Source organism: Eptesicus fuscus, chromosome 20, assembly GCF_027574615.1.
Source record: "Eptesicus fuscus isolate TK198812 chromosome 20, DD_ASM_mEF_20220401, whole genome shotgun sequence".
In the NCBI taxonomy this organism is placed as follows: Eukaryota; Metazoa; Chordata; class Mammalia; order Chiroptera; family Vespertilionidae; genus Eptesicus; species Eptesicus fuscus.
In genome coordinates this window covers 18641069-18781746 of record NC_072492.1, presented here as the reverse complement: position 1 = coordinate 18781746, position 140678 = coordinate 18641069, and the positions used below count along the sequence as shown (strand labels likewise).

General features: G+C 53.9%; 3 protein-coding genes across 3 annotated transcripts in view; 1 reads left to right on the top strand and 2 right to left on the bottom strand.

Annotated features, from left to right (window-relative positions):
* The window catches only part of PIPOX (pipecolic acid and sarcosine oxidase), a 13010-nt gene extending 4581 nt beyond the window's left edge, over nt 1-8429 (top strand). The window contains exons 3-9 of the mRNA XM_054709385.1: nt 1711-1773; nt 5001-5214; nt 5504-5686; nt 6197-6349; nt 6715-6873; nt 7436-7511; nt 7758-8429. Of these exons, the coding sequence (XP_054565360.1) occupies nt 1711-1773; nt 5001-5214; nt 5504-5686; nt 6197-6349; nt 6715-6873; nt 7436-7511; nt 7758-7888 (979 nt within the window). The 3' untranslated portion in view covers nt 7889-8429. The remainder of the gene's footprint in view (nt 1-1710; nt 1774-5000; nt 5215-5503; nt 5687-6196; nt 6350-6714; nt 6874-7435; nt 7512-7757) is intronic.
* A 13221-nt stretch (nt 8430-21650) lies between these two features.
* On the bottom strand, nt 21651-118153 carry MYO18A (myosin XVIIIA). Its single transcript, XM_054709050.1, has 42 exons — nt 118093-118153; nt 106024-107102; nt 68027-68114; nt 67719-67825; nt 67426-67602; nt 66858-67071; nt 66614-66756; nt 65891-65991; nt 65024-65087; nt 64474-64618; nt 62789-62800; nt 61560-61736; nt 61252-61342; nt 60777-60969; nt 59897-59983; nt 57662-57803; nt 57364-57523; nt 56153-56339; nt 55378-55621; nt 52941-53050; nt 49810-49875; nt 46441-46569; nt 45603-45746; nt 45157-45246; nt 44850-44969; nt 44524-44635; nt 43998-44125; nt 43532-43686; nt 41664-41787; nt 41375-41575; nt 40721-40831; nt 40106-40210; nt 39610-39756; nt 39110-39223; nt 37663-37779; nt 37396-37479; nt 36831-36968; nt 34652-34837; nt 34180-34319; nt 33403-33447; nt 30044-30169; nt 21651-22991 (listed from the first exon to the last, which is right to left on the bottom strand). The coding sequence occupies exons 2-42, from the start codon at nt 107020-107022 to the stop codon at nt 22847-22849; spliced, it is 6168 nt and encodes a 2055-aa protein (XP_054565025.1). The 5' UTR covers nt 107023-107102; nt 118093-118153; the 3' UTR covers nt 21651-22846.
* A 7645-nt stretch (nt 118154-125798) lies between these two features.
* On the bottom strand, nt 125799-127425 carry LOC129147408 (gap junction alpha-3 protein-like). Its single transcript, XM_054709384.1, has 3 exons — nt 127405-127425; nt 126421-126537; nt 125799-126233 (listed from the first exon to the last, which is right to left on the bottom strand). Exons 1-3 carry the CDS (start codon nt 127423-127425, stop codon nt 125799-125801), a joined length of 573 nt encoding a protein of 190 aa, XP_054565359.1.
* Nucleotides 127426-140678: the final 13253 nt, after the last annotated feature.

Sequence of the window (140678 nt, the reverse complement as noted above, 5' to 3'; positions counted from 1 at the left end):
TATATTATTAACTCATTTAATTCTCACTAAATCTCATTAGGGGGTTGCTACTGAGTAGTCAGGGCCTTCACCCATTAGTGCAAATCACAGAATTCCTATAGTCTAGAGCAGGGTTTGGAAAACTTTTTCTGTATATGGCCAAATAGTATTTTAGGTCTTGCAGGCCATATGGTCTCTGTTGCAACTATCGAATTTTGCCCATTACTCAACTCTACCACTGCAGCGTGAAAGCAGCCACCGAGAATATGTAAACAAATAAGCATGGCTGTGTCCCCAAAAAAATTTATGTATGGACACAAAAATTTCATATAATTGTCATGTCATGAAATATTCTTCTTTTTGCTTTTTATCAACCATTAAAAAAATACGAACACCATCTTGGCTTGTGACGAGAACAAGTGTCAGTCCCGACTTGGCCCCTGGGTCGTAGTGTGCTGGCCCCCTGGTTTAGAAGATACCACATATTGGTTCCTTTGTTTACCCCCTGTCTCCGAACAAGTTTATTGCTAAATCATCCCAGATCAGAAGACTGCTGATGTACATTTAAAGACAGCGACGTACATAAACCTCCTTAAAAGACCATTCTGATGTCTCCCAGCCTCAATTATGAAAAAGAAAGAGAAAAGTGAATGTGCTTTGAAAACTTTAAAAGTCATATAGAGTGTTAGGTGTTCTGTCTTATTATTATTTAAAAAATATATTTTATTGATTTTTTTACAGAGAGGAAGGGAGAGGGGAGAGAGAGTTAGAAACATCGATGAGAGAGAAACATCAATCAACTGCCTCCTGCACAACCCCCTACGGGGGATGTGCCCGCAACCAAGGTCCATGCTCTTGACCAGAATCAAACCTGGAACCCTTGATTCTACAGGCCGACGCTCTATCCACTGAGCCAAACTGGTTAGGGCTATTAGTATTATTATTAACAAGTCCTTTTTATGGCTAACCTAATTTACTCAGGCACACTAATTTATTTGTGTGTGTGTGTGTGTGTGTGTGTGTGTGTGTGTGTGTGTGTTTTAACTTAGTAGGGGACACAGAATAGATATTTCCCATTCCTATTCCTTTAGCTTTTGTTCTTAATTCGGATTTTCTAAATAATCCATCATCTTCGTGGTGGATCATATAGTAACAGATTCTTCTGGAAGAACTAGCACAATATCATAATCTAACTGATAGATATGGATGTATTTACTTAATGCTATTTGATGATGATTTAAAAAAAAAAATAACACCTTCAGGAGTTGTTGGGTGAGGCGGTTGCTCAATTCTTTTTAGTCTGTTCTGTCGCTTCCTGTGACAGTGGCATACTAAACATGGGTGAGCTCCGGATATTTGCATATATTCTGGAAACAGACTCTGACACATGTGTCAGATCACAAGGTCTGAGCCTTTGTGATGTGTACAGCCAGCACGTTGATAGCAACAGCAAATCCCAGCTCTGTGGCCCCTCTCTTTCGCGCCCCGCCTTTTCCCTTTGAGGCCTACCATCTAGCTCCTGACCCCGGCTGCCCCTGCTTAGCTGACAATATCAGACAAGATCACAGCCGTAGGCAGTACAGCTGCTGGCAGAACCTGGTGGCCCCCTCCGCAGCTGCGGCTTCCTGTGTCTGCGAAGTGTCTGGCTTGTCAGCCACATCCCCTCCCTGGAGCGGTCTTTGTTAACCGATTCCACCTCGGCCCACTGAGCAGAAGATGAAACGCCAAGAGCTGCTCCAGCACCAACAAAGACAGCAGCCATCACCGAGTCCTTCCTCGAATCCCTTCCCCAAGGTGACTCTGAGAGCTGGCTTGCCTGGTACTTTTAACCCAGAGACGGGGGAGCTGGAGACTGGGCTAGGAGTTGGCAGGTGTGGGGAGAGATGTCTGCCCCCGCCCCCCAGCCCCCCAATTCCTCCCCACTCATCTTGCCTCCGGTCCTGCTATAGTAACTGGTAGAAATCCCTAATCACCAACTCCATGGCTTCAGTGGGGCCATCGAGTCAACATGAGCCTTGGGAGGAATCTTTGACTCCCTCTTCCTCGTGCCAGATCCAGCGGGGGTTGGGAGGAAGGCACGATGCTTTGCACTCAGCTGAGGGCACCCGAGGAGTGGGGAGCTGCACTCTTTGCAGGGTTTCCTGACCACCCAGCCTCACTCGGGGTGCCTTCTTGCTAGGCCAGCCCCGACCAGTCATTTTCTGGGCATTTCCTGTGATGCCTCCCCAAATTTTGTAGCCTAAGGTCAGAGCAAAAAAGAGGAGAGGGAGGCCCAGGGCACCGGGGCGAGAAATTGATGCAGAATGAGCAGTCTGTTCATTGGGATCTAGAAAAGCCATTAAAAAAAATAAGCACTTAAATGATTTTCAGTCTGCCCACGGAAGTCATCTATCTTCATACTGGGGGGAAGGCCCATTCCCCCATCCCGGTTTTGATTGACTGATTTCCCATTCTCTAAGCATTTCCCACAGGAGCCTCTCACCTATCTCCCGTAATGACAGGCCTTTGCGTTTCCAGGCAGTGTTTTACATTTATTTCCGATTTGCTCATAATGGTCAAAAATCTCCCTCCAATCCGAGGCGTTTCTCCAGCAGGGCACGGTTTCCCTCAGGCCAAATAGCTCAGCCGTGATCCACGGAAAATGAGAATTTCCCAAACGCATCTTCGGACCAAGGGAGGGTCCAGCATCACCGATTCAGATGGAAAATTTCCCACTGTTAGATCAATATCTGGGCTAAGAAATAAATGCCACAGGGGCAGAGAGCGGGAGCAAAATGATTACGATCGGCACAATTACAGTCGCCGGCAGAACCGGCTCGCTGATTACTCCTCGGGATGGGGAGCTCCCGCTTCATCCACCGCAGGACGGCTTGGGAATGAGAACGTCACTCAGCATTTCATAATTCAGCAGATTGGCCCGTTGTCTTGGCATGCGTTCATTTTCCCTGTACTGTACATTCCTGTGAGAGGGGATCTTATTTCAAGGAAGGAAGGGGAGAAGGAGGGAAGGAAGAAAGAAAAGGAGGAAGGGAGAAAGGAAGGGCGGAGGGAGAAAGGAAAAGGAACTAAATCTGAGAGCATATGAGAGACCAAGGCTGATGCATTGCAGGCAGGGTTAGGATATGCTGTTCTACTTCCAGGCCAGCGATCTGACTGCTCTAGTGAGGGGTTAAGCCAAGTCTTTCCCAGAATTCCACCCAGCTGCAACCCCATCGGGTAAAAAGGGCTCAAGAACATACACTTGGGTGACTTCTTAATTATCCTGTTGACCATGATGTTTACTGGGCAAGTTTCCATTAGCTGAGCGGCCATCTGAGGTTCTTTTTGGGGGGCCACAGGAAAAAGACTGTCTGCTGCTAGTGGGGATTTCTCTAGCATCCTTCCTCTGCTGAGCTTTGAAGAGGCAGAGTTACTTATTGCTTTCTCACCAGTGGTGAATGCTGGGTAGGCAGGGGCCATGGCAAATGAATTGGGCACGCTGCGTGGCTCTGTGTACTGACACCAGCCCCGGGGCCCGCTGCGTCCCTAACCCCTCCCAATCTTCTCTTTAATCCCCCCAACCAGATAATGTGGGATTTGGAAGCATGTAATATCCATGAGACTCCATTATAGGCTATTACGAGCTTTATATGTGGTACCCGGAGGATGTACCAGGCTGATGCCGGTCACCGCGGCTGCTGAAACTGAGAGAGATGACAGGAATGGTTCCAGGGGCCAAAGTGACCCTTCCATTGTTTAGATCAGTTTCCACAAAAAAGGGGTCTCTGGTTTCTTGTGACCGAGAGACGGAAAGCAGTTACAGAGAAACAGTTTTTACTCCCTTAGTGAGTAGGAAGCACAGAGGGAAGTATAAAGAGAAACAAAATTGTAGAATCATTAAATTAATTGCTGGAGCCTTAAGAGACCTTCTTCTGGCATTTCTGCATGAAGGTGCTATTGGCATTTGGGTGGGATCTTCCTGAGCATTGCAGGTTTAGCATCCCTGGTCCTTGCCCACTAAATGTGAATGGCAACCTCCAGGCATTGTGATATAAAAGAAAAAAAAAAAAGGCCCATGACATTTCCACATGCCCCTGGGTTGGAGATGGTGCACATTGATGTGGAACCACCAATAGTCCAATAGACATTGTCGCAGAGGAGGAATGTGGGGCCTGGATAAACCAGAGCTAGGTCACAGGGGATGCTGGGACTGGCCCCAGAGCCAGACCTCCCAATTTAGGACCCTTTCCACCAAATGGGCAGCCTCTAAGAAGGAACAGAGAGACAGACAGACAAAGGAAGGGACAAAACATTACATGACAAGAAAAGGGACAGGGGAAAGAAACAGCAGGGGTGGGGGAAGAGGATGAAGAGTCAAGATGAAAATAGTGAATAGGGTCAGGGGGTGGGAGGAAGGGAAGAGGTCACATCAAACTCATGGAACACCTACCGCTTTCTAGGTGTGGAAATAAAAGAGGACTTAGGGTCTTGGCCCTCAAAGACAGAATGGATCCTGAGAGGGATGAGGGAGAAACAAGCAAACCTATAGTAGTGAGAGACAAGGGCAGACTTGGGAATGGCCTGGAAACCAGCTCAATAACACTGTGGTTCTTGCAACAGAGTTGAGATAACTTCACTTGTGTGTTTTTTAAAAATATATTTTATTGATTTTTTTTTTTTTTTTACCAAGAGGAAGGGAGAGGGAGAGAGAGTTAGAAACATCGATGAGAGAGAAACATCGATCAGCTGCCTCCTGCACACCCCCTACTGGGGATGTGCCCGCAACCAAGCTACATGCCCTTGACTGGAATTGAACCTGGAACCCTTCAGTCCGAAGGCTGACTTTCTAGCCACTGAGCCAAACCGGACAGGGCCACTTATGTGTTTTTTGGGTTGTTTGTTGTTTTTTTTTAATGGGAGGCTGGGACTCTCCTTGATGCCTGACCCTGGGTCCCTTGCTGAAGAATGAGAGAGAATGGCCCAGGGCCCTGATGCATACCTTCACCCAGGTGTCATTTATTTATTCATTTATTTATTTACAGGCAGACTGGACTACTCCTGCTGGGAGTAAAGGAAAATCAAGAATTAAAGACAACCCAGGCTACTTTGTCTAGGCTGGGGGTGAAACACCAGTGTCTTTCATCTGAAGAACTGAAGCAACATTTCCCCAACATTCGGTTGGCCAAGGGAGAAGTGGGACTCTTGGAAGAGTCTGGAGGAGTTCTCTATGCAGCCAAGGCCCTCCGGGCCCTCCAGGTGATACTGTGCAGTATTAGGGGCAATGCAGCTCCTCATCTAGGCATCCTGGGTCCCAATCAGTCATGCCCCAACCCCCTCCCCCCACTGGATGAAAGAAAGCCTTTGCCATGCTGGCTCTAGTCTTGACCTTTGGGCAGGGCAGTTTTAGACACCCTGCTAGGTCTTGCCAATGTGGGAGAGGGGGTCTAGAATCTGCACTCTTTTCTGCCCTAAGCAAAGGACTCTTGGTCCACCAGGGTGAACTGCATACATCACCATTTGCCTTTCTCTGATCCTGTCCTTTCAGGAGGCAATTCGACAGCTAGGAGGCAAAGTGTGTGATGGAGAGAAGGTGATGGAGATAAAACCAGGGCTACCGGTCGTAGTGAAAACCACCTGTAAGAGTTACCAAGCCAACAGCTTGGTCATCGCAGCAGGTCCTTGGACCAACAGGCTCCTCCGTCCCCTGGGACTTGAGCTGCCTCTCCAGGTAAGGGGCGGCGGAAGCCTGAGAGCTGGTGCTTAAGAGAAGAAGCCTTGGAGCCAGATGGCCACTTCCTGGTGGACAACTTTGGGCAAATTCCTTTCCCTCACTGAGCCTCAGTTGTATAACCTGTAAAATGGGGGGGGGGGGGTAGGGCTGCTGGAGAATTAAATTAAAATATATACATAAAGCCCTTGGGAGATGGTCTGGCCACTTGTAAGCACTCAATAAATATAAGGTATTGTTAATTCCTGCAGAGAAAGAAGGAAGGCGGGGTGCAGTTATAGGAGAAGACTAAGAATGGGAGAAGAGACAGAGATTCAGAGATTTTTTGTGCACCATGTTATAATGTAACACACAAATGACATGACAACTGGATGTAAAAGGGATAGATGAGTGGAGTGGGGCATCCGGGCTATGTTGCACAGCTATAAGACCCCAGAAGAAACTGTTTTGTTGTCTTTAGCGTGCCAAGGCTTTCCTTTTTCATCTTCCACTTCCTCTCCCTGCTTCAAGACCCTGCGGATCAATGTGTGTTACTGGCGAGAGAAGGTTCCTGGGAGCTATGGTGTGTCCCAGGCCTTTCCCTGCTTCCTGGGCCTGGACCTCAGACTGGCTCCCCACCACATCTATGGGCTGCCCTCTGACGAGTACCCAGGGCTGATGAAGGTGAGTGAAAGGCAGAGAGAAGGCTGGGAGGGGTGCACACAGAAGCGGGGCAACTGCTCTTACGTTCCCAGCAGACTCCCTCAGATGCCGGAGGGCAGCAGCAGGAGTCTACCTCACTGTTCACGACTTGCCTTGCAAGACACCCAGCTGTCCCGAGGCCCAACAACGGGAGCCCTTCCTTTGCAAACAGAGGGTTGGCGTTGAATGAACAACTAGGCAACCTTGCGTGGCAACAAGCAGCATTTGTCAGGAGCTGGGGAAGGCTGGGATGATGGATGGGGGCACTGTGTGCACAAGCCTGTCCCCTGGGCTGGGTGGGCGTGTGGCCCTCGCAGCTCACTCACCCTGCTCTGATTGGGAGCCAGGTCTGCTATCACCACGGCAACAATGCAGATCCCGAGGAGCGGGACTGCCCCGCAGCATTCTCAGACATCCGGGACGTGCAAATCCTGAGCCGCTTTGTCAGAGATCACTTACCTGACCTAGAGCCCGAGCCTGCCATTGTGGAGCAGTGCATGTACACGGTAAGGGGGTGGGCAGCCCCCGAGAACAGGGGAAGGAGACAGATTGGCCTGGCGCTGCTCGGGCTCGACTCGACTCCTGACATAGTATGTGACTTGAAACAAATGAGTTAATTTCTGTGGTTCGGTTCACCTCCACCAGAGAGGGCCCATTAGAGGTTATTCATATGCCTTTTCATTAGGAAACTAGACTTATGCCTGGCAGTCCTTCACCATGTCTCCCAGAAGGGCTCTAAAAGACTTTTTGGCAAGATGTTCTAGTTGAGCAGGCCTTAGGGACAAAGAGAAGAGACAGATGTCACCAGAGCCTGAGGCATCTTGGCTAAGTTAGTTTACGCGCATTAACTGAGCACCTACTGGGTTCATAGCTCTGTGGAGGAGAGAGGCAGATGGACAAATGAGAAAGGCTGACATACCCAAAGGGGGCGCTGGCATGCAGGGAGCATTCCTGTGCCGCATTCCCATTCTTTCTGGAAAGAAATCCAGCCTAACCCTCTCTCTCCTGAGCCTGCAGTTCTTCCTCCTTCTGTCCTCAAAGGACACGGGTGTGGTTGTTTCTTTCTAGAACACCCCTGATAAACACTTCATTCTTGATCGACACCCGAAGTATGACAACATTATCATTGGTGCTGGATTCTCGGGTGAGTCTGAGGAGGGGGAGATGGGGTGCCTTAAAGCCGAGGGCCAGTGCTCGCTGCCAGGCAAAATGGTGTTAGCTGGCCACTAGGGGCCAACGCCTAGACACTGAGTGTATAAGGGGCTGGGCAGGGAAATCAGAGGAGCGGGTGCTCATAGTGGGAGGCTCTATCTCGGCACGGTGTAGGGGACCTCCAGAGAGCCCAGCCCCGGTCTCTGAGGACGCTGACAACCTGTTCTTCTTCCTCTAGGGCATGGATTCAAGCTGTCCCCTGTTGTGGGCAAGATCCTGTATGAATTAAGCATGAAGTTGACACCATCCTATGACTTGTCACCTTTTCGAATCAGCCGCTTCCCTGGCCTGGGCAAAGCTCACCTTTGACCCCGACACCCAAGAAGTCCAGCAGCCTTTCTTTTGAGCACAGGGGCTGTGAATAAAGCCCTCTGCTGGGAAGGCTTCTCGGGGGGAGGGAGTGGCTGTGGGATGTCATCCTCTTCTGCTTTTAGAGTCCCCCCCTAAACACCAGACGGTTGAATGTACCTTCTTCCCTGGCCAGCTCCTCAATCCCATTACTTTCTTGCTTCTAGAAGGTCAATCAAATATTCTATCATCATGGAGTAGCAAGGACCTTTGAGAGGATGTCGGTACAACGAGGGGCATAAGGACCGGGGCAGGAGACCAAAGTGGTTGTTAAAATTCTCTTTGCTGGGACATTTGATGAATTGGAGATGGGTTTGACTAAGGCTGCCCAGGGGAGGGTAAACAAGACGATTTGTAGATGACTCCTGCCCTTGAAGTTCCTTTTCCTTAAAACTAGAGCCACCCTCCATCACAAGCTCTGCTAAAACCTGGCTCATTGTGGGTGCACCATAAATGTTTGTTGGAAAAAAACACACACATGTTGAATCAACAAATAAGTAATGGCATTGCCTTAGTCTGTGGTGGGCTTTATTTTCCGCATGACCTCCTTTCATATAGACTCAGCACCACAGAATCCATTACCCCAGGAATCCTGGGGGGTCCTTATCCCCTTGATGCACTGCACCCCTTTTCTCTGGATTCTTTGTCTGGTTCTCATCCTCTCTCTGGTTCTGGAAAGATGCTCAGTCCCCCAGTCTCCCATTAAGGTGTATTGTCAGGTCCTTATGAAGATGGAACTGTTATACCAGAAAGAAAGAGAGACACACTCGCTTAGAAACCCTGTTCAATGTTTGAATGTTAAATGTGCCATTTTATTATCATTAGGATTGCTCCCACTTAATGAAACGGCATTAGCACCGAGTCGGCTGGCCTCCTTGCACTAATTGCTTTGAAAGGGAACAGGCTTATGATTACCCCAGGGTGGGAGGAGGGGTGAGGGGTGGGAACAGGGACCCAAGCAAGGCTTAATGCACTCAGATGGAACCCAAGCAGGAGGTTCTCCAGACCAGGCCAGTTGGACCCAAGAGAAAGGAGTTAAAGTGCTCTGGGGAGGAGAAAACTGGGACTGGTGGGAGGGTGGTGGCGGTAGTGAAAATATTAGGAGGAGTTACTGAGCGGGAAAGAGTGGGAAATGGGAATAAGAGCATAACTATTCCCAAAGGAAATACAACACAAAGGAAATTACTCTTCAACTGCCATATAGGCCTAGGCACATGGCTTAGCACTGATTTCTCCGGGGAATTATAAAAGGCAGCCAATCCCATCAGCCCTGGGACAAGTCTGCTTTTCGCCGCTCTCAGATCGTTCCCTGAACCTCAGCCTCTGTAAAGTGGTAATAATAACCATCGTCATATCTGCAAAATGGGCAGAATACTGCCACCTGGGTGAGCCTTGAAGATAAAATGCCAAGTGAAGTAAGCCAGACACAAAAGGACCCATATTGTATTCAGAGAAACAGGAAGTAGAATGGTTGTCTCCAGGGGCTGTGGGGAGGGAAGGATGAGGAATTAATATCTAATGGACAGAGATTCAGTTTGGGAAGATAAAAAAAGTTTTGGAGCCCGGCCAGTGTGGCTCAGTGGTTGAGTGTCCACCCAGGAACCAGGAGGTCACCTGGTTCGATTGCTGGTTAGGGCACATGTTCGGGTTGTGGGCTCAGACCCCAGTGGAGGGCATGTGGGAGGCATGATGATTCTCTCTCATCATTGATGTTTCTGTCTCTCTATTCCTCTCCCTTCCTCTCTCTCTAAAAATCAATAAAGGGGGGAAAATTTTTTTAAAAAGTTCTGGAGACGGATGTTGATGATGCTTTCACATCCTAATTTAACACATCACAAACACAATCATGGTTTAATTGAGTGTACTTACTGCCACTAAACTGCACACATAAAATGGTTAAAATGGTACATTTTATGTTATATATATTTTACCACAATAAAAAAAATGGTAATAATATCAACCAACTCTGCAGGAGTGTGTGAGGATTAAATGAGATCATTCATTCATTTATTCATTCAATACACAAATATTTATTGAGCTTCTGCTGTGTGCCAGGCACTGTGCTAGGCACTGTGGATATAACTGTGAACAAAACAGATGGAAATCTCTGCTCTTATGAAATTTACAGTCCAGAGAGGGGAAGAAGTGTAAATGAGATATATAAGTAAGTTACACTGTATGTTAGGAGGTGACAAGTATGTTGAGGAAAAACAGAACAGGGTGAGGAAGATAGAGAATGTGGGGGGAGGGACTACCCTTTTCGATGGTGGTCAGGGTGGGACTCATTGAGGAGGGAGCATTTAAGCAAACTTGGAGGAGAGGGAGCGTGCCAGGCAGGTATCGGGATGTATGTAAGAGAACGTGGTAAGTTGTAAAGCTAGGCATTGTGTGTGTGAGAGAGAAAGATGAGGTACAGAGAGGAATCAATTACGTTCTTGCCAGCTCCCAAGCTGGCAAAGCTGGGGAGAAAGGGTGTTGGGAACCTCTCCCTCACGTTCCACAGCTGCCCGCAGTTCCCTCTGCCTCTCTCTGTGCCACCCTCCTCCCCCAGCCAGCTGCAGCATCCCTTCCAAAATATCCCGTCTAATTCAGCTTGCTGGTGGCAGCGAAAACAGGGGACCGAGGTCTAGAGGAGGCTGAGAAAGGACAAGTGGGGGATGCTGACAAGCCCTGCCTGAGCTGGCTGAGGCCCTTGACAAATGAGCTGGTGTGTCCTAGAAACAGGGTGCACGCAGGGGCGGGGACAAGGGCATGCAGGGTCGGACAGGTGTGTATGGGACTGGGGAGGTCAGGGCCGAGTGGAGAGCAGCAGGACTTGGGTGAGAAGAGACTGGCCATGTGTAGGCCCAAAAGGTAGGTAAGGACCTCCAGGAGTGCTGCCCACCTCCTAAGCCGGAGGAAACGGGTCCGGACGGGCCAAGCAATGCAACTGCCAAGTGTGCATTTCTTATTGGGGGTGGGAGGGGGTCCTAGAGGGGGAGAAGAAACGCAGAGAACAGCCTACGGGCATATCGAGAAGAGGACAAGCCATTGTGGAGCGGGTCAGAGGATACCGCGAGGGTTTAATAACGCTGAAGGATTTGCCCAAGCAGACTCACCAGCATTATCTCCCTGCTTTTCTTCTGCTTGAGCGTGGCCAGGCATCCCCTTTCAGGCAGACCCGACATATCTTCAAGATGGAAGAGGATGAAAATGAATCGGGCGGGCAATGAGACCTGTGGAAGGGCAGCTGGGGTCTGCGCAGGCTGCAGGGGAGAGATAAGGGCCGCGGAGGGAAAGAGGCCAGAGTGGTTGCCAACCAGACGAAGGAAAACAGAGGCAGGCTAAAAATAGATTGGGGGGAGGGAGGGAGGGAGGGAGGAGAGCCAGTCCAGAAAAGAAGAGAAAGCAGAGGCAATCGATGCCATTGCGCCTCTGACCCAATTCTTCATCCCTCAGCCTCACCAAACTGAAAAATTAGGGGGTGACGGGGGAAAGGGAACGATTGCTACCGATAGAGAGGGGAGTCAGAGGAATGTAATTGGAGTCTTAAGACCGAGGCAATTGTGGGGTACAAATCAGTAATCATGATGTGGGCAAGAGGAGGTATGTGCTGGTAGTGCGGTTAGTGCCGGTTAAACCCTCACGGGAGTTTGGCACCCAGGACAGGTTGGAGAGCTTAAGGAGTGTGAGTGTCACTTGGAAGGCGGTTCAACTGTCCGGAAAGGTACAAGGAGGCCACAGGATGAGTTAATGTGGGGTCAGCAGGCTGGAGTGTGACTTACTGCTCGCATTTTACCTCTCAGGAGAGTGATTAAAGAGAGTTTGGTGAGTGGATATTCTATTTCAGTGGTGGGCTTCCCTTGTAGCCAGAGGGGTTCGGGTTGGACCTCAGGATATCTATCCCACTAAGCAGATGTGTGAGATATTAAAACATGTATATGAGCCCTCTTATGATATTCTTTCCCGGGAAATCTTTAAAAGTGAGAAGCTCGTCTATGTGGGCCTCTAGGCTTGCCTGCAGGCCGGGACCTCCCCCGACATCGCTGGAAGATTTCTGGCGAGAGATGAGATGGAGGGTTTTTATTATCTTGAAGACAGGGAGACAGGGAGACAGGGTCTGGAACGGCTATCGGGGCCAGGGCCTATGGCAGGGTGAGCGAAAGCACCCGAGACTGGGGGAGAAGGGGACGCACAAGGGCGTGGGGTTTGCCAGGCTGGGAGAAGCCGCGGGTCCCGGGGGCAGGATTCTAACAGGAAGGACCCAAAGGCATTTACATAACTTTGAATAATGAATAAGCCCAGCTCTGGGGCTCTTAGTCAGCATGCTCATCTACATCTTTATTAAGCTTTATAAATGATTCAGCTCCCTACCCCTGCCCCCAGCCCTGCCCAGCCTGCCCCAAGCATCAGGGTAGTTGATTGCTCATTATTTTAGACTAGATTTGTTTCACCAACATTCAGTGAGGCATGGAGTGGGGACCACGGGAGAGAGGGAGGCAGCCAAAGGCAGGCTGAGGGGAGAGGTAGGAGAGGGAATAGAAGCAGTGGCCACGGGAAGTCGGGCAGCTGGCTGTGAGCTAGGGACGCGGTCAGAATTCTCTCAAACAACCCCGGGGCCGACATCCTCAGGAAAGAAAGGTGTCTTAGATTCCCTGAAAGGTGCTGGGTTCGAGTCCTACTCAATCCCCAGCAGGCACGTGGCTTGGCTCCAACACAGCCCGGAGCCCTTTGAGCAGCTAAATGAGTATCACCCCCAGGGAAGTCCTCATTTTTTCCTGAGGTAGGAATTTTGCTATTTTCACACAAAAGGGGAAGGAAAAAAAAATCTGCTGCGCTTGCAAGGCAAGAACAGGCACCAGGCATATTAGGGGAGGAAGAGAGGGGAACGGGTGCACATGGCATATAAAGACGCAGGGAAAAGGAATGCTTGTGTCCACAGAGAGTTGGAGCTCACTCAAAAGAGGAGCCGGAGAAGAGGGGCATCCAGGTAGGCATGCTCGTGCCAGCTGCTCTGGTATCTGCCTGGTCCACGGCAAGAGGCAGGGAGAGGCATTTAACAGCCTAGCCCCAGACGAGGAGGAGCTGGCAGGAAGCTGGTAGGGGAAAGGCAGAGCATTTCTCAACCCTGGCAGCACATTAAAGCCGCCTGGTTAGCTTTTAGAAATACAATGCTTGGGCCCCACCCAAGGCCCATGGCATGGGATCCCTGAGGGAGAAGGTCCTGGGCACAGTAGTTCACAGAAAGCTCCTCAGTGTTGTTTGGATACATCTAACGAACTAATAGATTTGAACTAACTTAGTATATGTGCTTATTAGCATATTGATATGCAGTAAAATCAGGGTAATTTAAACATTGGCTGGATATTTGGTATTAAGGAGTTTTTGATAAATTTTCTAGGTGTGATCCGAGTTTTGTGATTGCATTTTAAAAAGAGCCACTTTCTTTTCTTTGAGGAATAGAAACTAAAGTGTTTATTAACAAAGTGATATATCCGGAGCCTGCTTCAAGGTAACCCAGTGGGGTGGGGAAGTGGACAGGAGCGCAGATAAAGCAAGATTTGCTCTGTGTTGTCCTGGCCAGTGTGGCTCAGTTGGTTGGAGCATCGTCCCACACACCAGAAGGTGGCGGGGTCAATTCCGGGGTCAGGGCACATACCGTGGTGGTGGGTTTGATCCCCAGTTGGGGTGCGTACAGGAGGCAGCTGATGGATGTTTGTCTCTCACATCGATGTTCCTCTCTCTCCTCTCTCTCTCTCTCTCTCTCTCAAATCAATTAAAAAACATATCCGTGGGTGAAGATTAAAAAAAAATTGTGTTGATTATTGTTAAAGCTGCTTGATAAAGAAGTTCATTGTACTCTTATTTTCACCTTTTGTAGATAAAACAAAACAAAAACAACAGCTCTTTGCGTGTTTCTGATATTCAGCCAGGTGAGAAGCTCAGAGCCAGGCCCTCAGCAGGACAGGGGCCACCTGGTACCTCTGTGAACACACTCGGCTTCAAGGACAAGAGCCAGCTTGTGGGACTGGCCTCCAAGGCCCTGGGCCTCGGGCAGGGCTGCATGGGCCACCGTGGGGGCACAACATCTGGCCGTTAGAGATGCAACTCTGGGGGTTCAGCCGTCTTCCCTGGCCAGCACAGCCGCTGGGGACTGACTCAGAGCCCCCATGCTCTGTGCACTTGGACCAAAGCAAGCTGCCTGCCCGTGGCACCCGGAGCAAGCGATCAGCATGGCTCTTCTTTCTCAATTCCTGCTGTCTCCTGACGGACTCCACCGGGGCTGGGCCCCCATCTCAGCTGGACACCTCCTCCCCCACTGCCGTCACCACTGCTTCCCAGCACCGTCACTCCCCGGACGGACGGGCTCATCTGCCTCTGCCAGGGAACATCAGCCCAGCTGACTTCATCAAGGAGGTGAGGGGAGGCTGCACGCAACTCCACGGAAGTCGGGGCACCCAGGCACCCATGCCCAGTGGTTGCTGGCAGAGCTGTCTGAGCTGCTGAGAGAGGCGCTGGTGGCTTGATCTCATTTGCATATCACTCCTGTAATGAACAAATTCAAATGAGTCACAAATTCTCAGTTTTCTACTATCCCTGACTGGTTGGATCTCCTCATTCTTATCCCTGGCATGGACCAACCATTCCCATGTCTTCTGCCCTTCCAGGTGAATGGTCCCCCAGCCCCAATTCCTGCCCCCGGCCCAACACCCAACGGAACTCAGCCCTTCCTTCCCACCCCACCCCAGGCCACCACCAGCTTGGGCATCATGCTCAGTTTGAGGCCCTATCTGTCTTCTCCGCTCCATTTCCTTCCCCTGATGGCCTCTCGGGGCTGGGGAGGGAGAGAGATAGAGGGGGTCTATTTAAGAGATTTTTGGGATCTGTGCCTGCGCATCACCCGCTGCCATGAGTTATTTCAGCGCCGATGTTTGTCTCGAGCTGATTATTCCAGCCCGAGAACAGGTGGAGCAGCCTGCGGTGGCTTATTCGTCAGCCAAGGCCATCTGTTCCCAACAAGCTGAGATTTGTAGCTGATTTCTACTGGGGAGCAAGGAGAGGGGGAGGGGAGGGGAGATGAAGATCACCCCCCAATCCTCAGGGGACTTACTCCTCCCAGACCTTCTGTGATGCCTGAACCCCAGGCATTCCCTTCAAATACCCATACTTTTTCGTTTTCTCAGAGAATTCACTGGTCACTTGCTCTCTGAAAGAGCGAAAATGCTTTTTCCTTAAGGGGCTAACCCTTCTTAGATGAAGTCGGGTATGAGAAACACAAATCCATCAGCCAGACACAAAGTCTGATTACTGAGCCGTGTCCACCCTTACAGACTTTTTAAAAAACATGTATATAACCATGACCCAAATATTCTAAATGACCTTCTTGGCACTTGGCTGCTCCTCCCTTGGTCCATCCTCAGTCCCTTTACCAACACGAGTCTCCTCACCTAAACCTGTCGCCATCAGGGCCCCAGGCTGCATGGGAGGGCACCGTCTAGATGCTTTTCTCATCTCCCGGCTGCTTCTCTCCCCAAAATATCCTGTTCAAGTTCCACCCTCCAATCTGTTCCTCTTCCTGCTTCCACTCTCAGCCATGCCAGGAGATGCCTGCTGCTTTAAGAACGGCATTCCCGGAGCAAGGGATCTAAGCAGTTTCTAAGCAGCTTCGCCACATGGCTTTCCCCCCACGGCTACTATTTCTATATATGAAATGCCAGGAAGAAGCTTCTCTTACAGTCACACTAATAGGACGATTTGGGGCCTTCTTCAGTGTTTGGCACAGACACACACCTATCCTGGCTTAAAAAAAAAAAAAAGTCTGAACATTTTGTAATATGAGCACAGATACTTCATCTATAGCCCCACATGACAGAATGAAACTACAATAGTCAGGGGTCCCTTCTACTCTTTCTCTGTTTTCACATGTACTTTTGTCATGTACGCGTTCCCTTAAGAACCCATTCACAGAGCTGTAAGTCTGCCTCGCTTTCTAGTTGGTTCTCTAGGCTTATTTTGCCAGTTCCTGGGAGCAGAAGCTCCATTTCTACTATGACATCCTGCCCAGTGGCTCAGTATGTGATCCACTAGAAAGAACAGCCCCACAGATGAGCTCCAGGACCCCCGAAGGCAGGCCATGAGACCCGGGCCTCCAGTGCGGAACGTTCTGGGGCAGTGCCCTCACTAAGGTCACTCTCCCTTGCTTTCCAGAGGAAGATATTCCCGAGGGGGCCAGAAGCAACCCTCAAGCAAGAATGCCAACCTGCTGCCCCTAGCCGGTTTGGCTCCGTGGATAGAGCGTTGGCCTGTAGACTGAAGGCTCCCAGGTTCGATTCCAGTCAAGGGCACATGCCTGGGTTGTGGGCTCAATCCCCAGTAGGGGGCGTGCAAGAGGCAGCCAATCAATGATTCTCTCTCATCATTGAAGTTTCTCTTTCTCTCTCTCTCCCCACTCCCTTCCTCTCTGAAATCAGTAAAAAATATATATTTTTTTAAAAAAGAATGCCAACCTGTAACTGATGACAGTCTTTTGAGAAATATGACCCAGGAGGCCTATTTCACCTTAGACAATGTTATATTTGCCTGGTTACCAGTCATTGTTCTGTCCTTCAAAGACCTGATGTTTCTGAAACTATTGGCCCCATCTTCCCTATTCCAGGACTTTTTTAAAAAAAAAAAAACCTTTCCCCTTTTTTGGTATTCTCTACTTTCAAATTCCTTAGCGTTCTCTCTTCCCCAAATCCATTTGCTTCTTTTCCTAATCTAGTCAGATCATAGATGGCACAAAACATATCAAAATTTATTAAAACGTGGAAACTCTTTGACTCTTAAGCCACCTCAAATATAATTTGCCTGAAGAGTGTCAAAACTTAATATCCTTTTTGAGGCTTTTGGGTAAAACTGTCATAGCTGACTTTTGATATCTAAAGCAAATTCCATCTGCACATTTAAGTATTCCCCTGGGAGATTTATGTCACTGACTTCAATCGCAAAGCACACATCCTTTCTGGAATCTCCCTTACGTGTATGACCCATTCCTGGGGCTTATACTACAGCAGACTCCATTTCTCTGTGAAATTTCTTCTAAACAAATCTGGCATTCTTGTTAACTCCAAAATGGCTATTGCTCTGGAAATCACTCCGCCCAGATCCAATCGCAGAGGATGGTCCGGATTGTTCCTTTGTACTGTAATGGAATTAGAATGAGGTGAATACAGCTTAAAATATGCATTCCGGGCCACGTGGAACTGTTATTCATATTGTTGGCACAGTCTGCGTGAGGCACAAATGTGATAACGTGTGGGGGATGATCTGAAATTGTTAAGGAGCAACACAAATGTGGGGCTGGCAGTTCCCCCTAAAATTGCCAGGAAATGTTTCTTTCCTAAGGCCAGGCCTCGGTGGGTACCAGCTATTGGAGAGGAAGATCATGGCAGTGATCATTGGCGCTCTCACCTCCCTCTTCATCCTCTGACAAGGCCAGAACAGCTCGAAGTCCCTGGCAATTGCTGGAGCCAAGCTGAGGACCCTGCGAGGACAGGTGTTGTTTCCTCAGCGGGATAAGGACACTTTATAGAGTTGTGACAAAAGTTAAGTGAGATTAGGAAGGCAAAATGTGTAAGTACTGGGGACATTGTAAGTGCTCAACAAATGGGAATTACTATTGGCTTTTATCATCCTCTTCATCGCACGGATCACCACTGACAGGCCGGGAAGCCCCAGTCACTGCTCAGCCTCAGCTCCTGCCAAAGACTCCCAGGAGCCCTTTAAAGAGCGGGAAACAGTATTGTCTTGTTGCTGAGCAAAGACATGTGTCCTCACATCTCTGGAATCCTTAAAGGGCAACGAGACTGGGTTAGGCCTGGTCAACTGGTTAAGAATCTTTAAAGGGGTGTGGTTTCCTGGAAGAGCGAGAAGAACCTGCAGGTGGGGACGGAGCAAGGGGCCCAGGTCATGCAAATAAGATGTGAATATGCTAACATACCTCCGTTTCCCAATCCATGGGAGGGCACCTGACTGCTCTGGCTGTGCCCTCAAGTTAAAAGGCAAGGGCCGCCCTAACCGGTTTGGCTCAGTGGATTCGGCCTGCAGACTCAAGGGTCCCAGGTTCGATTCTGGTCAAGGGCATGTACCTTGGTTTCGGATACATACACAGTGGGTGTGCAGGAGGCAGCTGATCGATGTTTCTCATCGATGTTTCTAACTCTCTCTCCCTCTCCCTTCCTCTCTGTAAAAAATCAATTAAAAAAAAAAAAAGGCAAGGGCCATGAAGCCTGAAGCTGATGCAGAGGTGCAACCGGGCTTCTGGACCCGACCAAGCCCGAAAGACCTCGCGCTGGGAAAAGACGTGCCTCCCCCAGCACGGGGATCTCACGGCCCCCCTAGTACCACGGTAAGGGCCCTCGGTTCCTCACCGAGGGCGATGAAGGGTGGGGATGTTCTCGGCATTGAGGAGCTCCTTCAGAACTTAGGAGCCAAGAAGTTCTTGCCAGCAATATCACCTTGTTTTACAGATGGGGAAACCGAGGCCCAAGAGGTGAAGTCCCTTTTCCAAGGTCTCAGTGCTCAGTGCTCGGTTGAGCAGGTATTTGTCTGTTTTGTTTTGTTTTCACCAAGGCACGTGGACCCCACTCTGTAGGTGAAAAAGCAACAATCCCAAAGGCGGCAAAACCTGGTACATTACCAAGCAAGCCCAGGACTGCCCACCAGGCTGGAGGATTTAGGAAAGAACACTTCCTGGGGAAAGATGAAAGGAGTTGGGGTGGCCGCCAGGAGCAATAACAAGCAAGGACAAATGATCATAGACTGGTCTGGAGTGTGTTGCCATGTAAAGGTGACAAAGTGTTCCAGCTTCCCGAGAACCGGCTCGGAGGAAATAAAAGGGGAACAGGAAGGATTAGGGTTAGATTTAAGGCAGCACTTTCTCCCAGGGATGATAATGGGGCCCTTTATTCAGTGACCAAGGAAGGATGTGGATTCACCCGACTTCCTCCCACTTCTGAGGCCACTGGGAATCCATCTAGCCTCCCTCCAGTCCCGCTCGGGCCTGCTTGGAGGACAGGAATGACAGTTGACTTCGTAAAGTCCCCACCATTCAGGGAGGAGATCCTTTTCCTGGATCGGCCTCCTGGGGTCTCTGCTGAGGGTGAGGACATGCTGGCTCCAGAGCCCTGGGGGGAGAAGCAGCAGTCATGGCATCTCTTGCAACACACTCTCTGCCAAATTGATTCAAATTGGCTTGGATATGAACATATGATTAAAGGAGCGGCGTGATTCATTTATCAGGAGAGATTAAAGAGCAGCATCTGCGCAGCCTAGCTGGGGGACAATTAAGGAGCAAATCGCTAAGTGTCTGTGCCACCAGGCATAGGGGCGGGACATGGGGGGGGAAGGACAACTGGTATAATTTGCCAAGAGGACACAGGACAAAAGGAAGCAGTTGGGGGGGAGGGAGAGGGTCACTTCGTGCCCCTATTGTCTCCGTGCACCATGGGGAGCCTCACAGGGCTTTGGTCCTCGCCCATTGCCTCTTGTCCAAGAGTCAGAGCGATCCTGAGGGGCTGAGATTAGACAGGAGGATCTACTGAGGTGGCTTTGAACTTGGCACAGGGACAGATTTGCTGTCAGTTTGTGGGAATCACAACTTAGGGACCAGAGCTACTTCGAGGTACAGGTGAGGGCAGGAGCTTACAGGGTGCTGAAGGCGCACCCAAAATGAAGCAGGGCCTTGATGATCCTGCAGGCCCCTGGGCTCCCCTGGGGAACTGGTGCTGAGGGGACCACCTCCTTCCCAGCCTGGAGCCCAGCACCCTGGCCAAGAAGCTTTGCTAGGGCTTGGAGAAGCATTGGTCATATGCTTCCTACCACGTCTCTATCCTTGCCTCAGAGCCTTTGCTCAAGTTCTTTCTTCTCTGCATACCTTTCCCAGCAATATCTACCTGTGGAAATGCTATTCTTGCTTCCTACCCCAGCTCAAATACCACCTCCTTTTACTTTTTAAAATATATTTTTATGGATTTCAGAGAGGAAGAGAGAGGGAGATAGAAACATCAATGATGAGAAAGAATCATTGATCATCTTCCTCCTGCACACCCCACACTGGGGACTGAGTCGGCAACCCGGGCATGTGCCCTGATCGGGAATGGAACCGTGACCTCCAGGTTCATAGGTAGATGTTCAACCACTGAGCCATGCCAGCTGGGCAAATACCACCTCCTTTTAGAAACCTTCCTCATCTTCCCCCCTCCTCAGTGAGTGTCTCTGCTCATAATATGCCCAAAGCAACTCTTTTGTCCTATTCCATCTCATGTAATTATGCTCACGTGGGTCTGCCCTAGCCCTAACTCACGAGCCCCTGGAGGACAAACACTATGACTTGCTCCTCTCTACTCACCCAAAGCTTGCACATACTGGTAAGTGCAGTACATACTAGTATTTTGTGTCTGACTTCTCAGTTAGAATATCTGCTTTATGAAAGAAAGGACCTCATCCATCCCCACACTTAGAACAGTGCCTAGGCCACAGCAAGCAGTTATATTTGTTGAGTGGATGGAAGATGTAATTGACTGTTGAGTCAATTAATAAATGAATAATGTAAGTTTTCTGACTTGAACGAAGCCCTCTGTCCCAGGCCAGGCTATTGGAGATTGATGCTGGACTTCCCAGTTAACCAGAGACCCGGGTCCATGTGTGAACAGAATTGGGATCTTGTCTGTAGGTGGCAGGGACTTTGTCATACTAGTTCCTGAAAACCGAAAACGCACCAAGGTCTGTGCAAACAGGAGTAAAAGATGTGATGGAACTGAACATGAGGAACCAGTAGTTTAAGAAAAAAGGATATAAAAATAACCTTACTTTTACTACCTTCTCTATTCAACCTTGGGGGAAAGTGTAGAGAGGCAGTCTCAAGTTTAAGATGGATCCATTTTACACTTCTCTCCCACTCATTTTGGGGGAGACCTTTCTCCCCACTTCTCTTTCTTGACCCTTTCTAGGTAGCTGATGTCACCGGAACCTCAGCATTAGAGAGAGCTGTCTGATATTCTTTCCTGCCTACCTGTCCAGACCAGGGGAGCCAGATCAACCAGCTGTACAAACACGTCATAGGTGCAGGGATTATAACCGGTCACATTACAGAAGGTATAAAAGGAGGAGGCTTATAAGTGGTCACATTACAGAAGGTAGAGGAGGAGGAGTAATCCATTTGCTTCTAGTCCTTCTGCATGAACTGCTTCTTGGCTTCAGTGAGGAGACCAAGTGTCAACTGGGGCAGGAAGGCAGAGAAGCCGGAAGCCCCAGCCTGCTCAAATTGCCCTGTGGTCCATGGGGCTAGACAGAGTTCTGTCAAGTTTTGATCAAAAAGTCATCTTGGGAATGACTAAAATTAAACTTTAAAAACTCTAATACGAAGGGCTTGTATTCCTTAACAACAACAAAAAGTTAGAGCAGGCAGGATCTCTGTAATTGGTGAGACTTCACAGAGGGACCTCAACATTTCCAAGTAGAGGCCAGGGGAAGATGAGGCCTGGTAGCTGTGCCAACCTCAATTACAATCCACAGGCTCTCCAAATGAAAAGTGGGGCTTGCATCTCCTTTGAGCAATCCTCTCATCTCACTGCCTTGCCTGCCCCAAATGACCTGCCGAGTGGCTCTGGTCTGAATGGGTCTGATGTGGGAGATCCCCCCAGGTCCCCACCACAATCTTGACTCTGCTACCCTATGGAACAGGCAGAAAAATGGGCAGAGCCAGGAGGAAAAGGACGTTTATTTCCATACATCAGGTAATCAGGGAAGAGAGAGCACAGCCCAATGAATACAAACCAATTGCAGGAGAGGAGAGGGGACAGCAGATGGCAGCGGCGCCAGGCACTGCCCTTGGGCCCCCAAGTTTGACGATGTTGGAGGGATGACCTTTAGGGTCGGGGCTGGGACTGTCAGGCCACATGTTGTCAAGTCTAGGATAAGTGTTTGTATGTCGGGGGTGCGGGGGGAGAGGGTGATTGGAAGAAGAAAAATGACTTAGGCTCAGGACACAGGGTGAGGACCCGTGTCTAATACATATCAGGACTGACCAAAACTTGCAGCTTTAGTTTTTCTGATCACAAGTCCTCAACCCAAGGCCTTCCCTCTCAAGTTGAGCTTATGGCCCAGGCAACTTGGACAGAGCGGGAGGGAGACAGTGCTTGGTTAAGCCCCAAACTGGTGTAGGTGGAATGGGTTTACTTTTAAATAGGTCATTGTACTTAACACACTTGACGAGCTGACGAGGAGGAGGGGCTGGATGTTCCGGATGGTACATACGCACCCCTGTCTATGTAGGTTTGCTCAGTCCAAACCCAGAAGCACCTGGAAGCTCTGCTTAGCCGTCTCTCCAGCTGCACAGAGAAAGGGCTGCTCTCCGAAGTGAACATGGAGACGGAATTCCCCTAGTCGTCCTGGGGCCCCAGCTGCCACTCTCAGGGATGCAGCTGTGATGGAGAGGTTGGGTATTTAAATTAAAAAGTAAAAAGACAGCAGGCACTGAGAAGGGAAAGCCCTCACCCCAAGCCAGGGGGAAGGAATTGCTGTTCCAGCCCCCAACTCCGCCCCATGGACCCAGCAACCGAGAATGTCCCAGTAGGCGAGCTGTCCACCGTCCCTGAGCAGAGGGCTGAGATGGAGGTCAACTTGCTGGCTCCATGCAGTGCTAAGCCACCTGCCACCGCCCACAGTGGCCCAAGGTCGAAGCCAAGAGTGTGGCATGTTGGAGGCGGAAGGAGCAAAAAGTTCTCTTATCAGAAACTCCTCTTCCCCCGCCTCTTCCATGTGGAGACATCAGACCCCACAGCCTGACCCCAGAGGGTCAGGTGTGTCTCCTGCCGATCAGCAGTCGGGTGGGGAGACCTGTGCCCCGCTCTTTCCGGGGAGAGGTGCCGTGGCGGCGGCAGCCCACGGGGTGGGAGGCTACGCGTCGGTCTCCGTTGGCTTGGCCTCTGTGTCGCTGTCACTCGGGTAGCTGTGGGAGTGTCGGGGCCTGGAGGTGCCGTCAACAGGGTCGTGCTCTTCATCTGACCGGTCAGGGGCAAGGGACTTCCAGTAGCTGGTGGGGCTGCAGGGAGAGAGGAATGAGGTCACAGAGGAATGATCTTCCTAATCTTCAGCACCACAGCCTTTAGTCCTGGGGAGACCCCCCCAAAGCTGTCATAGCCCTCCCCAAAAGCCACACGTTGAGAAGTAAAAACCTTCCCTGGCTTCCCCAGAAGATCTTCAGAGTAGTAAGAGAAAGGAGCACATGGCTTGACTCTGAAAACTTGGAAAACTCCAATGAGAGCGATGCTGTAGAGCAGTGGGTCAGAGAACTTGAGTGCATAAGAAAACCAGCTGCCGACTCCTGGGTCCTTCCCCTGAGAAATTCTGATTCGCTAGCCCTTGGGTGGGACCCAGGAATTCTGCATTTTCATCTCCCTTTCCAGAAGATTCTGGTGCAGGTAGTCCCTGGACCACACTGATGTGGAGACTAAAGGTTTGGTGATCACGTGACTACAGCTTGTCTCAGGTAAAGTTATTCCTGAAGAGATTCCAAGAAGGAGGGCCTTTACCCACTGAATACTCCCAGATCCGAACCCTTTCTCCTGATCAGGTTTCCCTAAGGCCTGTGAGAATGTCTGCCCTTGACCATGGCATCATCTACCGACCATAAGGAATGGAGACTCAGGATGTAGGAGCTGGCAAGACCTCTGTTTCAGGATGGCATAGATGCCCCTTTCTTGGTACCATAACCCAACCCCATAGGGCTTTCATCAGGCCACTGAGAGCCTCCACCTATATCCGCCCCCACCAAGAGGCTGAGCAGCATCACCCCTGGATGGAGCAGGCTCAATGGCATCAAGCAAGGATGGAGCCTCATCTTCCAGGTCCAGTATCCTTTTCTTTTCTTTCTTTCCCAAAGCTTTCCCCTCCCCCCCTCCCCCCACCTCCACTGCCTCTGCCAGTTCAAGGGCACTATAATTTCAACCTTCTTGGAGAAAATGCAGCTCAGCGTGGCTTCACCCCTACCAGTGCCCTGCACCCAGCGGGTCCCTGCCCAGTGCTGCCAGGGACACAGCCCTGCTTCCAGGTCCTGGAGAGCTTCCCCTGGGCTGAACAGGACTTCCGTGATCTCTCTGCCTACGACTCTCAGAATCTGAGGAGGGGCCAGGTTTACCAGTCCTTTCAAAGTTCTATCCCCAAACCAAAGGAGCAAGCAGCAGCTCTGCACGGATGAACTGCATTCTGCGGCGAAGAAAGGATTTGGCCACGGAGGACTTCCTGTGAGACACTCTCCTGGGCGCTCAGGATATGCTATGTTATCGTCACAATAACCCCTGCAACGCCACGAGGAAGCTGGTTCAAAGAGATGGAGCATCTTGCCCAAGGTCACACAGCCAGTGTGTGAATTTCAGCCTAGGACTCCTAGACCTCAAAGCCTTGCCACTAGATTGGGTGACCCGAGGAGAAAACACGACCAAACCGGACTTCTCCCGCTGGCCCGGGTGAGAGCCCGGGGTGTGTGTAAAGCCAGGACGCTCTCTCGCTCGCTCTCTATCCCTCCCTGGGGAGAAGGAACAGCCTGATAAAATACATGTTCAATTATGCAAAGTGGTTCAGGAATGGGGCAGTCTGCTTAATAGTTATCGTATTTCTCATGAATGAATTACCATTTTTAACGGAATCACAATAGCACAAAAACACATTTAATACAAACTAGCCTGAACACAAATGAGTCTTACTTTGATGGGCCAAAGGCACTTAAGGACTCTGGGGTGTCTCAGGGACAAAATTATAAAGGCCAATGATGACTACGCGGCGTAGAAAAACACTGGGGTTATTTTAGCTTTTGGGTTGTTTGAATTCTAAATTAGTGGGTTTTATTTTAATTTTTTTAAAGACACAATTTCTGGGCATCCAATGCTAAGGTCTGCTGCTCGGCAAAGGAAGGACTGGCGTTGTGAAAGAGTGACAGAGGTGGGCAGAGGTGGGGGCGAGGCAGATACCAGGGCTGACATCCGGATGCTAACTGGGTGCTGCTGGAGAGCCTGGGGTGCTCCTTTCCACTCTCACCTCTTCTCAGAGGGGGCTGCAGCCCCCACCCCCACATTGCAGTGCGGGCCAGGCAGGCCCCTGGCAAAATGACAGCCAGGTTTCAACACTGTTCCATCCGATTGCTGGACTGGGGGGGGGGGGGGGGGGCGGGGTGTAACTCCACGCCTCTCTTCCCTGCTCTGTGGAGCCACAAGACCCCCTGGCTCCTACCCTCGGTGCTCTTTAGCCAGTCTCCTCCGTGGCGTATACGGCCACAGCTGTCAGAGAGCCTACAGCAGGCAGCCAGCCCCCTCCTCAGGGCAAGAGTCAGGGCTGGCAATTTGAACATTTTAACCAAATTGTTTAAAAAGCTTTCCTCCTCACAAGCCACTGTCTCCTGCTCAACGCTGTCACAAACAATTTGGTACATAAGCTAATTCCTGCTGGGCGAGCCCGGGGTGGCAGCCTCCTCCCCTTGCCTTCGCTACGACGCTGACGCGATGCATTCGTGTTCTGAATTCTCGCTGGTCCCCATCGCCAGATGGGAAGCTAAGCCACCACTCTGCCTCCGCCCCCCACTCTTGGCAGTTTATCCACCCAAAGCCAGGACATGCTGAGTCCAACTAGGTCCTCCCTCGCCTGGCCCTTGCCTCGCCGGCTCTGTATTGGTTGGCTGGCTGATGGCTTGGTGCTCGCTCTCCCCGCAGTGAATACAACCCTCCACGGAGGTGGTGGTGTGTAGGGTTTCAGAACTACCCCTGTTTTCCCGGTGGACAAGAGGAACTGCGCTGGTGGCTGGGGGAAGAAACAGGCTTTCTGTGTTTTTGTTCTTGCCGGTGGTGGAGTCAAGGGTGACGATGGGCTGAGAGCACCCGCTGGAGTCTGAAATCCACACTGTTGGTCAGTGTGGGATGGCCTCCCTCGGCAGGTGCAGTGCTCAGAGGGGCCTGGCCCTCTCTGCTTTCCACACCTCCCTCCACGGTCCATCAGCTGCCTTCCTGTGCGGCGGGGGGGGAGGGGGGGGGCGGCTGAGGTGGCAGACACATTATGACTCCTGTCCTTTCTCACCATGGAGCTGTCATGGCTCCCCAGTGCAACTGAGACACTTCCCGCTCTTCCCAGAGCACCTACAACCACCTGCTACCTGGGGGAAGCGACCGAGCAGTGCTGAGCCCAAGGGCTTGGTTTCAGAGCAGCCCAGGGCCCAAGGAGTCTGAGTTGGCCATGAGCCTGGTTGGGTTCAAGTTCCATCTTCCCCATCCCATCCCCCCGATCCCATCCCGTCACCCATCTCCAAACAGCTTTGGGTACCATTCACGTCCACTTGCTCCATTCCTTAAAACCAAACTTGGTCCCTTCGGTACAAAAGGGACAAAGCCAGGGTACTTGTCAGCTGCTCCACTGCACAAGCGCACACGCATGCGACAGGTGTGTGTTAGTTCATGCATCCAGGAAACAAACGCCCGTGCCTCAGGGGGCTGCGCTCTGGGGCCAGACCTCCTGGGAAGCAGCAAGCTTGCCCCGGGAGGGAGCCATGCCGGAACCGGCTTCACACAGGCAGGGTGATCCAAATGTCACCACCCGCCAGGGGAACGGGCAACAATGGGATTCCAGTGAGTCAGTCTCTGCCTTCCTTCCGAGGTGGGGGTGTGGGCAGAGAGGGCCTGACTGCGAGCTCTCCCACCCCGCGGGGAGAAGACAGGGGAGGCAGGAAAGCCGGGAGGGGGCTGTCACTCAGCAGCTGCTAATTTCTATTCATTGAAACTTCACAAGATGAGCGGAGATGAGGTGACGCCCATGCGTGGGCTTCAGGTGGGGGGCGGGGGGGGAGAGAGTCAGGCATCGCTGGGTCTGCTGCAGGGTGCAGAACTATGGGGGTGGGAGTGCACCTTGCACTCCTTGGCTTGAGATCCATGCCAGGGAGGAAGGTGGCATTGCAGGGCAGGGGATAGCTGAGCAAAAAGCCCCATGAGAGCTGGTGGCCACTAATGCACCAATCCATACCAGGGGGTGAGCCAGGCTGGGCCTAGCCTGCAGGGGCCACAGACGAGAGCTCCCATAGGTGTGCTGCGAGGTAAACACGTGGCCCGTGTGCTCTGCCTCGGGCTGTATGGAGGAGTGAGGACAAGCTGAACAGCCTCCATTCGGGTCCTGGCAATATCACTTCCTGGCTGCGTGACCTTGGCAAGTGACTTAACTTCCCTGAGCCCCAGCTCCCTCTTCTAGAAACTGGGGCTGATCAGACCTTTACTATGGGATCAGTGTGAGGATTAAGTGAATAAAAGGTGCAAGGCATCTAGGAGGGTGCCTGGCCCAGGGGAGGACACGGTAAGTGGAAGCTGTGATGGACATCATCGGCACGTTCAGCTGACTGGGCTCAGGGCTCCGAAGGACTAACCAGCTGAGCTGGCCTCTGCTCTCCGGGTAGCCAGGAGGCTCTCTGAGGCCAGGCCTGCCCGAGGGGAACGCAGGAGGGCCTAGGCGGTGGCGGGAGCACGTTAGTTCACACCGAGTGGCACACGCCATGCTGCACTCCACGCCGGGTGCCACCTACTGCGCTAGTCGCTCTCGGGCCGGTACAGGTACCGCATCATCAGGCTGTCCACCTCTTTCTTCCGCTTCTTCTCCTCCTTCCGAGACGGCGGGTGCGCCTGCCCAGCCTCCTCCTTTTCCACGGCTGGTCCCTTCTTCACGCTGGAGCGGCTGTGGCTTGAGACCGTAGAGCCACTGGATGATGAGGACTCCGACTCCGACTCCGACTCCGACTCCGACTCCGTTCTCTTTCTCCTCGATTTGGACTTCTTCTTGCTCTTTCGAGAGCGCCCCTTCTTCCGCCGCCGGTGCTCTGAGGAATCCTCAGAGCTGGAGCTGGAGCTGGAGCTGGAGCTGCTCCTTCTCTTGCTCCGGTTCTTGCTCCGGCTCTTGCGGCTGCTGCGGGACCGGGACCGAGAGACATCGGCCGCAGAGGCCGAGCGGCGGATGCTGGTGCCCCGCTCGGGGGCCTCCAGTTGGGCGCTCCGGGCGCTCTGGATGCTCTTCCGGTCGTCCTCGGAGTCGGGCTCCAGGCTGGTCCGCTGGAACGGGACGGGTTTGTAGCTCAACACCTCATTGATGGCGGCCTCCAGGTCTGGGTCCAGGTAGGAGTGCCGGCTGACAGGGCGGATGCTGGAGCCCAGAGGCTCCTCGGTGGCGGAGGCTGAGGTGCGTGGCTGCGGCGGCACCGACAGGCTGCGGGCCTGCGCCGGGTGGCTGTACTGGGAGTGCGCCTCGCTCAGGGCCACGCTGGCCCCGTCATCCCACTCGTCCAGGCAGCCCCGGCCCAGGGACAGGCGGGAGTCGGGGCTTTCCCGGCCGAGGCCCGAGGCCCGGCTCAAGGAAGGGCTGAAGGTCCTGGACAGGCTGTCCAGCCGGGAGGTGCTGCGGCGGGAGCTGGGGGAGCCCGACAGGGAGATGCTCATGGAGGAGCGGGCCCCGTCTTCGCCAGAGCCACACCGTGTGGCTGAGGAGGCCCGGCTGACAGGGGCAGAGACGGTCGAGGCCCCATCAAAGTCGGAGCCCCACCGCTTCTCCAGCCCCCGGCTGGCACGGCTCCCGATCTCGGAGAAGATGGAGCCACGCTCATCTGGCTCCTCGGACTTCCTGCCCTGGCCTGGTTCCACCCTGGGGCTCGGGCGAGCCTTCCGCGGGGGCCTCTCGGGGGAGGCGGCCCGCTCGCTCAGGGTGGTGAAGAGCGACTCTGCATCCCCAGTGCCCCCGATGGAGTCCTTCAGGGTGAGCCTCTTCCGGTAGCTCAGGGAGCTCAGCGCGGAGGCCGGCCTCTCCTCCACCCCCTTGCCCTCCTTGCCCTCCTTCCCGAGGGCGCAGAGGGTCGTTCTGAGGGAGGAGTTGCGACCGGGGAAGAGAGAACCCATAGTGGATTAAGGGCACAAGGAGAGAGAGAGAGAGAGAGAGAGAGAGAGAGAGAGAGAGAGAGAGAGAGAGAAACAAGCATTAAACCTAGAGAATACAGACACAGGGGGAGGGAGGAGGAAGGAGGAGGAGAGAAATCGGCAGCAGCCCTGGCAAAGTGGCGGTGAGAGCGTCGGAGGAAATGAAGCAAAATAATTTGCGTCAGTGAAAATAGCTTCACGGAGAATGTCATGTAAATTAGACTATTGTTCTATTTCATCACTTTTCCCCCTCTAAAACGTTTAGTTCAATTTATTTCATTGTCAACTACCTGGAGCCTCGTGCCACGCAGTGGTGAATGGCAGTGGGGCGGGGAAGGCAGCGTTATCTGCAATAACAAAATGCTGTTCGGCCGAATAAATTAAATCAATTAGAGGGGGCCACGGGGTGCTTGGGGTGAGGGGCTGGGCTTGGGAAGGGGCCTCAGGAGAGCTGGAGAAGAGGGATTCCTTTTTCTGCCCAGCCCACCTGCTGTCTTGGAAGGGGGTGGGAGGAGCTGGCTCTGCGTTGGGGAGGAGGGGGGAAGTGGGAGCAGAGGATGGCTCTTCCTACTGCCATGCTGGCTGGCCGGTGAGGGGTGGGGAAGGCAGACCCCTGGATACCAGGAGTAGCTGTCTGATCAGGAGACTGTGAATGGGCTAGAAAATAGGGGAGCAAGCCTACCTGCCCCCCACCATGGGTGTGAACAGAAGCATGGGGGACGGGGGGGGGGGCAGTGAAAAGGTTAGAGGAAGGAGAGAATGCACAGAGAAAGAGGGCACTGTGTCTGTACTGACAGGGGAGGCTGAACCAGTGCCTCTGCTGCAGCTGCTCCTGTTAAGATCTCCAACGGCCCAAACTGTCAGGCAGTTCCATCAACATTCGTTGGGAGAGTAAGTGGGGATGAAGTTAAACCCCCACCAAACCACAGCCCTGAGCCCCGCAGGAAAGTACGACCTGGGAGTAGTGAGGGCACCACAGACTCTGACTGCGGAGAAACCGAGCCTCCTGTGCTCATTGCACATGCGGGGGGCACCGGGGCCCCTCACCCTCATGCCACGCCACAGACGCAGGTGGCGTGAGGCCGACCTCTTTGGGATAAAGGCATACTGCTCCCCCGGCCTGGGGCGCGGGTGGCTTTTCCTCCCCGCTCGCTCGAGGCCACTGGCTCACCTGGAACTCTTCAAGCTGCCGTCGTCGGAAGTTGCCTTGGAAGAGGGCCCCTTGTTTTTCGACAACCACGACTTGACCCCGTCGACCCGGTCCTCCAGCTCCGAGTCCACATCTGAGTCGCCCTCGCTATGGGATGAGGAGCAGAAGGGTAGGCGAGGCTGGGGAACTAGGTGATTATCTGCTGCCCCCCGCAGGGAGCGCTGAAGGGGCAGCAGGTGTGTCTTGGGCGGGGGGGGGGGGAGGGGGGATGCAGGCTGGCATGCGCATCAGTGAGTCAGGGAGAACAGAGAGGTTAGACAGAGCGCACCGTTCATCAGAACCCTGGCCCCACGCGGCAGGCCGCACTGTGTGACCGCCACCAAGACCCTGCGGAGCTTGGGGGCACCTCCGTTCCCCTCTGTGTGACAGTTCAGCAAACCGGCCCAGTGAGAAGGGCAAGGAGACCATCCGTCCATCAATTACACCTGAAGGGCTCTTGGTTACGAAGAGGAGTCCTGGAGTCAGTTACTCCCTGAGGCCTCTTCTGCTATTTCTTATCTACCCACTCCCCAAAATGCGGCTACCGCTGCTGTAATTCTCCATGCCTTCATTGCAAGTGCTGGGCTGCTGGCCATGGGGCAGGAAAGAGAAGGGATTCATTGTGACTTTAAGTTAGCTTGAACCGGGAGTCTCCTTAGCTGATGGCAATGCTAAACTGGGCCCTCGAGGCCATATCCCAGACCCATCCGCGACTGCCCTGGCCCTTAGGAAATAGAAAGGAAAAGGAGGGGGCAGCAGCATTTCCCAAGGAGCTGGCCACAACTTCAGGATTTAAGTTGCACCCTGGAGATCCAGTCGGGCCCAGAGAGCCCCAGACCAGGGCTCTGTCTCTCCAAGTCTCCTCTCCCGCCCCTCAGACAGCCTCCAGCGCTTGCCCCTCAGTGCTGCTTTTGGCCAAGCTGGCCTGGGCCCCTCTCTACTTGCAGGAAAGCCCAAAGGAGTCAAACTCTGAGGCTGGAGTCACGGCGACCCCTCACAGAGCAGCAGGGGCTTGGAGACAGCTTCTGAGTGAGAACGCTTCTAGGATTCTGCGAAATGTCTGCTTGTCACGTTCCCCTGCTACGGATATGCTAGGATTTCTCCTTGATATAAATTTCCTTTCATCTGTGTCAACAGGAGCAGCCCGGTTCCTGAATTATGTTCTTGAATAAATAGCCACACAGGCGTGTGTGCGTGTGCATGCATGCGTGTACACACACACGTACACACACACACACACACACACACACACACACACACACATGAAACCACCAGACTCTATGCTGGGGACTGTGAGAGAGCATGACTCGTGGGGAGGGGAATAAAAAGGCATATTTTATGGGCTTCCGTCAAATACAGAATTATAACAAAGACGAGGCTGGCTGATGCCCCGGGTAAACAGGAGTTTAGCAGACAGCCCCGAAACCACTAATGCAAGAAGCCCCGTGCCCGTCCGAGCCCAGCAGATTTACTGTGGTGCAAGGGCCCCACGGAATGCCAATACCGCCTGATTTATACGCCCGCGCAGAAAACCTCCTCCTCCAGCTTCACAGCCGGTAATTTATCACCGCCGTTCATAACCATATTGATTGCCTTTAGAAAGGAGGTGCTGTATGCATCGCAAAATCTATGTCTACATGTTAAAAGCATTTCTGTATAAATCTCCCTTAATACCACGCTGTTTACTGCTTTCATTAAGGTTATGGCAATAACAACTGTATCTCTAAGTAAATCGAAACATTATTTTTCTGCCCGCCTTAGCACGCTCGCTCGATAACTTGGAGCTGAGGCCCAGAGCTGCTGAGGAAGGAGCCACATCACCTCGCTGCCATCAGCGGGAACCCAGCCCGGACCGCATGCCCTTGTGCGCCTGCGTGAGTGCCTGCTGGTGTGTGTGTGTGTGCGTGTGTGTGTGTGTGTGTGCGCGCGCGTGTGTGTGTAAGCACCCATGTGTTGTGCCTGGCAATAATTTAGAATATGATCTTAAATGCACATTTTATCAGTCCTTGAAGCTCCTACAGCCCAAGGATGGCGGGGCTGGTACACACAGGGGACAGACGCCATGGGCCCAGAATACGAATTTTCCTCCTCACATTCAGAGCGACGAGTCGGTGGAGAAGCTGGCCTGCCTGCCCTCGCCTTCCCTTTAGTTTCAAGCATATAGATGATGTTTGGGTTCTTTTCCTTAAATAATCAAGCCCGTAAACAAACTCCAGGGGCAGGCAGGCTCAGGGGGCAGTTGAAATTTTAAATGGCTGGAATTAAACCTCGTGTCAAATACAATTTATGTCCAGGCTCATGTGCTATTAGTTAACTGGGAGCCGAATCGCGGGGGAACAAACAAACGGAGACAGCACGGCGGGGGATATTAATTGTGTGTGACAACCGGGCTCCCGCGGCCCTCTATCACTGTTACACACTATTACATTTATCATTAGCTCACGAAGTCCTTTGCGCTGCCGCCAGCCCATCCTGGCCAGGGCAGGAGGCCTGCCAGGCGAGAGGGAGTGGGGGAGGAAGCCCAACGCCTCGCGAAAGGAACCATCTCCCCCAAAACAGCCCGGCTGAACTTGGCGGAGGGTCGCCCGGGTCCGCCTGAAGGCCTGCGCATCTGCACCTGCTGTCCGGCTCCCACCCAGGGCGAAGGAAATGATGAGCCGGTGGACATCCTGGGCTTCCTGCCACCAGCTCAAGGCCCGGGGGCCTCCCTCTGCCCCGTGTGCCTGCAGGGAGTAAAGTAAACACATCTGGCTGTGTCCCTTCCCCAGCCACGGCAGAGCGGCCGTGATTAGCTGCCTGAATGCTTTCTCCAAACAAGTGACGGCGAGACGCCCCTCAACTCCTGCCCTTGTCTGCCAACGGAGGTGGCAGACCTTTCAAAACGAAACATACCCGCTTCTCTCAGGCGGCTCAGGGCTCCAAAGGAGCCCAAGGATGTGGACAAACCCATCCCAAACAGACTTTTCCCCAGAGAAATCGGCTGGGGAGGCGGCGGCACTTGGTTTCTGAGGGAGGAGAGGGCTGGAGCTCAGGAAGGCAGACTGTGGGTACCACCTCCTGAGGCTGAGCTCTCCCTGCTGATGGAGCCCCCGTCCTGCCCGCCAGGGCGGGCGAGCCTTCCTGGGGGAGCGCACCTCGTCGCCTCCCGTGCAGCCCAGCCTGTCGCCCTGCCTTCCCCTCAGGACAGAGTCAGCAGTGTTAGCGTGAGAGCCTAGCTCAGAGGAGATGCGAGAGGCTGTGTGTCCCCATGCGTCATGCAGCAGGCCAATCGGGGGCCAGTGTTAGGGGCGGTTAGACACCACGCCAGGAGAGGCAGAGAGCGCATGCGCTCCAGTCCTCACGGTTTATTTTTTCTTTTCTGATATTTTGTCACCATGTCCTGCAAACTGGAAACAGAAAGAAAATGGTGGGCAGGGGGCCAGAAGACGACGAAAACATCAGCAGGCAAACCAAGGCGGACCCCTCAGCCGAGGACCCCTCTTTCCTCAGCAAGAGGCGGCGCTGGTGGGCTGAGACCAGAGGGCAGGAGGAGCGACAGTGCTGCCCTCAGAGGGCGGTCTGGGCACCGTTCCCCTGACACAAAGGACCAGGTGGCCCTGGCCCTCATGCAGGAAGGGGGCAGCTTTGGGGACTCTGCTCAGGGCAGCCTTTGGAGCTTCTCCAGGGCCTGACCACCCCCATGCCCTGGACTGCCGGTCTGCCTGCCTCATGACTTCCTCCCCGGCCTAAGACTACAAATCTCTCTGTCTCTCCTAAACCATTCCTCGGGTGGGTTTTATGAGAGAAAACCTCTGGCATGGTAACAAGGCACCACGGCCCTTAAATCTCTGCTCTCCCCAGAGCAGGGCAGGCGCCATCGGAAATGCAGCTAAACGGGGGAATAACTCATCCCAAGCAGGCAGAGCCAGACAGCCAGGTCCGGGGAGGCCTGGGGAGGGAGGACAGCGAGGATGAGGGGAGGAGTCTCACCCAGGCAGCACCTGTTCTGCCCTCGGCTGCTGCAGGGCAGGCCCGTGCTGGGGTCTGGCAATGAGGGGAGGGAGGCTGGTGGCCGGGCCCAGAGGCGGTCGAGAGGGCCTCCGTGTGCTGTCTGAAGCTGCCCCAGAGGCCCCTCTTACCTGTTGATGAGGTCCTCATTCTCATCGCTCTCCATCTCATCCTCAATGGCGGCCTGCAGGTCCCCGATGCGCTTGAATGCCAGTTTTAGATCGGCCTGCAGGCTCTGGTTAGCAGCCTCCAGACTCTCCAGATCCATTTCCTAGGAAGGAAAGCGGGGAGTCCAGTCCACAGGAGGGCTAGTCTCTCGTCCAACTGCCCCAGAGAAAGCCTACTTCCAGGCTCGCCCAGCCAGGCAGGAGCTACATGGGTGCAAGTCTAAAAGGCATTTTTTTTTTTTTTTTTTGGCTTTGGTATTGATGGGCTGTTGCGCCTAGTCTCGCCTGATGGAGACTCCAGGACCACCCTTGGCCTCTGGCCTGCCCTCAGGTCTTCCTGGACTGTCCTCTTAATTCTCTAAACCATGGTTTCTTTGGAACCCTCCCCACCCCACCAGAGAGCTGCCCGCTTGGGGCCCCAGGGTGGGTGCCTTACCAGTTCGTGCTTCTTGCGGCTTGCCTCAGCCTCCTTCCTGGCCAGCTCGCCCATCTCCTCCTTGGTGTCCCGGAGCTGCCGCTGCAGCCTCTTGTTCTGCTCCTTCTCCCGGTTCTCAGCTGCTGTGCGCTGATCCCGCTCCTCAGTCAGCTTCTCCATGTTCTCCTTGAGCCGGCTCGCCAGGCTCTGGACAGGGAGGCGGGAAGAGGGGCCCATCAGCCAGGCAGAGAGAGGGCTGTGGCGGAACTCCGGAGTCAGGAGGCCTGGGGTCCACTCCGGCTCCACCCCTCGGGGGTGGGCAAGCAACTAAAGCCCTGTGAGGCAGCCTCCTTTGCCTTTCTGTAAAACGGGAGAATAACACCTAGACCCTGTGGGTCTTTTAAGGACCGAGGAAGGTAAAGTGGGGGAAGGCACTCTGGAAGCTGACAGGTGCTAGCAGCAGCATTCTCGCTACCGAGGGCTGCCTACCCTGCGCCTGTCCACATGGACACCACGTGTGGGGCCTCCGCGAGCAGCAGGCTTCCCTCAGAGACCCGGAACCCAGAAGCACCAAAAGCTACATCCTGAGCTCAGAGGTCAATGGCTTTGCTGAGAGTTCCCAGATTAGGAGGAGACTTAGCCGTCATCAGATTCCTAGCACAAAGCCATCCCTCTAAGCCCGATGCATCTCTTCCCCCAAGAACATGAACACATTGGCTCCTGCTGGGCCACAGGATGCTGAGCAAGAGATGGCCTGGAGATTGGGCAGAGGGTGGGGGAAGGACCCTGGTCCCTCTCTGCCTGCCGCGGGGCCGCCGCCTCTCAGCCCCCCTCTCGGTCTCTGTGTCTGTAAAATAACGGCGTGAGGCTACGTGATCTCTAAGGGCCGTTTTGTGTTTACTATTCTGTGCGTCTAAACCACAATATTGCCTTTCTGAGCAGAAGGGAAAATGAAAGAGAGCTGAGGAAAGGGGCTGGGGCCCATGAGAAAAGGAGACAAATATAGCAGGTCTGTCCTATATCCACCAGACCAGGGCCTCGTCTGCCCTTGACCTTAGGCAGCCTACCTAACCCTTCCTGCATGTGAAGGCAGAACATGAACTATGATTACGTCTCTTCTAACTCTCTCTAGCTCTCCTGCGGGCTGTGACCCCATCTCGGGAGGTTCAGCCATATTCTCTTCCTAGGTCAAGGGCACCCTCCATGCCCACCGCCAGCCCCGCAGCCACTGTTCCCATCGCCACTCTAGAGCCTGCTCCACCGATGAGGGGTTGATGGAAGGTGGCAGGGGTGCTCCTCGGCACCCACACCCGTGAACACAGTTCTCATGGAGAAACGTGGGTGCTTAGACATGGGTCTACAAGCTCGAGAAGGACGAGAACGTAAAAACAGGGCGAGAGGGGCGGAAACCCGGAGAGAGAACGCTGCCTGCCTCTTTTTCTTCCTACCCGCTCAGCCGGAAAGGGAGGAAGCTGGAGCATGCTGGCTCCGGGACATTGAACAGAAAGGATTGATGGAGATTACAGTTGAGAGGAAGGAGAGAGAAAAAAAAAGAGGTGAGCAGAAAAAGGAGAAGGGTTGAAGGGAAGAAAATGAAAAATAGAGAGAGAGGAGGAATGGGAGGGGAGGGAAGGGAAAAAACAGGAAGGGGGTAAGAAAGGGGAATAAGATTAGGGAGAAGAGAAATACAAAGAGAAGAAGAATGGGGCCAAAATGGAGAAAAAATGATGAGAGGAGAAAAAGCAGCGACGAGAAGGGTGGGAAGAAGTGAGGGGAAAAGGGAGTAAAAAAAAGGGAAGGAAGAGAAAGAGCGAGCAGCGAGATGAGAGAACAGACTTCAGCCTCATAGAAGTGGCGCCATTCACTGCATATTTATGACCCTGCCAGAGAGCGAGTGAGGCGGACCTGCGGGGGGAGCTCATGGTGGAGGAAAATATGAAGACGAAAAGCTAAGCTGCTCTGGTCCCTTGGCAGAAAGTAAGCACGAAAACAGAATGTAAAGCAGGCAGGCTCCGCGGTGCCCAGAGAACAGGCCAGGCGGGCAGGGGAGAAGGCACCGCCCTATCAGCTGGCCTGGCAGCTTGGCAGCGGCCTCTGAGGAGCAGGCACGGGTCTGCCCAGCCCTGCTCAGCACGTGTGGCTCTAGCTACAAGGGCAGCGCTTGCCTGGTCTCTGCGGACCAGGAGAAGTGTGCACCCACCTCCAGCCGCTTCACTTGGGTCCTTTCGAACTCCAGGCGTGTCTCCAGCTCTCGGATCTTGGCTTCCTGTCTGCTCACCAGGGACTTGTCCACCATCGACTGCTCCAGGAACTCCACTTGGCTCTGGAGGGCTTGTAGCTGGGGGTGGGAAGCAGGAGGAGAAGAAAGAACTGAGCCTACAAGAGAGGGGGCAGGGTCTGGGGCTGGAAAGATCACCATGGTGACCAGAAGGCTGAGGGAAGGAGGGATGCACAGGGGAGGTGGAAGAATGGGGCCCTGAGCCAGAGGCACCCCCCACCTGGCCCAGCACTGGCACAGATTGAGCCCTTTGGAGAGAAAGGAGAAAGCCGAGGACCAGGGAGGGAATAGAAACGTGAAATGAGGCAGCTGAAGCCAAAGTGTCTGCTATGGCGACGTGGCTCCAAGCCTAGCTCTCTGCACTCGAAGCTGCTCCGTGGATCGCCGATGGCAGAGAAGTGCTTGCTATCCCGTGAGCGTGGGGCTTCATCCCCACGTATGGTGATCTGGGCACCCTCTCTCTACCAAGGCAGACCCCGGTACCCACCTTCTCCTGCAGCTCTTGCTTCTCCTTGTTGGCTTCTTCTAGCTGAGCCTGGAGGTCATTCATCTGAGCCAGGTCCCGGGAGGCCTGGGAAAGGAGTGTGCTGAAGCAGGATCCTCCATAACCCTCAAATGTACCCCACTCCACCCTACTCTGTGTGCCCGGGACCGCAGGCAGTGCAACCGCCCCAAAGATGCCGCTGCGCTGGGGACCTTTGAGGAGGTCAGTGTCTGGGGCGCAGGGTGTGGTGGGCACTCCCGGGCAGGGTACCTGAGCCACAGCTGCCTTGTGCTTCTTCATCAGCTCATTCATGTCTTCCTGATCCTCCTCCAGCCGGTTCTGGATCTCGTTCTTCTCACGCTGAAGGCGGCTCAGCTGCTCCTCCAGCTGGACAGAAACAAAGACAGATCAGAGGGCCTCAGTCTGAGTGTGAGTTGGAATCATCCCCATGTCACCTTCAGTGGGAGGGGCGTGGTGATGACTGAGGCCAGGTCCACCTGCTAGAGTGGGTTCCAGGACCAGTACCATCAGGGAGCTGCCTGTCCGGCTCTGGGCCGGGGAGATGAAGGAAAGGGCTGTCTTTGCAGCTCAGGCCTACCCTGAGCTAAATGACAGCTGCTTCCTGGCAGCTCTCTGGAGGCTAATAAAAAGGCAGAAAAAATCTGCCCGGAACAAGCGGCCCAGCACCCTAGCACTAGCAGTCTAGGCCCTAACCTTCCTGCCCTCTGCCCCCTTCAGGTCCCAGGAAGGACCCCTCAAAATCCTTGGAGCTCTCGTTTCCCCAGGGACTGCCTGCTCCCTGGCCTGCCAGCCCCCACAGCCAGTCCACTCGTTGGGGGAGGGGAAGAGACAGCCAACAGCAGCTTCAGGAAATGAATGAATCTATTAGCCTGTAATTCCAAACCAAAATGACTGCGTTGGCTCCTTCTCTGCCCCATCCATCTTGTTACCGGGCTGTGGGGAGCTGGGGAAGCCTCTGCCAAGAAATTTATTAACTCGGATTTAAATAAAATGGTAATTTTATAACAGCCTTTTTTAACACAATTAAGGAATTTGAATTACTCACCTGAAAACTGCTGAAGAGCACAAATGTCATGGGGATAAATCAAGCCTGGGAGATTGGCACTGGTAGCCGGGTGGCTAGCTATGGGGTCGTGGAGCCAAGCCCAGCCTCCACCCCTGCCCCGTTCCCTGCTGGAGATAGTACCCTAGTACCGGTGGCCACATCCCAGCAATGAATTCTCGTCCAGCTTTGCATGGGCCGTGGGAGAGGTGGGGAATTAAAAGGGAGGCATTAAATAAGAGTGCTAATTAGCTGCCGCTTGGGCTTGTCAGTGGGCTGGCCAGGGGAAGGGGAGGGAAACGAGCCATCCCATCCCCTTATCGGTGCTTCTGCTAATCTCTAGGCACCTGCTTACATCCCTCAGCCACATTAGCGGCTTTTATTAATGGTGTTGGGGCCTGCAGCCAAGCTCTCACAGGCAGGTGGTTACACAGGGAGAGGGGCCCTGGCTGGCTCCCTTTCACCTCGCCCCCTGGCGGGCCTCTGCTGTTAGTGGGGGAGATGGGGGTGGGGGGGCGAGGAAGGCCTGCTCTCCCTGCAGAACGTCCTGGCATGACGGGACCTGGCCGGGGAAGGGTCCCTGTTTGGGGTGAAGGCAGCCGCTGTCACAGCTCTATTCCCCCTCAGCCCGGCCTGCACACCCCGGCTCCTCACCGCTGTCTTGGCTTTGGCGATGTCATCAATCTGCAGGTGCAGGTCTTCGATCTCCACCTCCATTGCTTTGCGTGCTTTCACGGCGGCTGCGCAGGTGAACTCGGACTCCTCCAGCTGGACACAGAGCCACCCCCGCCCCAGGGAGAGACGTCAGCCATTCCCTGGGGACAGGAGGGCTATGCAGGGTGCTCACCGGGGAGAGGGAGCCCAGGCGCTCTCCTTTCCTCCTCCATGTACACCTCAGGGTGCTGAGGTGTGTGCACAGGCATCTCCCATGACAGGGCTGGGTACCCCCAGCAGCCCGAGGCTTGGCAGTCACGCTAGGCGGCATGCAGAGACCCCGGGGAGCATGGCTGTTACAAGTGGCTTCTCCTGCTTCCCTGTCACCTTCCTTCCCAAGGACTCAAGAACCATGGAGAGGGACGCGAGGGAGAGAAGGAACACTGGGAAGCAAGCCCAGCTGCCCTGAGAGCTGACCGCGTCCTCTCTGCAGCCGATACCTGGTTCTTCAGCTGGGCGATCTCCCTCTTGCTGGGCGCGTTGTTCTTCAGGTGGTCCAGCATGATCTGGGCGTCAGCCAACAGGGCCTTGGTGCGCTTCAGGTCTTTCCGGAGCCGCTTCTCTGACTCAAAGTCCCGCTGGCTCACCTGGGTGGGCACCAGAAGTTGAGGCTCTGGGCTCTCCCACAGGGCCCCCTCCTGTCTTCCCCGAGCTCACGCCGCACCCCGGCTCTCATTCTGAGTCCCCCTAATAAGCGACGACAGTGGAAGTGCCAGGGTCACGCCGGCCGGTGAGAAAAGCCTGGGTGTGCAATGCAGGATGATCACCCCCATTCTACACGTGATGGCAGCGGGCTCCACAGATCCCAGCACTGCCCTCCATGTTCCCAGACCTCTGACCTCTGCCCATGGCACTCTGACCCCCGGCCAGAGTCCCATCCCTAAGTCTGGATGAGGCAGGCAGTTGGCCAGGCCTCGGCCAGCAGTCTCCGCTCACCTGGTCACTGAGCGTGGCGAGCTTGCTCTCCAGTTCCCGCTTCTCTCGCAGCACCTTCTGCTTGTCCTCATATTCCTCCTCAAGCTGCACTTCCATTTGTTTTAACTGGAGAACCATGGGGACAGAGTAAGTCCCCAGTGTCTGGGGCCAGGCAGCCCCTTTCCTCCTGAATCCCCCCCACCCCGGGAAACAGTGGGCAGGGCTGAGCATGAATGACCCCAGAGGGGTCAGACCCTGCACGTGAGGTTCCTAGGGTCTCATAGCAGCCGTGGAGGGAGAGGAGTGATGGGAGGACATGATGGTGGCCCCAAGCTAGAGTGGGAGCCCTCGTTCCAGAGCGGGCAGGCCCCACAGAGTCAGGCGAGCTGACTGCACAGGGTGGCTCAGGGTGGGCTGCTGAGGAGCAGAGAACACTAGTCCCTCAAGGGCCTGAGTTTCCCTACAGACCCTGAGAGCACGCATCCCAGCTAACGTCAGGAGCGGAGATTCCTGGTCCAGAAGGGCAATGGAAGAAAGCGTGGCTAAGGCCGGGAAACAGAAATCCCCTTACTTTAAAGCAGTGATGGGGGAACCGGTGTTTATACTGACTGCACAGGTCAGTACCCATGGCCTTACCTTCTTCTGACACGACTGCCGGGCCTCCTCCACCTCCTCATCCCGACTTTCCATCTCCTTGGAATGGGTCTGTCTCATCCGCTCCATCTCCATCTCGAGTCGCAGCTTGGCCTGGAGGTGGGTGGGCGTAGAGACTGGGTTCCTTTCCCAGCAGCTCGCTGACCTCTGCCCATTGCACTCTGACCCCTGCCCATTGCACCCTGACGAGCAGCTTTCTCCAGAACCAGGAGCAGGGAATACCGCTGCCAGGAGTTCCCTTTGCTCCCGCCTTGCTCCTGTGGCTTTACCGGGGCAGCTGAACTCCCTTTCTAGGGTCCAGCCCAGGCCCAGAGAAGGCTGCTGGGGTGGGACCACCCTGAAGCTTTTCCACTTGGCCTCCAGGCTCTTGCTGACACGGTGGCTCAGTGGCAGCCGGGGTGGGCTGCCGTGCACCCTGAGCCCCTTCCCACTAGAGCTCAACCAAGGTTTGTTCTCGTGGAAAGCACTACAGAAGCTTAACTATCTTCACACTGTGGTCAGCACAGGTCAGGTGCTCCCACAACATTTGGTGAATAAGGGAATGAATGACTGAGTTTGAGATCTTGCCCTCCTCTGCCCATGCCTCAGGTTAGCTGTGGGGACTGTGGTGCCTCCCTTAGCCAAGCCTTCCAGCACCTGTTCCAGCATCTGGATGGTCCCCGCCTGCTCATCCAGTTCCTCTTCCTGGTCCTTGACCTTGGCCTCCAGGTCCCGGAGCTGTTTCTTGACCTTGGCCAGAGAGGCTTCATCCTTGGACTCTTGGGAGGAAATGTCCTGGAGCTCAGCCTCCAGGGAGATGACCTTCTGTGTGAACCCTGCAATGTCCATGTCTTTTTCCTGGAGCAAAAGAGAAGCTGAGGCTGGCCCTGGGCGGACCTGGGCCTGTGAAGGGGGCGGGGTGTGGATGGTGGGCAGCCCAACGCACCTCCAGCTGCTGTTTCAGGCTGAAAGCCTCGGCGAGGAGCATGTCCTTCTCTCGCTGCAGCTTCTCCCGCTGCAGCTTCTCCCGCTGAGCCTCCTCGTGGGCCTGCGAGAGCTCGCTGTCAAACCTGGGAGGGAGCACGGCCATAGCGGCCCCATCAGACAAGGGAACGGTCTGGGTCTCCAGCACCCAGAGGCTGCTGGGAAACGATGCCGCAGGTACAGATGGGATACAAGCTGAGGGGGTACTCCTGCCGCCTGAACGACGGCCGGGGTGAGGTGACAAGCCATGAAGGCCCTGCTCAGGAACCTGGTCTGGGATTGGTGGGGTGGGGAGGCATTCCATCAAGCTGGCCCAAGGAGCCCTTTCACCATGGGGGGCCTACGAGGACCCACAGACTGTTGCAGGGCAGAGGAGAACATCCTCTCCTCTGGGGTAAGTCTCGACCTTTTTCATTTCAACAGATCAAGAATGAGGGCCCCGGGTGAGGGCAGAGAGGGTAACAAGATGGGTAGAAATGGACATCCCGCTGCCTCGTCGAACTCACTTTCTGCAGTTCAGTTTGGCTCCTGCCCCCACTTCTCCGCCACTAGCCTTTGGCCAGGCCCACCTGCCCCAGCGGTGCGCCTGTCACCACCAGGACACCCCACTCTGGGCTGGAAGCCAGCAGTGCCACTGGCCCCAGCCGGCCCCAGGCTTCCATGGGTAAGTGGGGCCTCTTCCATGGGTAAGTGCACATCCACGGTTGGGGGCCTTTCTTCACACCTCCACTCCACACCCTTCCATTTCCTGCCCAGTGACTTTAAATAAGGAGCAAATGACTGAAATTCCTCTTAACGCCTTCCCTGAATAGCTAATCAGGTTCCTGTCGAAAAATGAACAGCTCCTCCTACCCCAACACTGTATCAAAAAAAAAAAAAAAAGTAAAAAAACTCCAGGCAGCTGAAACCTAATAAGTTGCCCAGTGGGGAGTGCAGCAGGCCTGACCGGCACTGCCATCGGGGTGCTCAGAGGGGGGTTCCCGCGAAGGGTGCCCGCCGCTAGGTAAAAGGGAGGGTGGGTGTAAAGATAAGAACTAGGGAAGCAGACAGTCAGGGTGCTGGAAGAAATGTAAGACCTTGTTTCCTCTCACTCTCCACAAAGCAGCAGCTCAGCCAGGAGGCCGAGGGAAACCTGGGGTCACTGGAAGGTCGGGGCTCTGCAGTTCTCACCTCCAGGGTGTGGGTGTGGGGCTGCCCCTTCCCATAGGCAACTAGTGTCCCTGCTGAGACCCTCTCCCTGCAAAGGACAGCGGGGTGCTGCTCCCACCCCCTGGGGCGCCCTGCTGTTCCCAGGGTGTGTGGGTTCCTCGGCGTTGCTAATAAAGGCGTCCCATTCCCATCCCCAGCCCGGGAAATTAATTTAGATTGGATTTTCTCCTGTGAGGGCTGCCCCCCTCCCTTGTGTCATTACCATAATGAGATGGAAGTGGCACGGTAGTTTAATGACATTAGTCAGGGGAGTGTGATTGTGTAGCTGAGGCAAGGGAGAGCCGGGGAGCGGGGTGGGCACGAGGGCAGGGCCCTGGTGGAGTGGTCCCTGCAGGGGGCCTGGCTGGTGCCCGTCCTTGCGGGGCCCAGGCAGGGCGACAAGGACTCTGGGGGAGCGTATCTGAGAGCAGAGGCCTGAGCAGGCCTTCGATGGGATGTGGTCTGAGGACTTCTCAGAGGTCAGGAGTAAAACCCATTCACATTCTGGACGAGTGACCATGCAGGCGAGGCCCCTGGCCACATTCAGGCCCTTTCTTCTTTCCTCCCTGCAGGGAGAGGCAGGGAGTCCTGTCTGGGCTGCTCTAGAAGGTCCTCTGAGCCCAGCGCAGGGGACCCACCCACCTCCTCTGCTTCTTCTCCAGCTCGTGGTTGCGGACCTGCTGGCCCTCCAGGTGCAGTTTGGTGTCCTGCAGCTCAGCCGTCAGCCGCTGGCACTTCTTCTTGAGCTGCTGCAGGGCCCGCTGGCTCTCCTCACTATCGGCCTGCAGATCCCCGAGCTAGCGGCCCAGGTGGGTGCAGGGTCATCAGCCATGGAGAGGCCCGGACGTGTTGGAGAAGGTGAGGAGGAGGCGATGGATAAGTGAAGGGGAAACCAGAGACGAGGGATGAAGTCAGGGACGTTCAGGAAACTAAGACACTCGAACAAGTTTGCCCTTGCGGGTCCCCGGCACTGAGAGGCGGACACGCCAATCCTCTCCTGTTGCTCCCAGGGCCGGCCTGCCTCTGGCCCTTCACTGGGCCACCATGTGGGACCCAGCCCCTCGCTGCCCTCCCGGGCTCAGGCCTCCACTGCTTCGGGCAGACTCACCCGCCTCTCCAGCTGCCTCTTGTTCTGCTGCTCCACCTCCAGCTTGTCCTCAAACTCCTGCTGGAGCCGCTTCTTGGTGAAGTCCACCTCCCGCACAGCTCGCTCATACTTCAGGCGCCACTCGCCACCTGTGGGGGGGGGGGGGCAGACAGGGAGGCCTGAGCCTCTGAGAGTCCCCAAGAAAGGGCAGGGTGGAAGAAGGATGGGGCAGGGAGGAGCAGCAGGTGGAGTCAGCCAGAGGGACTCAGACATGTCTCTGGAGTGATGGCTTCGTCCCAAGGTGGAAGGAGCCAATAGCTGGGACTGCCAGACCTCGGCCCTCAAACACGGTCATTACCACGGTTATTACGGCCCTCCACGATAATCCCCTGCATATATTGGCACCTCTACTGTCCATTTATGTCACTATAGCCTCATCACAGAACTCTACGAAGGGACCCGCCTAGACAAGGAGTGTGGTTACCCAGGGGTGGGCATCAGAGCTGCCACTCAGGCCACTACCGAGCTGCCCCAGCCTCAGGCCCACCTGCATCATCATCGTCCACTTCCCCGTTGATCTCGGCTGCCCGGATAAGACGGGCCTCCATCACCTCCATTTCCATCACCTCCATTTGCTTCTTCAGTGCATCGTACTGGGTCTGCAGGAGAGGGGGTGAGGAGGTGTGCCATTCCATCCCTAACTCAGTACCCGCCACGTCCCTGAACCACACAGACCATGGTCACACGCTTACCCACGGCAGACAGAGGAGCTGGGCTAGTGGCAAAGATGCCACTTGTCCTTGGGGGGAGCTGATGGGCACTAGAGTGCGGCAGCCGCTAGAATGGCTGTCTTCACCCCGGCCCTGCCCTCACCTGCAGCTCCTTCATCTCCTTCTCAGCTCGGAGCCTCTCCGCAGTCTCCGCGTCCAGCAGCTGGGAGGCGGACTCTCCCGTGTTACGTTCATCTGTCAGCTCCGATGTCAGCTCTGAGATCTGGGGGGGAGGGGAGGGGGGGGGGACAGAGGGCAGAGGGAGATGCCACCAGTTACCAGTTACCAGTTGAACTGCCTGCCTCATTCAGCCGGAACGCTGGGGGGCGGGTGGGGGGAGGGGGGAGGCCTCCTAGGCCCAGCCTCCCTGTGGCGGTGAGCCAGTTTGTCTGGTGCTAGGAGTCACTCACCCGGGTCTCCAGCCGGTCACTGTTGAGCCGCAGCTCATTCCGCTCCTTCTCCACTTTCTCAAGCTTGCTCCGCAGCTGCTGGATCTCCTCCTAGGGTGCAGCGAGGAGGGCAAAGTGAGCCAGGGGCGCTGCGAGAGGTCAGGGCCCAGGATCCGCACCCTTGGGGTGAACAAAGCTGGCAAAGCTTGGGGCCAGGACACAAGGACACAGGAAGCCACTGCCTTCCAGGGGTGCCCAAGATTTTATCCTATGAGGCTCCCCAAGGGCTCAGCCAGCACCCCAGAGGGAGGCCTTCTGTTTGATGGGCACACTTGAGGGTCACCAGCTCCCCGGACTAAACAAAGAAGCACGTGGGAGCCCAAGCAAAGCTGGTCAGACTCCTGCCCATGTGGACGAACTGGGCTTTTCCCTCCCAGTCACCTGGGCCTCCCGGGGCTGTTACGCACGTCTTTGCTCCGGATCTGCTCCTCGGACAGCTGCACCTCAATGAGGGGTCGCACGGTGGTGAAGAGCTTCCACCAGGGCCAGTCCTTCACCCCTTTGTTCTTCTTGATGTTCTTCTGCACACAGCGGATGGCCAGGTCCTGGATCTAAGTTGGGGCGGGGGTGGCGCACAGTGGGGGCTCTCAGTACCAGGCCCAGCCAGGATCCTCCCCACTGGGCTGCTCCTCTGGCCACCTGCCCTGGAGTCAAAACCCCCTGTGCTGCCCTTTGCCCCCAGCCTCCCTGCCTCCCTCAGAGAGTGGGCGACAGAGACGGGCCCCCGGGAGCACTGCCCTGGGCACCAGCCCCTCCGCCATCATTAGGAATAACTCCATTTGCTTTATTTGCTGCCTGATCATTTCCAGCACCCTGGCCTGCAAACGCTATAAAACCTAATCTTGCTGAAACACAGAGGCGGCGGTGCTGGCTGTTTTATGGACTTGCTAATAAGAAAAGGAGTCGCTGACACAGCTCCTTAATCTTCATGGAGCAGCCTGTGACCCTCAGCCCACCTTTGTCTGGGCCCTGGGCCCCCACCCCGCCCTAACTCTTGGGCCAGGCCACATGGTCTCAGCACTGAGCACACCAGCACTCTCGCTGGCACCAAGGGACTGCCCATGCCCCAGCCTGGCCCAGGGCATGGTGGCCCCCGGAGGTCCCTACATCTTCTCCCCCATAGCCCCCAGACCAGCCTCCTGCCGCTCCATGTTCCCTCGAGCCCCCCCCCCCCCCCCCCCCCCGGGAACTCAGCTCTGCCTGGGAGGCTGGGGAGTGGCCCGGGGGATGCCCCTGGAGTAGCACCTTTTTCTTCTTGAAGTGCTGCCGGGCCAGGTAGCCCCTGCACGCCGCCTGGAACAGGGTCAGGTTCCTGCTGGTTTGCTCGTCCCGTTGCTCCTCTAGCCGTGCCAACGTGCCTGCCCGGAAGAACACCTGCGGAGAAGCAGGCCAGGTGAAGGCAGGAGCCTGGGTGGGGCAGCCCGGCGAGGAAACCGAGGAAACCGGGAGCAGGCGCAGGAAACCAAGAGCCTGAGAATCCAAGGGTCCGAGACAGGAGGGGAGCTGAAAGGCGAGGGCCAGGCTGGGGCTGGGAGGTTTTAGAAGGGGAGGAGTAGGTGGGAAATCTAACTTCAAAGAGAGATGAAAGGAGATGGAGTCAAAGGAAGGTGTCGGGAGGAGAAGGAAAAGCAGCACCACTGGTCAAACGGGGAGAGGACACCCCTCAGCCACATCGACGGCGGCTCTTCCCCCAGGACTGCCAGCAGCACTGCCCATGCCCCCTGTGCCCACCGCCCACGGCAGGGCCCAACCACACGCTCCAGCTGCCTTTGGCATCCAGCTGCCTGAGGCGAGGTGAGTGGGTGGTGTCCGTGGGTAAGAAGAAGAAGGTCCAAAAAGCAGTGTGCAGAGAAAGGGGGTGGGGAAGGGGAGGGGGCCCCTTCTCTGGACCCTCCCAGCTCAGTTTCTTTCATGTGCCAACACCCCACCCCCACCCACACACCCAGGTTTCATCTCATGAAGAAGCCGGTGTGGTGGGCGGAGGTTGGCCCAGTCAAGGGACCTGTCATACAGGTTTGGGGGCTGGAGGGCAGATGTGAGAGCAACCAGCTGGATGCCCCCACACCCAGCCTTTCTTTTCACTCTTGGGTGCCCTGAGCTGGAGCTGGGTACATGTTTTCCTACTAAGAGAGGAAGAAGAGGGGGAGATGGTCAGGTGAGAAAAGGCTCTAGTCTCCTTAGAGAGGGCAAAGGGACAGGTATATGCCCACCTCCACCACGCCCAGGACACAAACAGTTCCCTTCGGTGGGGCAAAGAGAAGCCGTGAACTCCATGGGGAAAGACTCAAGACCATGAGGTACAAGCTCCAGGCCTCCCTTCGGGGGGCCAGTGGGGAGAGGGCCTCTGCTTTCTGTGGAGAAAGCTTTGCCTCTGGCGACGCCGAGGAAACCTAGTCCCCGGAGGCTGGCCCGGGAGAAAGGCAGCTCAGTCTTCTGTAACACTTTCCCCAACCCCACACGTGGGGCCGAGCGCCTGGCATCTCCCATGGACCCCGAGTCCCGCCTGAGCCTTGATTTCCCACAGCGTGTGAGCCTGCGACCCTCCCAGGGGCTAGGGAATAGCCACGCCCCTGTGCTGGTGGCCAGCAGGCACAGTTGTCTGACTAGGACAGACGCAGTGAGGTGCCAGGTGGGGGACAGGCAATGGCCCAGGAACACACACGAGAAGAAAAAGGATGGTCTAGAGCCGTGATCGGCAAACTGCGGCTCGCGAGCCACATGTGGCTCTTTGGCCCCTTGAGTGTGGCTCTTCCACAAAATACCACGGCCTGGGCGAGCCTATTTTGAAGAAGTGGCATTAGAAGAAGTTTAAGTTTAAAAAATTTGGCTCTCAAAAGAAATTTCAATCGTTGTACTGTTGCTATTTGGCTCTGTTGGCTAATGAGTTTGCTGACCACTGGTCTAGAGGCGAGGGCAGGGAGCCTCCAACCTGTCTGGAACAGCTGTGTATGTGTGGGGTGAGGAGTCCTTTTGAGTATTAGGTGAAGGCTCAGGCCGTCTCCTCCCCAACATAGCCATCCATACAAATTTCACACGCAATAACCAGAGGTTCTGAGATCCCCCACCTCCTTGCCTCAGACTGAGACCCCCCCGCCCCTTTGAAATGATATGACCAACAGGAAGTCCTTGCTCGCCACCCAGTGTTAACCACACAAGTCCTAACCTTCTCTCCCAAACCAGATGTGAGCGAACTTCTGCTGCTGCCCCTAATCCTGCCCCCTGGGGCGCGACTGCCTCAGCTGGGCACGGGGACGATGCAGAGGGACTGAGATGGCAGCCAGGAGGAGGACCAGCCTGGGCAGGCCCTGCCCTGCCCAGGACGTGCCTTGGAGGAGGTGCCACCCCAATGCCAGCCAGTAGCAGCTCAGCCTGCCAGAGGGGCAGGAGCCCACCCGGGGGAAGACCAGGAGGCTGATGTGAAATCGTTGACTGCAGGCTTCCCAGGGAAGACGCTGAGCCGGCAGCCCCAGCTTAGAGACAGCTGGGGAAGGGGAGAGGGAGGTGAGCCAGACAGCAGAAACCCAAACCAGAAAAAGGACGGAAAGAGGGCGGGATGCAGAAGACACAGAGGCCCAGGAAGGAACTAGGATAACAGAACCAGAAACGAAGGAATGGAGACCAGCAGGGACTGCAGGGCCCGAGGGAAAGCCAAGGACGGCAGAGGCAAAGGTACAGCGAGGGGACTGCAGCGGGATTCCCGGGGGGGGAGGGGGGGCCGGAGGAACCAAGGACGTGCCTCCGCGTGCAGAACGGAGAGAACAGCATGGACAGACCATACTTCAGCTTTTTTAGGAGCATCCCCTTCCACCTCCCTCTCCCCATGAGGCCCTGGGACTGGACTTCCTCCCTGTCTGCTGACAGATGCACAGGCCCAGAACCCTCCGTCTGGCTCCCAGCGCCTCTCCCTCCCACTACAGCCCTTGAGCACATACGTGGACGCTGCTGGTCAAGCCTCCCGGTCGCGGGAAAGAGTGGCCTGCAGGGCTCGGCGCACGGGAGGAATGCTCAGCTGACCCTCTTGTGTGGTGGTGCGGCAGACTGGCACCCGGGGCCGGGCGTGCCTGCCTTTTATGTGCTACGTTCCATTCAGATGAGGAATTCGGCCCGTGGGCAGGTGGCGGCAGCACAGCATTTCCATGTCCTGCTTGCCCTCCTGGGACCCTGGCAGCCCCAAGGGACCTGCCACAGGGGGCTCTGCCCTCCCGAGTACTCTGCCTACTGCCTTCCCGATTCTTCCAGCCCTCCTCCCTCTGGCCTCCCCACTCCCCACACCAGGACCCAGGGCAAGTTCAGGGCCACTCTCCAACCCACTCCTCCCTCCTGACATCACAAGGTGTTCACGGCACTGAACAAGCCAGTTATTCAGAGGGAGGAAAATCAAGTTTGCTGCAGCTGGAATATCGAAATTCCTGGCCCCTCGCCCTAACGAGGGCAGCTTGAGAGGAAGGACTGCCCCAGAGTGGCTGGGGTGGTGGACAAGGGGACTCACTCGGGGGGCAAGACGCAGAAGGGGCACCAGGAGACTCCTGGAGTAAGACTGAGCAGGCAGGGCAGCCATGTGGACAGGGTGACCAGAGAGTGAGGCCCGACTGCCTTCCTGGGGGGACAGCTCACCCGGCTCAGGCCCATGCAGCAGCTGCTCTTCTCCAGGTCCAAGGACTCCAGCAGCTCCTCCACCGCCTGCAGAGAGAGAGGTCTCTGTCATGAGCCGACCCAGGGATTCCCCATCCACAGAGGGTTCCACCCAGTCACTTAGTCCTTCCTTGTCTTCCACTCAGTCCCTTATTTGTGTCACTTTCGGTGGCTTCCACAGGGTCAGGCATTTGCTAGATTCTGGGGATATAAGGATACAAGCGATCTTTTGGGTGTTGTGAGACAAGTGAACTAGTGAAGTACATAGAGGAGGAGGCATCTAAGTCAGCCCAGGGGATCCTGGAAGGCTTCCTGGAGGAGGTGTAGATTGTGCTGAGTCTTTAGATACAAGAATTAGCCAGACAAAGCAGGGGAGAGGGCATTTCAGGCAGAGAGACTAGCATGAGCAAAGGCTCGGGAAACAGAAGACAACAGAATGCGCTGAGAAAAGTAGTTAGTATAGTTTGCAGTGAAGTGGGAGCAGTTAGGGTACAATGAGGGAGGTGGGCAGTAGCCAAAATAGTTGGAATCTGTGTGATCTGAGAGGTCCTGGAGGGTTCTCTCAGTAATGACATGATCTGATTTGCATTCTAAGGAGATATCACTGGTAGAAGGGCAGAGGATGAGTGGAAACCCCCTTAGGCAGTTACTGCAATAATCTACAGGAGAGAAGGTTACAAAGAGCCTGACCTAAAAATGGGGGGGTGGGAGGGGATGCAGGAGATGTTAAGGAGATAGAGCCTTGCCAGGTATGGGGACCGGTAGAGGAGAGGAAGGAATCTAGGGACACACTGAAGTTTCTGACTTATGTAACTAAATAGACAATGGCGTCATTTTCTAAAGTAGAGAATACAAGAGAAAGAGTGGGTTTTGGAAGCAATATCATCAGTTTGGTTTGAATATGCTGAGTTTGAGGTGCTATATGGCACACCCGTAGAGAAGTCCAGAAATAAGCTGGATAAAAACGCACGTCTGGAGTCCAGGAGAGAGGCCTGGGCTAGAACTATTGATTTGGGAGTCATCAATACATATGTGGTAATTGAAGTGATGGGTGTGAATTAGGTTGCCCTGGAAGAGGATGCAGGATAGAAAACACATAGGGCCAAGGAGAGGGAGACCTTTATTTCAGGGGCACGTGGAAGCAGGGAAGCTCAGAAGTTCTGAGAAGGAAAGAATAGAGAGACGAGGGAAAGCCAGGAGTGGCCGCAGATGGGCTGAGCCGAGATTTTCAAAAAGAACAGAGTTGTCCACAGAGTCACATGTTGTGGAGAAGCACAGAAAAGTGCCCGTTAGCTCTGGCAACATGAAGTGCAGGAGGAGACAAGGAGGCCAATCCCAGGGTGTCGGGGATGGGAACCAGGCAGCTGTGGGTGGAGGAGTGAACGGTGGTGGGGTGGGAGGACGCGACAGGAGAGGAAGTGTTGAAGGTACAGGGCAGGCAGGAGACAGACAATGGGTCCGGCATGAGAGAGAGGTAATGGAAGGCTCCTTTCTGACAGCAACGTCTGTGGGAGGTTTCTCCACTGAGAGAAGAGCCAGCAGAAGAGAGGCCGAGGGAACAGGCGAGGAGAGTTACCACCAAGGGAGCAGGTCTCCAGGGAGACCACAGGGAATGGGACTGGATGAGGGAGGGATGCTTCTCCCACCCACAAAGGAGGAAGGAGGCACCTGAAGAGCAGTGTACAGAAGACAGAGGAGGAAGTTGGAGCCTCGATTTTATTAGCGTTGAGAGGCAAGGTCAACCCCTGGCCAGGAGACCTGGGCAAGCACGGTTGGAAGCATTAGAGGAGAAAGGTGGAGAATGGAGAGTCAGGGAAGGAGCTTAGAATTGGGCCCAGGTAAGGATGGGGCACAGCACATGGAAAACTTGCCAGGCCACCCCAAGGGCCCAGTGGGGGCTGGAGACCATGAAGCTGTAGGAATTCATGTCCACATGGTTGTATCCTTTTCTCCCACAGCAACTTGGCAGCGCTAAACTGAGGCAGGTGGATGCCCAAAGACTGGCCCTTCAGGGTGGGGCTGGGCAGGGCAGGTGCCAGGGGAGGCTCAGAAGAGCTGAGGATGGTGATGAAGGCTGTGGCCAGAGGGTTAGACTGCGGCCTCGAGGCTGAGCGGTAAAGGAAGTAAAGAGAGAGGGAATGGACCGAGTAGAGAAAACGCAGTGGGATCCAGAAATGAGAGGTCTCCATGGACAGAGAGGAGTGAGGCGCACAGGAGGGAGGCTGAAGTCAGAGAAGGCCACGCTGGAATTCCAGAGGCGGAGCATCTCCAGGGCTGGCAAGGTGCTGGGTGTGGCCGTGAGTGGGAGGCTGGAATGAAGGCGAAGCTTAGAGAGAAGGGGTTGTGGGGCAGGTCATCTACACTCACCCCAGGACTGCTGAGGACCCTGGCCGGTCCTGAATGAGAGAAGGTTCTGGGGTCTCCACGAATGTGGGTCTGTGTGTGACTCGGGACAAGGGGAGGGGGCTTTCTGCCCGTTCTGTAGAGCACCCGCCCTTTTAGGGAAGCCATCCTGAGGTCAGATGCTCTCAGAGTCAGGCAGGGTGCCTAAGGGAAGAGCACAGGGAAAGAGGGTTCCTCTGCTCGGGAGCCCTTTGTCTCTCCGAGGAGCTGCCTCTGGGGGTCAAGGCGACAGCCTAGAATGGCAGGGGGACATCCCCATCGGCAGCCAGGACATCCCCATCAGCAGCCCGGGTGGACAAGGGGCCCGGGAGGCCTGAGGCTCACCCTGGCACAGCTTCCTCTGCAGGAACTAGTCCCACGTGGAGGTCAAGGCTGCGGGGCCCAGGGGCTACCAGTGAGTGGCACACCAAAACATGAGCTCTCATCTGCACCTGGAGGTTCCTGAAGGACTGTCAGCAGACACCCCACCTCGGGCCTCCAAAGGGGGCGACTCTTCTCAGATTCCTGCCATCCATTCCCCAGGCTGCCTTCTCCCTACTGACACAGCCTGGCTGGCGCCTGGCCCTGCCCTCATTCTGGAGGGCCAACACCAGGAGCCTGAGCAAGGGCCAGACCAATTCTCTCCAGGGAAGGAAGGGTAGCTGCTCAGAGGGCTCTGAGCTGAGAAAAGGGGGTCGGGGAGGGGGGGAGGCTTTGGGGCCCAGACCTACCCGCCTTTCATCCACGACGATGTAGTTGCGCCCGTGTTTCTTGGTCAGGTGTGGGGCCAGGACATCAAAGCGGCGGCGGAACTCAGAAAAAACCATGTGGTCAGGGTAACCTAGAGAGAGAGCAGCCCAGGGCCAGGCCCATCAGCACCTCCCCTGCTCCCACACACTCCAACAGCCACGGTGCCCAGGCACGGGCGGGAGGGTCGCCCGCAGGGGAAGACACGGCGGGGGCAGGAGAGCCTGCGGTGGAGGCCGGCCCAGGAAAGGAGAGAGCGGAGAGGCAGCAGGCAGGGGCGAGGGACAGGAAGCCGAGAGGACATCTAGGGCTGCCCTACAGTGGCATTACAAGGTTTAGAGGGGAACAGGTTCTTCTGGAAGGAAGCAAGTTCCCTGTCAGTGAGGGGTGCACGTGGGGGAAGGCTGACCACCTGGCAGGAATGCTATAAAAGCCAGATGGCCTCGAAGACGCTTTTCAGTCCTCCAATCCACGACTGTCATAACCCAGAGAACAATGTCTTGAGGACTTAATAAGAAAAAAAAAAAAAAATAGAGCATTAGAGGGTAGCTGAGAGAAACAGCACATGAGCTTGGGGGTGGAACCCTGATCCTGGCTCCTGGTATCATGTGACCTTAGATGGGTCACCAGGCCTCTCTGAGCCCCAGGTTCCTGATCTTTAAATGGGGGCCCGACCACATATCTAGCAGGGTAGTCATTTAATGAGAAAATATGTAGAAAAGCTTGACTCACTGGATGGTTCCTTTCCTCAGTCTACTGAAGCAGGACGTGGGAAGGGCTCCCTCCTTACCCGATCTTGACCTTGAGTCCTAGGCTATGTGACCAAAAAGACTTGGAGGCGCTCTTTCCCTAAAGAGTGTGACCTCTCACAGAGGTGCCCTTACTGTCTGGGCTTGAGGTCAGGGCAAGGGTGAGATGGCTTCCGGTGTGGAGCAAGGTCAGGATGGTGGCCCGCGGGAGGTTCCCCGGACTCACCCGAGGAGACCAGAGCCCTCCATCGAGGACCAAGAAACCAACTTCTACAGAATCATGGAATTTCAAGCTGAAAAGGGTGTGAAACCAGATACAGCTCCTCTTCCAGACATGGAAACTGAGGCCCGAGAGGTGGAGCGACCGACTGCTCGAGATCACAAAGGCTGTGGCTGGAGGCAGAACTGGACTCCGAGCCCAAACGCCGACAGCCAGTCGGGGGCTCCCTCCACTGTGCCAGCCCCGCCGGCTCTGGGAAAGCCTCCAACTGGGAGATGAGGCTGATGCATGTGCCTGATAATTGAAACAGGAGGCGGGGGCCGCGGAGGGGCCAAGACAAAGTGAGCTATTGATTGTATCTGAACTGCAATTAAATTGATGGGCCGGGATAGCAGGTCCGAACGCCTGGCATCTTAATTAATCATCAGCGCTATCGATGGTGGCTGGGGGCTGAGGGAAGGGGGGCCCCCGCTGCTGCTGGCCTCATCGATCTGCTTGTTTGAGTAAAGCACATTGATTTTTGTTCAGAGCGGTAACAATCTGGTTTTGAAATAATAAACACCAACTCCATATCAAGACGTGGGGACAGATCGATGATTTATTTAGAGCAGAGCAGGGAGCCCGCTCCCTGGCTTGGCTGCCGAGGAAAAGTGGCGGTGCCCATGGGGATGCCTCCGGGGGACCTGGCTGTGGGTGGGCGGGACCCTGCCTGCTCCTCTCGCAAAGGGAAAAGGGCAGGAACCTGGCAATTCGTAACGTCTCGGACAAATGAAACCCTACTTGAGAGGCATGAACTGGGAAGCCGGTCCAAACCCCACTCTGCCACTCACGAGCTGTGTGATGTTGGGCACGCGACTTAACCTCTCTGAGCGCTAGTCTCCTCATCTGGGGATGATGATAACACCTACGTGTCACGAGGCAGTCCGGTTCTGCCTCCACACATTGAATGCGTTCATGGGTGCGATGACTTTGGAATAGTGCCTGGTACTCTGTAAACGCTCTGTGGATGTTACCTATGATTAGCACCTCATTTCTCACTGGGGGGCTAACCCAGCGCCAGCCTGCTCTTGGAGGTAGGTACCTCCACTGAGTGGATGGTTCCAGGAGGCATCTGCTGCTGTGGGCAGAGGTGACCAAACCAGTGAGGGGGAAAGGATGGAGCTCTGGGTACAGGGCATGTGGGGAGGGGGGGCAGGAGGGTGAAGAAGACAGGGATATGGAAGGGAGAGGCAGAAGAGAGGAGTCAGCAGAGTGGAAAGAAAGAGAGGAGCACACTGGGCTGGCAGATGAGACGAGGTCCCACAGAGGAGGCCCTGGGGCAGAAAAGAGACCAAGGGCTGGCTGGAGACAGGAGGGGAGCAGCACCCTCTTAGCCCACGGTCCCCCTCGGAGGGATGGGGACGGACAGAGGCAGCTCCGGAAAAGGGAAGCTGAGGGCGCAGGGGGCCCTACCTTGGCGGTACATGCGCATGGCGTCAAGCAGGCGGGAGCCACGCAGCTGGGCGCGGAGCAGGGGCACGTCCAGCTGCAGGAGCCCGGCCTCGCAGTGGTCTCCTGAAGGCAGGTCCAGCTCGCTGCTGCTGCTGACCCGGCGGGAGGAGGCAGACCGGGGCTCCCCGGCCCAGCCCTCGGCCACCGGCAGGAAGCAGTGCACGAAATGCAGCTTCGACTTCTTGATGGTGTCAATGAGGGCATCCTGCCGGAGGGGAAGGGACGGCCCTCGGGGAGCTGGTACCAGCACCTCCACTCCTTGCGGGCTGGCGGGTGCCCCACCACTGCCTAGGACGTGCCGAGCCTGCGTAACTCTGCCTTTACAGATCTGAGTTACCGCCCTAGCAGGTTTGGCTCAGCGGATAGAGTGTCGGCCTGCAGACTGAAGGGTCTCGGGTTCGATTCCGGTCAAGGGCCTGTGCCCGGGTTGTGGGCTCAATCCCCAGTGTGGGGCGTGCAGGAGGCAGCCGTTGCATGAGTCTCTCTCATCGTTGATGTTTCTCTCTCTCTCTCTCTCGCACTCCCTCCCTCTCTGAAATCAATAAAAATATTTAAACCAACAACAACCACCAAAACCAGGTCTGAGTTGTCACCCAGGCAACAGCACTGAAAAAGGGGACCCACCAGCATCAATCAAGTCAAAGTGGGATGCAGAGTGGGCACTGGGTGACTTGAGTGTGCCCAGGCCACCTGCCAGGGGTGGGAAGGGGCACCGGGCCTGGGCGGGCAGACTCACCACCTGCAGCTTAATCTGGATGCACAGTGACTTCTTCTTGACAGCCGCCATGCCCGTGGTGAAGGTCTTCCGCATGCTGGTGGCCCGGCGCAGCGCCAGCTGCGAGCCTCCCTCCAGGCCCGCGATGGAGCCCGAGAGCACCGTGGCGCTGCCCGCCCGGCCCAGGAACAGGTTGCTGATGATCTTCCTGCCGGAGGAGGGAGGGCCGAGGAGGGAGAGAAGTCACATTCACAGAGCAGTAGAGGCCATTCCTTCTCGGAGCTCCTAGGAAGCCAGACCAGCCCCGCGCCACCCTGGCCGGGGGCCTGGCTTACCCGGGCGAGGGCTGCATGCCCCGCCCCCTACAAAGACACTGCAGAGAAATCCCTGAACAGTGAGAAGACAAAACCAGGGTGGGCAGCCGCTGAGGGAGGGGTAGCCAGGGAGTGGACAGAGCGGGCGATCTGTTCTCTGTCGCTAGGCAGGGCAGAGCGGGGGAAAGGCTGCCCATGTAGCAGGACACAGTGGAGCCCGACAGGAGATACAATCTATTACATCTACTGTCTCCAGTCCCGCTGGAATGTAAACTCCATAAGGGCAGGGATTTGTGTTTTACTCAGTTACAGAGAAGGTGCCAATAATTATCTGTTAAATAAATGAATGGATGACAGGGATTATACACCTGAGAGGTTTCTAAGGCTATGCCTGCCTTCTGTGAAGAATGCAGGGGTGTTAGTCAAATCTAAAATTATAGGCCCCCCCCCAGAATGAATGAATGAATGAATAAATAAATAAATAAATAAGCCTGGCTGGTGTGGCTCAGTGGTTGAACATCGACCCATGAACCAGGAGCTCACGTTTCAATTCCCGGTCAGGGCACATGCCTGGGTTGTGGGCTCTCCCCCCAATAGGGAGCATGCAGGAGCAGCTGATCAATGATTCTCTCATCATTGATGTTTCTATCTCTCTCTCCCTCTCCCTACCTCTCTAAATTCAATAAAAATATTTTTAAAATACACACAAAAACCCAAAAAATACCTATAGGTCCTTCCAACCATGTCTGTCCCCACCTCTACTCCAGCAGGAGGCCACCCCCAAGCCCTCAACTAGCCTTGGCTATTGCCCCTTAGGAAGCAGAGGGTATCTACCCTGCTGGAGAGGGAGGCCTCTGACCAGGGGGCCCAAAACAGCCTTGGGGAGTGGGACGTGGGCAGAGTGAGTGGTATTCTTACTTCTGGGAGTCCTGCAGGAGCCGGGGGGCATTCTGGGTAGCCGGGTTCTGCTTGGTGTAGCTCAGCCAGCCAGCCACATTGTACTCCACCCAGTTGGTGCCATGGCTGTGGCCCAGGAGAAAATGGCGTGGTTTGCTGCTGCGCAGGAGGGGGCTTTGGCCTGAGGGTGGGAGATGCAAGGTTCAGACCATCAGGGCACCGGCTCCACAAAGCCCAGGGCCTCAGTACCACCTGGACCCATATAGGTGGGTCCCCTGGAGAGGAAGTAGAGGGGCTGCCCTCCGGGGGTGCCACCTACCTTTTTTGTCACCTTCCTGGGGGCCATAGTAGGAGAAAAGGCGTTCCAGGAGGGCCTCCTCAGTGGCCCCTGGCACCAGAGCCTCCTCCTCTAGCAGCCACAGCAGGCCCCTGGCCTCGTCTGTGCGGGCCAATGAGCGGACCTAGGGAGAAGCGGAGAAATCCCACTGTCACACGGAGCTGGGGAAAGGAGCCAGTGCCCAGTCCCTACCCACACACTATCACTATGCTGCACACGTACACACATACACGCGCACACCGCACACACATAGCAGCTCCCGCCCCTCACTGCTGACACCTTGTGGAGCAGGTGGGCAGACAGGAAAAAGAGGAGGCCAGACAGAGATCAGAGAGAGAAGCCCACGGCAAAATATGACTCCTAGGACTCGTGCCCAAAGTCACCAAAGACTGAAGGCTGCTTACACCCAGAGGCTCTCCTCCATCCTCATCCTCTCGCAGGTCACGAGGGGTTTGCGAGGGCCTCAGGCTGCAGTCACTCCCTGGGCATCACCTCCCAGCCTGTGAGGCTCTGAGCATAGCACGTGGCCTAACGGAAGCTGTCAACAGTGACAGCTGTGGGGCTACCCTGAGAGGAGCACCCAGGGCGCTGCAGGTGGGGTCCCTGCAGAGTCCTAAACTCGAGTGTGAAAAGCGTAAGACAAGTGACTTCGTGGGTGTGAAAGCCCAAGTGGGCAGATCGAGGCTGGCTGGAGCCCAGGCGGCACCATCTAAAGGGAACAGCCACCACGCAGCGGCGGCCAACTGCTGTCCTGCAAGAATGTTGGCCTCGTACTGGCAAATCCTCCCGTTTTTCAAGAGAAGGTGGAAAGACTGAAGTCTGATTTCTAACACCCCATGGAAGCCAAACAAACTCTATCTGTGGCCACATCCGGTCTGAGGGTATCTTTCCAATGGAATGTCCAAGTCTTCCTCAAGCAAGAAGGACTGAACTTTCCCCACACCCAGGCTGGCCTGGCCTGTAGGGACTGGGGGACAAGAGAACGAAGAGAGATGCCATTTCCCTCTTTGACCGCAGCTGCCCACCTCTCCTCCCTGACGCTGCCCAAGGGAGCCAGTGTGATTACCAGGAGGTGACCAAGGACCGATGAGCAACTACGGTCCCAGAGTGGCTAGAGCTGCCAGCAGGAGTGAGCAATGAAGTCATCAGATGGTGAGTGGCAGGCTGGGCACTGAGGGGCCCTCATCCCCAGGGGTGCAACTGCCCGATGCCAAGGCCCATGAGATGGGAAGAGCAAAGAAGGGAAAGAATGGCCAACCCCCATCCAAATACACTGTCTGACCCACTGCCGCTCCTAAGCCACACGGACTGACTTCCTCCTACTCGGGGAAATGGCAAAGGTACTGGAGGGAGGCCACCTCGGGACCCAGGTGTCGGGGGAAAGGCCAGCTTCCCCGGGGAGATGTGAATCTTGGACACTTTAGGCATTTGTCCCGGGGGGACATTCACTCTGTCCGAGCTCCACTCCCTTGCTAGCCGACGGGGCCTTCCCACAAGGAAGAAGGAGAGGGAGACAGGACTCGAAGCAGAGCGGGGAGATCAGCAAGCCTAGCACAAATGTCGGTTCTCCAGTAAAACGCCTTAGGTGACTTCCCTAATTGAAGATCATCACCAAATGCCAAGTGCACTTCAGGCCAGCCAGTCCCCAGGCAATAAGGCGTCCAAGACACTAGTCCCAAGGGTGACAGAGCCCATCCCCAGGGGGGAGAGCTCGTATGCACATGGCCCCCAGTGGGCGTCTAGAGCTGGGCGCTATTTCCCTGTTCGGGTGCAATGCTGCCTCTTCGCCCCACTCTGCCAGGCGCATCAGTCTTCTTCTCGGGGACAATGGGAGAGAATGACTATGTCCTTTGAGTCCAGCCAGGCCCTCGCCACCTCGGAGGACCTGAGGCTCAGCCGGTCACAGGACAGGGCCTAAGCCCGGCTGGTAAGAGAAGGAGGTACGCCTTCCTGTCTGGCTCAGACACCCAGGGGCTGAGGCTCCCCATTACACCCAGGGGCAGAAGAAAGTGCTACCTTCCTGGCCAAACTGGCTGAGGGGTGAGGGAGGGGCAGGGACCACAGCTCTCAAGTGCTTGGTGTCTGGGCCTGATTGCTGGGCCTCCCCTCAGCACCCAGGGGCACACCGGCAACAGTTCATAGAGGGAGGGTCCTACAGAGGAAGAGGAATGGGAAAGGAGAGAGAAGACAGGCCCAGGGCCTCGCTGGAATCCCTACCAGGGTCTGATGGGAGGCTTGGTCCACGGCAGAAACAGAATCGTCCGTGGCCGGCTCCAAGTCGTCAAACGCCAGCTCGATGTTCTCCTGGGAAGGAAGGCGGAGCGTAGTAAGCACAGGGCCATGTGTGGGCGCAGCTCTATGAGCAGGTGAGGTCAGCAAGTCTGAGCTCCTGTCCCACGCAGGAGCGCCCCTCTAGCAGCCCGAGTGACAATGCTCGCTTGCCTCCCAGGGCACCTCGTGCCACGGACAACTAAAACCCTTCTACCCTCCTTTCACACTGAGCTAAAGTCACCTATTCCTGTTATTCACATCCGCTGAGTAGACTATGAGGAGTAAGCCTTTCAACTTCACACTCTTCCTTACACTTGAAGACAACTGTCATTTTCCTCCTGGATCTTCTCTGATCCCCAATAAATATCCTTCCCAGGATCAATAATCCCTCACCTCCACATGAGGTAGGATTTCTAGATCTCGTCTCATCCAGGACACCCTTTTGTGGAGGGGCCCCCAGTGATCAGTCACCATCTTAACAGGTGAGGAGACAGGGGAGGCCAGGCCCAACGCACAGTGGTGATCCCAGGGCTTAGGTGGCACCTGAAAGGTGGGCAAGAAAGGGCTCCCGGGACCCTGAACGCATCTTTAGTTCTTGGGGAGCAAACCCCACTACGTAAGAATGTAGCTTGGGCAGGAAAAGAGGCCTCGGCCCGAGAGCACAGGCGGACAGAAATTACAAGAGCGTAAAAGCTGGGAAGGAGCAGCCAGCGGGGAAGGTGGTTCGTCCCCTCCTCCACAGATGCCCTCCCTGAGGGGCCGAGGCCAGAGGGTGAGGCTTGGGGGGGGGGGGGGGGCGGCAGGCGGAGCCAAGGTCAAGAGCTACCTCCTTGTATCTTTCCAGCTCCTGCACAAAGGTGCGCTCGTGGAAGAGCCTCTGCAGCCGGTCCTGGGCGTAGTTGTGGCACAGCTCCTCGAAGGAGGCTCCTCGGGCCGCCCCGCCCTGCTCAGGGTTCTGGAAGCCCGGAGTATCCACAATCATCATAGAGCAGAGTGAGTGCTGGCTGGACTTGAGAGCCCTTCACAGGGAGAGGCTGGGTCAGAGCTGGCTAGGGCAGTACCACTGAACAGCCCCCACTGGCCGCCCAGCCCTGCCCCAAGCAAGCTCCCATCCATCCCTGTGCCCGCGTGCCCAGGACCCTGGTGGGGAGGGCGTGCCTCCCTTGGCCTATAAGGACACGGGGCCCTCTGCTGGTGGAAGATGGCTCTGCCTCGGCAATCACACAGCACAGAGGCTTCTACTCCACCTTGGTCAAGGCAGGAAGCCCATGAGCTCCTGGGCCCTCCTGCCTGGCACTCACCTGTTCACCAGAGAGACAAGAAGGGTGAAGAGCTCGCTGTAGAGGCCAGACGCCATGCCCTCTAAGCACTCCAGCGCACTCAGTTTGGGGCCTGCGGGGCAAGAGCATCAGCTGTGTCTCCTGCTCCCTGAGATCCCCACCCGGGTATGCTCCCTCCCTAACCAGGGCCAAGTCAGCAGAGGTCTTGGGGCTTCCTTTCCCCCTGATGGAAGTTCTAGTCACCCCAGCAGTCTCCCCATGGCAGAGAGAGCAGTGAGCCCTGGAGGAAGCCTCCCAATGACAGTCACCAGCCCAGGGGCTCAGGGTACCTGTACCATCTCCCAGGCCGCTCTCCTCGGGGCCCTGGCGGAAGGAGGTGGAGCGCTGCAGGGTGCCGCCCTTGTGCTGGTGCTTGAAGATGGATGAGGAGAGCTCCTCCAGGCTGCAGCCCAACAGGTACGCGGCCTTCTGGGCCCACTCGTGGCGGGCAAACTGCTTGCGCCCAGCTACGGGGTAGAAAGAACCATCTGGTGTCTTGGGTCTTCCTCCTCAGGCCATTTGATGCCCTTTGGCTCCCTGTTCCCATTGGACTGGGGAGGAGGCATCTTCCAGAGGCAAAACCAGCCCAGATGACACCAGAGGGCTTCAGGCAAAACAAGGACAGCCAGCAACTGCCAGCTTCCTGTGTCCCTGCGGGGTGGAGAGAAGGAGCAGGTCCTAAAAGAGGAGGTAATGCACCCTGCTGCCACCAGAGGGCATCCTGTCAGCTTCCAACATCCATTTAGGGCAGTGATGGCGAACCTATGACACGCGTGTCAGCACTGACACGCGTAGCCATTTCTTTTTTCTTTTTTAAATATATTTTATTGATTTTTTACAGAGAGGAAGAGAGAGGGATAGAGAGCCAGAAACATTGATGAGAGAGAAACATCAATCAGCTGCCTCTTGCACACCCCCCACTGGGGATGTGCCTGCAACCAAGGTACATGCCCTTGACCGGAATCGAACCTGGGACCCTTCAGTCAGCAGGCCTGACGCTCTATCCACTGAGCCAAACCGGTTTCGGGGCGTAGCCATTTCTGATGACACGCGGCTGCTAAGGCGGCCGCATGCTGAGGATGAAACATTTGCGAAATAATGTTTTTTCCTCAAAGTGACACACTACCTGAGTTATGCTCACTTTTTTGGCGAAGTTTGACACCCCAAGCTCAAAAGGTTGCCCATCACTGATTTAGGGCTTGGCTCCCGGGTACCAACTTGGGGAAATGCAGTCGGAGGATGAGCCAGCCCACCGATGATGAGCACTGACATCCACCTGTGCCTCGGGGGACGGGCCATGAGGGAGTACCACGCTTTCCCTTCCCTGAGCGCATCAGGACTCTCCCTCTTACCTCCAGGCATCTGCCAGGGAAGACCACGAACACCCACCCAGGGCCCCGCAGTGGGGATAGGAGGCAGCCTCAGAGGAAAGAAAGCAGCCCACGCAGACAGAAGTGCCCCAGCCAATCTGTGTCTAATCACGGCAATTAGGGAACGCTAACGAGAAACAAGGTTTTACCTTCAGCAGCTTCTGTAAGGCAAAGGACCAGCATGCAGCATGCAAAGAAAAACAGCATGTTAGCAAACAGTCATCAACCGAGCCCGCCAGGCCCACGGGGAGGGATTGTGGAGGGTGGGGGTTTGTGAGGATGAGCAGGCAGGAAAACACAACCATGTTCAGACGCAGGAACACAAGCACACGCGCACTCACAATCTCAAAGGAGTATGTAATCACACTGACACACATACACAAGAACCTCCTCTCTCTCTCTCTCTCTTTCTCTCTCTCTCTCTCTCTCTCACACACACACACACACACACACACACACACACACACACACTTCTCTTTCCCCTCAGCCTCCAAGGCCCCAATCCCCCTGGAAGCTCTGAGGAGGTAACAGACCCTGCTCACAAGGTAGGTCCATGTGCTCCACACCCAGCGCTCTCCACCCGCAGTCAGCACTGAGCAGGGCTGGTTATAGGAAACCTGGGTCTGTCACCTCCTCAGAATGAAGGAACTTCCTTAAGACACAGCCCGCCAGCCACCCGCCTGGCCGCCTGGCCGCCTGGCCGCCTACAGTTTGGAGAACAACTTCTTTACATCAGAGCCTGCTTCCTTTTTGGTGGAGATGCCACCTGCTGGGATCATAAGGAGTCTAACACCCGGACGCCTGTTCTTCCACGTATCCACCCACCCACCCACCAGCGCTTCCTCGCTCCCGCTGAGCAGCCTGCAGCCCTTCACATCCCCAAGGAAGATGAAGCCAAAGCCCCAGGTGCTGTTCGGAGGCTCCCCTTCCCCTAAACCGGAGGAGAAAGAGGCGACGAGGTGCTCAGAGTGCCCGCCCATCAGTGTAATCTCAGAGGAAGGCAGCCGAGCTTCCAAGCCAGGCCGAGCTCTAGCCATTCACAAGCCCCCAAGCACAAGTGCCGTAATTGCAGCCCATTTGTTACCATGGTGCTTGCTGCCCCCTAGTGGCCTCACCCTGACATGCAAGAGGAAGAAACCTGCTACCAAACCCGTGGAGAGAAGGGTAGAGTGGGGGCGGAAACTGGCCTTGGGAAACCCCAGGAAGCAGGCCCACCCTACCCCACCTGCGCCCCAAGGTGGGGGCATCGTGAGAGCTTCCAGGATCTGGATGCAAAACAGATAGAAGCAGGTATTTGGGGGACTCTAAGAGCCCACAGCCAGCAGGCGCCCTCGCCACCTCAACCCAGAGGTTTCTCCCAGGCCAGTCCCCTCATTACAACAGAACAAGCCCAGCCCCCAGAGAGAGCCCAGGTCAAGCACCAAGAGGGGGCCAGGGGGCCCCTACACCCCAGGGAGGGGCCAAGGTCAGTTACCCTCTTGCTCCTCGGGGGCCTCTGTCAGAAAGGGAACAAGAAGGAGAGTTATTCCAGGGGCTGCTCTGGGTCGGGGCCCTTCTCTTCCCCCTCAGCCTCTAAGCCCCCAGGCCCCCGGCTTTCACAGTGCTCCCGCGCACTGCCACCTAAATCCAGGCCTCTGGCCATCACTGGCAGAGATGCTTCTCCGGGTGTCGGGAGCCCTCTGCTCTGATGTTGGGGGGCTGGAAGAGGCACAGTGAAAGAGGGGTGTCTGATAACAGATGAGTCTGTGCTGGGCAAGGACAAACTGGGAGTGGGAAGGTCCCCCAAAGGTCTCTTGGGCGACAAGCCAGACGGTGGGGGCCCACGGCAGATTACCTTTGGTGGCTCCCGCAGCCCCCAGGTGGTAGATGGCAGCCAGGATGAGCCAGCAGGCTTTCTGCTCGTCGGGGGAGATGCCCAGCACCTTCATGGCCGCCTGCAGCTTACTGAACTGCTGAGCTGCCTTCTGCTTCTCCTCCGGCTACAGGGACAGAGGGGCACATGGGCACCGGATCTCAGAGGGGCTGCCCCCGCCCCCCCGCAGCAGACCCCCATACCCTCAGGGAGGGCAAGGCTAGGGGAGAGCCACCCAGCTGGAGCCGGGCTCCTGCTGTTCCCACGGGGCACTGCCATGCCTTGGAGGCTTCTTCTTCCTGTTTTTAATCCTCGCCCCAGGACATGCTTATTGATTTTAAGAGAGGGGAAGAGAGAGAGAGAAACACCGACTGGTCGCCTTCCCATACACGCCCTGACCCGGAACTGAACCAGGAACCTTTCGGTGTAAGGGACAACACTCCAACGCGCTGAGCCACACCGGCGAGGCATCTGAGGCTTCTTTACCCCCAAGGCCCAGGGCTGCCAACCCAGTCCCCACCGGCCCCCTCACCTTGGCCAGGGGCACAATCCCGAACACGTTGTTCTCGGCCAAGTGGTTCAAGTGGAGCTCTGTCCTAGGGGCACAAATGAGGCATCAGCACAGTGCGTGGTCCCTATGCCAAGGCCATCTCCCTACCAGCGTGGAGACAGACAAACTCAGCTTCCAGACGCCCTCCCGTCAGGCCAGCTGCTACTGCCTTCCTTAATTGGCTGGACGCCTGGTCAGGGTACCAGTCTCCCCGGCACAGGTCACCAGAGATGCTGTGGTGCCGAGTGTCAAGCCAGACCCCTGGGAGGGGGCAGGAAACCTGCCTGAAGGGCGAGTCCCGCAGGACAGAGACTGTGCCCTCGGGTGCAAGAAGAGCTAAAGAGGAAATGCCCAAAGGCTGTGCGCTCAGCCTCATCGTTTATCCTCTCGCCCGTGAACACCGACAGCAAGTCTGAAGGCCTCAAGTCTGAAGAGCCTGGCAGAGGAGCCAACCTGGGGGCAGGAGGGCCAGCTAGGAGGGAGGGCACTGGAAAGGGGTTAGGCTTTGGGCCCCCGTGTGGACCAGCTCAGTCCCCTAAAGCTGTGTGACCGCAGGCCAGTTCCTGACCACCTGTATCTCAGGGGGCTTTCTCTCTGGGTCTGGCTTAGCAGAGATGCTAGCTGAACCCTGGGAACACTGCCGGGTTCATTGTGCCCCGCACACATAGCCAGACCCCTGTGTCCAGGAAAAGGGAGTTGCTGCCGGGCAGGGCTTTGGCTCATTCGTCTTGTCACCCTCAGGGCCTGGCAATAAGCAAATGGTATGGATGCAATCGAGTGGCCAGGTCTAGGAACTCTCCGGGGGCTGGAGCCCAAAGCTCCCTCGCCGTTCCCTCTGTCCCATCTCACCTGAGGGTGCCATCCCCACAGGCCAGCAGGTAGTAGAAGACGTTGAACGTGGCCTCGCTGGCCGGGCGCCGAGCCACGCGCAGTTTCTCCAGAAGCATCGTCTGTGTGCAGCGGGAAGGGTGTGGGCAAAGGAGAGAAGTGCCCGGAAAAGCTTCTCCCGCCCACGGCAGAGAGGACTGGGCCCACGGAACGAGCGGCTGCTGGTTAACCTCCAGGTGCTCAACCAGAGGCCAGACCACCTCCGGGGCAAACCCAGGCAGAAACCAGAGTGTGTGTGTCAGGGGGGCGGAGTGGGGGGGGGGCGGGCGCCGAGACAGGCCCAGCTCACGGGAGGACACTGCCCCTCTGCCTACTTCCTCGGCACAGCCTTCGCGGGAAGCTGGACACTTTGTGGCGAGAGGTTTCATTTAGCAAGGAAGGGAGTCGGCTTTGGCTGGGCCTTCCTTTACTGACAAGCCCGTCTCGTCTTCCCCGGGTGAAACCCCCCTGAGAGAAGCCCCTGAGCACGGGGCGGGGCTTGGGCAGGCAGCTGAGCTGGGCCCCCCCCAGGGCAGCAGGCACAGGGAAGAGAATGGGGAAGGGTTGGGCAGAGCAGGCCAGCCCCAGTGCCAGGGTCCGTTTCGTTGGGGTGGCATCCCAGGAAAATGGGACACAGGAGAGAGCCTGGTTTCCAGGGCATGAAACCAGGTGGCCAGTGTCCCGCCACCCTGAGTGTCCCCTCACCTGAATGGAGGCCGAGGCCACCTGGCCAGCCTGGTCAAAGTCTAGGGAGAGGATCTGGGAGAAGCGGGTGGCGTTGCCATTCATGATGGTGGGGCTGTTTCCAAAGGCCTCCAGCAGGGTGTACAGAGCCTGCCACTTGTCCACTGGAGAGGAGAGGCCCGGGGGCCGTCAGGAAAGCCGGGGCGCGGAGAGGCCGGGGCCTCCACCCCCACCCTCTCCCCGAAGCCCACTCTCAGTCCCTCACCAGAAAACACCTTGTTCCCGCTGGTGCCTGCGACGGTGGCCAGGTATTGCACCAGGTGCTGGCAGCTGGTGGTCTTGCCACTGCCACTGCTGCCCAGGAGGACGATGGACTGGTCCTGACGGCTCATCAGCATTGCCCTGTATGCCGTCTGGGCCACGGCATAGATGTGGGGTGCCATGTCCTCCCGCCGGCACCCCTTGAACATGTGCATCACCTTGGGCAGGAGAGGGATGGGGAGGATGGCTAGGCTCTTAGCTGGTCCACTCAGACACCCTCGCCCCCAAGGTCCACATCTTTCTGGGCCTTTCACTCCGGGGCGGCAGCGGGATTCCGAGGCTAAGGCCAGGCCTGGAAATGCAGACCCTCGCCACGTCCTGGCCTCTGTTAGAGGCTGGGGAGGGGCTTTCTGTCCTCACCCCTTGAAGTGACACCTCTTCCCAAGGTCAACTGAGAGAGCGGACAGGAGCCCAGTGGGATGCCGAGGGGAAGGGGCAGAGCCAGAGAAGGTGGGGTAGGTGGTGGCTGGGTGGGTCCGTGAGGCAACACAGTGGTTCAGGGGGCATCGCACCTTCTCGGAGTACACAGCGGGGGCCCCACGGGGGCTGAGGACCAGCAGGCTGGGGCCGGCGTACGTGTGCAGCAGGCTGGCGCCGTAGCGCTGGCGCAGGGTGTGCACGACACTGGACTCATTGAGGTACACGAGCGAGGCCAGGTCCTCTAGACGGTCGCAGGAGGGGGCATTGGCCTGTGTGAAGGGACGGGCGGGAGGGCACTGAAGGAGCCGGACCTGTCTGCACTGCCAGCGGACAGGCCTGCCCTGCTCAGCCCACCTCCTGTGCCCTCCACCAGCCTCCTGCCAACCTTCTCCACATCGTCCTCATCCACATCCAGGATGGCTCCATCGTGGTCCAGCTTCACGCGCACCTTCCCCTCGGGCAAGCTGAGCTCCTGGGATTTGAGCTGACTGGCTGCAGAGCGGCGCGGACAGTCAGACGTGGGCCTGGGAAGGCGTTGCTACCCTCTTTGGGCCCTTTAGGGTCCTGCCTCCTCCCCCACTGTATCACCGGCCGATCCTTGCTCACCACCCAGCCCTTTCCAGATGCAGAAAGCACCCCGGCCCTGAAACCCTAGAGGCCCGGGCATCTGCCCCTGGGCGCCCCCAGGCTCACCCAGAGAGAAGCCATCCTTATGGACCAGCCACACCTTCTCTGTCTCGTGCCAGGCCTCCTCCGCTGCAATCTGCTCTTCTGTCTTCACCTGCCACAGGGAGGGGAAGAACACACAGTCAGACTCTGTTCTGGAAAACAGGCAGGGACAACGGGAGAGAGGAGATACTTGAGGGGAAGGGCTTCCAGAGGAGCCGCTGGGCGAGCGGGGCAGTTGGTTGGCAGACACAGAACAGGGACATCAGCGGTGCCAGAGGGAAAAGGTGGGGAGGCCAGGAGGGAGGGGTGGTCCTGGGGAGCCTTGAGGACAAGGACACAGAGCTAGTGTCCCTGAGGCCCGTGGCACAGGGAGCATGGATCCAGGAGAGAGCGATCCCTGGAAAACAAATCAGCAGGTTCTACCCTCCGCTGCCCTTCCCCCACCTCCCTGGGAAGCCTGTGGGATTAGTACCCTAAGCCCACAGCCCTCCCTGGGCCACAGCTGCTGTGACCTCTCAGGCCCAGCGTCTCCCTCATCCTGATGGGCCCTCCCTTTCCAAGCCAGGGGAAGGGCATTTCCTCAGGACCTGGGGAGGGAGCGTGTCCTGAGGCCCTCACAGTGCAGAACGGTAAGTGGGGCCCGCGTCCTAGCCTGGGCCTGGCCTTCCCCTCCAGAGGATGCTCCACGGGGCAGGGGCGACGCCCGGATGCCCACGCCAGCCTCCCTGCTCCTACTCCATGCCTCCTCAGAAGGCGGTAGGTACACAGACCTAGGTGGACATGCTAAGGCCATACAGGGCATGACCAGAGATGGGAAGACACCTGCATGCCCCACAGATGGACACCAGAATGGGTATAGAGGGGCTGGGAGCCCCTGGAGGCCCCAAGTGGCCACCAATCAGAAAGAAGCATTTGCAGGGTGTGGGGCTGCCAAGCCTGGCACTCCATGAGAAGACTTGGGCTGGGCAGGAATGGTGCCAGGGGGAGCTTGGCAAACAGGAGACAGACCCATCAGGCTCCTTGAGTTGTGTGGGCAAAGGGGCAACGGGTCATCCAGGGCCCTGCTGGGGGGATGGTCACCCCCATGGCATGAAGCAGCCATTAGGCTGCACCCCGCCCTTTGAGGATCCTCAGCTCTGAGGTATAATTCGCCTGCCCGCGTCCACCACCCTCCCGAGACCTGGGGCACACACACTGCTCTGTGACACTGAGCCCTGGTGAGGGAAGGAGAAGAAGACATAACAAGAGGAAGCGTTTTCTCTGTCACGTTTCCTAGAGCTGACAGAGATCTGGGTTCTGCTCCCAGGTTGGATTCCGGCTTCCGAGGACGCTCTCCCTCGCTGACTGCCCTTCCCAGCTACAGAGTGAGAAGGCGGGGCTACACCAGTGGTCCCCAGACTCTGGCAATCATGGCAGTGGAATTACCCTTCAATTAGGAGGATCACTATGGGGTACCTATAGCTTAAATTAAGTGAAGACATTAAAAAATGGTCAGTTTGTTATATCTGAAGAAATGTAACTTTATAAAACAAAATTATTTTGTACGTGTTGTCTTTTTAAAATCACGTGAGACAGACAAAACCTTTGTCTTGAATGGGCACGTTCTACGGGTCCAGTGTTTGAAGACTGATGCATAAGGTGACATCAAAGGGCCATGGCCTATAACTAACTCCTTTAGAGCTAATTCGAAGGTGGGTTTCCCACATTGCCCAGCAGGTGGAGACAGAGAATGCCGCATCTTCAGGCTTGGGATGGGGGCTGGGGGTGGGGAGGGTGGGGGTAGGGATTGAGCCTTTTCAGCTACCCAGAGTGAGCAGAATTGAAACACCCAGAAACCAAAACCCTGGGTCTCCAGTGGCTCAGGACCATGTACCACAGAAGCCAAACTCAAGGGGTGACACTCAGTCTAGACTCTCCCCCCAAGGGCCTGACACAGAGCTGCCCCGTCTCCAACTCTTAGCACTGCCTCCCGGGAGGATCCCGCCAGACAACAGGTGGGGGCCAGAAGGGGAAGGAGGCCTTACACTCCAGCATGAGGCCCGAGCACAGACGCCGGCCCAGGTACAGGCCGGGGGTGGCAGGCGGTCACCGGAGGAAGTGGAGGGCTCCTGAGGGGGACAGGAACACCCTACCTGGCTGTGGGCGGGAGAGGCGGCCTCAGGGTCCAGCTACCAGCAGCAAGCAAAGAAGAGAGAAGAAGAGGGGTGAAGACAGGCAGACCATCGATCGGCACGTCCCCTTCAGCAAGCACCCTGGGCCAAGTGGGCGGGCACTCTCAGGCTGCCCAAGGTGTGGGGTACGCGTGGGAGTTGCTTAGCACCAGGAGTGGGGGTTGCTGGCCTGGGCAGGTGAACTGAGCCCAGGGCAGGACAGTCTCTCCCAGGCTGGCCATCTAGTCCATTCTGGATTAGGCTCCTCTTCTGTGTGCTGCCAGGCCAGGCCTCCTCACCATACCCAGGGCCTTGTTCCCCTGCGAGCCCCTTGCCTTATTTATAGGGCATTTTCCAGCCTAGCTCCCCGGTAGCCCTCAGACCCCAGGACAGGGCTGTCCCTGGCCTCCATACACACCCCGCCCCCCCGAAGGCTGCCCTTCAGAAATGTCATCACTGCACTTCTGAGACAGCAAGACCACCAGTAGCCCCAAGTCTAGGACCCTTCCCCAAACCCCCACTGAACCACCATGCCACTCCCAGGCAGGCACAGTACCCATGGCACGTGGAGGCATCCCCCCCCATCCGGTCCACATGCCAACTGCCCGAGCATAAGGCACCTTGACCTCTCTGCCTCTAGCTGGTCACGTAAAGGCCTTTTTGGAGAGGAAGGGGAGTCAGCCAGGCCTTGGACCTTGCCTCTTAGAAATGGACGAGGAGTTAACAGGCCCCCTGGGTCTGGAGAGCCAGGGCATCAAAAAAGGGGAGTGCCAGCCCCCGACTCGACACCCACCAGACCCTGGCACCAAGACATGTCCTCATGGCAAGAAACAGGGCCAGGAAAGGGGGCTGGGCCCCCAGCCAAGAGGGGTCCCTCCCACAGGCACTGGGCTCCCTGGAGGAGCAGGTGTCACTGTGCTCAGACCCACCACAGAGCCCGTCTCTCCTTCCTTGAAGTGGGAAGCCCGCGGTGAGGCCCCCAGGACCCAGGGAGCACTCTTCCACAGGCAGGTGCTCCCCGTACCCACAGACACACACACACCCTCTGGCCGCCAGCCTCAGGCAAGAGGAGGCCAGGGCCCGGGGAACCACACACGGGAGGTGGCATTACAGAGGCGGTGAAGATCCTCTCCAGCCGCAGGTGGGCCTCCTCCGCGGGGCTCAGCCGGACCTCGGGGGCAGCTCCTGCCTGGAGGTTAAACCACCATTAGTCCTGGCCCCGGGAGTGGTGGGGACACAGCATGCCAGGCTGCCAGCCCAGGAAGCCACTAGGACCCAGTGGGTAAGTGAAGTAGGGTCAGGAAGGCGAGCCAGGCACCAACCAAATGAGGTTTTAAACGACCAGACAAGAAAGAAACAACAGGTGCCCGAGCGTTCTGAGGCTGTTTCTTCTCACCGTCTTAACCACTTCAGCACCAGGTGGCCCTGCTCTGCACGCACCCTCCGGCCTCTGCCATCAGCCAAGGCGGCTGCAGGCCAAGCCGAGCTCTTCTCTGATCCCAGCTCCCAACTCCACTCTGGTGAGAGGTGGAGGACAGGGAGCCAGAGGGAGGGCACAGCCCAGGGACAGGCGCTTAATGCTCCCGGCTCCTGGGAGGTTTTCTCAGGGATGGCTGGTTCGCCTCATGCCCTGCCCATCAAGCCAAAACGCCCCTGCCAACTCCTGTGCACTAGGAGGTTGGTTTCCTGAGGCAGAGTGAGCCAGGAGGGCTGGGGAGAGCTGCAGCCTGCTCCCCTCTGGGTTCTGCGAAACCCAAGAAGAACGGAATGGGCACCAGACGGGTTCTGGGGCCTTAGGAATCCCAGGGGCTGGGTAGGCTGTGCCCTGCCCCGCCCCTTCCAGCCCGGAGCATGCAAGAGCAAGGAGAAGCAGTGGTGAAACTCCACACACACCCCTCACGAGGCCTCAGAAGGGTCAATCAACACGGGGAAAGCTTACAGAGAACTGTCCCCAAGCCCAGGACCCGCCAAGCAGGCATCACCTTCCATGGGAATGGGCTGTCCTTGCCTATCCCCTCTGCCTCTCAGCATCCTGTCCCACCCAGAAGGCACTTGGTGGACGGACAGCGCCCCAGATCCAAAGGGGACCCACTGTGCCCATTAGCCCCCCAGGCACAGGGCTCCTCAAGATCCTGCTGCCACAGGGGACTGCTGCCCGGCCCGCAGGTAGTGATGGCAATGATGGTATTAATCACTACTGTTACTAGCATTACCACCAATACTACCGTTTATTTATGGCGCACCCACCACGCCAGGGACTGGGCCGGGAGCATTCACTATCTGAATCACCTCTAACCTTCTCAGTAACCCTTCAAAGCAATTCCAAAGTCCAAAACCCACCACCCCCCCCAAAAAAAAAACAAACCAGAAGATGCTTCTGAACTATTTTGGTGGCCAGTCCTGACTGTTTATATTCTATCCCTCTGCAGCGTGAACAATTACAGGTTTTGCTGTGGAAATATTAATGTTTGGTTATGAGTGGCTGCTCATTATGTACACTGCATGGCATTCTAAAGTATAAAAATGACTAATCTCCCAAATACTTCTGGCCCCAAGGGCTACAGAGAAGAACTGAAGACCTGCGTTCTCTCCACTCGACAGATGAAGACTCGGGGATGGGACCTTGCTGCGATCCCTCCGGGGTGAGTGGCTGGGGTGTGGGCGCACAGAGGCCTCCTGACTTCAGTTCTTCCCACCCTAGCGCTGATCTGCTAAGACTCCGGATCTTGACGTAGGGTCTGGAGCCACAGGCTGAGCCCACGCCGCTGAGGCCCAGCCCTGACTCCCACAGAACAGCAGCATGCTGGTTAGTAGTCCCGTCACAGCGCCCAGGCCACCACCGCTCTGGCATCCCATCCAGGAGAGCCACGCAGCCCCCCGCCTTCAGCAAAGGCGCCGGCCTAGCCTGTGGGGGAGCCTGCGGGAAGCCGGTTGTGAGGGTGCCTGGCCCTCGAGCGAGGGAGGGTGGTGAGGGGCACGGGAGGTTAGTGACACACTCGGGTACCTCCTGCTGCACGTCAGGGGCTGGTGACTGGCACTGCTGCAATCCGGTGAGGTTCGACTTCGGGCCAGCGGAGCCTGAGTCGGCCAGCTCTTCTGGCGCGGCTGGGGAACACGGCTTCTCTGGGGTTCCGGGCTTGGCTGGGGAGTCCACCACCTCGGGGGAGCCTGGTTTCCCCGGGGAGCCTGGCTCCTGGCTGGGGGGCGTCTCTCCCTTCCCAGGAGACTGCCTGCTGCGAGGCTTGTGGTCCTTGCCCCTGCCCCGGGACATCAGGCTCCGCAGGCCCACGGAGAGCTCATCCTTGGCTGCCTCCTTCTTTGCTTCAGGCTTAGGTGGAGCAGGGGGAGGAGGAGGAGGGGGAGGGGGAGGTGGCTTGGGACCAGGGGCTGCCTTTTCTCCCCTCTTGCCTCGAGCTGGGTGCTCCGGGGATTTGACCCCTCTGCTCGGTGGTTCCCTGGCATTCCCAGGCTCCTCGCCAGGCAGCACCTTGCTCACCACCTTCCTCACTGCGTTTGCCACCTTCTTCCGAGACAGGCCCGGGGCCTCCTCGCTTGGGCCATCGGCCGAGGCAGCCCCCAGGCCATTCATGGCCGGTGTGGGCACAGGGCTCTTGGTTCTCTGGGAAGTCTCTGCAGCTGCGGGGCCGGTGGGAGGCTGCGGACTCTTAGGTGGGCCACTGCCGTCCTTTGAGCTGCCCTCTAGCTACAGTCACACAGATACAGGTAGACATTAGCATCAGCCCGTGTCCCTGCCCACCCCATGCAGAGGAAGTAAGAGGTGTGGCCTCGCGCCCAGCCCTGAAACAGACCTTCCATTCATGCAGCAAACAAGGCATAGCTCCAAGAGGCTTTCCAGCCAGCCTCTGAGAGTGTGGTGTCTCTCTCCCACCAAGACAGGCAGGTACTGCTGTCACCTGCCAGGCTTAGCATGGAGCTGTGAGATGCCAACAGAATACCTGGAGGCCCATGAGGTGCCCCAGAATTACTGCTATACGTCGGGGGGCAGGGGGGGGGGAGAGTGACCAAGTCCAATCCAGATGAGCCCAGTCCCTCACAGCCCAAACACAGCAGAGATGGAGCATAGGGAGGGCAAGCAACCCATTCCTAGGCCTCATGCTGGGGCCTCCTGCCTTTGTGGTCGCTCGGTCACCTGGTTTTCTGGGCAGTCAGACCCAGGGTCTGCTCATCCTGATGAGAACAACAGTCAGGGAGCAATTCCTGGCCCCAAGATATGCCAAGCGTCCTCCCTCCCTGCTCCTCTGGTCTGCAGCCACTGTCTACTCCCCACCTGTCTACTCCGCACCCACATTCTCAAGGCGGCAGAAACCCAGTGCTGGCCCAGGAGGCTTCCACCTCAGCCTGCTCTCTGTCCGTCTCTGCTGTTTTCCTCCTGCAAGCCTCTCAGGGGCTGGACACCTGCTGGCTCCCAGAGTGTACGTGTGGAATAATGGGAGGAAGAGGAGGCAGCTGTGGCCCACAAAGGGTTAAGTACTCAAGCTACCACGGCTCCACTCTGCCCTGGAGCGGGGGCCCTGGCTCAGCCAGCCTCGCAGCCTCTGGGCACCCGGGAACTAAATGGAGTGCGCTGGCACACTCCACCTGCTGTACCTCCCCTCCCCCCAACCCTGGAGGGAACTGTCTGGGGACCCAGAGGACTGCCACTGGGAAGGCCAGGCTGGCTAATGGCAGGGCAGAGTTGCCTGCAGAGCTAGCCACACTGCCTGGGGGGAGCAAGGCCAACCTAGGGGCTCCTTGCTGGTCAGGCCCTGCCACTAATGAGCCGTGCTCGTGCCCTCATTCCCCAAAACAATGACCTTGGTTCTGGGGTATAGCTGAGCACTGGACTCCACGAGGGGCCGCCGGCCATCTCTGCTTGGTAGGAAGATGCTCACAGAGTGGGCAGACCTCTGGCTGCCATGTGGAGAGAAGAGCTGAGCCCAGTAGCCCCAGCCCAGGCCGCAGCTGCACTGGCCCTGCGGCAGGGGTGGAGAGGGGAGGGCTTGAAGGTGCTCTTCCTCCCGGGCATGCCAGAGACTGCGGTGCTGGCTGGTGGCCCTCGCTGCTGGGTCCTACGCCCCTCCCCGCCCCCTCTGGCTTTCCTCCCGTGCCCTCTCACGGCAGATGATGAGGACAATGGCAGTGGCGGTGATGACAGTAACTGCTAACATCCATGCGGTGCTGATTATACCCTGGGCCGTCTTCTAAACACTTTACATGTAATTTTCACCAAAAAAAACCCCTGGCATTCTCCAAGACCCCTCCCCCCCATATCTCAAACATATCCCTTGGAAATCACAGGCTGGCCTCGCAGGATTGTTTACAGATTAGGTAGAAGCCACAATGCCTGACTAATCAAATCTCCACCCAAGGAAGTGGGGGGAGCGGGGACAAGCTCCGTCCCCGTCCCCGTCTGGGGTAATGGCGTAGGATCTGTTTGGTGAGCCAGCTCTGCTCCCGAGCTCTGGGCACACCCACCTCCCAACTACACATCTCTAGCCCTGGCTCTCCTGGAACCGTCTCCCTTCTCTTGCCTTAAAAGAGTCCCGCTTTGCCGAAACCGGTTTGGCTCAGTGGATAGAGCGTCGGCCTGCGGACTCAAGGGTCCCAGGTTCGATTCCGGTCAAGGGACATGTACCTTGGTTGCGGGCACATCCCCAGTAGGGGGTGTGCAAGAGGCAGCTGATCGATGTTTCTCTCTCATAGATGTTTCTAACTCTCTATCCCTCTCTCTCTTTCTCTGTAAAAAATCAGTAAAATATATTTTAAAAAAAAAAAAGAGTCCCGCTTTATTCAGGGTCTCTATCCCAAGGCAGAATGACTGGGGTAGGGGTGGTTGGGGGCCCTGGGCAGCTGGAGCCGGCCTCCAGGTCACCCACCCCAAGCAGCTGACGGGGTCTCGGGAGGAGACAGCAGCAGCTGCACTGAAATGCCTCCCTGCCCTGGCTGGTGCTGCCCAGAGCGGGATGAAGAGTCCCAACAGCTGCGCATTTGGTGCTCCCGACCTAAGAGTTTGCCCACCTAAGTCTCTCCAGCCCCAAAGGCTCAGGAAAGCAGAACTAAAGGTAGGAACGAAAGGGGGGGCCCTTTGGGGGAGGTCTCCCCTCTCCTTCACCTGCCCCAGGTTAGCTCCGCACAGGCTGCACTGTCTACCCCTTTCCTGGCATTCCCTCTAGCCACCCACACCGAAAGGGGCACCCCCATGCCCGCCCGCCCGCTCCATGGCACTGCCTCCCAGGCTAGGCTAGGCTGGGCGCACCCACACACAGGGGTCTTGGAGAAGCACTTACAGCCCCTTCCTCCTTGGCAGGAGGGCCAGGCTTGGGCAGAGTTCTGTCCTCCTCTTTCACCTGAGGGAGCAGACAAAGAAGTCACCGGCAGGGCAGGGCTGGGGGACCCAGCACTCAAAGCCCAGAGGGCGAGCATCCCACAGGCCTCTCTCCCTCAAGGGCAGGGCTCCTGAGCGTCCAGGGATACTGGGGCCACGGACCTGGACAACAGATACACTGGGGTCAGCACTGTCCGGTGACAACTTCAAGAAGGGAGAGTCTCTGTGGGAGCCGAGGCCAACCACCCATGCCCTCCCCGACCACCCCGTGGCCCGCGGGGGCTGTGCAAAGAGGTCCACCGTGGAAGTGGCGTCCTGGCCTTGGTTCCAGGGTGGAGAGAGAGATCCGGCCAATTCACCTCGGGCTAAACTGCACACGTCAGTCCAGCTCAGACAAGGAGTGGTCTGACCTAGCGGCCGAGGAGACAGGACCCCAGTGAGGGGCTGCAGGGCACAGAGCTCCGTGGAGGTGAAGGGCGGCTCCGTCAGGCTGGCTCTGGCTGTTTGTCGGCTCCACACGATTCCCTCAGCACAGAGCCCGCGTGCCTGCCCCAGCCGATGGCTGAGCTCCGGCGGGAGGCAGAGAGTGGGGCAGAGGCAGGGACTCAGGAGGCCAGACATCTTCCCAACCTCAGACCCACCAACTGCCAACCACGCAGCGGCGGAGGGAACCCCGAGGCTGGGGCGGGTGTGGAGGAAGGAACGCTGCCTGGGCTCCGGCCGGGCTTTGTGCTCAGCCCAGGAGCGACCTGGCCTGCTCGGAGGAGAGGAGCAGAGTCCGGGGCCACCTCGGATGCCATAATGTATCCGGGGGGAAAAGGACAGACAATACGGACGCTCTGAAGGTTCCTTCCGTTCAGAGACTGGCTCAGAACACACCCAGGGGGGCCAGGCCTCCAGGCTGGGAGGGCCCCCTCCCCTCCTCTAGCATCTCTCCCTCCACAAGCTCAGGCCGTGCGAGTGGATTTCATTTCTCGTCTCTCCTCAGTCACCCAGGACTGTAGAAAAGGAGCGTCTGTTATCATCCCTGGCCGGCCCGGCTCCCAGCGTGCCTTTCTCTCCCAGCACAATGTGCTCAGAAGGAGTCTTTCATTCCGAACGGAAAGATCCTCGGAAACTCTTCCAGGGTCACGTTCGGTATCCACCTGGGGGATCTCATTGGGGACCAGGGCCACGGCCAATCTTGAGCTCTAATTAGCAGGGCCCGGGGCACTGACCAGCAGGATGGCCACTGCCGGGTGAAAGCGGCATCTTGCCCACAGAACCATTTTCAATGGGCTCAAGCTTCAAAGGGAGTTCATCCTGCCACAGACAGAGGGGAAACGGCCATTTTCCACCCGCGTGGACTCGACTGCTTTAGAAGTTGGGATTGGAGCAGAGACAGGGAAGGGAGGGGCCGGTGGAGAGGGAATGAAGAGGAGTGGCAGGGTGTAGGTCTGCGCCTGCCGCCCCACCGAGGCCCACCCCTCACCCACCCCCACCCCCAGGGAACACACGGTGCTCATGCTCCGGGGCACACGGGTTAGAGGGACGGCAAACGCTCACAAACCTCACAGACACACGCATGGCTGCACGCAGTGCTGTTAGTTCAGACACAGGGATGGCCCAGACTCCAAGTCCGCTCCGCATCCTTCACCAGCACCAAGTCTGTCCTGGGACCCCAAGCGTCTTACCCAAGTGGTGAGGCATTGGGGAAACACTGGCTCTCCCCCCAAATGTTTGGGACACCAGGCCCAGCTCTGAGCTCAGCTCTGGATTTAGCCTGAGGCTGACTCACTGCCCCCTCCCCCGCCCAGAGGGCTCTGTCTGTTGTAGGTCACTGCCCAGCTGGGGACTAGGCGCTGCGCGGAGGCACACCCAGCTCTGCAGCCTGAGCTGCCCTCTGGACCCGGGCAGCCCGGCTCTTCCTCCTGCCCTCCACAGGCCCCAGGCGCGGGGAGCCCCAGTTCCGAGGCCTCAGAGCCAAAGCCATTCCCCGTGGCCCCTCCATAGCAGTCCACATTCTGGGGGGTGAGTCAGAACAGCAGGGTTTGGGGGGCTGGAAAGGGGGTGGAAGGGTTAACTTGGAGGGGCACCAGTGGGACAAAAGGCAGCTCAGCTTACTAGAAGTGGAGCTCAGGAGAGGAGCATGACTCAGCGCAGGAGCCCATTCAGGCAGGAGTGAGTTCGCTGCCCCCCCTGGTCACTCTCCCCAACCCCCAAATACGCACACATGCCCCAGTCCATCTCTGGTTTCCAAAGCTCCCTCTCTCGCAAGCCAGTCTCCTGCCTGCACACGCCATGCCAAGCACAGAGGAAAAGCAAAAAGGTTTTGAAATCCAACTTTCCTTTTGCTCCCAGAAGGCAAACCTTGATGAAAAGGCCATGGCGCCGAGTGGCCTGCACCCTGGGTCAGAGAAGGAATGGGGGTGGGCGGGGTCTCTCAGGGACTCGGAGTCTTCCTAAAGGCCAGGACCTGCCAGGGCGAACACTGTGGGCAACAGGGGGAGAAAGGGATGGAGCAGAGGGGGAAGCATTACAAAGCTCAAAAGGTCAGAAGAGGAGTAAGGAGTAAAATATTAGAGGAAAGAGAAGGCCAACGTGGGGGATAGGACGCAGAACTTCCTGCCCTTGAACGCTGTGTGCCCTTAAATGAGCCACTTCACCTCTCTGAGCCTCTCTGTAGAAGAAGCAGGGCCTGGGTTAGTCTGGACAATGGCTAACGTCCGTTCTAGGTCTGGAGCCCGAGGAGTCTGGGTGGGGAGAGGCACTCAAGCCCTAACTCAGGGAACCAAGGTTGCAGGACTGGGACCCGGGAGGGAGTCCAGAACTCCGGCAACTTTGCCTTCCACTTACAACACACCATCACCCGCCGGGGCGAGAGGCCCGGGGAACGCAAAGCCACCCCACTCATAGGTTAGAAACCGGGGCCGCTCCTCCTGAGAACCAACGGGCAGAATCCGCCTCGGTCCAAGGAGAGACTTCATCCAAAGAGGCCGTTCAACTCAGAGGGGGTTAAGCACCGGCTCGTTCTTATTACTGCTTAGAATGAAGGGACAGCGAAAAAGGAAAGAATTGTTGTTTTCCATTTGCTTTGCGGACGTTTCTATTTCACTGCGCAGTTCATCTACAGGAGACAAGTTTGTCTAAGGAACTGCTCCGTTCTCTGGCCTCCCGCTCGGGGGTTCCTCTCCGTGCGGAAGGAGCCCCTCCAGCCCAGGCTGTAAGACCGCCAGGCCGTCCACACCAGGGCCGACTCCTTCGCATCAGCTGTTCCTTCAGAACATCACTCTGAACACAAATGTGGGGTTCTCCCCCAGGAAGTTCTCTCTGTGGCTTTTGTGCAGAATTGCCTGGATATTTCTCTTTCTTCCTTATCGCTGGATTGATTTGCTTAGGATCAACACCAACCTGTTTTTATCTAATACGAGAGGCCCGAGGCACGAAATTCGTGCAAGAGTAGGCCTTCCTTCCCCCGGCTGCTGGCACCAGCTTCCCTCTGGCACCTGGGACCTGGGCTTCCCTCCAGATGCCAACAGGCACCCAGGACCCAGGCTTCCCTCGAAGCCCCAGCTCCGTCCGGGACAGAAGGACGTCCGGAAGAATGTCCAGTCTAATTAGCATATTACGCTTTTATTATTATAGAGATAAGAACTCAGCCCCAAAGATGGTGATGATGTCTCTGCTACCACCCCCCCCCAGAGCTGGGAACGAATGGCTCGGTGGAGCAAGGGGGCCTGGGAGCCAAGGCCCCTCTTCCTGACCTGGTCCCCCTCGAGAGATTTCGGCTGTTTCCAACAACAACAGTAACTCCTGAATGTGGAACACCTGCTGTGAGGTGGGCCCTGTCCATGTATTTAACGTGTATTTTCTAATCCACATTTTACAACAGTCTCATGACACGGGAATTACTATTATTCCCATTTCACTGATGAGGAAAAACACAACAACTCAGAAAGAGATTAAGTCACAAAGCTGATAAAGTGGTTGAGCCGGGATTTGAACCCAAGCCGCTCTGATTGCAAAGCCTGGGCTGCTCCCGGAGAGGTCACCTTTTCTGCTGTGCGAGGCAGGGTCAGAGGGGCGGAGTCATCCTTAGCAGCCAACTCTGGGTTCAGGAGGGCTGGGTCAAGCCAAAGCATGGCTCGGTGGTGCGGTGTTTACTGGTGTCCAATGCAACCAAACGGAGTCTCTGGGCTTGCAAAGGGAGATCCCAGCGAGGCCCCACCGCTCACTGAGGCCTGGCCATCCCGTCCCCCGCCTCTCTGGCCTCTTCTTTTGAGGAAGGGAAGAGAAACCAATCCTCACTGAATACTTACCGTCAGCCAGGTGGTCTCCACTTAATCCTCACAACCACCCACCTTCTAGAGAAGGAAACTGAGAGGGTGAGCACCTTGCTGAGGGCCCCGGAGCTAGGGAGTCGGCAGCACTGGGAGTCACAACCAGGATGGGTCTTGGGGAGCTCTGCGTGGGTCCACAATGTTCGCTGGACTCCGGTTTACTCACGGGCAGCACTCTCCTTTCCCCATCCTGCTGGGGACACTTCATAAATGCTTGTTGCACTGCAGTGCTGCCAGGGGGTCCCTGTGAACTGTGGAGAATCACACCTGCCCATCCCGAGTCCCAGGGAAGTGGGACAAACAACTGCGCAACAATGAATAGACAGTAAACTCCGTGCCATGGAGAGCTCCTTGGGAGCCATGAGACGCATCATGCCCTGGCCTGGCCACCCCATCGTCAGGCATGTGTATGCAATAAGGCGGCTTAGGGAAAGGAAGAGCGGCCCTGGCCGTGCAGCTCACTGGTTAGAGTGTAGTCCCGATACACCAAGGCTGCGGGTTAGATCTCTGGTCAGGGCACATACAAGGAGCAAACAACGAATGCATAAAGGTGTGGAACAACATATCCATGTTTCTCTCTCCCTTCCCCTCTCTCAAATCCATATATACATATATATATATATATATATATATATATATACATATATATTTTTTTTTAATTTTAAAAATGAAAGGGCGAGAAAGAAACAAATCTAGAAATCCATGCGAAGACTTTAAAAGATGCACTCTATAGAAGAGCCCCCAATTGGAAGCAACCCGAATGCCTAGAATTAAGGGTTACTTAGCTATGGTACTTTGGTACAACGCACTAACAAATATGTGGACAATGTGACCACGTGGAACACTTCACCTAAAATAACACCCATCAGAAAAACTAGAAACTACATAGAACAGTGACCATGATGATCATGAAAACTGTGTGAATTAGACACAATAGAGAGGCTATTTTATGTATTGATTACTTACTGTTTATTTCTACTGTAAAGCTGACTAGCCAATAAAAAAAAAGAAAACGCTGAGGATATATAACAGCTAGAAGCATTTGCTCTCAAAGAGGAGGAAACCCAAGAACGGTGCTGAGGGACCCCCTCCGCGCAGCCCCAGGAGGCTTCCAGCACTCAGGGGGCTGGGCCAGGCTGGGCCTGACCCTCTGCATGGCCAGCGAGGTCCGTCTGCCCTTAACTTACTCTCCTCTGAGCCCTTCGCAGGAGGGACTGGCGGCACAAATACTCCCAGGAGGGCCATTCCACCCACCAGATACCCTTAGGCATGGAACGCCCCACGTGGACAAATGCATCGAGGCCTAAGGGCCCACGCAGGATGCCCACCCTCTAGCAGCTCCCAGGAGCAGCGGGTGCCCTGAGAGAGAGAGAGTGAGGGTACCCGGAAGAAGAGAACTTGGCACCTCTCCTCTCTGCCAACATTCATGCACGCTCTGGGATGCACAGCACCCTCCTCTCTCCCCTTTCCCATTCTGAGGAGCGGAAGGTAGGTCCCAGGCGAGCCTCTCCCTGACAGGCCCCACCCAGCACCACCAGCTTATGTAAAGGCTGGGGTGCGGGGAGCAGGAAGTGACAGTAATAAAAGTCGCCATGTATGGAGCAGGAACTAAGTGCCAGGCACTGTGCTGACCCCTTTACTTGCATCATCTCACGTAATCCCCACAGCCTCCCTCTGAAGTAGATACTGGTATGATTCCTACTTGACAAAGAGCGAAAGGAGGCCCAGAAATGACGTGCCCACGCCTCACAGCAGCAAGTGCCACCGTAGAACTCAGGTGTGTCCTCCAGCCAGAACTTCCCAGGCTCCCTGTAAGGGACGGAAGCAAGCCCTGCCTCCACCTCCCAGGTCACCTGCCCTCTTGTCCTTCCATGGCATCACCTGCCCGAACCACAGCTGGGGGAAAGCAGGGCTTCCATACACAACCGGCTCCTCCACCCGTGACCCGACCAAACTTCACCCAGAGCTGCTGGAGAGGAGCAGGGGCTCTGCAGGGCGTGGCCTGAGGCGGAGGAAGAGGAAGAAGAGCTGGGCAGGGACATGCTGGGCCCTCCCCCACCTGGGGCGGAACAGAAAGCAGCCCAGCGCTTGCAGCTACTGCCAGGCCGGCCGGCAGGCAGGCAGGAGGAAGCAGGTGCACTGGAATGGCTTCCTGCTGCCACCACAGTTGGAGAGGGCCTGGGTTTCCTCCCCTAACGGCCGGCCCTGCTGAAGGCCACCCTTCCCTGAGGACACTCACTGTCCCTCTGCAGGGCACTCGGCCATCTGCCCGGCCATCGTCGTGCATGGCCCCAGAGCGTCGACCTGGTGCTGGTGGCCCAGGGTGGGATGGGGTGGGGAGTCAGCTGGACCAGGAAACACCCACCTCTCAGGCCCCACCCCCACCTGCCCACATACCTCCGCCCTGGTGCCCGAGTTATGGCCGGGGCAGGGCAGTCCTTGGGCACAGAGAGATACCAATGCTCAGGGGCACATCTCAGGCTCCTGCTACACCTCCACGCCAGGCCAGCCCACACTCTGCCAACTGCTGACACCACTGAAAGCCTCACCCTTAGTGGCTGGGAGGGGTGGCGTGGGGGGAACGCAGGCAGTTATGGCTCTCCTCACTTGCTTTTTAAAGGAGCTTACTCCTCTGCTAAAAGAGAGACCCAATGCCACCAGGGCATCCCCGGGATGCCACCGGCGCCCCTTCGAAGTGTCCGATCCACAGAAACGGAGGAGGCGGTGCTGAGTCCACGCTTGGGGACAGTGGAAGGAGAGGCCGCGCGCTACTCCAAGGACCACCCCTCTCAAGCCCCTCTCTCTCGTCTACCAGGAGGGACAGGGGGTAGAGGGCTGTCCCGGCAACACAAAGCAGGGGACAAGACTTCTAAAACCCGGGGGGCCTGGGGTTCCGGACTCTGGAAGTAAATAGCTCCGAGGAACGAAGGCCTCGAGCACTAATGGTTTGTGGGGAGGTGTGTCACAGCCTGTGGGGAGGCTGGCACGGTCCCAGGACACGGAGGTTCAGACGCAGCCTGGCCCCTCGCCTCGGAGGGAGGCGTTGTGAGGCTGCCTGGGCTGAGTAATTCCCTGCCACCAAGAGGCTCCGAGAGAGGACCCAAGGCTGCCTCTCCCTCCCTCCTCACCTCCTTCAGCCACATCTGGGGAAATCACCGACGGGCCCCTCCTTCCCTAAATGAGGAAATGGTATGAGGAGCCTGGGACATTTCCGGGGTGGGGGTCAGAGGGACACTCACCCGCATGGCCTGGCCTGGAGCAGCCCAGAGCAAGGAGTCTCTTCTCAGATGCTGCTCCGTTAGCAGCTCAAAATAGCACTGGCCGCAGCCCCGCCCCTGCTCCCCTCCCTCTCCCCGCCCCTCCCCGTCCGGAGCTGCCCAGCCCTGGCCAGAGCCGGCGGGAGGCAGTGAGTGGCCGGGAAGGCTGCGGGCACCAGGTATGCCGCCTGGAGGAGGAGGGTGATAACAGCGTGTGCGGAAGGGACGGCGGAGGCCCTCGGAGAAAAGGCAGAGGGTGGGGGACAGGGGGTGCTGGAGGGTGAGGGGCCAGGGACAGGGAGAGTGGGACTTTCCTACCGACACACACCCGAGCCTCCAGACAGCTGAGCTGATATGGCCCCTAAAAATAGCAGAGGAATCTGAGACCTGCAGCCCCCGGCCCCACAGGCCAGGGTCAGGACAAGCACATGCGCCTTCATGTACACACACACACACACACACACACACACACACACACACCAGCACGCATGAACACTCTATCACAGCAGTGTTCTCAAGAACACACAAATCACAGGCTCACCCCAGCCATCTAGTTACTGCGGCAGAGGCCAAGACGGCCTCTAACGTCGCTCCCGATACAACCCAGAGGACCCACTGCACCCTGTGCCCCGACAGCAGCCGGCAGCCCTGTGCAGAGACCCGCACAGTCGGTCTGAGGCCCCTGTTGCTGCCTCCATGTAATGAATGCACCGGGGACATGCGTGGAATCTACTGCACTCGGTACACATCCTTCTCCCCACAGCCAGTGACTGCGCAGGCACAGAGGAGGGCGGGGCGGGTGGGGTGGGGTGGGGTGGGTGGGCCTTGGCTTTGAAGACAGAGGAAATTGTGGGTGTCTGGCCAATGAGCAAGGGCTGCTGGGGAAAAGCCAGGGCTCCTCATGAAGAGAAACGGTGGCCCGGCTCTCCAGTCAGCATCACACGAGGCCCAGACCTGGGCTGCGGACACCAGAGAGGTCGACATGGGAGTTGGGAGCCGGGGGGAAGGAGCCAAAAGGCAGGTCTTTAGAAGCTGCCTCAGAAGCTCTCAGCTCGGCAGGAAAAAGGAGACAGTCATTGCCTCCTTCCTCTGAAGGAAAAAACGAAAAAGGTGGGGGTGTGGGTGGTGCCTGGAAGCCCTGGAGGAGAGCTGTCTCCTAACCAGCGTGCCACCAGAGTGCTAGAGACCCCTGGCCTGTCACCCAGCCGGTCCCGGGAGCCCAGTGGGTAAACAGGATGCTTTCCTTGTAAAGAGGCTGCACACACTGCCCGAGAGCACACAGCCCAGCTCTGCCTCCTACCTACCACTCACTACAAGCACAGCTACACAGAGCCAATAGGACACTGGGCTCCTGGCTCTGCTTTCCAGGAGCGGTGTGTCATCCCGGGAAGGCAGTCTGCCCCTCCTGGGGCACGTGCTGCGTCTCTGTCTTCCCATCCTCACTGCTTTCTTGACACAATGGTGCCAGCCTCAGCTGCACACTGAAATCCCCTGTGGGGCTTTAAAAATACTGATGCCTGGATCCTCCCACCACCACCACAAACACACGCTCCCTGTTTCTGATTTAATTAGTCTGGGAGGGAGGCGTGGGCACTGGGGTTTCTTTAAAGCTCCCCCAGGTGATTCTTACATGCAGCCACGGCTGAGAACTGCTCACCTCGGAAGCCAACATGAGGCCTAGTGCCGAGGTGCCCATTTGTTCAGTCAATGAGTGAGTCAGCGAATGAATGAATGAATGAATGAGCTGTAAAGTCCACTGTGGCTGTGGGCAGGTGCCATAAATTTCCCTCATCTGTAAAAGGAGGATTATAGTGCATGACTCTTACACGGTTAGCATGACTTCGGTGAAATCCCAGGGAGTGAAGGAGCTTTGGTTCTCAAAGTGTGGTTCCCAGATCTGTAGCATCAGCATCACCTAGGAACTTCCTAGACATGCAAATTCTAGGGCCCCTCCCAGACCCACTGAGTGCGAAACTCTGGTTATGGAGACCAGTATCTGTGTTTTTCATTTTATTTTATTTTTTATTGATTTTGAGAGAGAGAGAAAGGGGGAGAGAGAGAGAGAGTCCTGCACACCCCCTACCAGGGGTTGAGCCTGCAATCCGGGCATGTGCCCTAACCAGGAATTGAACCAGCAACCTTTTGGTGCATGGGACGTCACCCAACCGACTGAGCCACACTGGCCAGGGCCAGGATCTGTGTTTTAACCAGGCCTCTGGGTGATTCTGAGAACCATGTTTTAAAGGGATTATTCATGGTTGTTAGTGAGACCTCCAGAGGCCAACTGCCTGGTTCATTCTTTGATCTTCCATATAGTAAACTATACAAACTTAACCTTGTGTGAACATAATAGCATCTACCACATAGGGTTACTGTGGGGGTAAATGAATTAGAACTTGCAAAGCTCTAAGAACAGGATCCAGCACAATCGCTTTCAAGATGTTTTAACTAATATTATCTACCTGTGATCATTAAGGGGGGGGGGGGGAGAGGAAGGCACATCATAAGCAAAATTTCTAGGTAACTAACGCCTTCTCCCTTTAAGGAACAAAACATTTTCTATCTTGAGTAGTTTCCTAAATTCTAAATTCTATTACTACTTACCATCATAAAAACAACATTTTATAGACTCTCTTTCCTAAGAAAAACACTCTGAGCTCATCTCAAACATCTCATCCGAGCTTCCCCTCTTGAACCCAATCATCTCCACTCCATCCCGTACCGAAGGGCATGTCGTCCCCACTGCGGTGACTCCTGGCTTCCCAGCCTGGCTTCTGCCCCCGCAACCCGCCAGCCACTCTCAAAGGACACCAGCCCTATCCCGACGCCACCGTCAGCAGGAACCCTCGCTACGTGCCCATGTGAGGCAGGCCAGACACCCCTTGGGTCTGGATATCTGCTTTTTCATTCTTTTGTCCCCTGCGCCTGTCACTCTGCCTGTCAGCAGGCCTGTCTCCAGCAGTCTCACTTCCTTACAGTACGCTGTTCCTGCCCAAGGTTAGGAAACCAGATAACCCAGCCCGGGAGATCAGAGTCCAGAGCAGAACAAGGGGGTGTCAGCAAGACGGCAGGCCCTCCTGTGAGTGAAGGGCCCGGGCTTTCACACGCAGACGTGGTGCCCGCCATTTTGGCAGCTCGAGGGTCTTCCTAGGCCCCCCTGCCGTTCAGCATCCTCTAGAAGATGGCTTCTGGGTGACGGAGGTGTCCCTGTGTCCGCAGAGTCTTGCTCTGAATTACAATTAACCATGTGCCCATCCACTCCTCTTTTCTATTCAGATGACCAGATCCTGTCAATTCTGCCTCTGGGATGATGGAGATCATCTCAAATCAGGTTCACCTTCCTCAGTGAAAAGATCAGACCTCTTCATTCTCCGGCCCTAACAACCTGCTCGGTTTCACATGACCAGTCCCTCTGCTGCTCCGAGGTCGGTGCTATCTCAGGGCTTGGGCCGTGCCTTTAATAAGCTCAGCCTCTGGTTCTCGGGGTCCCTCCCACAGCCGGCCAGACACCCTCAGGCCTCTCGGCTTGCCTCCAAGGGCAGCCACAACCTGCCCCTCCAGGCACGTCACCGTCCCTTCTCCGTCTCCCTCTCCCCGGCCCACCTGGCTCTCCCTCTCTCAGGCTGGCCTTCCCACAGCCCCCTGTCCTCATCACCCCCGGAGCTTAGTGCCTCTCCTCCAGCCCCTCTACCTTCTCAACCCTCCCCATCTCTCCAAGTCCATCTCGAGTCTCCCCTCCTTTCTGAAGCCTTCCCTGAACCCCAGGGCCTGCGTGGTAACGTAGAGCAAAAGTGTGGACTCACAGTCAGACACACCTAGGTCTGACTCCCTGCTCGGCCTCTGGCCTCTTAGAGTTTCCTCTTTTTGAGGGGTGGGGCTATGAGGATTTTAAAAGAAAACACATGTACGCACCAGGCGAATTATAGGTAAAGTCTCATTAAACACCACAGCACTCGGTGTCTAAACCTAAATATCACCACTTACACTTGGTGGTTCTTGATTATACTCAATCTGGTGCTCTATTTACAGTGGAGTCACATACTACATGGGGTTAGAGTCTAAAGTCAGCATGTTAGGCAAAAATAGAACACAGTCAAAATTACCCTTAAAAATCCCTTAACTGCTCAAAAACACTAGTTTTGTAGATACTATTCTATATATTCTGCATAAAGGCATAATGTACGGCGTCAAGGACAGCTTATAATAAACGCACACAAAATACAATGTTTATAATTTTAGACTACAGTAATATAGCTTATTATACAAACAGATCCTTGAATGTATTGGCGTTTAAGGTGTATATGCCATGACTACACAGCATAAACTAATGCTTGGATAGTAATCCCTTTGTGTCGTATGTTTAAGCCTTCTCTCCCTGGACAGCAGGGACCATTTCCTACCTCTGTTAGATCCCATCCCACAGCCCCAGCACTAGGCACATGGTTGGTGCTCAATAAATAAATATCCCTTGGATTTAACTAACTGGTCGGAAAGGTACAGATACAATAAGCCAGATAGAACAGAATGGGGAACAAAGAGACATCCAGATAGACTTACAACGTCAACTCCTCTGCTGTCCCATGTTGGTGGTAGGGGGAGGGGCGGGGTGGGTCAAAGGCCCTTGGATGTTTCAGGCACTGGGCCAGGCGTGGAGGCTGAGCAGAGTTGGGGGCAGACTAGACAGACAGGAGGTGCTGAGAAGTAAAAGAAGTCTTTCATGTATTCAACTGGCAGTGCCCTGTAATACCTCAAGGTGAACACTGTGGGGCAGCACAGCGCCTGCTTCTTTTCCAGCCTCCTCACCACCAGACTGAGCTCCTGGAGGCTGAGGAAGAGGGAGACAGTCTGGAAAACACTGAGACTGAGCTCCTCATTAACATCTTAACAAAAGGATACTTCTCTGACCCCATTTGTCTCACTAGCTCCCCTTTAAATCAAAACTCCTTAAAAATAAAAAGACGATAAACACGGTTCCCATACGTGAACACTAACTGTGTGGTGCTTGTGTTACTCCTAATTTGCAATGTATAAAATGTCACTAATAGAACTCTTTACGTGGGGAAGTTGGGGTGTCCCGTTTCAAGCACTCAGCTCACAGGGCTGAGGAGGGCTGGAGCACTCCTGGGGGAGGAGGGCTCCCCACCACCTGGGTGACAGATGCATGCTCTCGGTCCCTCAGCAGTGCCCGCCCTCTCTAGAGAAGGATTGCCCTTTATTCCTTCTTTGTTTGTTGGTTGGTGTGTAACATATATCTACTAAAGTGCCAGTTTTAGTAGAAGTGCCTGGTACCCTTTGGGGTAGCAATTTTTTTTTAATTTTTATTTTTTGAAATTTCACTGAGCACGGATGACCAGATGGCCAGGGGGTACCGAAGTGGAAGAGGACAGATGACCCCCTTGAAGAAGCCTAGGGATGGCCCCAGGGAGGGGAAGGAGGGAGGAAACCTGTCTGGGCGAAAGACGCACGCCCAGAGCGGGGCCCGGGCACTCCGGACCTTGGGACAGACAGGTCAAGGCTGGTGGGAGCCCCGCCGGCTCCAGGCCCACAGGGCGCCGGTGCTTCCCGGCCCCGCCCGCCGGCTGGCGCAGGGGCGGCGCTGAGGGCAGGGCCAGGCCGGCACATGCGCTGGAACCCCAGGACGCACCCGCCCTGCAGCGCCGCTGGAGCCCAGCAGAGGGCGGGCCGCCCCTTCTCACCGGCCCGCACCGGGGCCGAGGCCACAGGATTTCACCTCCGCGGGGCAGGCTCCGGGTCCCACCTCCAAGAGGCGTCCCCCGGAGAGCTCCAGGCTGAGGGGCCCGGGCCCAGATGCAAGATGGCCTCTGGCTTTACCCTGGAGGGTAGGGCCAGAAGAGGCCAAGATGAGCTCAGTGCTGACTTTGCTTTCATCACGGCTTCATCCCCAAAGCCCTTCCTATGGTAGGCACTCAATAAATGCTTAGGGATGAAATAAAATGAATGAATGGATGACTACAGGAATAAACCGAAGACTCCAGAGACGCTTTGAACCTGTGTGGTGGGCAGAGGTCTGGGACAAGCAGGGAGGTCAGTGGACTGGGGTGGCCAGCCCCAGATCACTGCCCCAGAGGAGATCCCTGAGGCTTAGGGCTCCCCACTCCGCAGCCCTGCCTTGGCACACCCAAAGGTCTGCTCACAGCCTGGTGACACCACACCACCTCATGGGCACAGAGCCCGTGCAGGGATGTCTGGGCTTGTATTCTCTGCTAAGACCAGGAGTCTGTCCCTTCAGAGTCAGGTCCTGGCTGCCTTCAGGAATCACCTGACTGGCTCGTGTAGCCCTCAGTTCCCTGAGGATTCTTCAGCTGCTGGGGATTTCCTCATCGCCCTGGGGATTTCCAAGCTGCCTCTGCTTCCTCAAGCTCCCACAAGGCCCAAAGCCAAGGGCCGGCTCTGAGGACCGTTTCCCATAATCCTGCTTGGGTCAGTTCTGAGTCTACTAAATGCACGGCGGACGAGAGTCCCATCCCCACCCTCTCTGGCAGACAGGAGAGCATAAACATAACGAAGTGTTGTTCTCTTTTCCACATAAGTGACAACTCTTCTCCATTTCCACAGGAGGAAAATAGGAAACCCAGTTTAAGGGTTAGCCACACAGATTTAAATAAAATATCGATAAGGTCTTCTTGTGTTAGGGGCAAGAAAGGAATATTGGGGACTGGCTATGGTTGTGGGAAATATTGATTATGCTCTGTTAACCATGATTGCCTTGTGTTGGTTAAAGAGGGGACATTCTCACCTGGCTGGGAGTTGTACGCCCTCGGGACCTGGAAGTCAACCTTGGACCTGGGAGTCAACCTTGGAATGCGGTCCATTCTCACGGAAAGATTAACACGGTTGTTGCCTAAACAATGGAGTCCCACTCCGGCCTCCTACTTCCTCATGCCTATAATCCAATTTCCCTGTGTAATCTGTGTCCTACCCTGTACACTGAGTGGCCAGATTATTATGATCTCTGAACGCATAATAATTTGGCCACTCAGTGTATATCCTATATAATAAAAGGCTAATATGCAAATTGTCCCCTCAACCAGGAGTTCGACCAGCAGGCAGGCCGGCCAACCGACCATGTCTCCTCCCCCTGGCTGGACCTCACCCATGCATGAATTCATGGACCAGGCCTCTAATATATATATCTTACCTAACAATAGACAAACATGTAAATTGACCGTACCTCTGCTACACCCTCAGCCAATCAGGAGTGGGTATGCAAATTAATCTAACAAAGATGGCGGTTTAATTTGCATATGCAGGTACGGAGTGGCTGGGCGGGGTGGGATGCCTGCTATGAGGGGGAGAGGGGGCAGAGGGAGCTACAGGAGTGGTGCTGCAGCTGGGAGGGAGGACTTGCCGGCTTCTGGGCGGCCGGGAGCGAAGCAGGGGAAGGAAGGCCTATTCTTGCACGAATATTGTGCAACAGGCCTCTAGTATATATATATATATATATATATATATATATATATATATATACACACACACACACACACACACACACTGAGTGGCCAGATTATTATGCATTCAGAGAGCATAATAATCTGGCCACTCAGTGTATAAGCAGCTGGCTTATGGGGGGCGGCAGAGCAGATTTTTGTGGGTGACCTGCTGCTCTCCCATACTGCGGGCAGTATTGGAATAAACAGTCCTTTTCTGAACCTCCGAGCGCATCGCGTACGGCTTGTTGCTTCCCTCCGACCTGATTTCTGCCGTAACATCTGGAGGGTGAGAACTGGAGGCCTGTGGTGCTTATTCTCAAAGTCAGGGGCTTTAGATCAGCCTTAGGTTCCTCCAAACACTGGACATTCACTAAACGTGTGAGGATCTGTGTGTTCACTTCTGGAGGCCCCGCTTGGGCCTGTTTTGAGAACTCTTTGAGGTAAAAATACAGCACAAACCCAATCTCCATAGAAACAGGAAGGAAGAAGTAAACGCTTCTAACTTTTCCTACCAACCCACCACCCCCGCATGAACAGCCCCGGCCAATTCCACTGGGGCATGTGAGCACCTGTGCCACAAAGCTGGGCCGAAAACATGCCTGGCGAGTGGGGAAGCACTGCCCCAGTTGCGGTGGCTCACAGCCAGGGCCCTGCTGGCTCTGGGGCATCAGGATTCCAGAGCTGGTGAAGTGAAGAAAGTGCCAGAGAGGACAGACTTCCTCCATGGAAGGAAGGGAAAATGCCACCCTCCCCAGCCTCACCGGGGCGGCTGCAAGAGACACGCCTTCCAGGGCAGCTCGCCGTGTCTTTGCGGAGAGCTATCCGGAGCTGTGCTAGTTAATATGGTCGCCACGAGCCACGTGTGGTTATTGAAATTGAAGTTAAGCCCTAGCCCAGTGGTCGGCAAACTCATTAGTCAACAGAGCCAAATATCACCAGTACAACGACTGAAATTTCTTTTGAGAGCCGAAAACCGACTTCCGCGCATGGGCCACGAAGTTTCAATCGCACTGTATGTGCGCGCCCGCACGTGGTATTTTGTGGAAGAGCCACACTCAAGGGGCCAAAGAGCCGCATGTGGCTCGCGAGCCGCAGTTTGCTGACCACTGCCCTAGCCCATTTGGCTCAGTGGATAGAGCATCAGCCTTCGGACTGAAGGGTCCCGGGCTTGATGCTGGGGTCAAGGGCACATGCCCGTGTTGCAGGCTCGATCCCTAGTAGGGGGCGTGCAGGAGGCAGCCAATCAATGATTCTCTCTCATCACTGATGTTTCTGTCTCTCTCCCCCTTTCCCTTCTCTCTGAAATCAATAAAAATATATTAAAAAATAAAAACATACATTGAAGTTAAACAGAAACAATCTTAATCTTCCTGATTAAATTAAAATCAAATAACGTTTAAAACTCAGTTCCTCAGTCACACTGGCCACCTTTCAAGTGCTTGACAGCCACATGTGGCTAATGGCTACCAAGTTGGAAATCACAGACTATGGGACACGTCCATCTTTGCAGAAGTCCATCTGGCCTAGAAGATCCCCTTTCAGCTTGTCCGGGCCATCCTTGCCAAAGACTCCTTCAGGCATTGCCCCTGGCCTGCTGTTCTTTCCCACCTCTGTCCCCGTGCGCCTGGCCTTGACCCCTAGGCCTCAGAAAGACGTGGGGGAGGGGACGGTAGCCGCAAGTGAACACCCAGCCTGGGAGCAGAAGCCCCATGCAGAGGGGCTGAGAAGGCAAGGCTGACTGGAAGCCAGCCCCCACCCCAAGGCATCCAGGCTCGGAAGAAAGCCTCTCAGTGCCACACAATCATTCCTTGTTTCTGGAGTCTCTGGACCATGCATGGGTAAGACATCTGGAATGTAGTGGCCTGAGGGCTTCCCCACATCACCCGCTGCTAGGCTCCTCTGATATTAATGCTCCAGGAGAGGGAGGTCGCAGCAGAACCCTGAAATTTCAAGGGCAAATAAGGCCAATGAAGCCTCACCCTGAGCGGCATGCCAGGAGTTCGGCCATGGGGCAGTGGGGACCATAAACAAACACCTTCCTGTGTCGCCACTTGGATGAACCAAATGAGGAAGAAGGGAAGGAGGACGTGACGGAGAAAGGACATTGGGGCATGCTTGCCATGACAGAGAGACAAGCTCCCCCAGCCCTGTACCCATGGGGGTGGGGAGGTAGAGCGGGATGAGGGAAAAGGGTGTAGATCTCTTACATTCTATCTGTTACAGGCACTTAATTTGGAAGGTTTTGCTACAGTTGTTAGGAAATCCAGTGGGAGCGTCTGGGCAAGCTCGGTGTGTGAAAGGAGAGGCGGAAATCAGACCCAGGACCTGGCAGGTGGAGGCTGCCTCTCTGTTCAGTGAGTCAGCTCTGTCCTCAGTACCTGCTTAGCCTTAATCCAGAAGGGCTGTCAGAGGCAAGACAGGTGTGGAGAGAGACCACAGAAAAGTCAAGTTTGTTCAACTGTAAAACAAATAGGCAGAAAGCAGTCTGGCGTTCCAAAGGTATTGGCATCAGCCAAGAATTGGACTGGAGGAAGTCACAAGAAAGTAGCACAGTTTTAAAGATTGGCATCAACATAGACTGGAAGCTCAGGGCAAAGCAACCCCACTCTGAGGCGACACTGTGGCCCTTGGGGACCCGTCTGAGCCTAACTTCCCTATGTCCACCTGGAAGGCACACTGATCAAAAGCAACATCTTAAGGACAAGAGTAAAGCCCCCCCCAATCCTCCCCCCCACACACACACACAGCAGAGTGAGCCATTAACAGGCCTGTGGGCAAAGGACTCATCACACTCCCAAGCACCAAGGGCTTCCCCACACTCGGAGACAGATTAATGATGGTAATGATAATGCTATTCTAAGCGATTTATATGTATTGATTCATTTAATCCTCAAAACAATCTTACAAGGAAAGTACTACTATTATTATTATTTTACAGAGGAGGAATATGAGGCACAGAGAAATTTAATGATTTGCCCAAGGTCACCTGCTAGTGAGCAGCAGAGACAGGATTTGAACCCAGGCGGCCTAGCTCCAGAGTCCATGGGTACCAATGTATTCAGAAAACATACACAATCCTATGCAGCTCCCACTCTGTGGGCCCTGTGTTGTCTTCCTCCTCTTTCCCTCCCCAAAATGAACTGAAGGCAATTCCTACAGCCCAAACCAGCTCTTCTATCCAACTTCATATCCGCCGAGCATCTGTTTCTACAGCAATAAGAGCTGCCATTTTATTTTATTTTTTTTTTTATTTTGAAGAGAATGGGTGGAGGAGGAGGGTAGGGGACTTTTTACAGTAGGGCTCCCTCTTTCAGAAGCACAGAAGAGAGACCGCAAAGAAAAACTCAGGGGCGAGGCAGAGAATCCAGGGCCCTGATGAAAGCTAGGAGATTCTGCCTCCCCCGACCCAGAGCCCAGGTCCTCCGGTTTGAGGTCAGCTTTCCTCTGGACAGAGGAGGTGAGGGCTGGTTGGACTGGAAGCTGATTGCAGACATGTTTTGGAAGAGTCTGGGAGAAAAGGACAACCCAGACTAAATTCTCTGTGTGTGTGTGTGTGTGTGTGTGTGTGTGTGTGTGTCCCCTTCACAGAGCCTGGTTCTGCTACCCAAGCTCAGGACCAAGTACTGATGGGTGGGGGCTGGGGATGATAAGGGCCCTGGGGGAAGAATGCAGGCTGCACGCATCTATGTGCCTGTGGGGGTTGTTCACATCCCAGCGGGAGGGCAGGGTGGTCAGGCTGATACCCTCACCTTCCCCAAGCCCAGGCCTCCTTCCTGCCTGCCACCCTCCACGTCACCTGAACAAGAAACTCCTGTCATTGTCCAGAAACCCTGAGACCAGCATCATGCAAAGGGGCCTCTGCCAGGCAAGGCCAAGCGCTCAGGGGAATCAGGATGATTGCAGGGAGACAGCCCACTGCGGTCCCCCAGGCCTCTCAGGCGGTGGGCCCCGTCTCCATCTTGTCTCCATGATATTGATGCAAGGCCAAGTGAGTGGAGACCTTGTCCTGCGCCCGGGTGTCCTTTAGGTAACCTAGGCTACCGGCAGCAAAGGGTGCAAGGCTGTGCCAGGCCCAGCACAGGCTGGGTCTTCTGTGCCTGAGGTGCCAGACACTCAGGCTCCTACAGCCTGGACAGCTCCGGGGAGAACCAGGTAGGAGATACCAGCCACTCCGGAGGGACCCTTTCACTGTCTGAAGCTGTGCTTCTGGAATCAGTTCAACCATCAAACCAGACCACAGACGAGGGAGGCAGGGGAGGGGCGGGGAGGGGCAGGCTGCAGGCCCCAGCAAGAAGAACCAACACAGGGAGATAGTATCAGACCCTTCCCCTCCCTACATCCCTGGAAAGCTCCACTGGCATCTCCAGACATTTTTCCCTTGTTGTGATGGGGCTGGTCATGGAGCTGGGTATCACAGAGTCATGCCTGTCTCATGTGCCTGGCGGGGCTGTCACGGCTTGGCCTCCAGCCCGTGCCACTCTGGCGGAGCTCTCTCTTGCTGCAGATGTCTTCTGCTCTAGAGGAGGCAGAGGCCCCGATCACCAGGATGGCATCTCCAGCCTTTCTCCTCCACAGAACCCAGCCCAGTGTGTGACTGACATGGAGCAGGTGCTCTTCGAGGCTGCCTGACACCTGCCTTGATTGGGCTAAGGCTCCGGGGCCATTCACGCTTGGCCTTCCCTCGAGTCCAGAGCCATGCCCCTTCCTGCTCCAACCCACCCCCAGCCCTCTTTTACCCAGAGCCAGGGGCAGCCTGCTCTGCCGCCAGAGAAGAGAGCTTGGGAAGTGAGAAAGCTGCCTCCCTGTGGGTACCCTGCATACCACAGGGCCTGGCAGTGAGAGGAGTTGGGCAGGGAGAGGAAGTGAGTCAGCTCCCTGCAAAAATGGGAATGGGAGGGAGGAGCCAGCCAAACTGAGATCAGGGGACAAAGGGCACAGGAGAAAGGTCACTAGCAAAGGGAACCAGGCCCACAGGGTGGAGGACAGATACAGGTGACACACTCAGCAGCGCCACCTCCTACCAAGGCTGAGTGGCCTCCACGGGCCAGAGAGCCTGGGCCTGGCAGGCACAGCCCCACCTGAGGGTGGAATCCGAGGCCGCTCCCTTCATGACTCAGGCATGGCTGGAGGAAGTGAGGCCACGGCCATGTTCTCTCCTCACCGAGGTGGAGTCTCTGGTCCCCAAGGCCTCCCACGACCTCTCTGGAGCCCAGGTTCCCCCAGGCCTGGCCCAATGGGGAGACAGATGTTTGCATCTCCAAAGGGGGTGGGAACTGAGCCAAGGCCTTAAGAGCAGAGGAGCTAGGGCTGCCCTGGCGTCCACCATGGCCCTCTCCAGGAGCTTCTGCCCATGCCCAGCCAGGAGCTGTCCCCGGGCTCCAGCTGCAATCTGTTGCTCTGACTGGGAAAAATCCTGGCCGTGAAAATTCCCAGCCTGTGGCATTCCAGCAGGAAGGCAGCCAGGGAAAGCAGCAGAGGGGAAGAGGAAGCCATGAACCCTGAGGGCCACATTCCGCCCCCTCTGAGACCTGCAGCCAGCAAGACAGGCACATTCCTCCAGGGCCCCCTGGGGGATCTTAGGCAACAAACCTAAGGCAACTTACTTAACCTTAACCCCTCTGTAATCCATATCCCCAAGGCTGGACACTGTGTGACCCTGCATGTGCTTCTGACCCAAGCCTGTGCCCTCCAGGGGCTCCAGTGCAGGGGCAGGAGACAGGCCATCCCCAGAAACCCCCTTCCCAGAGCCCCTTCCCCAGGCTCCTGCTCCTAGACGCCTGAGCCCATCTCTCCTCCGCGCCTATGGGAGCTGCCGAGTGCCAGGGACACAAGAAACAGAGTCATGGCATTGTCTGCAGACAAGTCACAGCCCGCTATGGTCCCCCAGGCTCCCTCGGTGGGGGCCCAGTTTCCCGCTGGCCTCTGTTGAGGCAGGACGCGCTAATATACTGCAGACAGGTCACCCAGGCCAGCGGGGAGGGTCCTAGGAACCCAACCTGAGCTAAACAAGGAAAAACCAGACAGAGAATGGGAAACCAATTCCTGACTAGAGAACCATCTTCTTCAAAATCTAGCCCCTGTTGAGCTGGTCCGGAGGTAGTGAGTTATCACAATTGATTGTACACAGTCAGTTACAGATTGGAAAATCTAGCCCCTGTTCCCATGAAGTGCTCCAGCCCTGGAGAAAGGAGATGACTACTTAATTGCAATCTTGACGAATGCTATGAAGGAGAAGGACGGGGTGCCGCCAGAGTGCAGGCCTGCCTGACCTGGTCGGAGAGGATCAGGGAAGGCTTCCCTGAGGAAGTGATATTCACACCGAGCCTAGGAGTGTGAGTGCATGAGGGTGGGCAGGAGAAAGCATTACTCCAGACGAAAGGAACAGCAGGAGCTCAATGGTAGAAGCAAGTGAGAACTCTGCGCTGCACACCCACTACCTGCTAGGCACCCTGCCAGGCTGTGCGCCCTGCCTTTCCCCCACAGCGCACACTAGGAAACAACAGTGATCCGCCCCGGGCAACAGAAGAGGACCTGTTCTTGGTCAGAGGTGACCACGGGGATCCCGCCACCCCACGTGCTGCGGCGGTAGGTACTAGTATGTCAGTAAGGGCCAAAGAGGTGAGGGGGCAACTCCCCTGCCTTCCAGGATCTCACGGGGGAGATGCAGAAGGGGCACCACTGCTGGGAGACCCACCCAAATGCTGCCGAGGCAGATGCTGCTTCTCGTCCTCGGCCACTCTTTCCAGGACCTCTCCCAGCTCCCACCAGGTTACGCCCTGCCTGCTTGCCCCTCGGCTCACGTCCTCTGGTTAATCTTCAGGAGGGCCTGAGAGCAATGGTCACACCTTCTATGGCTCACCGTCCACAGAACAAGAGCAAGAGTGTGGTCACCCTGGCGTCCCTTCCCTTCTGGAGACGAGGCCTCTAGGGCAGCAGGAATCAGAAGGGCCAGGCCTGGGCTAGGCTACCCTGACACTGCCTTCCCCTGCCCTGTACAGCAGGCCCTCCAATAATGTCATCTCGTGCAACGTCATTTTATTATCACACTGAGGAGATGCTGTAGGCACTTAACTCTTGCTTATGTCAATCAGCCTCTGCTAAAATTGGTTTCATTATCCGTCGTTCCGTCACAGTTCTAAGAACCCCCTGAGGACATTAAGGGAGGACTTACTAGAGAGCACGCTAGTGAAGAGCAAGGAGCTGATGCCCTGAGTTCAAATCCTGGCAAGTCATTTATTTATTTATTTATTTTAATATAATTTATTGATTTTTTACAGAGAGGAAGAGAGAGGGATAGAGAATCAGAAACATCGATGAGAGAGAAACATCGATCAGCTGCCTCCTGCACACCTCCTACTGGGGATGTGCCCGCAACCAAGGTACATGCCCTTGACCGGAATCGAACCTGGGACCCTTGAGTCCGCAGGCCGACGCTCTATCCACTGAGCCAAACCAGTTTCGGCATGGCAAGTCATTTAATAGCCTTGAAACCTTAGGCGATTTACTTGACCTTAACCTCTCTGCAATCCAGTTTCCACACCGATGAAGTAGGGATCATTATAATACCTAAAGGGCTGTTGGGAAAATTAAGTGAGTTAATATGCACAAAACATCTAGAACAGCGCCTGATGTGCAGTGAGCGCCAGCCACGATCCTCACACCCTTGCCATTATTTTTCATGCCCTCTCCTCAAGGCCTTTCTGCTCAGCTGAATCTTTATCAGATCAATTAAACACCACTTAGGCAGCACGTGTGTGCCACACACTCTATTGGATGCCAGACAGAACGCCGGACAAACACCCTCCATTCTGCAGAGTGGCCGGGCTGAGCCGCGGTGGGGAAGAAGGCCATGCCCTGATTCTGAAGAACATACGGCGGGAGATCAAGGGAGCCAGAGTGGTGACCTAGGTCTAAGGAAACCGTTCCCCAACCAGACTACAGCCAACAACTGAAAAAACCATAAGCTTTGCTGACACTGTCCCCTGCATTTAACAGAACAGAAGCTGCTGCCAAACACCACGCGGGATTCTAGGGTTGGCTGGGGTCCCCCCCCCCCCCCAAAAAAAATTAAAACTGCTCAGCAGGAGGCCGGGAGCCATGAAGACTCCACTCCTCCGCAGTGCAGATCTGGCATGGTGGGCGCCCTCAGAGCTGGCTGCTGGGTGCCTGGGGCACAGCCGTACCACTGCCCAGGGCTGACAATGGAGGCGCCAGGCAGCCTGCCCAGGCAGCAGGGGTGCCCCCTCCCCAGCTGGGTCACCGGTCCCCACCCCCACAGATGCTGCTCTCACCCCAGGCTGCAGGGAGGAGAGGCCGGCAGCTTAGAGGAGTGGGGTGGCGGGAGCCCTGCTGGCAGGCAGAACGCGTGCTTGTGGTTTCTGGAAAACACGGTAGAGATTTGCAGCATTTTTAAAATACTTGTGTTCCCACCCGCCACACGCCCCCCCCTTCACCCCACTCCTCACCCACCCCCCAGTCTGGGCGTTTGCATATCTGGTATTTTCCAGAACCATTTCAATGTAAATAAGAGAGATTAGAAGGGAGCAGAGGGCAGGGTGGCCAAGGGGATCAGGGTGGGCCAGAGGGGTTCTGGCCAGGGCCGAAGGGGCCAGGGCAGGCTACCTCAACCGAGGCCCTGCCCCCGCACCAGGGCTCCAAGCTATGCCTGCAAAAACAACCAATGACCATGGCATGTACCCACACCCGGTTCAATGTGGCCTGGGCACTGTGCCCACCACCCACGGGCCGGGTGGTCAGGGCACATAGGGGCTGCAGTTTGTCCAGCATCTCCCTGGGAAGAAGGCAGAACGGCGCCTCTGAGGACAGAGAAGGGAGACCTAGCAGAATAGAAATGACCTAGTCCACCACTCTATCCTGCTGGTCCCATGTACCCCCCAATCCAGGATAGATAACCCCCCAAATGTCCCTAAAAACCTTTCACCCATCAGTTCCCATGCCCTTGAACCTACCCATTGGCCCCTCATTTCCACAAGAACTCCGTTTGAGTCCTGCTTTGAGCCCCCAAGCCAGGGCTCTCACATGGGGAGACCGATGCCAGAAGCGCCTGCAGCTTTGGCACAAAATGAAGTAAAAATGTTCTGTTTAAAAAACAAAAACCCCTCCAAGGATCATTTAGAGCAACATGAGGAACAGAAGCATTCTAGAACTCTGAGCCCAGGCAGCACCCGGCACCACCAGAGCCCCTGGGGGAAGCCCACCGCCCGGCAGCTGGCCCGGCAGACCTGGAAGAGGTACAATTTCGAGGTTCCTTGGAATCTCAGTCCCCACTCCTGACAGCACCTGTGGACAAGGCTGATGAGGCTCAAACAGATCCCACCAGGGGTCTAGGGCTTCCACTATGGCAAAGGGACCTGCCCTTCTCCCCCAGGCAGGCAACCCTGACTGGCTGTCTCCTGCAGGGCCACTGATGTCCATGCCTACAGGCCCGAGAAGCTGGGCTCTAAGAAGCTAGGAAAAGCTAGCAGACACCCAGGGGCCCACCTCACCCTTAAGCTGGCTTAAAAAAAAAACACCAAAAAAAAAACTACAGTGAAAGAGTTTGGACAAAAGCATCAGGAGTCCCTGTTGGAAAGAAAACCTTACCAGGAGCCATGATGGGAGAACACTAGGATGGATTAATTAAGGAGGCTGCAAAATTACTTTCCCTGGATGTCTTCAGAGACTGGACAGAGAGAAAGATACTAATCTTCCTAAGCATTAACGACCTGCCGAAGTCTGCCTCAGTGATCTCACCAAATACATAGATACATAAAGACCCATAAGGTACAGTACACAAAATAAAAAACAAGGCTCCCTTTACTCTCCTTCTCAGAGGATGCTGCAGTGAGTTAGTTGGGTGCACATCCTTCTTTGATTTCATCGTCTTAAATTCTGAGAGGATAGAAAAGGCCCATTTATAGAGAACAAGGGTCACATTCTCTAAAAGGCCTCTTCTAATTGCCACTTCCTCCTTCCCACCCCACTGTTTACCTGTACAGACATCTATGACAGCAATTAAGGTGCTTAGTTGCCTTTCTTTAGTTATGTTTATGCTTCCTCAAGGAAAGATTCTACTTTATTTACTTAACCCCCCAGTGCCCGGTACAGTGCCTGGTCCTGTTCAAGGGAATGGGTACACTGAGGCTCAGAAAAGTTTGGTAACTTCAGTAAAACTCCAACAGATCTTTCTGGTTCCAAAGTCCATGTTCTTTCCACTATAACATGCACTCTCCTAGGTTCTCCTGAATGTGGAGGTGGTTTAGATGGACATGATGACCTCTTAAGGAACCTCACAGCCCTGTAACTGTTGTGGACAAACCCCAAGGTCCGATGGGAGAAGAAACTCTACCACAGATCTCTAGCCAATGCCTGACAGCTCCACAGGGCTCAGATTTAACTGGGAAGGGGTGGTAGGCCTCCCTTTAATCACCCCCCTCCCCTCTTACCATAACCTCAAAAACTCAGGAAGCAGTGCTTTCTGGGTAGGGCTCCCATGCAGGCCAGCTCCTCTGGCTCTTGGCAGCAGGAGAACAACCACATTGGCCAGGGTTTAGCCAGGTGGGCTTTTCTGAGCTCAGCAGAACCATCGTACATTCACAAACAATCCACCCGGCCCCTACAATGGGCCTACTAAGGATACAAATGGAAGGGACCAGCTCTCCCAACTCCCAGACCTTAGTCCCCACCCGGCGTCTACTCCTTCTCAATGGGCACTGACTTTCCTAACCAGACTCATGGAACTGGAGAGAATTTTGATCCAACTGGGGTTTTAAGATCCTCCTCTCTACCAACGCCTTCCTTAATCTCTCATCAGACTCAGGAAACTCTTTGCCTTTAGAAAAGTTAAGAATAATTTTCTCAAAACAGATGCCCCTAAACCACTTTCCCGGAAGAACCATGGAAAGAATTTAGCATCCTCCCCCATATCTGGTAGTCACACTTACCCCCTCCTCTCCTCCTTCCCTCACCCCAGTCGGTCACCAAGACTCTAGAGCAGGGGTCCTCAAACTTTTTAAACAGGGGGCCAGTTCACTGTCCCTCAGACCGTTGGAGGGCCGGACTACAGTTTAAAAAAAACTATGAACAAATTCCTATGCACACTGCACATATCTTATTTTGAAGTAAAAAAAACAAAACGGCAAAAACACCCGCATGTGGCCCGCGGGCCGTAGTTTGAGGACGCCTGCTCTAGAGCCTACCTCAGTTGCTTACATCTGAAACCTCTTTCCATCCCCAATGCCTCTACCTAAGTTCAGGCCTCCATTCATTCTGCCAGGTTTACTATAATAGCTCCCTCACGATTCTCCCCTTGCTGCACCCCAAAGCATTCTCCATAAACAGCCGGAGATTTTCTGAAATCGGTGCCCATCACTCCCTGATTAAATGGCTACATTGTCCTCAGGTTAAAGTTTACATTCCCTAGCATGACTCTCAGGGGCCTTGTGACCGGACCCCTGCTTGCCTCTCTTGCTGCTTCTCTCAATAGTGTCCCCATATGCTGTCCCCAAGCCTTATTCCCCAAATGTGTCAATCTCTCTCCGATTTGTGTCTAATACAGTCTTTTCCTTCCGTTGGCCTCCCCTATATGTCGGCTCCCTCTCTGATTCACGCCAAAGACTATACCTGAAGTTCCTCTTCTGTGCTCCCTAGTACCCCGTACTGGTCTGTCGCTGAGCTTCTCAAATGGCAATGTCATTGCCGGCTACTTGACCATCTCTCCCACTAGACTTTGAGTTCCTTGGGGCTGGGTGTGCATCCTTCTTTGATTTCATCTTGGAGGCTGGGATTAGGTGCCGCACACGGCTGGGCCCCAGGACCTGCCACGCAGTAAGTGCTCAACCCATGTCTGTTTAGCAGACAGACGAGTGGAGGGACAGATGGCGGCAGAAGGGCTGCTTCTCTCAGGCTTGCTGAGTGATTTCTATCAGGTCCCAAGTCTATCCTACTACTGTGGCTCACCCCTCCTTCCAAGGGAGCCTTGTCTGGCAGCTACAGAGACATATGAACAAGGTGTGAGCCAAGCATTCTGGACACACACCACGTGAGAAGGAAACCCAAGGGGCTGTCTCTCCCTGGGGCCTTCTGAACAGGCCATGGACAGGAGCCACGGGCCTGGCCCCTATCTGTGTGCAGAAAGAGAACAGATGGTTAGCCAGCTCCTTCAGAGCTCCCTGGGGACAGGCAACGTGTGGACACAGTTGATGGATGGCCTGACGGGCAGTGTGGCCACCAGAGCTGTCCCTGTGGGGCTAGAGTTGTCAGGGTACCCCGCCCGGGAGTATGGAGGAGGTGGGAAGGCTCTTTTCTTGGCATGGAACTAGGATTAGAACTGCTGCCAAGAAAAGGAGCAGGAGTAGGAGTGGGAGGAAGAGGAGATAGAGGATAAGAGCCTCAGTCGAGGCTACAGCACTCCCTCACCAGCTCCGGGGTCTGTCTCAGGAAACCAGAATGCCACGCTCACTCTGCTCCTCTCTGTTGTGGCCTGAGGCCCCACCAACTACCCAGGTAAGAAAAGATATGGGGCTTCTTTCAGCCCTATGCTTCTTGTTGTCCTGTCAGTTCTAGGAGACTCATGAGGATGGGACTCTCTTTGGAGTCCCCTGCTAGATCCCCGAGGTGGGGGGAAGAAGTCCTCTGGGCACCAGCTGGGCTTGCCCCACGGGCCAGAGCAAGCCAGCATTTCCGAGATACCAGCTGGAAGATGGGATCCACCGGGGTTTCCAAAGCTAAACCATCCACTTCCCCAGGGATGCGGTAGCAGCAGCTAGTTGGGTAGGAGAGCGGCTGGGAAACATGAGATGCCAGGATGATCCCTGTGCTATAAAGAGAACTGAACAGCATCTGTGATGCCAAGCCCTGAGCCCCACAGAGGCCTGTGCTGTGGTTCGGCGGGGAGCTGGCAACAATCCCCTGGGGGACTCATTCTTTCAGAGGAAGAATATTCTATCTGTTGAAGGCAATGTTAGCCTGGGAGAAAGTAGGCAGATGTGGCAACATGGTATGGTCTTTGGTGCCGAGATAAAGACAACTCCCTCTAAGCTGTGGGAAGCTCCCCAAGCTCAGTGTAGCCTGGTGGCTAACACAGAGTAGGTGCTCAATGTATTTCTGGAATTAATGCGTCCAGGTCCTTCCTGGATTCCACGACAGGCTCCCTCCCACTCACTACCCCTTCCTGACTAGCAAAGCTGCCTGACCCCACCAGCCCCAGTGTAAAGGAAGGTCTGGAACCCAACTCCAGTGCTTCCTGCCAGAGTCTGACCCTGCGGCTCCCAGGCCCTCCAGGCCCGATATGCTGTTAGGCTCAGCAGCCATCTGAGCAGCCACTTCCCCTCCCCGGGAGAAAGCTAGGACCGGGACTCTGCCTGTTTCCTTAGCATTTCCTCCCACTTCTGACTTGGACACATCTGGCTGGTCACTTAGAGCTGAAAGGCCCTGGCCAGGCCATGTGCTGGTCAGGCTTCAGGGACCTGGACAGTCCTAAAAGCCACAGCTGGAGAGAGGGATGACCAGAAGCCAACTTGTCCTTCAGATGCTGCCTCCAGGCAAAACATTCCCAACTGGTAAGTAGCCAACCTATCAAATGATCGCTGGGGTTACAGATCTCCATCTCCCTAGAGACCATCTCTTCAGGAGTTAAATTGGGTAGGTCCTTGGGAAGTAAACGGGTTATTTGCTGAACTGATGGATACCTTTAACCTAAATCTCTTCTGGGCCTATGTCACCCCCCTCCCACTTTTGCTTTGTGCGGGCAGGGGTCTCAGGGATAATCAGGTCATACTCTCTCTGCAGGCTTAATCCCTGTTACTTTCCCAGGTCCATGCATTTCCTTCTTCCAGGAAAGATAATAAAACTCTGGGAGCACAAGTGATCTGTATAAATCAGATCGTCACTCCCCTGCTTCAAACCCTACAATGGTCTCATTTCAATGGGGTTAAATCGAAACTCCTACCATGATTTATAAGGTTTTTTCATGATTTGGCCTCTGCTTATCTCTGCAGCCTTACCTGGTATTCAACTCCTCGCTCACTCAGGGGCAAAGAGGAGGCCTGAGGCCATCTTCCCAGGAGCTACCAAAGCAGCTGTACATCCTAGATGTCCCATGACAGCCCTGATTTGTGAAATAATTTCTTTTTTTTCCACCTCCAATATCTAAATAACATGGAAATCCTACATTTTAGTCCAGAATATAAGACTGTCTCTCATATCTGGAACTGGCACATGTTAGCCTCCATGGCTCAGTTTCGGGCTCAGGAAATATGGTGCCCAAACCCTAACCCACGCTTGTATCATGACGCTTGTATGACCGTGTATAGCCCCCACTGAGGTGCCTTCTCCCCACCAGCCAGGTAGATGGTCCCTGAATCCCAAGGAGTGGCCCGGCGTTACCACTCACACACTCGCTAGGCTCTGACTACAGCTCTTGAGTACCCTAATCATCCACCTCAGTACAATCACGGTAGCCATCAGCAACCCAGTCCCTGCTCATCCCTTGCTGCCCAGGTCCCAAGGGAAACACTCACATCGGCCGGCTCCCTGCGGGGTCCCTCGCCACTCCGCAGCCAGCTCCGGCTGAGCTCACTGAGCTCTGGGATGGGTTGCACCTTGAGCCGCACGCTGTCCCCGGACTGCCGGATCATCTCCACAATCTCATCCCGGGACTTGCTCTCCACGTTGTGCCCATTAATCTCCACCAGACGATCACCTGGCACCAGCCCCAGGGCCAGGTCCTTGGTGCCCGCACCAGGCTCAGCAAAGTGAACCACCCTCCGATAGACCTGGCCCTCGGGGCCCCGATCAAGCATGGTTGTGCGCCGCAGGGAGAAGCCGAAGTCTCCAGTGGGCCTTCGTTGCAGCTCCAGCTCCCGGAGGGCAGGGGGTGGTGGGGGCACCACGGGGGGCAAGCGCAGGTCAGCCGGAAACCTTTTAGTCACCAGCTCAGGGACTTGGGACCGGGGCCCTGGTCGAGGGTGGCCCGGGCCGAGATGCTGCACCAGTTGTCCCTCCAGAGTCCTCACCTCCACCTGTGGAGACGGGGCAGTAGAGTGCTCCGAGGGGGTGGAGGTCTCAGAGGCACTCTCATCCCGGCTCCGCTGGGAGAAGGAGAAGCGCTTGACAATCATCTGGGAGTTCTGCTTGGCCAGGGAGCCGAACTTGGCCGCCCGCTGCAGCACAGAGCCCCGGAAACTGCCTTCCTCACCCTTGAGGTCATCGCTGGAGCTGGCTGTGCTGAGGTGGCCCGAGTCCAGGATGACGCTGCCCCTGTTGCTGTCGGAGTCAATGTCCGTCAGGTGCAGGTCGGAGCCGCTGGCCACCTTGATGGGGATGGGGTTGGAGATCTCCAGGCGCATCTTCGATTCACGCTTGGAGGAGCGGTTCAGGTTGAAGAAGCCGCGTCTCAGGCTCATCTCCTCCAGGCTCCTCAGCTCGGCTGCTGACATCCGCTCCTTCTTCTCCTTTTTCTCCTTCTTCTCCTTCCGCCCTCCATCTTTGTCCTTGTCTTTCTTCATTAGATTAAACATGGTGGGGGTGCTGTTTTAGGGGGGGTACCCCCAGAGGATTATGGGTGCTCAGCACAGGGCCTTTGTGTTCCACCTTGCTGCTGCAGACAGAAACAGAGAGAAAGAGAAAAGTTATTCCAGTAGAGCCTCTTCCCCCGTCTCCAGTCCAGACGGGGCCAATTGCTGAGCACAGCTACCCCTCACAGCGATCCCTGCCAGGTTCTCTGCCTCACACAATACTGTCTCAGTTAAGCGAAGCCTCATAACACTGCTATGAGGAGGTCTATTGTTACCCCCATTTTACAAATAAGGAAACTGGAGGTTTAGATAAGGTTGTAAAAACCCAAACTCCAAAGTCTCTCATTTCCTATGATCTCTGATAGACCCGGCTTAGGTGTGCATGGGGGTGGCATCTGGGCGATCTGACCTCCTGGCCAGAGGATGCCTTTAAGCCAAGTTGGGACTTGACTGTAGACGCAAACACAAGGGAAAAAGAAAAGAGACTCGGCACCATCACCTCCCACAGCCCATGTCCCTTAAGGCAACAGACATCACGTGCCACTGGGCTCTCTCCTAAGCCTGGTATCCCTAGAACAGCAGCCTTCGCCACTGCCCGACGGAGAACCTCAAAGAACCAACACTTGTTTAATGACTACCACTTGTCAGGCATAATGCCAGGCACTTGACACACACTACCTCATTTGAACTTCACAGCATCCCTGCAAGAAAAGTATCATTATCTCTACACATGAAAAAATTAAGTAGATGTTAGCTGTCAACTAGCTAATAGATGGCAATGCCAGGATTCAATGGCAGACATTGTTTTCTTTCTAGGTCCTGGGCACCCAAATCGGAGCCGGGAGGGAAGTGAGGGGAAGTTCCAGTCTGGACAGAGGACAGACAGCTGTGGTGGTGGGGGTGGGGAGGGGGGGGTCTACTGGATAAACAGGATCCTGAAAAACTCACATCCTTTTCCCCAGACCAACACCTAAATATAACCTCAGGAAGAAAGTTGTGGCGGCGTGAGAGAAGACCTCAGCTCCAGGGCACGTGTGCCTATGGCGCCAACCTATTCCCACCCCAATGCACACCTGACTGGGACAGGAGTGAGAAAAACCTGATGGGGGTGGAGTTGAGAGAGCCTTTCTAGTTCTAACCAGCAGGCAACCAGACGCAGAAGTAGGCCATACCACCTAATTAGAAACGAAATGTAATTTTTGTTCTCTCTCCATGAAGGCCTTCCCCCTGACTTCTAGACACGATGGCCTATTGCAAGGCCCTGGAGAGGCCTTTCCTTTCTGTGTACCCCACCCCCACAACCACGCAGGCTCCCCATTCTACTGAGAGGGACCTCCAACCCAGATACAAAGCCTAGAAAGGCATCAAGGCCAGGAACTCCCAAGGGCCCAGGTACACGGGCTAATGGCCCAGCACTCTCGCCCAGTGGTTCCTGAGAGATCAATGCATCCTCTCCAGAACAGCGCCATCCAAAAGAAACAGAATTCAAGTCATATAGGTCACTTAAAATTTCCTAGCAGCCACACTTTAAAAGGTAAAAAGAAACAGGTGAAATCAACCTGCATGATATTCATTGTCATCTTAATATGTAATCTATATAAAAAACATGGAGGTGTCTTATATCCTCTTTTCCATACTAAGTCCTTGAAATCCAATGCATATTTTACGCTTAGAGCACACTGCGATTCAGACTAACCACATTTCAAGTATTCAGCAGCCCCACGTGGCTTAGCTATAGGATTGGACAGTGCAGTCCTAGAGAAATCTTCCGATGTAGAAGAGGTGGGAAATCCGGTCTAGTCACTAGCTCCCTGGGAACCTCTCAGGCACCCCTTTTCTCCTCGCACCTCAGTTTCTATCTGGTAAAACCAAGTTCCCTCTGAACTTCTTGGTTCCAAATGCTCAGGCACATTACCTGGGGGGAGGAAGACAACAAGGAATCTAGGGCCCGAGAGGCACAGACCCAGGGGCAACCTTGGCCAGATGGGTCTGGGCTGACTTGGGTTGGGGGAGTGCCTGACAGCAGACATCTTCTCTTTGGGGCTGTACTTTGACACGGGGAGTCTCTCTGTCCCCTCCTGAACCACTGATGGGGGTGTGACACAGACCTACCACATGCCAGGACATAAGATCTTCAGCTGGTTGCCACCCACCTTACCCACCACTACTTGCACTGCCTTAAAGGGCTGGTTTGGAAGATGGCTCCAGGGGCACCTGTGGGGAAATGAATAAAGAAACCCACCTCGGGACCTGAGGGGACAAATGAGTATCTCAGCCTCAACTCAACCACAGAGAACCCAAATGCCTTCAACGCTGTCCCACCAAAACACCTTTCGGTCTCTCATTCTCACTCTTCAATCCTTACACAATCCTGGCTCTTTGCTGGGGGCTAAATATTTGAGCAGTATCAACAGAAAAGAGGCCCCCAATTCTAGAGTCTTTGGGCTAGAAAGGTCCCTGGAAAGTAATTTCGTGTAAACCCCTGTCTTGGCCAAAGCTTGCCCCTCATTGTCATTGTGACAGGCAGGAAGACAGACAGTCACAGGAGCAGCGCAGGGGACAGTGCTGGCGGAAATGTTAGAAGGTTTGGTATCTAGGCCTGGATCTGTCAACAAGCCACCAGGGGACCTTGAGCCTGTCACTTTGCTCAAGGTTGAACTAGATGATCTAGGTCTCTTCTAGCTCTAAAATCCCAAATATCTAAGTCTCTTGTGGACACAGGTTAGTTATTAACTTTCTGCTAACGTTACCCCTCTCATCCCAACCCGGGGGCCTTTGGAGACTGAGTCCATTTCAGCCCTTCATTCATCACTCCTGTGCTGCCACTGTTATCTGACAGCTCACAAGTTACCCGTTCCCCACTGTCATCCCTACAGGCCTGGCTGAGGTCCGGGTTCTCTCCAGTGCCAAATACCTGAAGCTACCTATAACCTTCCCCTTCAGGGTCAGACCTATAGTGCAGCTCTAGACTCCTCAGCACCCAATTCACTAGAGACCGGGGCTCTGTCATCTTTCTGTAGACCCGGACCTTCCAGTATTTGCTGTCCTCATGGCCACAGTCTCCAGCAGCAATGATAGCACCATCTCCCCATTCTCCATTCCAGGCTGTAGTTTCTACCAGCCCCCGCTTCGTCTCTTACTCTCTCCAGTGCAGGAAACCTTATAGTTTTTCTGACCTCTTTCTCTGCCTTTCTCCCCTCACCCTACTCCAGGAGGCCTTCCTAATATTAAGTGAAGAAAAAGTATGCATGTACACTAGAGTCTGTATGTAAATTAGGGAATGTACCTAAATCATCGTGATCCTACTATCTAAATCAAAGCAAGGTACAATCAACTCAGTCAATTCAATTGCTTTATCACTTTAAAACAGAAAGCATTTTGAGGGCAAGGACCATTCAACTCAAATATGCATCTATCAGTTCACCAACAGGCGAAACAATTTACACATTCACATAATGGAATACTACTCAGCAATAAGAAAGAAGAAACTAGCCCTAGCCGGTTTGGCTCAGTGGATAGAGCATCGGCCTGCGGACCAAAGGGTCCCAGGTTCGATTCCAATCAAGGGCACATACCTCGGTTGCAGGCTCCTCCCTGGCCTGAGCCCTGTTCTGGGCTCGCAGGAAGCAACTAACCGATGTGTTTCTCTCACATCGATATTTCTCTGTTTCCTTCTCTCTTTCACTCTCTAAATATCAATGGAAACAAAAATATCCTCGGGTGAGGATTTTAAAAAATAAAAATAATAAATATATATATATATATATATATATATATATTTTTTTTTTTTTTTTTTTTAAAGAAGCAACTACTGATACACATAACAGGAATGAATCTCAAAAACATTATGTCAAGTCACAGTAAAAGAAGGCTTTAACAGAAGAGTACATACTGGTATGGTACTGTTTTTAAAATATATTTTTCATTGGTTTTTAAAGAGAGGAAGGGAGAGGGAGAAACGTCGATGTGAATCAAGCATCGATGTGTCCTGACTGGAAATCAAACCGGCAAACTGGCAACTTTTCGGTGCAGGGGACAATGTACAACCAACTGAGCCACACTGGCCGGGGCTGGTATAGTACTACTTATATGATGTTCTGGTATAAGCAAAACCAACCTAAGCTGGAAAAACAATCAGAACAGTGATACCTTCGGGAGGTGGGGGCATGGATGGCGGTGGGGAGTGCCTGAGAAAGGGCATGAGCAGACTTTCCAGGGTGACGCTCACGTTACGTATCTTGATAGGGGTTTGAATCGACAGGTGTATATATTCATCAACAGTCGTCAAACTGTGCACATAGATTTGTGTATTTCATTGTGTGAAATATTCACTCAAAAGCAAAAAGAATTGTAAATAATTACTGAACTCTAGTTAATGATATGTACACTAAAGAATTTGGCGCAAAGTATACCGATGTTTACAATTTACTTTGCGCTGCATAAAAAATGTAAGATAGCTTGATGAATAGATCAAGGGATAAATATGTGATAAAGCAAGGACAGTGCTAATTGCAGAATCTAAGATACGGGGTTGTTCATTATAAAATTCTTTAACTTTTCTAAATGCTTACAGAGCTTTATAGTAAAAATTGGGGAAATATGTATGTCTCAAGCACCTATTAAATGCAAGGGGTAGAAGATAAATAAAACTAATGAAAGAGCTTAGGTTTCAGATGTCAGGTAACAAACCTAGGAACAAATTCAAGTGAACAGCTACACAATCTTGGACAAGTTATGTAAGGCCTCTGTGCCTCCATGTTTCCTTTTGTAAAATGGAGATAATAATAGTACCTACCACATAAGGCATGGGAATTCAATGAAATATGTATAGAAGCACTTCATATAATGCCTGGCTCACAGTAAGCCCTCAAGAACGGTAACTAATAGAAGCAGGACGTATTCTCACCACCTACATGGGATTGAACTCTACTTAATGATACGTATACGGTCATTAGAGTGGGGGGGGGGGGGGCCTTGGTAGAAAGGACACAAATAACCATCAGCACGAGTGTGACTAAAGTAAGGCTAGGCATAAAGTCTCAATGCTGGATAGGACCTTTACACAGAGGAAGTGAAGGCAATCCCATGAGCACATGGCCAGTCTGGACCACACGGGCTCAAGTCCAGAGGTCCCATACAGGTACTGCCAGGGATAAGGACAGGCAACTCAGAGATGCAGAAATACAAACGGCCCACAAGCATGAGCAGTCATATTCAGACATGTGACGTAAAAGAGGTATATCACTGTTCACTTAGCAGTTTAGTAAAAAACTACCAAGATTAATAATATCAATAAATTAGAGGGTGGGAAGCAGGGCATTTCAAACATACTGGTAGGAGTATAAATTGGTATAAGAAGGGACAGTTGGTACCTATGAAAATATTTACATGTACATAGTCTTTGACTGGCCAATTCCTCTTCTAAGACACCTATAGATATATTCACACAATAAACATGGCTTATCTTTGCAGCATTGTTTATAATAGCAAAATGCTGTCAAATACAAATGACCAGCACTGGAGGAATAGCTAAATTATAGCACTGGGCAGTTATTAAAAAGAATGAGGTCAATTTGTATATGCTGACCTAGAAGGATTTTATAGTATATTATTAAGTGAAAAAAGCAAGTTGCCAGATAGTATATAATTTTTACCAAAATTTTTAAAAATTATGTATATGTGTGCATATGTATATAATGTCCATTGTGTATAGTATTTGCATATTCATAGAAAAATGTATGCTCTGTGGAAGAGACAGGGATTTCAGAAGAGTCAAAACAGACTTGTGTGTTATCTGAATTGTTTTAATTTTTTACAATAGGAACATTTAGCTGGTAGGTGTGTGTGTATTTAAATCTAAGACTTTATTAGGGAGAGGTGGGGGAGTTACGAAATCAAACGAAGGACTTGTATGCATGCATATAAGCATAAACAATGGACGCAAAACTCTGGGGGGTGAGGGCATGAATGGGTGTGGGGTGGGGGAGGGTAATGGTAAGATATGTACACATATAATACCTCAATAAAAAAAAATAAAAAAAAAATAAAAAAAAATAAAAAAATAAATCTAAGACTTTAGATAGTAGGAGTTTATATGATTTTTCTTCTACTTTTGTGCATGTTCTTTCTTCTTACAGAAAAAAAATATTTTAAATATTTATATAAAATTATATTTTAAATAACATGTAAGATCTTAACCTATAAATATATATAATATATAACATATATGTAACAAGCTTTTGAAATAGTCTGGAAAGATCCATGACGAAAATTCACCCGTGGTTTTCTCTGAGGAGTAGTGGCAAAGAGGGTTAACACTGGCTCTCTACCGAGTACACTCCCTGCATTAAACCTTTTTTTCAACATGTTACTTTTGTGATTGTAAAGATTGTTTTTAATAACGAAAAAGAAAAAAGAAAGGTTTGACAAAGCGGTCAGCAATCAACTTAGCATGAAAGCTGCAAACAAGATTTGCCATGGTAAGTTTAAGAACTGCCCTCTCACGCCTTGAAAAAATGTCAGGGACTTGGGGGACTTGGTTAAAAGAGATCGCCCTGTTGTCTTGTGGCTTTAAGTGGGGACAGACTTAAATGGGTCACCCTGCAGCTGGCAAAGTGGAAACCCCAGGAAATGGAAACTACAGCGTTAGAATCCCGAGGCGAGGGCCCCCAGGCCTGGCTGCTGTGGGTGGACACTGAAAAGGGTCAGTCCCCCCTTCCCCACCCCAGACCACACTCATAAATAAATACAAAGGAAATGCTTTCCCAAGAGAGCCGGCCTCTTTCGCTTGGCCTCTGACCTCCCTGAGTGGCCATTTCCTACAGCCCCAGGCCTGCATCTCAGCGCTGGCCCACCGAGGGCTGCGGACTGCGAAGGCGGCCGGCGGGGCTCACAGGGCACCGGGCGGCCCCGGACCCAGCGGCGCAGGATGACGCCCGTCCCTGCGGCCGCGCCGAGCTTCTCCCGGAGGGCTGTGCTGAGCTCCGCAGAGCCCGTGACTCACCGCCAGGTCACATGGAGCTCACTGGCTCCAGGTGTGCTCCCTCATCCGCCTGCACGCTTCTCACATGACATCAGCTGGCCGGCCCGCCCGCTGCCGGCTCCCTGCTCCCTTCCCTGCCTGCTGCCCGCCGCTCCGGGCACCAGCAGCCCCTAAGCACTTGCAGGCAGCAGGGCCCGCGAGCAGGAGAGGAGCCAGCAGCCCCGCCAGGTCCTGGGCTGCTCTGGCAGGTGAAACTCCTCTGTTTCATGGGGAGCCTGCCGCAGCCTGCTGGGCGCTGAACTCCGTAAACACAACCATCCCCACCCCACCTTCGGTGTGACCTTGAGCAAGTCCCGTCCCCTCTCTGGGCCTCAGCTATTTCAACTATAAAATGTCCATGGCCTGAGAGTTCAGACCCGGCCCTTGGCTGGAGAGGTATTCTGCTCAACCACAAACTGCAGGTTCGAATCCTGGTCTGCCTCTGACTTGCTGTGTGACCTTGAACCCTTCGTCCAATATCTCTGAATATCAGAGAATAATAAAAAAAACATCAACAATCCCTTGTAAGTGACGATAAAAGCACTTGGCAGAGAGAAAGGGCCCTGGGCCCTGTAAAATCATCAGTCCACAACTTAAACTGCTGCCTGAGTAGAAGCTTTTGGAAATGCCAAAGGAATGTGGATAATTTATTAGCCAAACAATTCCTATCTCCAGAGAAAGGGCAGGAAAGTAAGAGGAGAGGGGCTTTCCAGGATTGCTCCCCACCCTCCCAATCCAGCTCCTACCACTGCACCTCCCTACCCTCTAATTCAGTCCACCTCAGAAAATGGTGATGGGGGGGCTGGGGGGGAGAGAAAGAAAAGAAAATGGTGATGAGGGGTGAGGTGCAGTGAGCAGCTCTTAAAGCACCCGGGAGCCTGACCCAAAGCAGAACTTAAAGGTTCCATGAAGCCCCCAACCCAAGTCCTGCGGGAACCTGTTACTCACAGCACCAAGTGGACTGGGCCTCTTATCCCCTCAAACCTTTCAGCTTCCTCAGCATTACCCACCATACCCAGGAGAGGCCTGGGACCAGGACCGGGGCCCAGGGCCACCGACAGGGCCCTGCTCACATGGATGCTCGGGTTCCGGCCTGTGGTGTCCATTCAGGAGAGGGAGGTCTGGCTGGGGACCGACCTTTGGTTTGAAGGAGCAAGAACAGCACCGCTGCCCTGGAGACCTGTGACACACCAGGTGGGGATCAAGCCTCCCTCAGTTCCAACAACGCCCGGCTCCACCCGAGGAGGGTGGATTCTCCCTTTCAGACAAGCTCCAGCTCTGCCCCACCCTGTCTGCCTCCAGGTACCTGCCTCTGGGGGACCTCAGAGTTTTCAGGCCCAACTTCTGAAGAGACAGACACCCCTCAAGGAGCAGTTTCAAGCCGGGGCTGCTGGCTCCCTTGACATGTGCCCTGCTGATTAGTTGGAAAGACTGCAGCCAGAATGAGCTGGGGGGTGGGGTGGGGGAAGGCACCCAGGTTTAGCGTGTGTCTGACAGTGTCCTCATGGTTTGTGTTTGTGTAGGGAGACTTGGGGCCAGTCAAGGGAGCTCCAGGCAACAGGCTGGCTGCTCAGACTGCCAGGGAGTGAGGCTGAGGGACCAAGGCAGGAGTCAGGAAAGGCACTACCCGAGTGAGGGCAGCTGAGGAGAGCCTGGGGCCTGGGAGGAAGCCCTCAGGCACACACCCTGGCACCTGAGCCAGACTGGGGAAAAGTAAACAAACTAGACGATCGGAGCTGCCAGGCACCAGGTCATCAACGGTTCAAAGTTCAAAGCTCCCAAAGGAAGCGCCCACCAGCATGCTATCCCTCCCACCCCCACCTGCAACCCTTCTCAGTCCCCTAAACCCCCAACACAATAGCTTCCCCTACTGTCTTCCTGGAATTGAGGCCCCAACTCCAATGTCCCCCACCCCAAATGGCCAGGCAGACCTCCACCCAAGGCTATATATAACCAGCCATGTCCAGCAAACAGGAGGATGTTTCCTGGAAAGACCTCATCAGAGGGGAAGCTGAGGAGGTGGCAGGCCATTGACAAAGCGCCAGTGAGGTCTGCCAGGAAGCCAGAGACCTCAGGAGAGCAACTTTCAATGTCCCCGTATAGAAAGTAGCCCCTGAACCAAAAGGGAGGAGAACAGTTAGGCAAGGCCGGGCCCATTGTCATGACAACAGGATACTTACTCGCTCCCCCCCCCCCCCCCCCCGCCACAAAAAGGGCTCCAGACCTGATCAGTACACAAAAAGGGAGCTTGAACCTCTAGAGTCAATGTCTTGCTAAGGTGATCTTGCTCTTAATTGCCTGGATGTGTCTCCGCCCTTCCAGCATGGCCCAATGCACATACACTTCGACCTCAGGGGGATTTACAAGGCCTCCTCAACCACAGACATGCCAGGCACTCGAAAGATAGAACAAAACCTCGAAAACCAGCCCAAGTCATTGGCAAGGTGAATGGGGGTGAGAATCCAATTCCAGACGTCTGGGGGACCCTCTGGGGGCAGGAAGGCCCTAAGCTGGGGGACCCTCTGGGGGCAGGAAGGCCCTAAGCTGGGGGACCCTCTGGGGGCAGGAAGGCCCTAAGCTGGGGGACCCTCTGGGGGCAGGAAGGCCCTAAGCTGGGGGACCCTCTGGGGGCAGGAAGGCCCTAAGCTGGGGGACCCTCTGGAGGCAGGAAGGCCCTAAGCTGGGGGACCCTCTGGGGGCAGGAAGGCCCTAAGCTGGGGGACCCTCTGGGGGCAGGAAGGCCCTAGGCTGGGGGACCCTCTGGGGGCAGGAAGGCCCTAGGCTGGGGGACCCTCTGAGGGCAGGAAGGCCCTAAGCTGGGGGACCCTCTGGAGGCAGGAAGGCCCTAAGCTGGGGGACCCTCTGGAGGCAGGAAGGCCCTAAGCTGGGGGACCCTCTGGGGGCAGGAAGGCCCTAGGCAGGGAGCTCCTCCCAGGAAGCATCATTCCAAGTCTCCCTGCACAAACACAAACCATGAGGACACTGTCAGACACACGCTAAACCTGGGTGCCTTCCCCCACCCCACCCCCCAGCTCATCCTGGCTGCAGTCTTTCCAACTAATCAGCAGGGCACATGTGCCTTGCCACAGGGTGACACCCCCAAACCCCACCCCCACAACAAAGCCCCAACGTGTGGTGTGTCCCGGTAGGCCTTATCTCAGCCAGGAGCGTGCCCCACTCCTCACCAGGCTGGGTACCAAGCAGCAACCCCCAGCGGGGGTGGGGGACAGCTAACCTTACCACCTCCCCTTCCCATTGTGGAAACAACTGGCGTGACAGGTTAGCAGGGCGGGGCGACAGGGCAGTCTCTCCCAGAGGCCTGGGGCAGGTTGTCCGACCTACCCACACACACCCCACCCCTCTGCAGGAAGAGGTGAGGTGAGCAGCCAGTCACGGGGGACAGCCCGCACTCCCCAATCTCCAAAGCTTACCATTCACCCACCCGCCCCCATCCTCTGTCCCAAGGGGAGGGGGCCTGGGGAAGCGGGGTCTCCATTGTTTAGCCAGCTGTCTGGCAGCTGCTCCTCGGAGAGCAGCCCGCTGTCGGCCCGGCAGTGAAAGGGTGAAGGCCGCGGGGAGGGATAAAGGGCTCGGCGGAGGTGCTCGCCTTCCCGGCCGTCTTCCAGAGCCTCGGCGGGTCGGTCCGTCTGGGGGACCAGGGCCTGGCTCCGAGAAGCCCCCTACCCGCGAGGCTGCAGCCTCCACCCCGCAGCTTAGGGCCACAGGGGCTCCCCCGAGCCCCAAATCCCCCCAAACTGAAAGCCACCCTGCCCTGCCTCCCCGCCTCCGCCCCCCCACCCCCACCCCAGCAGGCAAGGGGGGCCGGAGTTCGCCCTCCCCGCCCCTCCCGATCGCCCCCACTCTCGGGCGCCAAGCTCCGCCGGCGCGGCTGGAGACCAGGGACGGAGCCGGGAGTCCGGGCCGCTGCTTCCAGGGGACACGGGGGGAGCGGGAGCCGGCGGGCCCCGCCGCCCGCCCGCCTTCCCGGCCCGAGCCCGCCTCGCCGCCCCGCCGGGCCCTCCAAGCGGCTGCCCCCGCCGCCCCGCACTCACCGACCGCCGGAGCCGGCCCGGCAGGCAGCAGAAGCGGAGACGCGGCATCCAGCGGCCCCGGCCCGGTCCGGGCTGGAGCGCAGCGCGGCGCAACCCAGCGCCGCCCCCCGCGGCCGCGCGAGCGGAGCCGAAAGGGAGCTCCCTGCTGGCGACTCCGGGGATAAATGCCCGGCCTTCCGGGCAGCGCCTGGGCGCGCCTCCAGCGCGGGCCATGCGAGCACCCTCACTGCCCCGGGGACCTCTGATCGTGTCTGAGAGGCCTTGCCTGAGGTCCGGTCTGCACTGGGCACTAGAGGCTGCTGGACACCCACCCCAGGGCGGGCACAGAGGCATGCTGAATGTATAGAACAGGTTCTGTCCGAGGCGGGCACTGGACTCGGCTGTGTCCGGGAGGGTGCTGCCCAGGATAATGCTGTACAGAGGAAGCAACGGAGTCTTGCTGGCCACATCTCCCCAGGATGGCTCCGTCCAAAGCAGACATAGGGCGCTGCTCCATGGTGCCAGATGGCTCCGTCCAAAGCAGACACTGCCTGTCATGTCCAAGGTGGGACTGGCAGAATGTGCTCCCCAAGGTGGACACAGGTGTCCGGTGGCTGGGTCTGAAAGAGCCCTGCCTCAGAGGGAGCTGCCTGGGGGTGTGCCAAGGCCCAGGGGACACAGCCATAAGCGGCACTCACTCCCTAATGCCAAGATTAACCCCTTTCAGAAGCTCTTTGAATGAGGTCTGCCCCTGAGTCTCCCCTGATCTGTAAATATCAAGAGAGCTGATCTACCCAGTGAGGAGGAACTTTCGACTTCCTGGGACAGGCCTCCTGGACCAGGCCTCCAAGGCAGGTGCTTTGTCTTGAGTTTGGAAAGAGAGAAGAGAGAGAAGAAAAGAGAAGAGATGAAGACACGTCTAGAGGCAGTGTCCATATGAGAGTGGGGTACCCCAGAATGTGAGAAGAGTAGTTCAAGAAAAAGGGTGGAGCAGACAAGGGCAGTTGCCTCCATAGACAGCCCAACCAGGAACTCTTCCAGACAGAGGTGGCCCGACCTGACAGACCCAGGAAGGCTGGAGGGAGAGGGCTCAGGAGCAAAGAACTGAATAAGAGCTGGGAGATCTTGAGGAATAGACCACACCCAGGATATGTGTTGTAGATAAAAGAATAGCATGCAACCAAACTCAACAAACATTGACTGAGAGCCGCTAAGTGCCAAGTGCCCCTCAGGCGCTTTGGGGGACACAGAGAAATAAGACATGGAGCCTCTCTCCAGGGGGCTCACATAGGGGTTGGGAGGAAGGGGGGATGGAAAGAAAGCTGCTTTGAGGACTTGACATTTGAGTGGAACCTTGAAGGCTAGGAAGAACAATGACTATCACTACTGCTTCCTGAGCACCTACTATGTGCTAGACACTATCTCTATTCCTCACAACAAACCTATGAGGGGGACATTATTGTTGTAGCTAGGGATCCAGCACATGGACTCTGGGACCAGGTTGCTAGTTCACATCCCAGCTCTGTCAAGTCCTAGCTGTGTTACCCTGGGTGATTTATAAAAACCTCTCTGTGCCTCAGTTTCTTTATCTGAAAAAATGGGGCTAATAACAGTGCCTGCCTCAACGTTTGTTTGGAAAATTAAATGAGTTTAGTCTTTTCAACAACAACAAAAAAGACCATTTGTTGAAATGGTCTTTTCAACAAATGATGCTAGAACAACTAGACACCCACAGGCAAAAATATGAATCTAGACACAGACCTTACATTCTTCAAAAAAAATTAAAATGGATCATAGATCTAAATGCAAAACACAAAACTAAAACTGCTAGAAGATAACATAGGAAGAAATCTAAATGACCTTGGGTGTGGCGATGAATTTTTACATGCAATGCCAAAGGCATGATTCCTAAAGAAAGAATTGATAAGCAGGACTTCATTAAAATTAAACATTTCTCTGCAAAAGATAATGTCAAAAGAATGAGAAGACAAGCCACAGATTGGGGGGAAATATTTGCAAAAGATACATCTGAAAAAAAGACTCACCCAAAATATACAAAAAACTCTTAAAACTCAACCATCAGCCCTGGCTGGTGTAGCTCAATTGGTTGGGCATCGTCCCATGCACCAGGAGGTTGCCATTTCGATTCCGGTTCAGAGCACATGCCTGGGTTGTGGTTCGATCCCTGAAGAGGGGTGTGCAGGAGGCAACTGATGGATGTTGTGCTCTCCCTCTCCCTTCCTCTCACTCTAAAAATCAATAAACTTAAAAAACAAAACAACAAAGTAACAACTCCTCAACAATATGAAAACAAATAATCTGATTTTAAAATGGGCCGAAGACCTGAACAGACACTTCACCACAGGAGATATACAGATGGCAAATAAGCATTTGAAAAGATGCTCTACATCATATGTCATAGGGGATTGCAAATTAAAACACAATGGATACCACTACACACCAATTAGAATGGCCAAAACCCAGAACATTGACAACACTAAATGCTGGTGGGAACGTGGACCGACAGGAACTTTCATTCATTGTTGGTGGGAATGCAAAATGGTGCAGCCACTTTGGAAGACAGTTTGGCGGTTTCTTATAAAACTAAATATACCCTTATCATATGATTCAGCAATTGCACTCCTTGTTGTTTACCCAAATGAACTGAAAACTTATATCCACACAAAAATCTGCACATGGATGTTTGCCAAAACTTATAAGCAGCCAAGATGGATAAACTATAGATAAACATCCAGAAAATAGAATCTTATCATCACTGAAAAGAAATGCACTTATCAAGCCATGGAAAGACATGGAGGAACCTCAAATACATATTACTAAGTGACAGAAGTCCATTTGGAAAGGCTATATCATTCCAACTCCATGACATTCTGGAAAAGCAAAACGATGGAGACAATAAAATGATCAGTGGTTGTCAGGGGTCGGGGGAAGGAGGGATGAATACCCACAGGAGATTTTTAGGCTGTGAAACGACTCTCTTTGATACTATAATGTCGTTATACATTTGTCCAAACCCATAGAATATACAACACGAAGAGTGAACCCTATAGACTTTGAGTATATGGGAACTCTGTACTTTCAGTTAGTTCAATTTTGGCTATGAATCCATAATTCTTTTAAAAATAGTTTGTTTGTTTTTTAATTAAATGAGTTAATATATAAAAGGAATAGTGCCCAGGACATAGTAAGCATTCTGTAACTGCTAGCTTTATTATCATATCTTCCCCAACTCACAATTACGGAAACTAAGACAGGTTTGTGAGTAGCCAAGTCAGGATTCAAACTGAGGTCCCCAAGGATCCAAAACCCACCTTCTTTTCCCTACATCATGGCAGGGAATGAACAAGCATATTCACAACTTTTATTTATGTGTGTCCACATTTAGGGCACTTTTGGGGTAGCACACAGTGTGCCTAAGAGCGTCACTAACCAGGAACCAGTTTCAGAGCCCAGGTAAGATGAAACCCTAGGTCATCTGGTATTTAGTCTTTAACTTCTCAGAGGTCAGAAGAATCCCTGCCTTGTCTCTAAGTAAAAGTAAAAGTAATGCACCTCTTTCCCCTTCATAGGAAAATGTCAAAGCAGTGTCCACATAAAATAGCCCAGATGACCGTGGAAAGGAGATTTCTAAGCGCCTAAAGCAATCTGACTTTAATGGAGAAGCCCCCATCAGCGAGAAACCTGGAAATAATGAAAATCATCTGTATCAATGGAGCCCTTACCATGGGTCAGGTGCTATGGCAGGCATCCTCTCATTTAGTCCTCACAATCATCCTGTTAGGAAGGTGCTGTTATTATCCTCATTTTGCAGATTACAAAGTAGGCTTAGGAAGATGAAATGATTTGCCCAACATCTAAAACTAATACAGGTTAATACTGAATGTAAACTGTAATTGTGGAAAAAAAACAACACCAAAATAAATTCACACAATGCCAGGATGTATTAGAAAGGAAGAAAGGAAAAAGAAAGAAAGAAAGAAAGAAAGAAAGAAAGAAAGAAAGAAAGAAAGAAAGAAAGAAAGAAAGAAAGAAAGGAAACTCGGCCAGCGTGGTTCAGTGGTTGAGCATTGACCTATGAACCAGGAGGTCACGGTTCAATTCCGGTCAGGACACATGCCCGAGGTTGCTGGCTCCATCCCCAGTGGGAGGTAAGCAGGAGGCAGCCAATCAATGATTCTCTCTCATCATTGATCTCTCTCTCTCTCTCTCTCTCTCTCTCTCTCTCTCTCTCCCTTCCTCTCTGAAATCAATAAAAATACATTTTTTAAAAAAAGAAAAAAGTAGAAAAATGTGCCCAAGTACACATGGTTAATAAATAGCACAGCCTGGAACACTTGCACTGAACCACTCTGCTGTCCTGTCCTGGGAGGAGTGTAGAGTGTATAGACTTTGGGGCCCCACACTGAGAGGACACTTGCTCTAGCAGCTGCTAGCAAATCCCTTTGCCTCTCTAGCCTCAATTTCCTCCTCTATCAAATGGGTATAATAAAGTGCCTCTCTCATAAGGGTGCAAGAGGATAAAATGAGCAAATTCATTTGAAGCAATTATCATCCTAGTACAGCTACCTACCTCACAGGGTTGTTGTAAGGGTTGAATTAGGTAATATCATGGCACGTGTACAAGGAGAGGGCTTTGTTTTGTTAGTATGTTTGGAGTGATTCAAAGAGGATATCACTAGGACATAAGCAACTCATTGGGATGCCTCCAGAAGTCTGTCACTTTGCAAGCTAAACTTTTCTTGTCATCATTCTTGGCAAAATCAGCAGTAGAGTGACCAACTGTCCTGGTTTGCCCACAACTGAGGGCATCTCGGGGTGTGGGATTTCAGTACTAAAACAGAAAGTCCCAGGCAAAAGAGGACACGTTGGTCACCCAACCAGGGATCTCCCACGTGCTAATTCAACTACCTGCCTCTCAGGCTTGCTGGCTGCTGCCTCTCTGACCTGCCTTCCTTCTAGAAACTCAGCTTGGCCTCCAGAACCTCTCCTGGATCTCCTTGCTGAATATACACCTCTGTTTGACCCTCAGTGCTGGCGCTTCCCAGGATTTCTGCCTCTGCCTTCTGCTCCTACGATCCTACAGTCCCTCCTTGGAGATTCGTGCTCATTCCCAGGACTCCCAACCACCTCCCACAGCAGAAATCACTCTAGAGGCTAGCCTGATTCTATTACCATCTCTTGCAAATACCCCAAATGAATTCTGTCCAAAGCCAAATGTACAACCTTCCTCGCCAACTTCTTCTGTTTGGTTTATGACCCTAACCCTCAGTCCATGAAGTCAGAAGTCCACTCTCCCTGTCTCTTCCCTCTCCCTCAGCCCCCATCCACTCAAGTATCTAGTCCTATTGGTTCTACTCCATAAATATCTCTCCAATTGGCATCATTTGCTCATCCCCACTGCCATTGCCTCAGTTCAGGCCTTACTAGCTCTCAGCTGGACAATTGCCACAGCCTCTTCCCCGTCATCTGCTTCCACCTCATCCCCTACCCCCTCTCCCCCATGTGGCAACCAGAATGATTATCCTAGAAGACAGATATGATCATGTCTCTCCCTGGCTTAGACTTCTCCAATGGCTCCCAATGACCTAGCACAGGGGTCAGCACACTTTTTCCATAATGACCTGATAGTACATTTTTAGGCTTTCCAGGCCAGATGCACTCTGTCTCCACTATTCAACTCTACCATTGTAGCCCTCTACAAAAGCAGCCATAAACAACACCAAAAAAATGAACAGGCATGTCTGTGTTCCAATAAGAATTTATTTACAAAAACAGGTGGAGGACCAGATCTGGCCTGAGGACTATAATTTGCTGACTAGGAAATAGAATCCAAGCCTCCTAGCATAGCCCAAAGGCAGTTGGCCCCCTTGCTTCCCAGGACCTAGACATTAATAGCCTGAGGCCCAAGGAAAACAGCTTCTGCTGTAGTAAGCAGGACTCCAATTAGATCTTGGAAAGAACTTTCTCAGCTGTTAAAGGATCGTTATAATTGGCCCAAGTTGTGGAAGGAGGTAAAGGAATGTCTGTCTCTTCCGGTTTTCTGATATGCCTCAGATGTAGCCCTCTCTAGACCTCCTCCTAATTCTGGCCTAAAGATATCAAACTAAGGAAATGGATTTATTAGAACCTCTGTTCCGTGCAAAGCACTAAGCTGAGAGCTGGCCTGTGCGTCCTCTTCTTGCAAAGCATACCATCGCCACCCTGCCTGCGACGGAGGTCCAAAGACCAGTCAGAGCCGCGTGCGAAGCTACCAGGCAGGATGGGTTTAAATAACCGCTCAAGGCCGCAGTAAAGGGGAAGTCACAAAACAGTGCGTGACTAAGTATCAAGTGGAATCATCATGGAGGCTCAGAGGAGAAAAAGACCAGAGAAAGAGTCAAGGAAGGCTTTAGAGAAAGCGTTGCATTTGCGCCCATAAATTGTAGAATTTAGTTGCATACTAGCGCCTACTGCTTGCTAGGAAACTTTGTTTACAGTATCTTATTTAGTCCTCACAACAACCCTGTGAAGTAGGTATTACTAGTTTCTTTATATAGAGAAGGAAATTGAGCCACAAATCACCAAGCAGTTTGCCCAAGGTCACGTGGCCAGTGAGTGACTGAGCAGGATTTGAACCCCGTTAGTCGGGCTCTGAAGCCTGCTGAGGCAGAACACCCCAGGAGGGCGCACAAGCAAAGGGTGGGAGGAAGCCTATGAGGGTCCGGGCTCAGTTCCTGGTGAGTCTGGAATGGGAAAGAGTGGGTGATCAGGCTGGAAAGGGAGATCCAGGCTGGTTCACGGAGATGCTGGCTGCCGGACTGAGGAGCTTCCAGGAGAGCTGACCAGGAGGCAAGTGCAGGCTGCATTGGAGGGAGAGGACACAGTGCAGGCAGGGAGGTGCTCGGTGGCTCCAGGGGAGTGAGAATGCCAGTCTGAGCCAGGAAGATGATGTGGAAGCTGGAAGGAGGGGACAGGTGTAGGAGAGAATAGGAAGGAAGATTTGTGTGGGGACTGGGCTACCAATTGCTAGAGGAGCCAGGGAGGGAGGAGTTGACCCATTGCTTCCACCATCCTGAGTAGACCAGGCAGCAAGGCAGAAAGCAACACTCTAGGCAGCGAAGGTTAATACAATGGCTATTGTTTGTGTTTATCGCAACCAGCTTCCATTGGTAAGCACTTCACATATATCAGCTCATCTCATCCTCCCAACATTCTCGTGAAGTAGTAGGATCTGTTATTATTATCCCTGCTCTTCAGGTGAAGGAACTGAGGCACAGAGAGAGTAAGCAATTTGTCCAAGGTCATACAGCGGGTAAGCGGCAGCGCTGGGGTTTAACTCAGGCAGACCGGCTCCAGAGGCCTCCGCTGTGTCACTTCACTGTGCTGTGTCCTTTGAGGTGATGCTTTCAGGAGGAAGCAGGGTTCCTCACGCCCCCTCCACATTCCTCACCTTCAAGGATCAAGCAGGAGAGTGATGGCAATGGCAGGATTTTTTTTTTTTTTTTCCCGGCCAGGTGGAATTGCCCAGTCCAATCTCAGGTCTCTGCTGCTACACTGAGCGGCCTCTCACCACCAAGCAGGGTGGTGAGCACACTGTGCTGGGCCTACAGCCCTGACTGGCAAGAGGGAGCCTGGAGGCCAGTCCTGTCCTCATCAGAGTAGGACTGCCCCCCCCCCCCCGCCCCCAGAAGTGGCAGCAGCTGGGGCAGGCCGCAAAGACAGACTGACTAGGTCTTTAGGAGGAAGCAGCTCACCCCCACCCCGAACATGAAGTCCAGGAAGATCATTTTCTCTGTGGCCCTGGACACGAAGCAGTTGGTACTAGTGGGACAGGGGTAGGAGTGGTGGTGAAACAAGTATGGAACATCAAACCCAAACAGATAGTATTGCCCCACCAGGAAGGCCAGCTCCATAAAGGCCCGTAGCACCACGTGGGCAATGTAGATGGCCAAGCCCCTGTGCGACCGTAGGCTGGGCTTCCTGTCTACAGCCCCCAGGCCTTTGGGGAGAATTCTCTCTCCCACCAGAAGCTGTCCCTTTAAGAACTGAGAAGACCCCAGGCACCTCAGGCTAGGTCTCTGCAGGGCTCCCCGAGATGCCAGCTTTTGCAATCTGCCCAGCAGGTACTCCCTCTCCACAGCTACTCTTTGTTCCCTTGCGATCTGGTGCAGGACATAGAAGAGAGAAGACAGAGGGCATGGCCACCAGCATAATCTGGAAATAACAGAAGCGGAAGTGGGAGACGTGGGAGACCGGGGAGAAGCGGTCAGAGCAGACATTTGTGCAGCCAGGCTGGCAGGGTGTTGCAGGTGAACTTGGACCGCTCAGCCCGTAGACTGCATCTCCCACCAGGGTGACCAGCAGAATGCGGAAAACCAGGGGGACAGTGAGCTGCACCTTGCCCACCACGGTGGCAGGGTTCTGCACTTGGGCCAGGAGCCCGCCCAGGAATGACCAGGCACTCTTCTGTGGACACAGAAATCACAAGCCTTAAGGCAGGAATCAAGGTGGGGGTGGGCGTAGGAAGGGAAAGGGGGTGAAAATGTAAAGCCTCGGCAGCTAGATGATTTGCATCACTATTTCTGGCCCATAGCAAGCGCCCCAGTTCCATCTGTGCCTGCCACCCAGGCAGGCGCACCACTCGCTACCTGACAAGGACACGAGGAACAATCTGGCAGAAAAAAGGATGAGGAAGAATAAAGGACAGAAGCAGCAACTCTCAGAAGGAGCCCCCGTGCAATCCCAGATTAACCAAGACAGTCTGCACACTCGAGCTGCAATTAGGCTTCCGCCGACATGTTCCTAACTAAATGGGCTTTCGAAGCTTCCAACTGTCCTGGGCACTTTTTTCAGACCTCCCTAGCACCAGGCATCTTTTCCCCAAGATGCCACAGCAGACTATTCATGCTTTGACCCGTGGTCGGCAAACTGTGGCTCTTTGGCCCCTTGAGTGTGGCTCTTCCACAAAATACCACGGCCTGGGCGAGTCTATTTTGAAGAAGTGGCGTTAGAAGAAGTTTAAGTTTAAAAAATTTGGCCCTCAAAAGAAATTTCAATCGTTGTCCTGTTGATAGTTGGCTCTGTTGACTAATGAGTTTGCCGACCCCTGGCTTAGACTGTCTTTCCTCCAGGTTCCAAGGTGACATATGACTTTTGGTCACCATGCCAGGATTTGGAAGAGAAGGACTTACAGCCCCATGCTTTCCCAGTGGGTGCTCTTTAAGGCCTCACATGGCAAATATCTCCTCTTACTTTTCATTTCTGCAGCTTCTGATTCTGGGAATTGCAGAAAACATTTCCAAGGCATAGTTTGGGGGAGGGGGGGTCACTCACACCCTTTATCTCCACCAGCATCCTCCTTCTGTCTCCCAAATGCACATACAATCTAAGTATAGCAGCAACCGTGTGCTTACTGTGCAAGCTTGGGGTCAAGACAGGACCCAGCCTCACTGCTGACTGATTGCCTTTCCTACTCGGCTCCTAAACAGAATGCGGGAGCCGCCACGGGACCCCGTTCCTCCCCTTAACTTTCAAAAAGCCAAGCTCTCTTGATTCTTATCTAAGTGGCTGCCCCATTTCAGTCGATGTGCTGTCCTTGCACTCTCCAAGATGGAAACATTCAGTGTTCCTCACAATGTCGCCCACCTCTTGCTGATCCTAGAGGATGTGGTCCCTTAGGTGGCCACAGGCATCTCCAGCTCAGCATGTCTACATTAAATTTATTCCTCCAGAAGGAGTGGCGTAATGACTACAAGCACAAGCGTAGACTTAGATGCCCAGAGCTGTGTGACCTTGAGCAAGTTGCTTAACCTCTCTCTGCTTCTTTTTCTTCGTCTGGGCAATGGAGACAATAACGCTATTTACCCCATCACGTTATAAGGGTTATCTGAGTTAACATAGGTGAAGGATTTAGAAAAGCGCTTGGCACACAGTAAAGTGCTTCATTAATGTTAGGTATTATTATCTTTCCCCCACACCTGCTCCTCTTCCTCTCTCGGTGAGTAGCGCCAAGTCAGAATCCTGATGGTGACCCATAGTTCTTCCCTTTCACTTCTTCCCCGCTTCTAATTGCTGACTGAGTCCGCTCAGTGCTACCTCCTAACATCCCTCACAGCCACTGCCTTCTCATCAGTCCGTGGCGTAGCCTTGGTCCAGCCCTTTATCTTCTCTCACAGGATTATTACAATCCTAGCAAGTCGCCCTGCCTCCAGTTTTGCTCCTCTGGTCTGCCTCCCTCAATGGCTGCACCCCTAAAAATGCATATTTGGTCATTCCTTTCCCAGCTTAAACCCCCCCCCCCCCCCCCCAATGGCTACCAGTTGCCTTCAGGATAAAGTCAAACTCCCAGAGATGACATATAAGACCCTCCCTGATCTGGCCCCTTGCTCTTTAGCACTCAAAATTCCTGAAAGTCCTACATTCCAGGCAGTTCCATACTCCTGAGCAGCTACTCACACGGCTCCCCCTGCCTCTCCAGCCCCACGGTCCTTCCAGCTAATTCTTATCTTATTTATCTCCCAACATTCAGCTCAAGCAGCACCTTCTCTAAGAAATTTTCCTGACCCCATTTCAGAAAGCACTGGCCACCCTCGTGGAGGTCTCCTGCTTCCTGCATTGTCTGTTGTACATACTGACTGTCATTTCCACTTATTTACAGAATAGGGGAAGGGAGGCCTGGGGTAATTGTTTAATGGGTTATGGAGTTTCTGCTGGAGATGAAGAAAACATTCTGGAAATGGATAGTGGTCATCATTGCACAATGTTGTGAATATACGCCACTAAATTGTGTAAACGTAAAAAACTATCAAAATAGTAAATTGTATACTATATATTTTGCCACACACACAAAATTTAGGTAACCAGAGGAGGTTAAACACCCTTGCCTAGCTTTTGACACCTGGTAGGTGCGCATCAATAAATGAAAGAAGATACTGAAAACTCCCAGTCTGACTATTCAAACTTCCCCAGGAAGTAGGAGCTACCACAGAACGGGCATGCTATGTCTGCCTCCTCGGTCGGGGGAGGCACCTGGGAGATGGAGGCCTGTGAGAACTTGCTTCTCTTCTTGCCAAGCAAAGACAGGAGTCAATAGCAAAAGGAAACTACCTGTCTCCCATTGTTCAAATATTTATTAACCATCAGGTGGGCTCCCCACTCATCCTTGTCAGTCCTTGGCCCCCAACCGACTCTAAACCTCATCTCCCAGCCCCCTAGCCTACCGCTCCACAGAGCAGAGGCTCAGCTCTTTCTCAAATCCCAGAAACCAGAACTGAGTCCCTCCTCCTCTTGCTCTGAGTCCCAGGCCTGAGAAGGGAGCGGGGCCGGGGGAATCACCAAGGCATAGAAATGATGAACGAGAGCCCTAACTGGTTTGACTCAGTGGACAGAGCATCGGCCTGCGGACTGAAGGGTCCCAGGTTCGATTCTGGTCAAGGGCATGTACCTTGGTTGTGGGCACATGCCCAGTAGGGGGTGTGCAGGAGGCAGCTGATCGATGTTTCTCTCTCATTGATGTTTCTGGCTCTCTATCCCTCTCCCTTCCTCTCTGTAAAAAAATCAATAAAAATATATTTTTAAAAAAAGAAAAAGAAATGATGAGGGGAAAATGGCAGCTAGCCCAAGAAGAGTGTGGGGATTGAGAAACTTATTTTCTATCTCCCTTGAAGGCTAAAGAGCAAGGGGGTGGGGGGGGGGGCATTCTAAAATAACAATATGAGTGAATGAGGTTAGATGTTTCTGGTTGTTGGGGCTTTAAGGCTGTGGAGAGAACATAGTCTCTCTGGAGAACGTTGAAAATGGGACAGAGATTTCTCTGTGCTGGCCAGGGTTTCTGAACCTCAGCTTCAGCCTCAGCTCACTGACATTTTAGACAGGATAATCCACATTATAAGGGACTGTCCTGCGCATTGTAGAAGGTTTGGCAGCATCTCTGGCCTCTATTCGCCAGATGTCAACAGCACCCCCACCCCCAAGTCACTTCCATCAAAAACCTCTCTATTGCCAAATGTACCTGGGGAACAAAGTCACCCCCATTGGAACCCCTGGTCTAGGCTGAGCAATTTTGTTTTTCTGCTCGGAGGCAGGGGATGAAAGAGTTGAACTTCAGATTCTAGGCTCCAAAAGGGAAAAAACTACAAAAGGGGTCAGTGAAATGCTATGACTGGCTAGAAATCCCACCCCAGGTCCTGTGACATTGTGATGCTCCAGGCAGCCAGGCAAGGCCACGTAGCAAGGACCTTGCAGAGTCCTGGAAAGATTTCCAGCCCCAAGTTTTAGAGGATTCTCGCCCTCCCCGAGCCCTGGGACACTGGGCCAGAGAGTGGCACTGGATGGAAGGGTCCTCAAGCTCTTTTAGTCCCAAATCATTTTATGGGCTTTTCCTCTTGCCTCCGGCTTCACTCTGGCCTGGAACCATGTGGCATGTGGTTACTGATTTTGTCTTTATAGGAGACATTGTTATTTTGGTCAACATGAGGTGTTTTTTGCATTAGTTTTAATTTTAAAAAATAATTGCATTAAAGTATTATTTATCTTCATTATTGAGGTGTTTTTTTTGCATCCCTTAAATTTTGTGCCTGAGGCTTGCCTCACTCCCCTCACTCTCATCCTGGCCCGACTCACTGGGTCCCCAACAGTACAGCCCATGAGGCACATGTGAAGGCAGAGCTCATGAATGGAAGCCGGCAGGCTGCATTCTGCACATAAATGTGTTTTGTTTGGCTAACACTGTGTTTTCAAAAATGTCTTGATTTGTTGCCAGTTTTTTAAGGCAAGAGAATCACATAAAAATCCACATTTCTGGCTTCTTTTGAAAAAAATTGGGTGATCCAGCACATTTTTTTTTTTTAATTTTTGTAATCCTAACCCGAGGATATTTTTCCATTGATTTTTAGGGAGAGTAGAAGAGAGAGGGAAAGACAGAAAAATATTGATGTGTGAGAGAAACACATCGATTGGTTGCCTCCTGCACGCCCCTGACCAGGGACTGGGCTGGGGAGGAGCCAACAACCAAAGTATGCGCCCTTGACCGGAATTGAACCCGGGACCCTTCGATTCTGCAGGCTGACACTCTATCCACGGAGCCAAACCAGCGAGGGCGATCTAGCCCAGTTCTTAGTGATTTAGCCCTCCATCCCAGGGACAATCGCTGTTGGGATTGTAGCCTCCTACGACTGGGTTAGTAGCCTCCTGTTTAGGGTGGAGGGTGCTGTCCAATTTCCCTCAGCCACACTTCTCCCACTTCGAAGACCCACCTGATCTCCTGTGGAGAGGCTAGGTCACTCAGCTGAAGTTCAAGCCCAAGCCTAGTGGCTCCAACGCCACAGCTTCCTGTCATAAGCTATAAAGTACTTGACATGAGCATAGCAGGAATGACTCTCCTCTACTGGACGGTCTAAGATACAGATGGGAACGTTATATGTGTGCTAAACTGCAACTCAGCTTAATCCCCTTCCTTTGCAAACACCAGGATTTTTTTCAAGGGGTCCCAAGGCAAAGGTAAAGCACTCAGCCCTCTATGTCATTGTCCCCTGGTTGGTATAGCTGGGCCATTGACCTGCATAGGGGTTACTGCTGAGATGTCCTTTATTTCTCGTCTGTTGGCTTTCTTTGATACACCCACGCCAGGTCTGAGGGCCCAGAACTCCCAGGTCTGAGGGCTGAGTTCCCATCTGCCACCTCCCTATGCCGCCATCCCCTTTCAGCTGCCCCTGCTCCAGCTCCAATACACTCATGGCTGCCTCCACAGTCATCTCTTCCCCTCTGCTCCTCTCCCTCAGCCTGGAGGAAGCTTCTCTAGTTTCTGGAGGGATTCTCCACTCCTCTCAGATTTATCCCGCCCAGCTTTCACCGTGAAACTTGCTTCGAATATTCAGTCTATGTTCAGAGGCCTCGCCATTCCCCCCAAGGTTAGGTGTCTGGAGAGGTAGGCCAGAAAGCAACTCTATTGCTGAGACATTATCTCCTGAGGCAATGAGCACCAGACAACCCAGCTCCTTGAAAAGGGGGCGGTGCTGGGGATGAGGTGTTAAGATATCAGTAAGGCCCTGGCTGGTTTGGCTCAGTGGATAGAGCGTCAGCCTGCGGACTGAGGGTCCTGGGTTCAATTCCAGTCGAGGGCACATGCCCGGTTGCGGGCTTGGTCCCCAGTGGGAGGCATGTAGAAGGCAGCGGATTGATGATTCTCTCTCATCATTGATGTTTCCATCTCTCTCTCTCTCTGTCCCTTCCTCTCTGAAATCAATAAAAATATATTTAAAAAATAAAGATATCAGTAAGGATGACCAGCTGGTGTAGGTCAGTGGTTGAGCTTCGACCTATGAACCAGGAGGTCACGATTTGATTTCCAGTCAGGGAACATGACTGGGTTGTGGGCTTCATCCCCAGTAGGGTGGGTGTGCAGGAGGCAGCCGGTCTATAATTCTCTCTCATCATTAATGTTTCTCTTTCTCTCTCTCTCTCTCCCTTCCTCTCTGAAATCAATAAAAATATATTTTTAAAAATATATCAGTAAGACCCTAGCCAGTTTGTAATCCTAATGCTCAGCAGATAGGGCATTAGCCTGAGAACTGAAGGGTCCTGATTTTAATTCTGGTCAAGGGCACATGCCTGGGTTGCAGGCTCGATCCCCAGTGGGGCATACAGGAGGCAGCCAATCAGTGATTCTCTCTCATCATTGATGTTTCTATTCTCTCTCCCTCTCCCTTCCTCTCTGAAATCAATAAAAATACGTGTGTGCTGTTTTTTTAAGATATCAGTAAGGAAAAAATTGGGTAATATTTCAAAACTTTTATATCAATAATTATATATAAACTTACTATAATGATTATTCTTTTTCCAAATTTCTCTATCCTTGGGGGTAGAGATGTTATAGCCTTGCAGGGCTTAGCAGTAGTAGTAGTAGTAATAGTAATAATAACAATAATAATAATAATAAATGTTGAGTACTTATGGGCTAGGCACTCTGTTAAGTGCTATATCTATGTTACTTATTTAATTCTCAGAAAAATCTTGAGGCAGTTCTTATTATCCCCATTTACATACGAGGAGCCCGGTTCTCAAAGAGCCTTGTCCCAAAGACGACACAACCTGTAGGTGTAGAGCCTGGTTCTCACCCAGTTTTCTGACTCCAACTACATCAGTTTTGGTTAGCCGGCCGTGTAGCAACCACCCGCCATCCTGTCCAGATGCCCCACGAAGACTCACTAGTTGGCTGGTCAATGTCACTCAGGCGCCCACTCACCAGCGTTGAGAAATTCTGTCTACGAGCAAGTTAGACAGGTACCTCCCCAGGTGCAGATGTGATGGAACGTTGGTGTGAACTGGTTTCACCATGAAGGCACAGGAAGTTGGCTAGAAAGGAGGTTACTCCCAAGGACCAAAAGACCAGACTACAGGTCCTTGGCCCGCCTGGCAATGGGCTCCCCAGGCCAAGCTCAGAAGCACTGCCCAGTGTTTCTGCATCTTCCTTCCTGTCTGAGGGATGCTGGGAAACCAGGATCCCCCCCCCCCATCCGCCCAGAACTGAATTAGGTAGAAAGTAGATGTCAGCAGGTGCCAGCAGTCTGACCCTAGTGGGATGAGGGGGGGTGTCAGGCAGGACCAGAAGTGCACATTCCAAGTCTGTACATGCACACACACACACACACACACACACACACACACACACACACACACTGACAGTTTGCTAACCTCTGTCCAACTCTGTGTCCAGCTGCCTCCTGCATTTCAAATGCCCGGGGACATCCAGGCGGAGGCATGCAGGAGGCAGCTGGACATACAGAGTTGGACAGACCAGAAGACCCGTGAAGACATGACCACAAGTTCAGAAACAGTCTCAGGTGTGTGCACTCATTGTTCACTGTTCACCTAAAAGTGTCCGAGGAAACAGGGGCCTTGTGGGGAAGCTCACAGACCCACATTCCCCTCTCCACTGCAACCAAACGTGTCGTCTTAGCAAGGGACTGCCTTCCTGCCTCAGTTTCCTGCTTTGTTGTGAAAATGAGAGGGCCGCCTCCAGCCTGTTTCCTTCCAGCTCTCACATGCCCTGATTCCCAGTTAAATATCGGAAGGTCTACCACGTGCAGGTTACTGTGCTGGACGCTGACCTCCTTTCTGCTTCCCACAGAAAACCAAATCAACAACCACCGCCACAAGAAGGAGGTCAGCTGCAGGAGGAGCCTGGTAGGCCAACCACATTGTAAGCTTCCCACTCCGGCCTGTTCTTCCTTCTACCCGTGCCCTACACCCAGCTCTCCAGCACGTCCACCTCAGGTCTCCAGGCTCCTCCTGCCACGCCTGGCCTAACCCTCTTCCCTCTCCGCAGAGCAACTAGGAATAAAAATTATCCTAATTCCTCACGTTTGTGTCACACTTTATATTTCTACTTTTCCAATATAAATGGTATTTATTGCACAGGAACCATGTGGTGGGCAGTACGCCAGGCTCTGAGGCCCTGCCTGGGATAAAGAAGACATGGGCCCTGTCCTCTTCACCATACGCAGAGAAGAGAATTAGCAATGTAAAAGTATGCCACACGGTCACCCAGGGACTGGAGGAACCACATAAGAATCACACAGGGCTGTAGAGGTAGTGTGTGTGTGTGTGTGTGTGTGTGTGTGTGTGTGTGTATGTTTAGGAGGATCTTCAAACCCTGTAAAGTTTTCATAAAACACCAACATTGAAAGGGATCTCACACACCAGTTAGTCCCACTCTCTCATTTTAGATGTGTAGAAACTGAGGCTCAGAGAAGTTAAGTGACTTGTCTAAGGACACACAGCTGGTGAGGGTAGCAAAGCCTAGACTGGAATTATATTTCCTAATCTTCTTCCAGTTCTCATACATTGTACTTTTGGCCCCTCATCACACTAGCCTCCTAAGATTATTTAATAATAATAATAATAATAATAATAATAATAATAATAATCTAAGCTTTATAAGCGCTAAGATACCGCCAGGCAGTATGCTAAACTCTCCACATGGATTCCATGTGTATAAAGTACAATATGGTAAAAAATGAACTTAATGTTAGCTTTTCATTTATTGCTGATGGCAGCTCTAAGAGTTAGGTGTGTTTTTATGATCCCATATTATGGTTACATTGAGTCTTAGGCTGATTGACTTGCTCAAGGTCACCCAGTTAACGTGAAAAAGTCAATATTTGAATACAGGTAGTCTTATTGCAGAGTCATGTGCATAAAAAAAATCACCTTGCAACTTTGTTTAACATGCAGTCCCCAGGTCCTATCCTCCAAAAGCCTGATTCTGTAGGTCTGGGGTGAGCAAGCTTGGAGCCTTCTTCTTTTTAAATATATTTTATTGATTTTTTACAGAGAGGAAGGGAGAGGGATAGAGAGTTAGAAACATTGATGAGAGCCAAAACCGGTTTGGCTCAGTGGATAGAGCATCGGTCTGCGGACTGAAGGGTCCCAGGTTCGATTCCGGTCAAGGGCATGTACATTGGTTGCGGGCACATCCCCGGTGGGGGGTGTGCAGGAGGCAGCTGGTCGATGTTTCTCTCTCATCGATGTTTCTAGCTCTCTATCCCTCTCCCTTCCTCTCTGTTAAAAATCAATAAAATATATTTAAAAAAAAAAAAAAAAGAAACATCGATGAGAGAGAAACATTGATCAGCTGCCTCCTGCACACCCCCTACTGGGGATGTGCCCGCAACCAAGGTACATGCCCTTGACCGGAATCGAACCTGGGACCCTTCAGTCCACAGGCTGACGCTCTATCCACTGAGCCAAACCAGTTAGGGCTGGAGCCTTCATTTTAACCACGAACTCGAGGAGATTATGATTTGGTTGATTTTGTTGTTCTTAGGCCACACCCTACAAACCCCGATTCTCTTGTATCATTTTTCTAAATACAGAATTTTCCGGCAGAGCCCCTCCCTCCCCTGGGACCCACGGAACTGTCCCCGCGGAACTGGTTTTGGGAGACTAGGAATCAGGGTGCTCTAGGGACAGACGTGTGCCCCCTGGTGGACTGAGATGAGAGGCCAGGAGCTGCTGCTCCAAACATCCCCCGGTCAACCGTACAAATGTGAATTTTTCTTTAATTCAGCTCAGCCAGTGTTACTGAGATGCCACTATGTGCCAGCACTGAGCCAGTGTGACTCCCGGCACTCCCAGCAGAAGCAAGGCTTTTGGGAGCAGGCTTCTTCAAGGTGGCTGCTCACTTGTTTTTATCCACGAATACAAAGGCACAGATTTCAACAGGCAGGCATTTCCAGTAATACGTGGCTGTGTCTTTTAGATCTTTCGGAAGGCTGCAAAAGAGGTTTTTGAAAAAGGCTGCGCTAACACTCCGGAACAGGAATCCAGGAGCGGATTTGCAGGGCAGCGTGAAGAGCCAGGCTTCCGAGTCAGGCGGGTGCTTTGGCCTTTGGGGCCCTGGGCCAGTTGTTTCATCTGCCTGGGTTGCAGCTGCCTCACCTGAAACAATAATAATATCTGCCTCAGAGGGTTGTAGTGAGGGTGACATGGCCCCTTAGAACAGCACCTGGCGCATGGTAAAAACTTTAAAAAAACGTCAGTGATTTTTAAATACTTGGTTGTTATGTATCATGAAGTATAGAAGACACGAATCAAGAGACATGGCATCCATCTTGATTTATTCTCCTTGGAAAAGAACAGTAATAATTCTCAAGCTCATGTAGCTGAGGGACAAGCACTGCTCTGGATCCTCTAATAGACGTCCATGGACATGCAAAGGGCTCCACGCTGTCGGTGGGGGTGTAAACTAGGACTGCTTTGGAAAATGCTTGGACAATGTCTGCTGACACTGAGCATACGGATGACCACGCAATTCCTCCCCTGGGTATATTCCCCTCAAAATGCTTATATAGCATAACCAAAAGGATATATACGTTTGTAACAATACTATTTTTAATAGCTCCAAAGTGGGAACTACCTAAGTGTCTATCCACACAAGAATGAACTAAAAATCGATGATATTATCAAAGAATAGAAGGCCATGCAGCAATGAGAATGAACGAACTACACATACACACAGTGACCTGGGAGAATCTCACAAACAAAATGATGAAAGAAAGAAGCCAGACGCTGAAGAAAGCATACCACCTGATTCCATGTACAGTATATAAAGCACAATATGGCCAAAATGAATCTAATGCTGCTAGAAACTGGAATAGTAGGTACCTTTCAGAGACGAGGCTGCGAGGAAGCTCCTGCAGGGGCTGCCAGTACGTTCTATATCTTAATCCGTTATACAAGTACGTGCACTTATAAAAACATATAAGACCGTTCACTCTTGATCTGTGCACTTTCCTACAAGTATGTACTATTCCAATAAAAAGACTTTTTAACACTCCTGATAGGTCCCTCGTGATGAGTCGCAGAACACACTCAGACCTCATTTATCACAAACGGAAGCCCAGAGTCCTTCAGGGTATCAGAATCAGGAATTTAATGCCCCTCTGGGGATGGGAGATGTGACCGCAGGCCAATGATCTCGGACCAGATTTCCTGCTCAAAGCCAAGAACAAATAGGCTGCCTTGTAGATAAAACAGGTTCTAGAAAAGCTGCACTATTGGGCTATGGGGCAGAGCAAGAGAGCTCAGTGTCTGCCTGGAGTCTGTGGGTGGAAAAATCAGAACTCTAACACAGTGCTAATCACAGCGCTAGACTTGCTGTTTGAGAACCCAAGAAATTAGCAAAAATTGTCTGGAAGTAGTGAAACTCATGGAGTACTAGCATAGAGGAACAAAAAAGCCCCTAGAAGAATTCCTCCAGAGCCTGGAGAATGAGCAAGACCTGCTGCCTGAAGAAACAAATAAAGAAGCAAAGTTTGTGATAGAGAGAGATGGCAGACGCAATGAATTTGAAAACTTATAACCCAAGATTTACAGATAAAAGGACAATATGAAAAATGTTTCAATTCATAAAATGTAAAAACTAACTTAAGATAAATATGTTTAAAGTGTTCAAACATAAAGGAAGAAATAAGCATCTATATGATAAGTAAGATCATATGGGAGGGAAGATAGGTTTGTAAAACAATCAAATAGAAATTCTAGAAATTAAACACTTGTAGACACTTGGATTTTTAAAACAGAATTTAATACATTGATTAAACAATTAACTAGATCCTGCTTTAGAGTGATTTCATTAAGTGGAAGAAAAAATAATTTAAAATGTGATATAAGAAGATAGAAAATAAGAGAATAAAAGACATGATGTATAGAATGAGAAGCTCCAAATAGAAGTTCAGAGGGGGAAAAATAACAAGAGTGGAAGAGAGAGGCAGTACAAAAACAGGTAGTGGTGAAGAAGTTTCCTGAACTGAAGAGAAATATGTTTGCCAACTAATGAAGTATATGGCCTGAATATAATTAAAAAAACAAAGTCCATACTTAACACATCCTGTGGCATTGCAGAGCATCAAAGATAAGTAGAAAATCTTAAGGGCTACTAAAAAGAACAGACTACCTATATAGGAACAGTAATCAGAATAATGGATTTCTCATTATTGATGAAGTTTCCACAGAAGACAATAACATAATATTATCAAAGTGCTGAGAGAAATAACTGTCAATCAAGAATTTTATTTCTAGCTATACTTTACATACAAAAGTAAGGGTGAAATAAATGGTTTTCAGGCATACAAAGATTTAGAAAGTTTATTACTTATAGAAATTTGCTGAAAGAACTATTTAAGGATTACTTTAGTAACAAGGAAGATAAATCCAGAAGAAAGGAGTGAAATGTAAGAAGGAATAATAAATAAATAAATAAATTAGTAAATCTAAATAAATATTGATTACTAAAAATGTAAAATAAAATAATAAGGAATCAAACAGCAATGTAGAAGATGAGAATGAATGTTCAGAATTAAGATCTTTATCTTACTAGGAAGGATTGAGAAAATGATACATTTAAGATTAAAGTGTAATTTTTAAAATACTAGAAATAGAATGTATATTTTTCAAACTAGTGAGGGGGGGGATGATAATTTAAAAATTTAGTCAGAAGTGAAGGGAGAATATAACAGAAAATAATGATAAATAGAAGACATAAAGATTATACATTGTAGCCGGCCAGCATGGCTCAGTGGTTGAGCGCCGACCTATGAACCAGTAGATCACGGTTAGATTCCCAGTCAGGGCACATGCCCAGGTTGCAGGCTTGATCTCCATGGTGGGGCATCAGGAGGCAGCCAATCAATGATTCTCTCTCATCATTGGTGTTTCTCTCCCTCTCCCTCTCCCTTCCTCTCTGAAATCAATAAAAGAAAAAGAGCCCTAACTGGTTTGGCTCAGTGGATAGAGCATCGGCCTGCGGACTGAAAGGTCCCAGGTTCGATTCCGGTCAAGGGCCTGTACCTTGGTTGCGGGCACATCCTCAGTAGGAGGTGTGCAGGAGGCAGCTGATCGGTCTGTCTCTCTCATTGTCGATGTTTCTAACTCTCTATCCCTCTCCCTTCCTCTCTGTAAAAAAAATCAATAAAATATATTAAAATAAATAAATAAAAGAAAAAGGAAAAATAAAACACCAAAAAAATTTTTTAAAGATTACGAATTGTAGCATATTCTATATTCTAGAGTTCACAAAACAAGTGAACATAATCTACATGCAGCAACATGGAAAGATTTCAAAAATATAATGTGGAAGGAAGAAAGTAATTTACAGAATTTATATGTCATGTACACGTACATTTATACAATTTCCATGTAGATTATTTATGTACTTTTTTTACAAAGAGACTATACACATATTTATATAAGTATGTAGTAAAATATGCAAACATAGATGGGAAGCATATACACCAACCTCATGATAGTGGCTGCTTCTGAGGAGCAGGAGAGGGGAATAAAACTAGTAGGAAGCACAAAGGAATTTTCCATTTTATCTGCAAGGTTTATTATTTTTTAAAAAATATTTGAAGCTAATATGACAAAATGTTAGCTCTTGTTAATTCTGACCAGTAAGGCATAAAGTTTGGATATTGGAGGCTACTGGGAAAGTTCTTTCTTATTCTTTAGAAAGCCACTCTCTTTCTCTCACTCCTGATAGATGTGAACAATGAATCACACAGCCCCAATTGCTACTGGAAAACATCCAACAATCATGAAAGCAACCAGGCTTAAAATGAAGCCAATTCTGAAGTCAGTAGAATAGAGATGGGGAAAAACCCAGCTCATTGAAACATCACTGAATCAACTAAGCCTGAAGCTTACCTTCCTGCATTATTGTCTGTTAAGTGAACCAAATAATTTTCTTATTGTCTCAGCCAGTTTACATTAGGTTTCCTAGTACTTGTAGACATGCTTATGATAACTGATACAATGAGATGGAGAAGTGTGCACATGTGGAACTATTAGGGAGGTAGCATTAGCAAGATTCAAAGGTCAGATATGATGGTGAGAAAGAGAGAGGACTCAAGATTGATTCCCAGATTTCTGGCTTGGATAACCAGATGTACAGTGGTGCAATTTCTGAGACAGGAAAAATCAGAGAAAGGTCAAGTTGAGGGTAGAAGTGACAGTGGAGAGAACCTGAACAGCTTGGCTATGTTGGGGAATCTTTGGAAGCCATCTAACGATAGTTGAATAGTGAATAGTGTCTCCCCAAAGTTCATGTC

Coding starts and splice junctions, on each gene's coding strand:
- MYO18A (XM_054709050.1), bottom strand. CDS start 107,022: ATGTTTAATCTAATGAAGAAAGACAAGGACAAAGATGGAGGGCGGAAG. Junction 37,780..39,109: donor TCGCCAAAGCCAAGACAGCG/GTGAGGAGCCGG, acceptor GTTTCTGTCCAG/CTGGAGGAGCAGCTGAGCCG. Junction 37,480..37,662: donor ACAAGGCAGCTGTGGCTCAG/GTACCCTGCCCG, acceptor CTCCTTTCCCAG/GCCTCCCGGGACCTGGCTCA.
- LOC129147408 (XM_054709384.1), bottom strand. CDS start 127,425: ATGCTGGTGGAGATAAAGGGT. Junction 126,538..127,404: donor TGCTGGTGGAGATAAAGGGT/GTGAGTGACCCC, acceptor CTGTGTCCACAG/AAGAGTGCCTGGTCATTCCT. Junction 126,234..126,420: donor GCATTCTGCTGGTCACCCTG/GTGGGAGATGCA, acceptor GTCCTGCACCAG/ATCGCAAGGGAACAAAGAGT.